The sequence below is a fragment of the Harpegnathos saltator genome, unplaced genomic scaffold (genome assembly GCF_003227715.2).
Source record: "Harpegnathos saltator strain DR-91 unplaced genomic scaffold, Hsal_v8.6 scaffold45, whole genome shotgun sequence".
NCBI lineage: Eukaryota > Metazoa > Arthropoda > Insecta > Hymenoptera > Formicidae > Harpegnathos > Harpegnathos saltator.
Window position 1 is genome coordinate 885480 of NW_020230261.1, and position 127016 is coordinate 1012495.

Below are 127016 nucleotides of genomic sequence, written 5' to 3' on the forward strand. Positions count from 1 at the left end.
TTTGAGCCGAGCATTGCACGAAAAACGACGAGAATATGAAACGAAACAGCATAAAGTGATTTTGCTTCATGACAACGCTCGGCCATACGTCACAAAATTTGTCAAAAAAAACGTTAAAAGCACTTCGCTGAGAAGTGTTACATGGGGTAACCCATGCGGCTTATTGACCAGACTGTGCCCCTTCCGACTATCACTTATTTCGGTCGCTGGCACACGCACTTGCTGAAAAATGCTTCAATACTTATGGAAACGTCGAAAAATGGATCTCTGACTGGATAGCCTCCGAAGGATGGATCATTCTTTCGCCGCGGAATTCGCTGACCGAAAGATGGGAAAAAGTCATCGCTAACGATGGACAATACATTGATTGATGTACTTTTTCATTTTGTTTTTTAAATAAAGCCATACATTTTGCAAGATAACAGACGGAACTTTCCGATTGACCTAATACTAAAAATGGTGTCTAAATAATTACAAAATTAACAAAAATCAAAATCAATAAAATCATAAAATTAATGCGTGTGTGTATGTGTCTGATAAAATAATTTTTTCTAGAAATTCCAACTCATGTTCTGTATATTTTGAAATATTATTCTCCTAAAACAACCTAAATATAAAATGTAGAAAAAGTTCAATTATTTAAATTCAAAATATTTTCTACATACAGGATGTCCGGGATATTTTGGAAACGAAAGTTGTGAAGATTAATAAGATGAAACTGAGAAAAAAAGTCAAGTAGTAATTTACAAAAATTGCAATAGTTATTAAGTTATTAATAATTGAAAATGACCACATCTAGAGGCTCTTTTAATTTATAACTTGAAAATTTGCGTACTTATTTACAAAATAGTAATTGTTTTGTCTAAAATGGCCTAATCTACAATTATATGACAATTATTGTACGCAGCGACAGGAGGTCAAGGATCAGGGTTTAAAAATTCAATATACTTATTCAAAAATTCAATATATCTATCGCTAGATTCATATATATATATATATATATATATATATATATTTATATAAATGTATGTATGTACATATATATAAAAATGTATGTATATATGTATTGCATATACATACGTATATGTTTCAAATATAAATATATACTCGTATATACTTCAAATATAGACATACGTACCCCGTACATAGCTGACACGCATATGCTCGTGTTAATATTAATCTCAGCTGTAAAGCAAAAATTAACAGATGTACTAATGCAATTGCTAGATTTTTAAAATAGTTTCTTTATTTAAAATAAGACGAATTAAATTGTCATCGTGCTATCCTTAAGCAAATGCAAATTATGTAAAACACGAATACATTGTCCAAAAAATTGCAAATCAATAATTTATCAGGTTTGTCAAAATACCCGTTTAGTTTTATAAATTAACATTTACTGTGTTGAATCTAGTCATTTTAATGCTCTCTCTTTATTTAGTTACATGTTATAATTAAAAGCTTAATCTTGAAGCTCAGTGGCTAATGGGTCAGTTATATTAATTGTCACATTATATGTTATTATCTATCCATTCATATATTTTTCTATCGTAAAACGATAGAACCGATTACATAGAAAATTTTTCAAATCAAACAGAACGTTCTAACTGGTTCAGTGATACAAGTGCATTATAATATAATAAAAAAGTCGAATTTTCGAAAATCGTGATGAAAAAATCGAATATCTGGACACAATTTTGGTTATTCTAAAATAATTAAATTATGATATAAATTCATCATAAAGAGGTAATTTATTTTTCATAATATTAATTTCTTAATATGATTAATTTTAATACTCACGTGGCGACTTGCCCAGTTGCTTGTTGCACTTCAAAAAGTCTTCATGGAATTTTCGCGCCATGTTTGCGTCAAAACCGTAAGCCATCGCCTGATATACATAATGACGGTCAAGTATGTAGAAAACTATTTCGTATTGTTTTAACAATTGAATACCATCACGATATCGATCAACTTATAACTTGTCCTGATGTTTGCATTCACAAGAAGCAACACCATCGTCTTGTTCGATTTTATATTCATTATCATTTATTATTATTTATTTGAAATATTCCCTCATACTTACAATGATAGCCGCCAACACAACTACAGTAATCAGCAAAGTCTTCATTCTGAATTCCTCGAGTGTACACAAAATGGTACAAAAATCTGTGGTACGAGAGGCTTTTTATTGCGCACTGAGTGGCATCAAAGCTGTAGCTGCGTATTTATGAAGAATTTGATTAACACACCAAGATAACATGTTAGATAACATGTTATTTACTTGACCTAATTTATGTTACTAAAAAATAGCGTAGGCTTTGCGAAAACAATGGGATGGCAGAAAAAGATTAAACACGTGCTTTGCGTTTTGAAACAAATATTCTCTTGTCATAAATCCGCTCTTGATTTATTTTGGTTTAGTTTACATTTCATTGTTTATATCAGACTTGCTTGAATGATAATGAGATATTTATCCAGTTCACTATTCTATGGAATAGCGTCCGTGATTCTATTAGATTTCAACTTTGCAGGAATTTTGGAACTTTCAATATCCATCAAAAATAAAAGTCATTTTGTTGGAAACAAATAAATACAATGTTAAGTGTATCTTACGGAGCCATTTCTGTTAACAACGTCAAAAAATACAAGTATCGGACAACATCCGTCATCGAATGTAAGTTTGTTTCAATGTCAATGAAAAACAATTCAAACATTTAATTTAAAGAACAGGGATGCATTAACGTATTTAAAGATTTTGGGTAAAACCCCTGTTTAGGAGACCCACATCCGATGATCTTGTCTGTTATATATATTATCAAGGACACCCTCCTGAGTGACAATCAAAAGGTTTTAGCCGTCGATCATTGTTTATTAAAAATTAATTAACAGAAGAAATTTCATATATAGAATGTAATTTTCCGACAGTGTGTACATATTTAAGGAATGAGCACATGCTATACATGTTCTGTACATGAATATATTCATCGTATTATTGACCTGAAACTCCATCTGTTCCTTTTAGTCCCAAAAAATATTTTGGTAATTATGCAGAAATAGGGACCATCTCCCGATATCAATAATTTTCACATATCATCAAAGTTCTGTAATGTTGTTCTGTAATGAGTAATGTTCTGAAAGTTTTAACCCGCGCTCATTGTTTATATCAAAGTTAGGAATAAATGAAATTTCATAAATTTTTTCATACAGTTAATCCAAATACAGTGTATATATAGAAATGTAGGAAACAGTACATACAGGATGTACCAAAAGTATGGTAACGGTCGAATATTTCATAAACTATGCATTTTAAAAAGAAATGTTTCAGACAAAAATTATTTGGTTCGAGGGGGGATATAAGATGATGTCATTGGATTGACCTTGAGTGAACATTCCAAGGTTATACGGAGTTCAACTATGTTCTTTTTAATGGAACCCCCAATTTTTTATGGCATATTCTTGTAGCTCATCTTTTCTAACTATCTCGAGAGCTTTCCAAAATACTATACATAAGTTATGTTTTATTGAGTATTTTCCGAGTTATGGGGCTTGAAAGTTACAATACCAACGGCATTAGCCAAGGTATACCGTGTGGAGGTTGCACGATCGGATTTATACCTTTTGTGTCACAGCAGAGATAAGGACACCACAGTTCGTCACTCCCGTAGTATTTAATGACTCCAAACCCTCTCTGCTGTATGTGTGCGTATGTGTGTGCGTGCGTGTGTACATATGTGTGTGGTTTGGTTGAATAAGTGTCCAAATTGACTTCAATCTGCTGCTTGACAATCGCCTAGCTGTAGATAAAAATTATTTAAAACATTTCGTCCCATCCCTGCCAAGATAAGATCGATTTGGTGTATTATACGTTTCCCAAGGTCCGCAAGGTTGGCATGTTTTGTTTCTTATACATTGTTTTTAAGATATCCCCAAAGAAATAATCGACAGGAGGAAGATCTGGTGATCTAACAGGCCACTCTATTTGACCACGTCTTCCTATCCACCGATTTGAAAAAGTATTATCCAAAAATTAGCGTACTGCTACTTTATAGTGTGGGGTCTTAGCGTTATCTAGGGAGAGGAGAATGTCGTAAGCGTAGAGAGTCAAGTAGCTCGGTGGACTAGAGCAATCGCCCGACAAGCAAAAGGGCCGGGTTCGATTCCCCGGTCTTAGCGACTACCGCGCACCCGATATTTTTCACTCTTCGGAACGAAATAAGACGCAGGTCTAGGACGTGAACATCCCGCTGCCATCTGGGTACCATCGCGCCCTCCTTCTTTCATGGTCCTCCTGCACCATCTTGTTGGAACCAAATATTTTCTATGTTCCCATCAAACATATTTTCAAAAGCGGGTATGACTTTATTTTGCAATAGCTCCTGATAGATCGCCGCATTCAAATTCCCATTAATGGAGAATGGTCCAACAATACCACGTTCGCAAAAACCCGCCCAAACGTTAAGTTTTTGGGGATACTGTGTGCGGATATCATACATCCAGTGAGGATTTTCATCACCCCAATATAGGCAATTGTGCCGATTTATTGCTCCATTCAATTGAAAAGAAGCTTCGTCGAAAAAAATTATATGATCGGAAAAGTTATTATTATCATCGTATGGACACATCATTTCGTCGCAGAATTCATTTCTTCGATCAAAATCATCTTCCAATAGTTCCTGAGTGATGCTAATTTTCAAAGGATGCTATTTCTCTTTCACTAAAATACGATGAATGGACATTATACTAATCTCATGCGTCTGTGCTGCCTTCCTCAAACTAGAATGAGGACTTTCGACAAATGTTTGCATCACTTTGAAATTCTTATCCAAGTTTGTCGCTAATTTTGATCTGCCAGTGCGTTGTCGATCCTTGACGGATCTTGTTTCATCAAATCGTCTGGCCGTTTTCTGGACTGTAGACTTCGAAATCGGTGTATGATCTGGATAAGTATTGTTAAATAAAGCAGCTACTTGTTCATAGGATCTAACGCGGGTACCATATCCTCGCATCACCAGTAAAATAATTCTTTCTCTTTCAGATAATACCATTCTGAATGCCACTGAAATTTCACTCAGTTGCTTGATAGTGTGTCGTAATACGAAGAGCTGAACGTATCCAGGGTAGAAAAACGTTCGATTACAGGTCAAATCAGAACGATTAAAGTAGAAAGATATTCATTGGAAAAGAACTATGAAAAATATAATAACCTCGGTATTTGAATTTTCTCCTAGTCTACGGTGCACATTCGTTGAATCTTCTGTCGATCATTTTCAGAAAGAATTACTGCGAATGATGCGAGGATATGGTAACCACGTTAGATCTTTTGAATAAGTAGCTTCTTATCTCTGCTGTGACAAACATACACACACATACACACACATACAAAAGGTGTAAATCCGATTGTTCAACCTCCACGCGGTACACCTTGGCTAATATCGGCGATATTGTAATTTTCAAACCTCATAACTGGGAAAATACTCAATAAAACTTATGTATAGTGTTTCGGAAAGCTCTCGATATGGTTGGAAGAGATGAGCTACAAGAATATGACATGAAAAATAGGGGGTTCCATTGAAAAGAACAAAGTTGAACTCCGTATAACCTTGGAACGTTCACTCAAGGTCAATCCAATGACCCCATCTTATATCCCCCCTCGAACCAAATAATTTTTGTCTGAAACATTTCTTTCTAAAATGCATAGTTTATGAAATATTCGACCGTTTCTAGACTTTTGTTACACCCTGTATAAGCGAGAGACGGGCTTCGCCCCTTCCCTTTTACCCGCTCCCTGAATAAATCCTAACCTAACTTAATTTATTGTCCTTCCCTTATATGTCCCATCCTTATATGAAAAGATTTCCTTAAAACCAACAACGCCTAATTATATGCAGATATAATAAGTTAAATTGGGTTAGATGATAGGTCTTAAGAAAACTTGTCCAACAATGTTCAAAAATATATAAAGGTGCAATAAGTTAGGTTAGGTTAGGATTTGTTTGAGGGGGTGCGGGAGAAAGGTAAAGCCCTTCTCCCGTTTATATGTATTGTTTAACATTGTTTAATGTATATTGTGTCTAAAGAAAATGAGCACTATCTATAAAATTCCACATTGAAATCATGTGTTATATTTAGAAACTCATGTAAATGCATATTAACTGTATAAATGATTTCGTTTCTAAAGCAAAAGCGAGAACGATTTTACCACATAGCAGAGCTGTGTCATACTGACTAAAATTGTAATCAGCTTACGAAGTAAGAACACCTTACAAAGGAATATAAGAAATCAAAGCAGTACACTACGTATATAACACGTATGTATATATTACATGCTCCTTCAATGAATATCTGATGATGAAAAATTATCTCCTTCTTATTAAACTGTTTCGAAAAATTACATTACGTTCGTACAACTTTTTTTTTAATAACTCTTTAATAAACAATGAGCAACGGCTAAAACTTTTGATTGTGACTCAGAAGGGTCTCCTTGATAAAATATCCAACAGACAAGGTCATCAGAGGTGGGTGCCTTAAACACAAGATTTACCAAATTTTGTTTCTTCAACTTAGCTCGATTAATATTTGAAATAATAAAAAAGTTTTTCGAGAGAATGCTGTCTCTTTTGAAGGGATCTATCGAATGTGTGTTACTACATTCAATATAATTTCTGTTAAGTTAATATATCTGTTAGTATATCTGTTACTATATTTGTTAAGAATTTTAAAGTTGCTACGATTTCAAGCATTTGCTTTTCTTAGGAAGGACATCTAACGTTCAGGATATCGCGGGTCCGTCGCGAGAGAGAACGCATCTCGGTCGATCGCGAGAATTCAAGGATTAAAAATCGAATCGGAAGAACGAAAAAGGTATTATGAGACTCCGTTTTTGTCTATTTTGACTTCGTTTATTTCGACAATTTTTCCCTTCCCACCAATTAGCTGTTGTTCATTTACAATGCATCATTGAAGTAACTAGAGATGATTCTGTGAATCAACAGAATTTTATACGGTCAACTTGAAAAAGGATCCGGTTTACGCTTTATTCCACTTCGGTTTATTCGACTTCGTCAAAGAGATATATAATTGGAAAAGCGCAACTGGTAATTTTCTGTCCGTGTTCGTGACCAGTGGCTCCACTTTTGGTTACTGCAATTGAAAGAACATTGAGCAATTATGACAATTATATTTCTGAGGGTATTAATAAAATATAAATTACCGTCATCATAACACTTGAGATAGATTATTTTCGCCAATTTTCTTGTGTCGGCGTCTGATATTAAGTCCACAAATGATTGGAAAGCTGCCTCCTTTATGCTCTCGCCTTTCTCGTTAAGCAGCTGAAATAGATGATTTAATAATACGTTACGTCAAATGTTATAATTACTAAAAATGGTGTCTAAATAATTACAAAATTAACAAGAATCAAAATTGATAAAATCATAAAATTAATGCGTGTGTGTGTCTGATAAAATAACTTTCCTTAGAAATTCCTACTTATGTTCTGTGTATTTTGAGATATTATTCTCCTAAAATAAGCCAGATATAAAATGTAGAGATAGTTCAATTATTTAAATTCAGAATATTTTCTATCTATATACGGGATGTCCGGGATCTTTTGGAAATGGAAAATTGTGAAGATTAATGAGATAAACCTGAGAAGAAAAGTCAAGTATTACTTTACAAAAATTGCAATAGTTACTAAGTTATTAATGATTGATGAATGATGAAAATGATCACATCTAGAAGATCTCTTAATTGATAACTTGAAAATTTGCGTACTTATTCGCAAAATAGTAATGTTTTGTCCAAAATGACCTAATCTACAATTATATGATGACTATTGTGCCCAGCGAAAGGTTCAAGGATCAGGGTTCAAAGTTCAATATACTCAGGTCTATCGCCAGATTCATATATATATATGTATGTATGTATGTATGTTTATATATAAATGTATGTAAGTATGTATTGCATATACGTATGAATTTCAAACATAAGTATACGTACCCCATACATATCTACCGCGCACAAGGCCGTGTCGAGATTAACCTCAGCTGCAAAGCAAAAATTAACAGATGTACTAATACAATTGGTAAATTTTTAGAACCATTTCTTTATTAAAAATAGGACGAATTAAATTGTTATCGTGCTATCCTTAAGACTAATGCAAATTATGTAAAACATGATTACAGTGTCCAAAAGAAATGCAAATCAATAATTTATCAGGTTTGTCAAAATACCCGTTTAGTTTTATAAATTTACATTTACTGTGTTGAATCTAGTCATTTTAATTCTCTCTCCTTATTTAGTTACATGTTATAATTAAAAGCTTAATGTTGAAGCTCAGTGGCTAATGGGTCAGTTATATTAATTGTCACATTATATGTTATTATCTATCCATTCATATATTTTTCTATCGTAAAACGATAGAACCGATTACATAGAAAATTTTTCAAATCAAACAGAACGTTCTAACTGGTTCAGTGATACAAGTGCATTATAATATAATAAAAAAGTCGAATTTTCGAAAATCGTGATGAAAAAATCGAATATCTGGATACAATTCTGGTTATTCTAAAATAATTAAATTATGATATAAATTCATCATAAAGAGGTAATTTATTTTTCATAATATTAATTTCTTAATATGATTAATTTTAATACTTACGTGGCGACTTGCCCAGTTGCTTGTTGCACTTCGAAAGGTCTTCATGGAATTTTCGCGCCATGTTTGCGTCAAAACCGTAAGCCATCGCCTGATATACATAATGACGGCCACATATGTAGAAAACTATTACGTATTGTTTTAACAATTGAATGCCATCACGATATCGATCAACTTATAACTTGTCCCGATGTTTGCATTCACAAGAAGCAACATCATCGTCTTGTTCGATTTTATATTTATTATCATTTATTATTTTTATTTGAAATATTCCCTCATACTTACAATGATAGCCAACACACCCACAGTAATCAGCAAAGTCTTCATTCTGAATTCCTCGAGTATACACAAAATGGTACAAAAATCTGTGGCACGAGGGCTTTTTATAGCGCACTGAATAACACCAAAGCAGTAGCTGCGTATTTATAAAGAATTTGATAACGCACACCCAGATATGTTGTTAGATAACAAGAATACATGTTATTTACCTTGCCTAATTCATGATACTAAAAAATAGCGTCGGCTTTACGAAAACAACATTATGGCAAAAAAGAATTATACATGTGCCTTGCGTTTTGAAACATAAATACTCTCTTATCATAAATCCGCTCTTGATTTATTTTGGTTTAGTTTACTTTTCATTATTTATATGAGACTTGCTTGAATGATAACGAGATATTATCCAGGTCACTAAATTCTGCCATAGAATACTGCAGGAATTTTAGAACTTTCAATATCCCATCAAAAATAAAAATCATTTTGTTGGAAACAAATAAATACAATGTTAAGTGCATCTTACGGAGCCATTTTTGTTAATATCTCAAAAAATACAAGTACGGACAACATCCGTCATCGAATCTAAGTTTGTTTCAATGTCAATGGAAAACAATTCAAAAGGAGCATTAACGTATTTAAAAATTTTGGGTAAAACCCCTGTTTAGGAGACCCACATCCGATGACCTTGCTGTTATATATATTATCAAGGACACCCTCCTGAGTGACAATCAAAAGGTTTTAGCCGTCGATCATTGTTTATTAAAATTAATTAACAGAAGAAATTTCATAATAGAATGTAATTTTCGGACACTGTGTACATATTTAAGGAATGAGCACATGCTATACATGATTCTTTCTGCCTGTACATGAATATATTCATCGATTACTGACCTGTAACTTCATCTGTTCTTTTAGTCCAAAAAATTTTTTTGGTAATTATGCAGAAATAGGGACCATCTCCCGATGTCAATAATTTTCACATATTATCAAAGTTCTGTAATGTTGTTCTGTAATGGTAATGTTCTGAAAGTTTTAACCCGGCTCATTGTTTATATCAAAGTTAGGAACAAATGAAATTCCATAAATTTTTTCATACAGATAATCCAAATACAGTGTATATGTACAAATGTAGGAAACAGTACATACAGGGTGTACCAAAAGTATGGGAACGGTCGAATATTCATAAACTATGCATTTTAGAAAGAAATGTTTCAGACAAAAATTATTTGTTCGAGCGGGGATATAAGATGGTGTCATTGGATTCACCTTGAGTGAACGTCCCAAAGTTTAAACGGAGTTCAACTTTGTTCTTTTTAATGGAACCCCCTATTTTTTATGGCATATTCTGTAGCTCATCTCTTCTAACTATCTCGAGAGCTTTCCAAAACACTATACATATGTTATGTTTTATTGAGTATTTTCCCAGTTATGGGGCTTGAAAGTTACAATACCGCCGGCATTAGCCAAGGTGTACTGGTGAAGGTTGCACGATCGGATTTACACTTTTTGTGCCTGTGTGTCACAGCAGAGATAAGGACACCACAGTTCGTCACTCCCGTAGTATTTTATTACTCCAAATCCTCTATGCTGTATGTGTGTGCGTGCATGTGTCTATATGTGTGTGGTTTAGGTTGAATAAGTGTTCCAAATTGGCCTCCGTCTGCGGCGTGACAATCGCCTAGCTGTAGATAAAAATTATTTAAAACATTTCGTCTCATCCCTGCCAAGATAAGGTCGATTTGGTGTATTATACGTTTCCTAAGGTCCGCAAGGTTGGCAGGTTTTGTTTCGTATACAATGTTTTTAAGATATCCCCAAAGAAATAATCGACAGGAGGAAGATCTGGTGATCTAGCAGGCCACTCTATTTGACCACGTCTTCCTATCCATCGATTTGAAAAAGTATTATTCAAAAATTAACGTACTGCTACTTTATAGTGGGCTCTTAGCGTTATCTGGGGAGAGGAAAATGTCGTAAGCATAGACTGTCAGGTAGCTCGTTGGACCAGAGCAGTCGCCCGACAAGCAAAAGGGCCGGGTTCGATTCCCCGGTCTTAGCGACTACCGCGCACCCGATATTTTTCTCTCTTCGGAACGAAATAAGACGCAGGTCCAGGACGGGAACGTCCCGCTGCCATCTGGGTACCATCGCGCCCTCCTTCTTTCATGGTCCTCCTGCACCATCTTGTTGGGACCAAATATTTTCTATGTTCCCATCAAACATATTTTCAAAAGCGGGTATGACTTTATTTTGCAATAGTTCATGATACATCGCCGCGTTCAAATTCCCATTAATGGAGAATGGTCCGACAATACCACGTTCGCAAAAACCCGCCCAAACGTTAAGTTTTTGGGGATACTGCGTGCGGATATCATACATCCAGTGAGGATTTTCATCACCCCAATATAGGCAATTATGCCGATTTATCGCTCCATTCAATTGAAAAGAAGCTTCGTCGAAAAAAATGATGTGATCGGAAAAGTTATTATTATCATCGTATCGACACATCATTTCGTCGCAGAATTCATTTCTTCGATCATAATCATCTTCCTATAGTTCCTGAGTGATGCTAATTTTCAAAGGATGCTATTTCTCTTTCACTAAAATACGATGAATGGACATTGTATTAATCTCATGCGTCTGTGCTGCCTTCCTCAAACTAGAATGAGGACTTTCGACAAATGTTTGCATCACTTTGAAACTCTTATCCAAGTTTGTCGCTAATTTTGGTCTGCCAGTGCGTTGTCGATCCTTGACAGATGTTGTTTCATCAAATCGGCTGGCCGTTATCTGGACTGTAGACTTCGAAATCGGTGTACGATCTGGATAAGTGTTGTTAAATAAAGCAGCTACTTGTTCATAGGATCTAACGCGGTTACCATGTGCTCGCATCATCAGTAAAGTAATTCTTTCTCTTTCAGATAATACCATTCTGGATGCCACTGAAATTTCAGTCAGTTACTTGATAGTGTGTCGTAATACGAAGTGCTGAATGTATCCAGGCTAAGAAAACGTTCAACTACAGGTCAAATCAGAACGATTAATGTAGCAAGATATTTATTGGAGAAGAACTATGAAAAGTATAATAACCTCGGTATTTGAATCTTCTCCTAGTCTACGGTCCACATTCGTTGAATCTTCTGTCGATTATTTTCAGAAAGAATTACTGCGAATGATGCGAGGATATGGTAACCACGTTAGATCTTTTGAATAAGTAGCTGCTTATCTCTGCTGTGACACACATACACACACACACATACACACACACACACGCATACAAAAGGTGTACATCGGATTGTTCAATCTCTACGCAGTACACCTTGGCTAATACCGGCGATATTGTAATTTTCAAACCTCATAACTGGGAAAATACTCAATAAAACGTAACTTATGTATAGTGTTTTGGAAAGCTCTCGATATGGTTTGAAGAGATGAGCTACAAGAATATGCTATGAAAAATAGGGGGTTCCATTGAAAAGGACAAAGTTGAACTCCGTATAATCTTGGAACGTTCACTCAAGGTCAATCCAATGACCCCATCTTATATCCCCCCTCGAACCAAATAATTTTTGTCTGAAACATTTCTTTCTAAAATGCATAGTTTATGAAATATTCGACCGCTTCTAGACTTTTGTTACACCCTGTATAAGCGAGAGACGGGCTTCGCCCCTCCCTTTTACCCGCTCCCCGAATAAATCCTAACCTAACTTAACTTATTACATCCTTATATGAAAAGATTTCCTTAAAACCCACAACGCCTAATTATATGCAGATATAATAAGTTAAATTGGGTTAGATGATAGGTCTTAAGAAAACTTGTTCAACAATGTCCAAAAATATATAAAGGTGCAATAAGTTAGGTTAGGTTAGGATTTGTTTGAAGGGGAGCGGGAGAAAGGCAAAGCCCTTCTCCCGTTTATATGTACTGTTTAACATTGTTTAATGTATATTGTGTCTAAAGAAAATGAGCACTATCTATAAAATTCTACATTGAAATCATGTGTTACATTTAGAAACTCATGTAAATGCATATTAACTGTATAAATGATTTCGTTTCTAAAGCAAAACCGAGAACGATTTTACCACATAGCAGAGCTGTGTCATACTGACTAAAATTGTAATCAGCTTACGAAGTAAGAATACCTTACAAAGGAATATAAGAAATCAAAGCAATACACTACGTATATAACACGTATGTATATATTACATGCACCTTCAATGAATATCTGATGATGAAAAATTATCTCCTTCTTATTAAACTGTTTCGAAAAATTACATTACGTTCGTACAACTTTTTTTTTAATAACTCTTTAATAAACAATGAGCAACGGCTAAAACTTTTGATTGTGACTCAGAAGGGTCTCCTTGATAAAATATCCAACAGACAAGGTCATCAGATGTGGGTGCCTTAAACACAAGATTTACCAAATTTCGTTTCTTCAACTTAGCTCGATTAATATTTGAAATAATAAAAAAATTTTTCGAGAGAATGCTGTCTTTTTTGAAGGGATCTATCGAATGTGTGTTACTACATTCAATATAATATCTGTTAAGTTAATATATCTGTTAGTATATCTGTTAATATATCTGTTAAGAATTTTAAAGTTGCTACGATTTCAAGCACTTGCTTTTCTTAGGAAGGACATCTAACGCTCAGGATATCGCGGGTCCTTCGCGAGAGAGAACGCATCTCGGTCGATCGCGAGAATTCAAGGATTAAAAATCGAATCGGAAGAACGAAAAAGGTATTATGAGACTCCGTTTTTGTCTATTTTGACTTCATTTATTTCGACAATTTTTCCCTTCCCACCAATTAGCTGTTGTTTATTTACAATGCATCATTGAAGTAATTAGAGATGATTCTATGAATCAACAGAATTTTATACGGTCAACTTGAAAAAGGGTCCGGTTTACGCTTTATTCCACTTCGGTTTATTCGACTTCGTCAAGGAGATACATAGTTGGAATACAGCAATTGGTAATTTTCCGTCCTTGTTCGTCACCAGTGGCGCCACTTTTAGTTACTGCAATTGAAAGAACATTGAGCAATTATGACAATTATATTTCCGAGGGTATTAATAAAATATAAATTACCGTAATCATAACACTTGTGACAGATTATTTTCGCCAATTTTCTTTTGTCGTCGTCTGAAATTAAGTCCACATATGCTTGTAAAACTGCCTCCTTTCTGAACTCGCCTTTCTCGTTACGCAACTGAAATCGATGATTTAATAAAACGTTACGTTAAATGTTATAATTACTAAAAATGGTGTCTAAATAATTACAAAATTAACAAGAATCAAAATTGATAAAATCATAAAATTAATGCGTTTGGGTATCTGAGAAAATAACTTTTTTTAGAAATTCCAACTTATGTTTTGTATATTTTGAAATATTATTCTCCTAAAACAAGCCAGATATAAACTGTAGAGATAGTTCAATTATTTAAATTCAGAATATTTTCTATATATATACGGGATGTCCGGAATCTTTTGGAAATGAAAAATTGTAAAGATTAATGAGATAAACCTAAGAAGTATAGTCAAGTATTACTTTACAAAAATTGTAATAGTTATAAAGTTATTAATGATTGATGAATGATGAAAATGATCACATCTAAAGGCTCTTTTAGTTGATAACTTGAAAATTTGCGTACTTATTCGCAAAATAGTAATTATTTTGTCCAAAATGACCTAATCTACAATTATGTGACGACTACTGTGCTCAGCGAAAGGTTCAAGGATTAGGGTTCAAAGTTCAATATACTCATGTCTATCGCTAGATTCATATATATATATATATATATATATATATACATATATATATATGTATATATATATATATATATATGTATGTATATATGTATATTTATATATAAATGTATGTAAGTATGTATTGCATATACATATGTATTTCAAATATAAGTATACGTACCCCATACATATCTACCGCGCACAAGACCGTGTCGACATTAGCCTCAGCTGTAAAGCAAAAATTAACAGATGTACTAATACAATTGGTAGATTTTTAGAACCATTTCTTTATTAAAAATAGGACGAATTAAATTGTCATCGTGCTATCCTTAAGACTAATGCAAATTATGTAAAACACGAATACAGTGTCCAAAGAATTGCAAATCAATAATTTATCAGGTTTGTCAAAATACCCGTTTAGTTTTATAAATTAACATTTACTGTGTTGAATCTAGTCATTTTAATGCTCTCTCTTTATTTAGTTACATGTTATAATAAAAACTTAATCTTGAAGCTCAGTGGCTAATGGGTCAGTTATGTTAATTGTCACATTATATGTTATTATCTATCCATTCATATATTTTTCTATCGTAAAACGATAGAACCGATTACATAGAAAATTTTTCAAATCAAACAGAACGTTCTAACTGGTTCAGTGATACAAGTGTATTATAATATAATAAAAAAGTCGAATTTTCGAAAATCTTGATGAAAAAATCGAATATCTGGACACAATTCTGGTTATTCTAAAATAATTAAATTATGATATAAATTCATCATAAAGAGGTAATTTATTTTTCATAATATTAATTTCTTAATATGATTAATTTTAATACTCACGTGGCGACTTGCCCAGTTGCTTGTTGCACTTCAAAAAGTCTTCATGGAATTTTCGCGCCATGTTTGCGTCAAAACCGTAAGACATCGCCTGATATACATAATGATGTCCAAATATATAGAAAACTGTTTCGTATTGTTTTAACAATTGAATGCCATCACGATATCGATCAACTTATAACTTGTCCCGAAGTTTGCATTCACAAGAAGCAACATCATCGTCTTGTTCGATTTTATATTCGTCATTTATTATTATTTATTTGAGATATTCCTTCATACTTACTATGATAGCCGCCAACACACCTACAATAATCAGCAAAGTCTTCATTCTGAATTCCTCGAGTATACATAAAATGGTACAAAAATCTGTGGCACGAGAGGCTTTTTATAGCGCACTGAATAGCACCAAAGCAGTAGCTGCGTATTTATAAAGAATTTGATAACGCACACCCAGATATGTTGTTAGATAACAAGAATACATGTTATTTACCTTGCCTAATTCATGATACTAAAAAATAGCGTCGGCTTTACGAAAACAACGTTATGGCAAAAAAGAATTATACATGTGCCTTGCGTTTTGAAACATAAATACTCTCTTATCATAAATCCGCTCTTGATTTATTTTGGTTTAGTTTACTTTTCATTATTTATATCAGACTTGCTTGAATGATAATGAGATATTATCCAGGTCACTACATTTTGCCATAGAATAGCGTCCGTGATTCTTTAAGATTTCATTTCTGCAGAAATTTTAGAACTTTCAATACCCATCAAAAATAAAAATCATTTTGTTGGAAACAAATAAATACAATGTTAAGTGCATCTTACGGAGGCATTTTTGTTAATATCGTCAAAAAATACAAGTATCGGACAACATCCGTCATCGAATCTAAGCTTGTTTCAATGTCAATGGAAAACAATTCAAAAGGATGCATTAACGTATTTAAAAATTTTGGGTAAAACCCCTGTTTAGGAGACCCACATCCGATGACCTTGTCTGTTATATATATTATCAAGGACACCCTCCTGAGTGATCCAAATAATTTTTGTCTGAAACATTTCTTCCTAAAATGCATAGTTTATGAAATATTCGACCGTTTCTAGACTTTTGTTACATCCTGTATAAGCGAGAGACGGGCTTCGCCCCTCCCTTTTACCCGCTCCCCGAATAAATCCTAACCTAACTTAACTTATTGCATCCTTATATGAAAAGATTTCCTTAAAACCCACAACGCCTAATTATATGCAGATATAATAAGTTAAATTGGGTTAGATGATAGATCTTAAGAAAACTTGTTCAACAATGTTCAAAATATATGAAGGTGTAATAAGTTAGGTTAGGTTAGGATTTGTTTGAGGGGTGCGGGAGAGAGGCAAAGCCCTTCTCCGGTTTATATGTATTGTTTAACATTGTTTAATGTATATTGTGTCTAAAGAAAATGGGCTCTATCTATAAAATTCCACATTGAAATCATGTGTTACATTTAGAAACTCATGTAAATGTATTTAACTGTATAAAGTATTTCATTTCTAAAGCAAAAGCGAGAACGACTTTACCACATAGCAGAGCTATGACATACTTACTAAAATTGTAATGAGCTTACGAAGTAAGAGTGCCTTACAAAGGAATATAAGAAATCAAAACATTACACTACATATATAACACGTATGTATATATTACATGCTCCTTCAATGAATATCTGATGATGAAAAATTATCTCCTTCTTATTAAACTGTTTCGAAAAATTACACTACATTCGTCAACTTTTTTTTTAATAACTCTTTAATAAACAATGAGCAACGGCTAAAACGTATCGATTGTGACTCAGGAGGGTCTCCTTGATAAAATATCTAACAGACAAGGTCATCGGAGCTAGGTCCCCTGAACAGAAGATTTACCAAATTTTGTTTCTTCAACTTCGCTCGATTAATATTTGAAATAATAAAAAAATTTTTCGAGAGAATGCTGTCTTTTTTTAAGGGATCTATCGAATGTGTGTTACTACATTCAATTTAATATGTTCCTATTAAGAATTTTAAAGTTGCTACGATTTCAAGCATTTGCACTTCTTAGGAAGGACATCTTACGCTCAGGATATCGCGGGTCCGTCGCGAGAGAGAACGCATCTCGGTCGATCATGAGAATTCAAGGATTAAAAATCGAATCGGAAGAACGAAAAAGGTATTATGAGACTCCGTTTTTGTCTATTTTGACTTCATTTATTTCGACAATTTTTCCCTTCCCACCAATTAGCTGTTGTTCATTTACAATGCATCATTGAAGTAATTAGAGATGATTCTATGAATCAACAGAATTTTATACGGTCAACTTGAAAAAGGGTCCGGTTTACGCTTTATTCCACTTCGGTTTATTCGACTTCGTCAAGGAGATACATAATTGGAAACAGCAACTGACAATTTTCCGAGCGTGTTCGTTACCAGTGGCTCCACTTTTAGTTACTGCAATTGAAAGAACATTGGAGCAATTATGACAATTATATTTCCGAGGGTATTAATAAAATATAAATTACCGTCATCATAACACTTGAGATAGATTATTTTCGCCAATTTTCTTTTGTCGTCGTCTGAAATTAAGTCCACAAGTGCTTGTAAAACTGCCTCCTTTCTACTCTCGCCTTTCTCGTTATGGAGCTGAAAGAGATGATTTAATAATACGTTACATCAAATGTTATAATTATTAGGTTAATCGGAAAGTTCCGTCCGTTTAACGACAAGTAGCTATAGCTAGAACTTTTGTCAACCTGTAATGTCTAAACGAAGCTTAATAGTTTGTTTTGACATCTGTCAATAACATTCAGTACATAAAAGTATACGTTTTCATCAATAACATTATTCTTCACTGCATCGAAAATATTGAAATTTGAGCCAAATAAGCGTCATTTGCGCAAAGTGTTAATATTTTGCTTCATTTGGAGGAAAAACTGCAGTTGAAGCTCATCGAATGCTTGTAGAAGTTTATAGTGATAAAACATGCAGAGAATGGTTTCGATGCTTTAAAATTGGTGATATTGATGTAACGGACAAAATGCGTTCTAGACAGCCAAGAGTATTCGAAGACGAAGAATTGCAAACATTGGTGGACGAAGACCCATGTCAAACGCAAAAGCGACTTACAGAAACATTAAATTGTGCTCAATCTGTCATTTCCGATCGTTGGAGAGTCTTAGGAAAGGTTTACAAGGAAGGAAAATTAGTCCCATATGAACTGAAGCCAAGAGACATTGAAAGGCGAAAAAACACCTGCGAAATTCTGCTCGCTAGGCAACAAAGAAAGGGGTTTTCACATCGTATCATCACTGGGCATGAAAAATGAATTTATTTTGACAATCCCAAACATCGAAAAACTATTTGCGATTCCGGCCAACCCTCAACATCGACGCCAAAGCGGAATATCCACGGAAAGAAGGCAATGCTCTGTATTTGGTAAGATCAGAAGAGTGTGCTGTACCATGAGCTGTTGAAAAGCAGTCAAACAGTCACAGGGGATCTCTGCAGAGGACAAATGATTCGTTTGAGCCGAGCATTGCACGAAAAACCAACGAGAATACCAACGAGACAGCATAAAGTGATTTTGCTTTATGACAACGCTCGGCCATACGTCACAAAATTTGTCAAAAAAAAAACGTTAAAAGCACTTCGCTGAGAAGTGTTACAGGGGTAACCCATGCGGCTTATTGACCAGACTGTGCCCCTTCCGACTATCACTTGTTTCGGTCGCTGGCACACGCACTTGCTAAAAAACGCTTCAATACTTATGAAAATGTCGAAAAATGGGTCTCTGACTGGATAGCCTCCGAAGGATGGATCATTCTTTCGCCGCGGAATTCGCTGACCGAAAGATGGGAAAAAGTCATCGCTAACGATGGACAATACTTTGATTGATGTACTTTCTCATTTTGTTTTTTAAATAAAGCCATACATTTTGCAAGAAAACAGACGGAACTTTCCGATTGACCTAATACTAAAAATGGTGTCTAAATAATTACAAAATTAACAAAAATCAAAATCAATAAAATCATAAAATTAATGCGTGTGTGTGTGTGTCTGATAAAATAATTTTTTCTAGAAATTCCAACTCATGTTCTGTATATTTTGAAATATTATTCTCCTAAAACAACCTAAATATAAAATGTAGAAAAAGTCCAATTATTTAAATTCAAAATATTTTCTATATATATACAGGATGTACGGGATGTTTTGTAAACGAGAAATTGTGAAGGTTAATGAGATGAAACTAAGAAGAAAAGTCAAGTAGTAATTTACAAAAATTGCAATAGTTATTAATGCAATAGCAATTAAGTTATTAATGATTGAAAATGACCACATCTAGAGGCTCTTTTAATTAATAACTTGAAAATTTGCGGTTTTTATTTACAAAATAATAATTGTTTTGTCCAAAATGGCCTAATCTACAATTGTATGACAACTATTGTGCCCAGCGACAGGTTCAAGGAACAGGGTTCAAAAATGCAATATACTCATATCTACCGCTAGATTCATATATATATATTTATATAAATGTATGTATGTATATATATATATATATATATATAATGTATGTATGTATGTATTGCATATACGTATATGTTTCAAATATAAATATATACTCGTATATACTTCAAATATGAATATACGTACCCGGACATATCTGACACGCACAAGGTCGTGTTGACATTAATCTCAGCTGTAAAGCAAAAATTAACAGATGTTCTAGATCTGCAATTGCTAGAATTTTACAATAATTTCTTTATTAAAAATAGGACGAATTAAATTGTCATTGTGCTATCATTAAGACAAAAATGCAAATTATGTAAAGTACGAATGCAGTGTCCAAAAAATAGCAACAATCAATAATTTATCAGATTTGCCAAAATATCCATTTCGTTTCATGAATTTACATTTACTGTGTTGAATCTAGTCATTTTAATGCTTTCTCTTTATTTAGTTAAATGTTATAATTAAAAGCTTAATGTTGAAGCTCAGTGGCTAATGAGTCAATTATATTAATTGTCACATTATATGTTATTTCTATCCATTCATATATTTTTCTATCGTAAAACGATAGAACCGATTACATAGAAAATTTTTCAAATCAAACAGAACGTTCTAACTGGCCCAGTGATACAAGTGCATTATAATATAATAAAAAAGTCGAATGATCGAAAATCATGATGAAAAAATCGAATATCTAGACACAATTCTGGTTATTGTAAAATAATTAAATTATGATATAAATTCATCATAAAGATGTAATTTATTTTTTATAATATGTACTTCTTAATATGATTAATTTTAATACTCACGTGGCGACTTGCCCAGTTGCTTGTTGCACTTCAGAAAGTCTTCATGGAATTTTCGCGCTATGTTTGCGTCAAAACCGTAAGCCATCGCCTGATATACATAATGACGGTCAAATATGTAGAAAACTATTTCGTATTGTTTTAACAATTGAATACCATCACGATATCGATCAACTTATAACTTGTCCCGATGTTTGCATTCACAAGAAGCAACATCATCGTCTTGTTCGATTTATATTTATTATCATTTATTATTTTTATTTGAAATATTCCCTCATACTTACAATGATAGCCGCCAACACACCCACAGTAATCAGCAAAGTCTTCATTCTGAATTCCTCGAGTAACACAAAATGGTACAAAATCTGTGGTACGATTTTATTGCGCACTGAGTGACAAAGCTGTAGCTGCGTATTTATAANTCGTTGGACCAGAGCAGTCGCCCGACAAGCAAAAGGGCCGGGTTCGATTCCCCGGTCTTAGCGACTACCGCGCACCCGATATTTTTCTCTCTTCGGAACGAAATAAGACGCAGGTCCAGGACGTGAACGTCCCGCTGCCATCTGGGTACCATCGCGCCCTCCTTCTTTCATGGTCCTCCTGCACCATCTTGTTGGAACCAAATATTTTCTATGTTCCCATCAAACATATTTTCAAAAGCGGGTATGACTTTATTTTGCAATAGCTCATGATAGATCGCCGCGTTCAAATTCCCATTAATGGAGAATGGTCCGACAATACCACGTTCGCAAAAACCCGCCCAAACGTTAAGTTTTTGGGGATACTGCGTGCGGATATCATACATCCAGTGAGGATTTTCATCACCCCAATATAGGCAATTATGCCGATTTATCGCTCCATTCAATTGAAAAGAAGCTTCGTCGAAAAAAATGATGTGATCGGAAAAGTTATTATTATCATCGTATCGACACATCATTTCGTCGCAGAATTCATTTCTTCGATCAAATCATCTTCCTATAGTTCCTGAGTGATGCTAATTTTCAAAGGATGCTATTTCTCTTTCACTAAAATACGATGAATGGACATTGTATTAATCTCATGCGTCTGTGCTGCCTTCCTCAAACTAGAATGAGGACTTTCGACAAATGTTTGCATCACTTTGAAACTCTTATCCAAGTTTGTCGCTAATTTTGGTCTGCCAGTGCGTTGTCGATCCTTGACAGATGTTGTTTCATCAAATCGGCTGGCCGTTATCTGGACTGTAGACTTCGAAATCGGTGTACGATCTGGATAAGTGTTGTTAAATAAAGCAGCTACTTGTTCATAGGATCTAACGCGGTTACCATGTGCTCGCATCATCAGTAAAGTAATTCTTCCTCTTTCAGATAATACCATTCTGGATGCCACTGAAATTTCAGTCAGTTACTTGATAGTGTGTCGTAATACGAAGTGCTGAATGTATCCAGGCTAAGAAAACGTTCAACTACAGGTCAAATCAGAACGATTAATGTAGCAAGATATTTATTGGAGAAGAACTATGAAAAGTATAATAACCTCGGTATTTGAATCTTCTCCTAGTCTACGGTCCACATTCGTTGAATCTTCTGTCGATTATTTTCAGAAAGAATTACTGCGAATGATGCGAGGATATGGTAACACGTTAGATCTTTTGAATAAGTAGCTGCTTATCTCTGCTGTGACACACATACACACACACACATACACACACACACACGCATACAAAAGGTGTACATCGGATTGTTCAATCTCTACGCAGTACACCTTGGCTAATACCGGCGATATTGTAATTTTCAAACCTCATAACTGGGAAAATACTCAATAAAACGTAACTTATGTATAGTGTTTTGGAAAGCTCTCGATATGGTTTGAAGAGATGAGCTACAAGAATATGCTATGAAAAATAGGGGGTTCCATTGAAAAGGACAAAGTTGAACTCCGTATAATCTTGGAACGTTCACTCAAGGTCAATCCAATGACCCCATCTTATATCCCCCCTCGAACCAAATAATTTTTGTCTGAAACATTTCTTTCTAAAATGCATAGTTTATGAAATATTCGACCGCTTCTAGACTTTTGTTACACCCTGTATAAGCGAGAGACGGGCTTCGCCCCTCCCTTTTACCCGCTCCCCGAATAAATCCTAACCTAACTTAACTTATTACATCCTTATATGAAAAGATTTCCTTAAAACCCACAACGCCTAATTATATGCAGATATAATAAGTTAAATTGGGTTAGATGATAGGTCTTAAGAAAACTTGTTCAACAATGTCCAAAAATATATAAAGGTGCAATAAGTTAGGTTAGGTTAGGATTTGTTTGAAGGGGAGCGGGAGAAAGGCAAAGCCCTTCTCCCGTTTATATGTACTGTTTAACATTGTTTAATGTATATTGTGTCTAAAGAAAATGAGCACTATCTATAAAATTCTACATTGAAATCATGTGTTACATTTAGAAAACTCATGTAAATGCATATTAACTGTATAAATGATTTCGTTTCTAAAGCAAACCGAGAACGATTTTACCACATAGCAGAGCTGTGTCATACTGACTAAAATTGTAATCAGCTTACGAAGTAAGAATACCTTACAAAGGAATATAAGAAATCAAAGCAATACACTACGTATATAACACGTATGTATATATTACATGCACCTTCAATGAATATCTGATGATGAAAAATTATCTCCTTCTTATTAAACTGTTTCGAAAAATTACATTACGTTCGTACAACTTTTTTTTTAATAACTCTTTAATAAACAATGAGCAACGGCTAAAACTTTTGATTGTGACTCAGAAGGGTCTCCTTGATAAAATATCCAACAGACAAGGTCATCAGATGTGGGTGCCTTAAACACAAGATTTACCAAATTTCGTTTCTTCAACTTAGCTCGATTAATATTTGAAATAATAAAAAAATTTTTCGAGAGAATGCTGTCTTTTTTGAAGGGATCTATCGAATGTGTGTTACTACATTCAATATAATATCTGTTAAGTTAATATATCTGTTAGTATATCTGTTAATATATCTGTTAAGAATTTTAAAGTTGCTACGATTTCAAGCACTTGCTTTTCTTAGGAAGGACATCTAACGCTCAGGATATCGCGGGTCCTTCGCGAGAGAGAACGCATCTCGGTCGATCGCGAGAATTCAAGGATTAAAAATCGAATCGGAAGAACGAAAAAGGTATTATGAGACTCCGTTTTTGTCTATTTTGACTTCATTTATTTCGACAATTTTTCCCTTCCCACCAATTAGCTGTTGTTTATTTACAATGCATCATTGAAGTAATTAGAGATGATTCTATGAATCAACAGAATTTTATACGGTCAACTTGAAAAAGGGTCCGGTTTACGCTTTATTCCACTTCGGTTTATTCGACTTCGTCAAGGAGATACATAGTTGGAATACAGCAATTGGTAATTTTCCGTCCTTGTTCGTCACCAGTGGCGCCACTTTTAGTTACTGCAATTGAAAGAACATTGAGCAATTATGACAATTATATTTCCGAGGGTATTAATAAAATATAAATTACCGTAATCATAACACTTGTGACAGATTATTTTCGCCAATTTTCTTTTGTCGTCGTCTGAAATTAAGTCCACATATGCTTGTAAAACTGCCTCCTTTCTGAACTCGCCTTTCTCGTTACGCAACTGAAATCGATGATTTAATAAAACGTTACGTTAAATGTTATAATTACTAAAAATGGTGTCTAAATAATTACAAAATTAACAAGAATCAAAATTGATAAAATCATAAAATTAATGCGTTTGGGTATCTGAGAAAATAACTTTTTTTAGAAATTCCAACTTATGTTTTGTATATTTTGAAATATTATTCTCCTAAAACAAGCCAGATATAAACTGTAGAGATAGTTCAATTATTTAAATTCAGAATATTTTCTATATATATACGGGATGTCCGGAATCTTTTGGAAATGAAAAATTGTAAAGATTAATGAGATAAACCTAAGAAGTATAGTCAAGTATTACTTTACAAAAATTGTAATAGTTATAAAGTTATTAATGATTGATGAATGATGAAAATGATCACATCTAAAGGCTCTTTTAGTTGATAACTTGAAAATTTGCGTACTTATTCGCAAAATAGTAATTATTTTGTCCAAAATGACCTAATCTACAATTATGTGACGACTACTGTGCTCAGCGAAAGGTTCAAGGATTAGGGTTCAAAGTTCAATATACTCATGTCTATCGCTAGATTCATATATATATATATATATATATATATATACATATATATATATGTATATATATATATATATATATATGTATGTATATATGTATATTTATATATAAATGTATGTAAGTATGTATTGCATATACATATGTATTTCAAATATAAGTATACGTACCCCATACATATCTACCGCGCACAAGACCGTGTCGACATTAGCCTCAGCTGTAAAGCAAAAATTAACAGATGTACTAATACAATTGGTAGATTTTTAGAACCATTTCTTTATTAAAAATAGGACGAATTAAATTGTCATCGTGCTATCCTTAAGACTAATGCAAATTATGTAAAACACGAATACAGTGTCCAAAGAATTGCAAATCAATAATTTATCAGGTTTGTCAAAATACCCGTTTAGTTTTATAAATTAACATTTACTGTGTTGAATCTAGTCATTTTAATGCTCTCTCTTTATTTAGTTACATGTTATAATAAAAACTTAATCTTGAAGCTCAGTGGCTAATGGGTCAGTTATGTTAATTGTCACATTATATGTTATTATCTATCCATTCATATATTTTTCTATCGTAAAACGATAGAACCGATTACATAGAAAATTTTTCAAATCAAACAGAACGTTCTAACTGGTTCAGTGATACAAGTGTATTATAATATAATAAAAAAGTCGAATTTTCGAAAATCTTGATGAAAAAATCGAATATCTGGACACAATTCTGGTTATTCTAAAATAATTAAATTATGATATAAATTCATCATAAAGAGGTAATTTATTTTTCATAATATTAATTTCTTAATATGATTAATTTTAATACTCACGTGGCGACTTGCCCAGTTGCTTGTTGCACTTCAAAAAGTCTTCATGGAATTTTCGCGCCATGTTTGCGTCAAAACCGTAAGACATCGCCTGATATACATAATGATGTCCAAATATATAGAAAACTGTTTCGTATTGTTTTAACAATTGAATGCCATCACGATATCGATCAACTTATAACTTGTCCCGAAGTTTGCATTCACAAGAAGCAACATCATCGTCTTGTTCGATTTTATATTCGTCATTTATTATTATTTATTTGAGATATTCCTTCATACTTACTATGATAGCCGCCAACACACCTACAATAATCAGCAAAGTCTTCATTCTGAATTCCTCGAGTATACATAAAATGGTACAAAAATCTGTGGCACGAGAGGCTTTTTATAGCGCACTGAATAGCACCAAAGCAGTAGCTGCGTATTTATAAAGAATTTGATAACGCACACCCAGATATGTTGTTAGATAACAAGAATACATGTTATTTACCTTGCCTAATTCATGATACTAAAAAATAGCGTCGGCTTTACGAAAACAACGTTATGGCAAAAAAGAATTATACATGTGCCTTGCGTTTTGAAACATAAATACTCTCTTATCATAAATCCGCTCTTGATTTATTTTGGTTTAGTTTACTTTTCATTATTTATATCAGACTTGCTTGAATGATAATGAGATATTATCCAGGTCACTACATTTTGCCATAGAATAGCGTCCGTGATTCTTTAAGATTTCATTTCTGCAGAAATTTTAGAACTTTCAATACCCATCAAAAATAAAAATCATTTTGTTGGAAACAAATAAATACAATGTTAAGTGCATCTTACGGAGGCATTTTTGTTAATATCGTCAAAAAATACAAGTATCGGACAACATCCGTCATCGAATCTAAGCTTGTTTCAATGTCAATGGAAAACAATTCAAAAGGATGCATTAACGTATTTAAAAATTTTGGGTAAAACCCCTGTTTAGGAGACCCACATCCGATGACCTTGTCTGTTATATATATTATCAAGGACACCCTCCTGAGTGATCCAAATAATTTTTGTCTGAAACATTTCTTCCTAAAATGCATAGTTTATGAAATATTCGACCGTTTCTAGACTTTTGTTACATCCTGTATAAGCGAGAGACGGGCTTCGCCCCTCCCTTTTACCCGCTCCCCGAATAAATCCTAACCTAACTTAACTTATTGCATCCTTATATGAAAAGATTTCCTTAAAACCCACAACGCCTAATTATATGCAGATATAATAAGTTAAATTGGGTTAGATGATAGATCTTAAGAAAACTTGTTCAACAATGTTCAAAAATATATGAAGGTGTAATAAGTTAGGTTAGGTTAGGATTTGTTTGAGGGGTGCGGGAGAGAGGCAAAGCCCTTCTCCGGTTTATATGTATTGTTTAACATTGTTTAATGTATATTGTGTCTAAAGAAAATGGGCTCTATCTATAAAATTCCACATTGAAATCATGTGTTACATTTAGAAACTCATGTAAATGTATTTAACTGTATAAAGTATTTCATTTCTAAAGCAAAAGCGAGAACGACTTTACCACATAGCAGAGCTATGACATACTTACTAAAATTGTAATGAGCTTACGAAGTAAGAGTGCCTTACAAAGGAATATAAGAAATCAAAACATTACACTACATATATAACACGTATGTATATATTACATGCTCCTTCAATGAATATCTGATGATGAAAAATTATCTCCTTCTTATTAAACTGTTTCGAAAAATTACACTACATTCGTCCAACTTTTTTTTTAATAACTCTTTAATAAACAATGAGCAACGGCTAAAACGTATCGATTGTGACTCAGGAGGGTCTCCTTGATAAAATATCTAACAGACAAGGTCATCGGAGCTAGGTCCCCTGAACAGAAGATTTACCAAATTTTGTTTCTTCAACTTCGCTCGATTAATATTTGAAATAATAAAAAAATTTTTCGAGAGAATGCTGTCTTTTTTTAAGGGATCTATCGAATGTGTGTTACTACATTCAATTTAATATGTTCCTATTAAGAATTTTAAAGTTGCTACGATTTCAAGCATTTGCACTTCTTAGGAAGGACATCTTACGCTCAGGATATCGCGGGTCCGTCGCGAGAGAGAACGCATCTCGGTCGATCATGAGAATTCAAGGATTAAAAATCGAATCGGAAGAACGAAAAAGGTATTATGAGACTCCGTTTTTGTCTATTTTGACTTCATTTATTTCGACAATTTTTCCCTTCCCACCAATTAGCTGTTGTTCATTTACAATGCATCATTGAAGTAATTAGAGATGATTCTATGAATCAACAGAATTTTATACGGTCAACTTGAAAAAGGGTCCGGTTTACGCTTTATTCCACTTCGGTTTATTCGACTTCGTCAAGGAGATACATAATTGGAAAACAGCAACTGACAATTTTCCGAGCGTGTTCGTTACCAGTGGCTCCACTTTTAGTTACTGCAATTGAAAGAACATTGAGCAATTATGACAATTATATTTCCGAGGGTATTAATAAAATATAAATTACCGTCATCATAACACTTGAGATAGATTATTTTCGCCAATTTTCTTTTGTCGTCGTCTGAAATTAAGTCCACAAGTGCTTGTAAAACTGCCTCCTTTCTACTCTCGCCTTTCTCGTTATGGAGCTGAAAGAGATGATTTAATAATACGTTACATCAAATGTTATAATTATTAGGTTAATCGGAAAGTTCCGTCCGTTTAACGACAAGTAGCTATAGCTAGAACTTTTGTCAACCTGTAATGTCTAAACGAAGCTTAATAGTTTGTTTTGACATCTGTCAATAACATTCAGTACATAAAAGTATACGTTTTCATCAATAACATTATTCTTCACTGCATCGAAAATATTGAAATTTGAGCCAAATAAGCGTCATTTGCGCAAAGTGTTAATATTTTGCTTCATTTGGAGGAAAACTGCAGTTGAAGCTCATCGAATGCTTGTAGAAGTTTATAGTGATAAAACATGCAGAGAATGGTTTCGATGCTTTAAAATTGGTGATATTGATGTAACGGACAAAATGCGTTCTAGACAGCCAAGAGTATTCGAAGACGAAGAATTGCAAACATTGGTGGACGAAGACCCATGTCAAACGCAAAAGCGACTTACAGAAACATTAAATTGTGCTCAATCTGTCATTTCCGATCGTTGGAGAGTCTTAGGAAAGGTTTACAAGGAAGGAAAATTAGTCCCATATGAACTGAAGCCAAGAGACATTGAAAGGCGAAAAAACACCTGCGAAATTCTGCTCGCTAGGCAACAAAGAAAGGGGTTTTCACATCGTATCATCACTGGGCATGAAAAATGAATTTATTTTGACAATCCCAAACATCGAAAAACTATTTGCGATTCCGGCCAACCCTCAACATCGACGCCAAAGCGGAATATCCACGGAAAGAAGGCAATGCTCTGTATTTGGTAAGATCAGAAGAGTGTGCTGTACCATGAGCTGTTGAAAAGCAGTCAAACAGTCACAGGGGATCTCTGCAGAGGACAAATGATTCGTTTGAGCCGAGCATTGCACGAAAAACCAACGAGAATACCAACGAGACAGCATAAAGTGATTTTGCTTTATGACAACGCTCGGCCATACGTCACAAAATTTGTCAAAAAAAAAACGTTAAAAGCACTTCGCTGAGAAGTGTTACAGGGGTAACCCATGCGGCTTATTGACCAGACTGTGCCCCTTCCGACTATCACTTGTTTCGGTCGCTGGCACACGCACTTGCTAAAAAACGCTTCAATACTTATGAAAATGTCGAAAAATGGGTCTCTGACTGGATAGCCTCCGAAGGATGGATCATTCTTTCGCCGCGGAATTCGCTGACCGAAAGATGGGAAAAAGTCATCGCTAACGATGGACAATACTTTGATTGATGTACTTTCTCATTTTGTTTTTTAAATAAAGCCATACATTTTGCAAGAAAACAGACGGAACTTTCCGATTGACCTAATACTAAAAATGGTGTCTAAATAATTACAAAATTAACAAAAATCAAAATCAATAAAATCATAAAATTAATGCGTGTGTGTGTGTGTCTGATAAAATAATTTTTTCTAGAAATTCCAACTCATGTTCTGTATATTTTGAAATATTATTCTCCTAAAACAACCTAAATATAAAATGTAGAAAAAGTCCAATTATTTAAATTCAAAATATTTTCTATATATATACAGGATGTACGGGATGTTTTGTAAACGAGAAATTGTGAAGGTTAATGAGATGAAACTAAGAAGAAAAGTCAAGTAGTAATTTACAAAAATTGCAATAGTTATTAATGCAATAGCAATTAAGTTATTAATGATTGAAAATGACCACATCTAGAGGCTCTTTTAATTAATAACTTGAAAATTTGCGGTTTTTATTTACAAAATAATAATTGTTTTGTCCAAAATGGCCTAATCTACAATTGTATGACAACTATTGTGCCCAGCGACAGGTTCAAGGAACAGGGTTCAAAAATGCAATATACTCATATCTACCGCTAGATTCATATATATATATTTATATAAATGTATGTATGTATATATATATATATATATATATAAATGTATGTATGTATGTATTGCATATACGTATATGTTTCAAATATAAATATATACTCGTATATACTTCAAATATGAATATACGTACCCCGGACATATCTGACACGCACAAGGTCGTGTTGACATTAATCTCAGCTGTAAAGCAAAAATTAACAGATGTTCTAGATCTGCAATTGCTAGAATTTTACAATAATTTCTTTATTAAAAATAGGACGAATTAAATTGTCATTGTGCTATCATTAAGACAAAAATGCAAATTATGTAAAGTACGAATGCAGTGTCCAAAAAATAGCAACAATCAATAATTTATCAGATTTGCCAAAATATCCATTTCGTTTCATGAATTTACATTTACTGTGTTGAATCTAGTCATTTTAATGCTTTCTCTTTATTTAGTTAAATGTTATAATTAAAAGCTTAATGTTGAAGCTCAGTGGCTAATGAGTCAATTATATTAATTGTCACATTATATGTTATTTTCTATCCATTCATATATTTTTCTATCGTAAAACGATAGAACCGATTACATAGAAAATTTTTCAAATCAAACAGAACGTTCTAACTGGCCCAGTGATACAAGTGCATTATAATATAATAAAAAAGTCGAATGATCGAAAATCATGATGAAAAAATCGAATATCTAGACACAATTCTGGTTATTGTAAAATAATTAAATTATGATATAAATTCATCATAAAGATGTAATTTATTTTTTATAATATGTACTTCTTAATATGATTAATTTTAATACTCACGTGGCGACTTGCCCAGTTGCTTGTTGCACTTCAGAAAGTCTTCATGGAATTTTCGCGCTATGTTTGCGTCAAAACCGTAAGCCATCGCCTGATATACATAATGACGGTCAAATATGTAGAAAACTATTTCGTATTGTTTTAACAATTGAATACCATCACGATATCGATCAACTTATAACTTGTCCTGATGTTTGCATTCACAAGAAGCAACATCATCGTCTTGTTCGATTTTATATTTATTATCATTTATTATTTTTATTTGAAATATTCCCTCATACTTACAATGATAGCCGCCAACACACCCACAGTAATCAGCAAAGTCTTCATTCTGAATTCCTCGAGTATACACAAAATGGTACAAAAATCTGTGGTACGATTTTTATTGCGCACTGAGTGACAAAGCTGTAGCTGCGTATTTATAAAGAATTTGATTACGCACACCAAGGTAACATGTTAGATAACATGTTATTTACCTTACCTAATTTATGTTACTAAAAAATAGGTAGGCTTTGCGAAAACAATGGGATGGCAGAAAAGGATTAAACACGTGCCTTGCGTTTTGAAACATAAATACTCTCTTATCATAAATCCGCTCTTGATTTATTTTGGTTTAGTTTACTTTTCATTGTTTATATCAGACTTGCTTGAATGATAATGAGATATTATCCAGTTCACTAAATTTTGCCATAGAATAGCGTCCGTGATTCTTTAAGATTCCATTTTTGCAGGAATTTTGGAACTTTCAATATCCATCAGAAATAAAAATCATTTTGTTTAAAACAATATAGAATGTTAAATCTTATGGAACCATTTTTGTTAATAACATCCAAAGATACTCTAAGTATCAGACAACATCCGTCATCGAATGTAAGCTTGTTTCAATGTCAATGGAAAGCAATTCGTACATTTAGTTTAAAAAACAAGGATGCGTCAACGTATTTAAAAATTTTGTTTCCTCAACTTTGCTCGGTTAATATTTGAAATAATAAAAACAATTTTCGAGAGAATATTGTGTCTTCTTAAGGGACTTATCGAATGTGTTACTATATTCAATGTATGTTGCTATTAAAAATTTCAAAGTTGTGTTCGATTTCGAGCACTTGCAATTTTCTTAGGAAGGACATGTAATGTCTAATTGTGCTGTAAGTCGTATCCTGCTGAGAACAGATATGAATTTTCGCGGAGGGTTTATCCGGGCATGTATCATTCGACGACACGTCACTGATAAATTGCGTCAATCCGGGGTTTCTCACGGGCACGGTATCGCTTGTGCATGACCGGAAAAGCCTGTTTTTCGACACGCTCGAGCGCTAATCCACGAGCGCGAGCGGATCCGGCATGATGTATATCAAACGGTATCGTTCTCGCGGGCTCGCGCAACATCGGCTGCTTGATCTGGACGAACGTTCGAACCTGATGACACACCTCCGAGCGCATTTCCGGTTGCTCGCGGGCGGCTTGTTCTCTGTCGCGCGCGCACGCACGCAATTACGTAAAGGGCAACGCCTAGGACAACATTTTGGCGCGGTCGCCGTCGCCGTCGGAAGAATAAATAAGTTATTCTTATAACGCACGCAGGAGAGTGGAAAATCAGCGATTACATCAAAAACGGACTCGACGATTCGCCAAAATCTCTCTCTCTCTCTCTCTCTCTCTCTCTCTCTCTCTCTCTCTCTCTCTCTCTCTCTAAATTTCTTCAAGTGAAATTTTATTCAAACAATAACAGAGAAATTTAGAGAATGCTCTCGAAATGTTATGAGGTATTTTCTCTATTAATCGATTTCGCGATTAATTTTCTAATAAGTTATATTTTATTAATTTTATAAACATTATAAATTTTATGAGCTCTTCAAATTAAATATAATATTCCGTATGAGAACAGGCACTCGCCGATTCAACGTGAAGAATTCACTCGATGTAAACGAAGAGCCACCACATTAAATGACTCGACTGAGACGTGAGTTTTCAGGCGGAAAATTTCCCTCCGAGAAACAGACCGAGAAAAATTATTTTCCTTGCCGATACGATCGGAACGACGATATAATTGTTTCGTAGCGGGTTAGATTTATACTGGCTCGATAATAACAACAACACCTCTCGCGATAATATCCGCGTACTCAGCGCCCAGTTATTATTTTGTCAACTACGACGACGCGTGATTTATCATCCGATTCGACGTAACGCGCATAGATTTATTCGCGCTACGAAGGGAGCGCGTAAATTATTGCGCTGCTCTGGGCGTGTGGATGTATGATAAAGATTGTAAAGAGTCGCGTGCGTGGCTAATACGGCTTGCGAAAGGATCGTCCGTATCAGCGGAGTCCTTGAGGCTCCGTCAACTGTCGGCGATGCCGTGTGTATGCGAGACACAATTTTTACTCCCCCCTCCCCCCCTGCAAGACGCGCTTTTCATTTGCTCCTTGGCGAAAGAGATCGCGCAGCCGTTGCCGATCGCCGCTGTCGTCATCGTCAGGATCGTTTCCTCACGCGCACTCACTTATCGGCGAGTTACGCGAAGAACGCAAGAACGTAACAACGATAGGCAATATGTTAATACAGTCAGCAGTTACGACGACGGTTTATCGCGCCGTTTATACCGTCGATATATCACACACATTCGCGCACACGTCACGACGGGATCGCAACAAAGTGGCGGTCGGCGAGTAACAGTGAAAGAGGTGAGATTTATCAGCAAAATCGTTATGCTGTAGTCGCTGCCGCAATTTCGGCATACCGTACGCGATACTAAATTATCAATCCAGCCCGCGCCGCGAATTGAGCGATACCGCAATACTCGTTCGAAGTCGCGACCCCCATCGTGCATTTGCAAGCCTCCTCCGTCCGGTATTTCATAAGTACGGAAAATCCGACCTATCGAGAGAGGCTCGACGCGCTGAACGCCTCTTGAGTCGTTTTAATCGATCGGCAGGGTAGGGCATTAATTGAACGCTTGAACGATTACAGTTGACTGGAATAATCGAAATTGACATCGGGCAAATCGCGATTATTCTCAGTGATTGTTTCAGTCAAGCGTTTGTATCTGATTCATTATACGTTGATTAATAATTATATTTCGTCATCAATTTCATCAGTTGATTTCATCAATGATATCCTTGAAAAGAGATATCCTTAAATTCTTCTCCCTTAATTTCACGACGATGAGTTTCTCTAAAATTTATGATGACTACACTTTAAGACTGTTAACAAGAAAACATTGAACAGAGTATTGCGAGAGAGAAGAAAGTCAAGAAAACACATTTTTGTCGATGATAACTGCAACTTAAAAGAAGAGAGGTAAACTGAATGGTTTCTGAATCAAATCGAGTAATCATTTCCCATGGTAACAGAATGATGATATTTTTCTCTGTGTACGACGACGCGATTGATGAAATTCGATGATTAAGTTGCCGATTATTTTGCTCAATTGGAATTTCCATCGACTAATTAAGGCCCGACGCTGCTTCGCGGACTCGGATTGCGTTCGACGCCGACTCGCGATGCAATCATCGAGGAGACAGCGCGTCGTACTGCGAAAGACAATTCAGTTAATTGCGATAACTGTTAATTACTGCCTGCGGCGCGCGGGGTGTAAGCGCCGGAAAATGCGACTGATCAATTCCCCGATCTAACGTTCAGAATCAGAAGGAGAATGAGCGAGAAACGAGCCGAGATCAAACGTGCACGCATGAGGCAGACGAAGAGAGAGAAAGAGAGCGAGGCAGAGACAGATAAGCGAGTGACTGTGCGCACGACGCGCATTCCGTTACAAATTGCGCTCATTCAGAGCATGCGCTAAGTAATCACCGTAAGTCCTGCGAGCCTTTCGTGAACCGTGTCGCTCTATCATTGCCGCCGTGTTGTCGCCGCGAGACCTTGCCTCACCTTGCTAGATCTAATTATTTCGTCAACCAGGAGACGCGCACTCGCACGTGTGTTTTCTCTTTGCGATTCATATTCGATTGTGCAACAGTTCCGAGGCACAATCCGCACTAACTCGCAAAACGAAGTTAATTACAGCCAACGCAAGACCTAATTTGCGCGCGAAACCCGCTCGATCCTTGAAAGAGATGAAACATTGTTCTTGGTCGGAATGATAGCGCTTATTAATTCATTTCTTTTACTTTGTGATTGAAGGAAAAATTTCATTGCAATAATCGGGTTGATTAAATTTCATCATTTGAATATAATTCGATTTAAAGGCTGAATACAAAATACCAAGGCTTTCCGATGGACGATCAGCAAGCAATGACAAAAAAAAAAAGGAACCATAAAAAGATTTTTCACTTCGACGACTGAGTGAATTTCGCAAAGTCTTAAGTCGGCTGTTTCTCGTTTCTCTCAGGCGCGATAAATTAAACGAAACCAACAACGATAAAATGAGATCATTTCTTTTCAACAAGAAGATGACATCTTTTCCCTCAGCCGGAAAAGACGAATGACTGGAATGTGTGACTATATATCTGTCTAATAATTCTATTTAGGTATATCTTCCTGTGCCATTATTTTTCTCTTATCAAAATCGCGTCGGTCAACCCGCGCCAAACGGACCACCGATAACGAGAAGAAAAAGAACATCCCGTCGAATTAACGCGAGATTGAGCAATGAGCTTGAATCATGTGCATTAGCAGTGACTTCTTGCGAGCGCGTACACGCGGCGAGACAAATGGACATTAAACCAGGAAACCGCTCGTTTGAGCGTAGAGAACCGGTAAGGCGCCTGTTTCGCGTGCCAACGTGACGGACGCTGATCGCTTTGTGACAACGTCGTAACGCTATCCCCGACTCGTTATTTATCCCACTGACAACTTAAATCTCAAACGATTCGCCGCTATCTTTCTCTCCTTCTCTTTCGAATAACTCAGAATAACTTCTTCCTCGCGCCTTCCTGCAGCAGAAACGCGCGTTTCGCGAAGAAACCAGTCTCCATTTCGAAAGATAAAACATTTCCCGGAGGAGCGTCAAAGTCACATCTTAACGCAGTATTTAACTGTTCGCAATTTTTACAGGAGAAACTATTTTCTTTGTCAGCCGCGAAGAAGAAACAACGATAAAGACCGTCGCGGTCGCCAAAGGGCCCACATCAGTCCCCGGCGTCGAGGGCGACATCACTCCTCCGATGACTTCGTTGGACTTCCATCGAGGACTGCGCCGATCGGAATTTACGCGGCGCACGAGAGAATAATTACTTCTTCGGTGCTCACGGGGAGGCCGGAAAGGATTGCCGTAAATCAGTCGGCCGGCCGGGCGGTTCGCGCCGATGAAGGTGACTTTAGGAACGGGCTTAAACCAACATATCAGTCACGCTCGCAGATGACGATAATAACAACGCCGCCGTGAGATTGTTACCTTACGAGCGGCAACCTGTACCTCGGGGTGACGTAATGACAGCGCACATGCCGCAGTAGAAGACACTCTTGCGTTCCTCGCGCGCATGATTTATATTAGCCAAGCCGCTGATACGCGCTTTAGCCCGTTGTATGTAGCGTTGAGCAATCTTGTGCAAGTCGGCTTCTCTCGCGCCGGACATTGAGGATAAATTCGCCCCGTTGCAATTATTACGCCGCGTGCGTGTACGCGACTTGTTGCGCTAATTAGGAAAAAATTGTCTTACAGCCGTGCGCCCTATTTTTGTCGTCGTCGATGCCGGAGAGCAGATTCGACGGGGCGGATTGCTCGACGCGGTAAAATATCGCTCCTTGCCGTAAGATGATTTGATGCAATAATTATCGCCGCTTAATTATCGACGATATGGCGACGACAACGCGCAACGGCGGGCGCGAGAAACGATGGATCGGGGGGGGGGGGAGAGCGACTGTGATAAATTTTCATTCCATCTGCGCTTAAATGATCGTCGGTCTTGTGTTATTACACGAAAAACTTTACATGTAAAACAAGGGAAATCTCAGAACCGAATGAACGCACAATTAATGGTGAGCTCTCTCTCTCTCTGTTCTGCTCACGTTAAATTCTCAAACTTGCCAAAATTCTTACACCTAGCATCGACTATTAAAGACCAATGCAGCTCGTTCAATTCTCGGACACTTATCGTTAATTGCTTGTTTGTTCGTCAACTCACGCTTAAAAGAGTCACAGTTAAAAAGTTCTTAGCAGCTTTTTCGTTTTGCATTTTGATTGTACTCGTACACCATTGATAACTTTAATCTTATGCTTTCGATTAACGAAAAATAAATGGAGGATGATTTGTGGCGGGCGATTTCTTATATTTATAAATGTAGTAGAGCGAGCACATGTTGACGCTAAAATTACAAAAGCGCTCGAAGGTGAGCAGTTTATAATCTTTATAATCTTTCTGCGAAAGTTTACAGAAATTCATATCGACGCATTTTGCATATTTTCAATTGTTACGTTGATTTAACGCTGAGTGAAACTAAGAAAAATAAATAATTATCATTTCCTCCGCATCATTTATGTTCTCTCTCTCATCAATCCTTGCTTGACGAAAATCTCGCGATTTGGAGATATTTTCAACTTCTCGCTGGAGGACGTCATAGATTTACTTATTTAATTGTCTGCTCATTGATTAATTTGTTTCTTCGTTTCTTTTTATTCATCCGCTAATTAATTAATTAGTTTTCTACTTGATTCTCAAGGACCTATCGTTTTGGCACCAGCAACGACAGAAACAGCTCGTTATTCATCAGTAACTACAGCGTTGAGCGAAAGAAAGCCGATATCTATCTCCGGCCAAGAAGATTCGACTTGGCAGGAGACAAACGTGACGGCTCACCTAGAACGCTAAAACCGCGACTCGCCGCGCCGCGCGTGGTAGGTCTCACGAGGCGGGTGGAAAAATCACGACGTCGTGGTCGTCGTCTCGTTAAGGCTCTGCGTCTCGTATCGGGCCGTTGCATCAAAATGCACTCGCGTATGCAAATGTCCGCATAAAGTAGTCGCGCGCTCCATTTACTAACGTTCGCGTCTCGCGCACGTTTGGCGTGTTATACAACCTCCTCCTCCTCTTTCGTTGCGCATTATGTGTTTTAATATATATATATGTGTGTGTGTGTGTGTGCGTCGGTGTGCATGTCGCGACGCCGTATGCGAGTGTGGTGTATCGTGGGTAAATAGTGCACGAGTCTAGGTAGGTGTGGCGATAGCACGCCGGCCGGCCGTTGGCTTCTCATTGGCGGGGTGCAGGCGCGAAATGAAAGTCAATTCCCTATATAAAGGGTTGCTTTTCCAGCCCGTAGACAGAAACCGATCTATTTTACTACGCGACTCACTCTCACGCCAAAGTAACGTTCGACATGAGGGCCCTGGTACGTTCCTCCGCGAGCGCGACCCGCGATTGAACGTCGCGCGATCGGCGGAGCTCTTCCCGCGACGCGACGCGAAAAGGAGAGGACGCGGCTCTCCCGCGCAGAGTTCGATCCGGGATCGACGCTCCCGCGCTGCGACCCGAGAAGAGATCGCGTCCGAATCTCGCGATCGTCGCGAATGTCCCATCGATCGGAGAAATCCGGAGTATTCCCGCGCGACGAAAATCTCGCCATCTCCGGATGCGTTCGAGTCTCCGTCGTAGACGTTCCATTTGTTCGCTCACTTGCCTGCTTGTTAACTTATTCGTTTCCTGATTCTCATATTTATTCGTCGACTGGCGTCGTGTCAATTAACGGTTCCTTATCTGTTTGTCTGTTTGTTGATTCTTGCTTATTGAAATCTTCGTCAGATCGATTCAGAAATCTACTCTCGTCCAATTCACGTCTGTATTTCTACTTGACAAACTTTTGTTTTCACGTTAACTCCTCCTGTTCGAGGTTTATTGATAGATAGAAACTTCTGAGTCTCCTAACATTTCTTTACATTTATTTTTTTACACTCTCTATTGTACGCATATAATTGACATCGTGTTGTACACTTTTGCTCGATCCTATTTGTTTCTTTTGTATTATTTTCTTATTTGTTCGGGCCAATCCGCTCGCTATTTTCAACCAATCAACCGCGCTCATATCATAGACGAGCATATTTTTTATTATTTCCCCTTTCCGCCTTGCAGATTTGCCTGGTGCTGATCTCCGCGGCGTTCGCCACTGAGGAGAAGGCCGTGAAGAAGCGCGGCGTAATCGGTTTGGGTGATTACGGCGGTTATGGTGGCTACGGTGGCGGATACGGCGGCGGATATGGCGGCGGATACGGCGGTGGATACGGCGGTGGATACGGCGGCGGATACGGCGGTGGACACAGCGTCGCCGTCGCCATCGCGGAGAAGCCCGTCGCCGTCCCAGTCGCGGTCCCGCACCCGGTCCCCGTCGACCGCCCCGTGCCTGTCAAGGTATAGTACTCAAGAAATAATAATGACATTAACAGTGCTTCGGGACGACCGAAGCGGTCAGTGGAGAACATGCGGTCGAATCTGAGTCATTGGCGTCGTCTTCAGGTTCCAGTCGCCGTGCCGCACGCGGTCCCAGTAGCCGTCCCGGTACCGCAGCCGTACCCTGTGGTCCATACCAGGACGGTCACGGTTCCCGTAGAGAAGCCTTACCCAGTCACGGTCCCGGTTAAGGTGCCAGTGCCAGTGCCCGCCCCTTACCCCTTGCCCGTCACGGTGAGTCATCGACAAACCTCACGCGAATAACGTCGTTGCTTGAGAGAGCGTTGATCGGGCTCTCTCTCGCGATTCGCTCAAGTCGCACATTGTTGGCCGGTTCACGCACGAGTCAGCTCGTGCTTCGACAGTGCTCCGCGAGCGGCAACAATGTGTCGACGGACACGTGGCTGTCGCCTTGTGGTTCCCGTCAGTCGACGCTCAGAAGCTTCCCGCAATTTTCTGACTTCTGACGTCGCTTATCCTTGCAAGCCGCGGATCGTAACTTTTTGCAAGCTTCACCTACGGTCAGCCGAAGAATATAATTAATTGGTACATAAATTAATCGACTTGTCAAAAATATGGTGAATACTCGGTGCGAGACTCGAGAGATGTTTTTTTTTTACTTTGTTTCCTTGTCCGTCACCCTTTCTCTCTCTTTCTCTTTTTCTCTCTATTGATCAGCTGACTTCTCGGGCGCAATTAAACATGTAACGCGATGTTGTACTTTGTACGTTACCTGGCACGCGATATGAACCGCGATAGTATCACTGGTGAACGCGGTGTTAGCAACCATGTGGCATAACGTTGATTGTCGCGTTGATATCCGTCGGTCGTACGAAAGCTCAGCTTACGACGACTGCGTTACCGAGAGGGTGCGGTAAGTAATTAAGTTAGACAGGCCGATATGTCTGGTATTCGATTTCACCGGTAGGACCAATTTTCCAGATATAATTAATCACACCTCGCGCATAACTCAATGAGACGTGGAGATATCATAATGCCACTCTTGGCGATCGACGTGTTACGATATCGCTGTGGTTTTTGAGTTCCGGCGAGAACCACGATCGCGCGCGGATTTCGGCAACGATACAACGCTATTTTTATCCAATTTCGTCGATTTCTCCGCGCGAAGGTCGCAACGATCATCATTAGTCGGCTACCCGTTCATAATAACGCGCATCTCATTACCCTCGACTTTCAAGAACGGCATCGGGACACGGCCGTATTGTTTGCTAGCGACGCGCGTAACGAAAGAACGCCCCACCGCGGCTATTAATTTAGCTAATTAACCGTCGCTGTTAATTAGTGAATTAATTAACAAGCGTCCAAGCTTATTGCGCTGCAACAAGGACCGCGATTTCTAATTCACGCGGACGTTACGCGACATTAGGCGGAGTAGATAAACGCACTCGTGAGAGAGAGAGAGAGAGAGGGGGGGAGAAAGGGGAGGGGGGAGAAATGTAATCGGTTGCGGATCGAAGAGAATTTTACAGTCACCGTGCAGGGAGTTACGTACAGCGAAAATTACTCGTCGACCGCCGCTATCAAATCGTAATTAACGGAAAGCAAATTCATGATTGCGAACATATCGAGACGGAATAATTATTCCGTCATTATGTAACAATTGCCGTAACTAATTGTCCGATCTTGATTTCTTTTTTTCTCTGAGTCGCATGAAAATCGAGTACAAGCGTAATAAATATATTAATAATGTAATAATAATACTTTCAATTTATTTGTTTGTGTATTTTTCATTTTCCGATTACGATGAAATCGTTGTTAAATTAGAATTGAAATTAAAATTGATCAATCTTCTCCCAAATTTTACAAACATTACACAGTTAATATAAGGCCTAAATAAATATTTTATCAACAACAAACTGCGCCAAAAATCAACTGAAAATTATATCTACTCGACTTTCCTAGAAGATTAGTTCACAAAAAGCTGTCCCTCCTTCGGTTATAATTCAACAATTAATTGCTTCGATATTTTCGTTGAGGAAACTTCGACTCCAAATCGGCCAAAGAATTTCTCCTGAAGAACTAACGCGGTAAACACATTCCGCGTAATACGTATAATTGACAACATAAAAGATTATTATGAAATACAAGGGCCGGGGCGAATGTAACTCCAAATTGAGAGTAAAGGCAGTAAAGAGAAACCTCGCCTCTTTCTTCGCTTCGAAGTACAAAATTGCGAAACAACGGTTGAAGGTTACCCTTCTCTCGTCTTTCTCTTTTTTTCTTCATTGTTACCATCGTCATTAATATCGATTTTGATGTTTCTCGTTTTTCAGGTATCCCACCCAGTTCCAGTTGCGGTCCCTCACCCCGTACCAGTCGCTGTCCCGCATCCGGTCGTCGTCAAGGAGACGGTCCCCGTCTTCGTTAAGAGCCACGGCTACGGCCACTATTAGATGAATTTCCTCCCCGAGAGTCATGCGCGCATATCCCACCCTGCCTTACCTACCTACCTACCCCATCCGCTCCCCAGCATCGCAAAATCCATCGTGACGGGCGGCCGAACCCGAAGACGCTTGTTCCTGCCGTCGCAGCACTTTGGACTCACGAAATAAATCAATTTTGTAAATGTTTTCGTAAAGAAAGAAATACCGAGTCGATTTTTTTCTACCCCTCGAAACTCTCCCACCATCGCAAGCGCAAAAATCCTGCGGTACGTCAATTGCGAGAGATTCTGCGCAGTAACGCGATGATACGATTGCATTCTCGAATCCTACGGAATCCTGCGGAATTAACGCAGATAATTTCTACAATGATGATTTAACGTCATCGTTATTTAACGTTAATATTAATTAATAATACGAGAAATCTCAGTCGTTTTGACATAATTACGGTGATTCGCTGCAGAATTACCTTCACTCGGACGGTTTCAAGATTTGCTTGTGTTTTATCGAAAGTTTATACAGAAATTTTCAGAAATAGTTCAACTATGAGATACAAGACTTACGGATACAAGACAAATCTTACAACTCTATCACATACACAAATACGATAGTTATAATTTTACAGCGCAATTTTATATACATTAGCGTCAGATCAAAATTGAATTTTCCGAAATTATCGAGACTATTCTTGAAAACACGAAATGGAAATTATTTGTATAGCATATCTATGAATTTTCTGCTACAATGTGAATTGAGATTAATTGAAAATTAAGCAAATTGATATTAGAAGATAGGGAACCCGTGGATACCTTTACGGCCAATAAAAAGTCGCAGATCTCAGGATATATTTTACGAATATTACAGGTATTACGAACGAACTGTGATGTCACAGCGCAACCTCACGCACAATTTCACACGCGCCAACTCCGAAGTCGCGGAGTCGCGTTTGGTCGTAACTGGGTCTACTAGAACTTTCGAACTGGACTATTTTCAGGACGCGCTTCGCAATCGCCGGCGCCGAAGAACCACAGAGTCAAGGTGAACCTGGAGCCGTGCGAGTCGCGTCGCGGGGTGCGCAATTTCGGCGGCGATTTCAGCAGCCTGCCCGTCCGTTCGCGTTTCAAACGCGATATAGTCGTAATCGCGCACAATGCGAGATCGAATCGCGGCACGCGGAGCCTCTCGCTCCGCGCGGCCTCTTAGGAAATGTCGAAACGATACAAAACACTCGCGCGCGGAGGAGATCGACGCCTCGCGCGCGCTCTTTCGTAATGAAGATTTAAGTGGCCGCGTTCGCCCCGCCGCTCATCACCGCTCGCTTCTGTTGCTCGTCACCCGCCACTCGGAACGCCGGCACTTCGTGGTCGAGTTTTACACCTCGCGCCCCAGGTGCGCCCACCTTTCACGATGGAGACCGTAAATTTTCGCCCGGTAGCTAACTGGGCCCTTCCCATCCCGCCGTCGGAGATGAGCCTGCGAGTATCTCGCGTCTATAGTCGGCGAGGGTTTTCGTAAAGCCGATCGATCGACCGTCATAAATCTCCGGTGTCTCGTGTTTATCGCGAGAAACTCGCGTGGCTGCTGATTAATGGCAGCGACGTCTCGAATAGAGGATACATTGTGCGAGATAAATATACAGGGTGTTTCACAAAGGATGGCTTGGCTGTATGTTATATTCTCCTCACCGAGACAAGCCAAAGAGTTCCCGCAAACATAATACGCCTAAAACGTTTGATTTGAAACTTCATGTTGGATCGAGATTGAAAGAAGATTAATTTCGCATTTTATGTAAATGGCGGATAACTCTGTACACACAAAGTGACATTATACACGTAATATTGTATAGAAATTGAGGAGAAATGAATTTTGAAATTTGAGCTAGTCGAAATTATAAAATCATATTAAGATGCTCGTCGATATCATCCTGGTGATGTTAGCTAGTAGAAAAATCTCAGGTTTCAGTTTTGCCATAATTAAAGTACTAAATGTAATAACGTGAATGTCATCCGTGTAATACCGATTATATCACCTCTGACAAGATGAGTCCAGATGACGAGAAATTATACAGAGATTAGAACTCCTAAGAACAAGCCAAAGTGGAAGCTAGTTAAAGACCGCATGAAGAGTCGGCGCGAGTGTAACGATATGGCGTTGGCCAATGGACTAACCCTAACTGCCCATGTCGGCTCGTTAGACGCATGGCTCAACGCATGGTTCACGTTCCGTTAAACGCTAAAGTCGCTCGGTCGTGTTGTCGTTACCCCGCAACCGACATAATGGCGCAACACGAACGTAGCGCGAAGAAAGACGTGGGAAAGAAATAACGTTGCGTCCTCAGGAGCGGCGGCAGAGGATATGAGGGGACTTCGAATCCTGAGATATCGCGCAAGATATTTTCGCGGTGAAGTGAACACGCGCGCGGAAGCGTGTCTCTCTCATTTCTTGCGACACGTTGCGTGAAATTTTGGCGACGCTCGTCTGCCGTTTCGAACCCGGCGTGCAAGAGCGGTCAAACGGCAGCGAAAATTGGTCAACGGTCGCGAGAGTCCTGTCCGAGGCTGATTATGCCACTTCAATAAAAGTCACACGTTTGAAATGCTGTAGAAAGAAACAAATGTTGCAACCCGAAATCTCCTCTCCAAAGATGTGCGGTCAGGTTTCCAAAAAGTCCAGTCTGCGCTGTGGATTATTATTTATCCGTTTCAATATTTTCACTCGCTCAGAGAGAAAGAGAGAGCGCTGGCTTAGTTTCAGTTTACATAACTGAAATTAATATTATTTATTTCACCTCACCCGGCTCGTCCGCAACAACAACTTTTTATGATTGATTTAAGATGGCATTTATTACATCGATGAAATATTTTTAGATTAACGTCGTTACTCGTGAATTTTTATATCCTCCACGAGCAACTAGCGAATATTTCTGTGAATTTCTAAGAAGTAAAGAAAGAGAGAGAGAGAGAGATAATATCATTTCTCCGAAATTCGAGTATCGTAAACGAAAAATTCGTATATCATCGATACTATTTTAGAGAGGTTCTGTCAGAATACCTCTTCATCACCGTGAGTTTCTCGTTAAAAAGGTCCTGTCAGAATTTCTCTTTATCACCATGAGTTTCTCATTAAGTAAAAAAGAAAAAAAATAGAGAAAGAGGTAAGGAAGAAAAATTTATTCGAAATTCTTGCAGAATATAGAAGTGCGAGGTGGAGAAGGATTGAGCAAGAGCGTGTAATATGCTGCATCGACGTAAATACGTTCGGCACTCGTCATCCGTCACCGTTCTATCTTTATGAAATCAATTCTCGGCACGAGAAATGCGATTAAGCAAACGGCTCGTTTCGATTAAAATGCCCAATTCTGCGCGCGTCTCGTTCGTCGATTTTGCAATAACGCTGTAATCGTATAATACGTAGATAACACCGTAACGAGAAACCTTGCCAAAAATTTCCGAACGCAGCAATCGGATGCCGTTCGTTTCCACAAGACATGCGCCAAGTTCTTTAAATATATTTTTTTATCCACGAAAGTTCATTTCGCTGATATACTGGATGATCCGAAATTCCCGCATTCGGAGTACAGGACATGATACTTTATGCTAAAACAAACAACTTTTCCCTTTAGCAAAATTGCGTCCGACAAGTGGTTTTTGCAGGAGAGCGTGTTAAATTTAACGAATAAGCGCTCTTGTCTATGTAGCGCTCAGGGCCGGCGCGTGCGCCTCACTCGCGTGTACCTAGTCCGTGATTAATAGTCATAAGTAGTGTCTTTTAAGACACTCATACGGTTCTGTTGTGAATACAACATTTTAAGACTGTGCTTAAGACAATTTCAAATAATAAGAATCAATTATGAACAATACCGGGATTTGACCCGCTTTCGTATTTGTATTGCTTAAATAATGAAAAGTTAATAAAATAAGTACTGCCTTTATTTCTTACGTAATAAATGAATAAAATATTCTGTCTGGTTGCACAATATTATCTGAAAATAAAGACAAATGTAAATAGTAATATGTTTTGCGAGCTGTGAGCGTTCTATTATTTCAAATATTGTATAATTACGTGATAATTAAGTAGTATCATTAAACTCAAAGATTAATTTACTGATCAAGCGTATACATAGGAGTATACATATTTGTAACAGTGATTAAAAGTAAAATATTTGAATTAACGTCTTTTAAGAGCTCTCTTTTTATTTTTTTATAATAGAAAATACAAAGAACTTATTTAAAATTCAAATTGTGTGATATACTCCTGCAAAAATTACTTGTCGGACGGAATTTTGCTAAAGAAAAAAGTTGTTTGTTTTAGCAAAAAGTATCATGTCCTGTACTCCGAATGCGGGAATTTCGGATCACCCTGTATATTCGCGTTCCATGAAACGCGAGAATTTTGATCACTTCTTCACTTCGATGTTCGGACTCGGTGATATCGACAATCAGTTCTTTTCCTCCAATATATTTTAAGAAATATTATTTCTGCGATATTATTATTTGTGCAAATCGCTTCCCTATTAATAGATTAATAGATATTATTTTTTAATTTCATTAATTATTTATTCACGTCAATTATTAATCTTGCGGTCTATCCTACTTTATTTCTTCTTGTTATCCAATTACAGGGGATTCCATTAATACATATTGTTGCTATCATTATTATTGTTATTATTATTGTTATTACATGTAATTTCGGTTGTTCCAATGTCTATTATGTTCCAATGTTTTTTATGTTGATAGAATTTGAGAGACTGATTGAGTATCCGAAAATTTTTATCGTTACTTCAGCTTTTGATAATTGTTAATAACATTTATTATAAGCAAGATGTTTTGATGCGCAATTAGCCCCGTCTCAACTTTCCCAAGGCCCGTTTTTTTCTCTCTCCGACTCCGAGTCATCGAAATTTCCCCGTTCCTTTCGAGATCTTTGGAAAGAGTTGAGATGCAAGAATGCAGATACGCGACGCGATAACGATGCAAATGGCGGAATGTGAACGACCAACTTGCGTAAAATACTCGGGGTTGCGCGGAGATAAACGGAATGCATATAAACTTTTATAAACTCGGGTGTGTGATCGACTGCCTCTTACATAAGATTTGCATAGATTTCCGAGGCGGCCCGCGGAATGCAAGCGAGACCGGGCACAAGATTGTTCGCGTTCCAAACGCGTCTCCGTACGTTTCCTGCGTTCCCTTCGACCACCACCTCCGAGTAAACTTCGACGGCTACCATCCAATCCTTTTGCAACAAATCGAGGCACGAGTCGCGATTACGCAAGATCGCGACACGTCCACACGTGCACACGCGTGCAGCGTGACACGGTGGTCACTTTAATCGAACGCAATTGATATGGGTGACTCAAAGAAGATAGGAACAAAGCCAGGCGACAAGCTTCCTCGTAACGTGGATATGTAATTTCGAGGACGCACGCGGTCGACTTTCTTTCTTTACGCGCGGAACGTGCCGCGTACATAATAACGGCTCGTCGATCACGCTGATTTGCATGACAATAACGAAACGCCCGTTCGATGTGCCGCGTTTAGCAATTAACAGCCACCGCAGTTTTGCTCCTCGAGGATATCGGCTCTTGCTACATATCATATATCGTGATCCTGCCGATACATCCTTTCGCCGGTCAACTTCTTCTGTTGATGTCGAATTTGAGGGTTTGACTGGTGAGTACACTCAAAAGATACCCTCGTCATTTCAATTTTTTATTAAGATTGTAATAATTAAGAATAATTATTACAATCAGATATATCTCACTTTGTCGCAAAATATTTCGCTACTGCGGACTATATTGATATTTTTGTTGAATGCACTATAATTTTAACAAAATTAATTTTATTTGACACCGTTAATATTCATAATTATATATGTATAATTATTATAATTCTTTCTTCTTTCTTCCCAAATTTATCATTTATAGTTTATAATTTCTTAGAAACTTTACATTTACATATTTTGCGTGCTAATAAGTGTCTCTGTATAAATCAAGAACTAAATAACTGATTATATTCCTGATTTATATCAAACTGTATGCATTAATTATCTTACTTATAAATTTACTCTCTCGTCCTTTGCCTTTCCTTCTCTCCTTATTTCTCTGACACTCGGCATATTATTTCAGACACTAACTTAAACATTATATTATCCTCAGCTTGTTGATCCAGCAACTCTCATACGTCGTGTCGTGAGATTTACGACGGTTATTAATAAGTAGCTGCAGCGGCGGCAACAGTAGCGGCGCTCACGACGAAGAACGTGGAAACGACGTTCCGATTTCGGTCGGGCGTTGCAACCTCACGGACCTTCAGGAACGCGAAAGCGAATGCAGGTCGTGTGCGATGCAGAACGCATCGGTGCGCGCGTTGTACATATCGAGGTGATGCGGCGCGACGCGACGCGACGCGACGCGACGCGGAGCGGAGCGGAGCAGAGCGAGGCGAACGTGCGTGTAATAACCGGTGCGATACGCACGCGAAACGTGGAATTTTCGGCGATTTCGCCGGGGCCGGCCGGTTAGGCCGGCGTTCACGATTATGTAATCACTACGAGCGAGTACGCACGCACGCACGCACGCACACATGCGCGTATACGCATCTCGCGCTTACGCGCTTACCGACAAACGGGTCCTGAGGAATACACGGCGGACCGCAGTTTCCGGTGGCGTAATCGGACCGATTTATGCAACACCTCGCTCCCTGCAAGCCCGGAAACTCGCGGGAACTCGATGGACCCACTGTTGGTCGAACCGCGATCGCTTCGCGTAGTGCGTAACGATATCCTTTAATTCTTGGGTCGCTTGCTTCAACCTTTCCGGCCTCACTCTCTTTCTCAGAAATTTCATACACGTGTATATTGCAAAAATAAGGGGAAAAAGAATTTAGAAAAGTTATTGGAAAAGTGAGTCAAGCAATGCACTGAAAAATGAGATTATAAATAATGATGCAAAATAGATTTCTCAAGTTTCTCACGATTTTCTAGTGTTTTTATAGCTAATTCATGACCGGTACATGATCGGTCTTTTAAAACAGAAATATTGTATAATTAGTATTTTACATATAATTCGCTCTAGGGAACGAAACTGCAATAGTTTATGGCCAAAGTACGTAGTATTTTGTATTTCATTCGCTTCAGGACGTATAGCAACACAAAGCTATCACAGATTGCCGATTAGCCACGTCGTCCTCGCTTCTTAGAATAACCAATAAATAATGACTCAACGTTGCACGCACAGCAAGAAGATCCCAATAACCTATTTGCATCGCGCGCTAAAGCTGCCGATTAGCGTGTACGTCGAAATTGAGATTAAATAAACATGATTAATCCGCGAGGAATGCGCAGCGCTACCCTCGCGATGTTAATCACAGTTGGAGATCGGAGAGGGAAAGTGTGCCGCCTTGTACGCCTCGGTTAGATGCGATTATCCTTTACATATGATACCAAAGTGCATCTGGATCGGTGCGTCTTGATTCAGCCACATGCAATCAGGCCACTCAGTGTCGGGCAAATTCCGCGCGCGTGACCTATTTCATTATCTCGTCACGATCGTGCGCTCTCGATAAGCACGCACGCAGGTGTCGTCCATCAATCTGCAGCGCGCCCTCTGCTGCGCGTCCTCCGAGAAATTCCAACACGAAGCGGGTAACTTGTTCGCGACTGTCTCCGCTTTGAAGTTCAGGAATATTAATTGATGAAAAATACGAAAGAAAGTGAAGCCCGTATCGAGACCGACGTCGACGAGCGAGCGTTCGACGATTCGCCCCGAGCGATCGCAGATCTCTCAAAACATTCCAACACGAGGCGGACGATTTTCCCGGAAAGATATGCCTGCTTTGAATTTTATCCAAGGACGGTTAATTAATAAAACATATAATAATAAATAGCAATTACACCATATCAGAATTTGCATTCGCCGGTAGCGTGTTTTCGCCAGTCGTTCGTCAATTTGCATCGAGCGATCACGGATCTTTCGGGAAGTTCTAGCCCGAATCAAATGATGTTTCTGAGAAGATGTGCTTACCTTGAATTTAATTCACCAATCTTGATTGACAGAAGATGTGAAAATAAATAAAAATGGGATTACATTTAAATTTCTTGAATCGCCAAAAAACAGGACGTTTCCGTTCGTTGGACCGTTGTCGCGCTTTTACGAGAGATTTTCCTCGAAAATTTCTGATACGAAACGATAATTTTCCTGAGAATTTAATTCAGAACCGCCAGCCAGGATGTTCGCGCGGTTCCTCTGCGATATCCTTCCTGCGTGCAGCGTCGCGGGATTCACGACGCCGTCGGCTACTAACTACTGTAAAACTTCGAGACCTCGCGGCGAAATTTATACCGATCGAAAATCCCGATCGTATTTTTTTCTCTCTCCCTTTTCTCATCGAGTCCGCCTATTCTATTTACGCAGACGTTACCCGTCGGCGCCAGGTAAATGTCACATGCAAATTCGGAATCGGTATCATGAGGATTGGCGGACTCTCCTCTCAAGGCGTTCGAGACGAGGATCCGCGTCCGGGACGCGTCTCTTGATCATTTAATCGCCTATTTGTATCTTTCTTCGCCGGCCGAATATCGTAGCCGCCTGCTCGCCATCGAAAAAAAAAGAGGAGCATCCGGGATCAAATGTGGAAACTATGTTTGAACTACGTAAACTATTCGACAGATTTCCGGATGTGTCTACTCGAAGAAAGAGAGAAAGAGAGAGCGAGAGAGTCGACAAGGTCGTCGGTGGTCCGGTCGTAAAATACAGCACTCGTCGTCGGATTCCGCGACGATCGTAGAACCGAACTAACGCGATCTTCATATTAATGATGCGAACGGCCCCCGAAGACTTTTGACCGAGACCGTAATATCAAGGAGGAATTTTTCATCGTTCAGCGGACAAAAAATTCGCACGACCCCTCCCTCCCCCCACACCCCGCCGCGCCGTCGCGCTCCGCCGAGTCAGGTCGCGCTGTGGTCGCACCAGGTCGAGCCGGATCGAATGAAGTCGCGATAAAAATGCCGACGACAGCTGAGCTATGTGTGTATGCGTGTGTATACGTGCGTATATGACGCAAACTATTTATTTATTTATGTGTACTACACGAGCAGATAGAGAAGACAGAGAGGCGTCCTGAGTTACGAGCGACCGAGCATCCTTCAGGGAATTTCACGACCGGAGGAAAATAACTCTCCGGAGAGCAAAGAAATAGCGAAATCTCTCACATTCCGCATTTAATTGCTCTTACGTGGGCGCGACGGTGAGACGGTCAGAATCTCGAAGATCCGAAGGCTGACCGCTTCCAGTAGAGAAATAAATAAATGTTTAGGTGAATCGACGCGCTGAGGAGGAGCCGCGAACGCGAGGATTAGCGGCGCGCAGGCGGAAGGCTTTGGAGCCTCCCGCCGGTTGTGAATATAATAAGTTGAGGAAACGGAAGAGAATATATACGAGCGAAGGAAGACCGATTAGATAAATATATTAGCGAGTCTCTTCACCTCTCCCTCCGCCCTCCCTCTTCATCTCTCTCTCTCTCTCTCTCTCTGTCTCGCTCGCAGTCGCTAATTAGCGGCCGCCTCCCGTCGGAAGCAATGCGACTCGCGACGTATCGTTTGCGGAATCAACCGCGGGCATTCCTCCATAATTTCCGTCGCGATGTTTAATTTATCGAGTCAACAGATCTCTAGCCGAGCAGATCTTTCGGTCGTCCGTCAGAGGGCCGGCGCGTGCCTCGCCAGCGTGAATCACCATACGAGACCCGTTCGCGATAGACGCGCGTCTGGACTCCTTCAAAATAGGCCCAATTAATGACTCCATTGCTCGTAATCGGGCGCGCGCCCGCACGCCCGATTTCGCAAACAAACTCCGTAAGTTATGCGGCCCGCGGTATCGAGATTGGCTACCGTGCCCGCTCGTCCGCGTTTCATCCGGACGTTTTTATGTAACGAGATCGCGGCCGACATTCGTTTATTTTCTCTCCGCCCCGTCTCCCCCCTCTCTCTCTCTCTCTCTCTCTCTCTCTCTCTCTCTCTCTCATTGCTTTTCGAATGCACGGCGAAAAAAGCGTCCCTTTTAAACGTTCCTTCCATGGATTCGTTAGAACCGACGGTCACATGAAATTTTAACTATTCGAGATCGACATCTTGTCCTTTCTCCCATAATTCAAGAACGAAAGTGATTTTGCGTGAAAATGGCGACGATAAAGCCGGCCGTTTTGCTGTGGATTATGTCACCGGGTAAATGCCGAATTTTTGGAATAGTTATGTGTGTGTATGTGTGTGTGTGTAGGGAGGTATCATCTTGCGAGACTCAGCTCTTCCAGTCCTCGTTACGACGCTCGACGTCGTAACGATGACAAGCGAGTCGTTGCCGTAATATTTAATTTTCGACAACGAGCCGACGGAGACAGCTGCGACCGCTCGTCTATGAGAGTGTCAAGAAAAATATGCATTAACGACGCCGCGTCACGCTCGCCATTTTCTAGAACCGGACAGGTGGGCCAATTAACTGGCGAAATTGCGCGAAGCTGCCCAAAACACGAACCACTTTCGGTAATAGCTCGTTCTGCCGTGGAAAGAGGAATACCGGTCGCGGCCCCACCGCGGTCGCCTTCTCCTTCTCTTTCTCTCTTCCTCTTTCCCTCCTGCGTACTCCGCCCTGTTGAGCATCTCGCGGAAAGCACGGAATAAAGAAAAATACGCGGCCGAGGGAGTCGTCGGGCGCTTCATCGCGTACAACGTTGGCGGATCTTAAGAGAGAATTTCTCGCGCGAGCGCGGGCCGCGAGTCGCGAAGCCGCTGCTTCACGTGGCCTTGACATCGATTATATTAAAAATAAATAATGTGACGAAAGTGCAAATAAATTTGAATATATAAAATTAAGGAGGCAGAAAGAAAAAGGCGACAGAAATAAATATAATATATTAAAAATACTTTCTATATCGCGAAATCGTCGACGACGATTATTATATTATTATATTAGTGACGGCAATAATAATAATCGGAAATTAACAAATATCAACGCGTTTCATTTGATTCGACCACAGAGATCTTTGTGGGAGCTCTTAACACCAAAACTATCAGGCGGTCGAAAGCGGCCGGTTTGTATAATCTCGCAGAAACTTTTCAAATTTATATAACAATGCATTTTACGATCACAACGCGCAAGCTGAGTGGAACTAAAAGAAATAAGAACACACTTCTGCCCTTGCATTACGTGTTTCCCTGAAAAACCTGTCGCGTCTGGTTAATCGGCGTCGGAGGATCCTTCATACTTTTCGTTCGATCGAATATCGACAGAGGCAAATCATTCACCGATGACGATTTTCCACGCTCACAGGGAGGAAATTGAAGAAGGGTTACGTAGTCGAGTGCCTGGCATGCCGTCGAGATTTGAAAGTAAAGCAATTACACGAGATCAATTGCGAGCAGGATTCTCCAGGACTCTCATTGGCTCTCATCGTTCACCCTTTAGAAATCGAACGAACCGCCGGAGATCGCGAAGCCAAGCGCGCGCTCGCCGGCCGTGCATGGTCCCTCTTCCGATGTGAGATCGCCCCCTCCCCCCGCTTCGTCCCAAGATTTTTCTCCAGGATTTATGACACCCGATCGAGCCGGGGCGGCCATGTCTCACGCCTGCCGGCCCTTCTTCGCCGGCTCGAAGAAGAAAATAAGACTCGGTCTCGTTACGTGATAATAAACGACGCGATGATTTACGAGCGAGAGGTGGCCCGGTGTGTGCACGATGCGCGTAATGTTGTTGTGTCATATCTGTCAAGTAATTAAGTAATTCACACCGGGAGTCCATCTCTGAATGGCGGTCTCCCCTTCGGATTGCCGGGACGAGCGTAGACGCTTGATTGAGCACCGGATCAACCGTTGTCGCCTTTTAATTAACATTGTCGGTACCGTTGTGGGTTTTTCGTCGGCGAGGCAGAAGAGACTCCTTTTCTCTTCTCCCTTCTCGGTCTCTACCCCGCTCCTCCTCGCACGTAACAAAAGCGTCGAGCCGCGCGACTCAACTTACGATACGTAATTTCACTCGCGGACGTTTATTGCCGGCGCGACGCTCGCGCGGTCGAGAGCTAAACTCCATTTATTCCTCGACTCGATTGCGGATTTTCAATTACAAGATCGATGGGGGAGCGCGCGCGATTGCGCAATCGGACGATGGAGGGCATGGTCGCGCGATCCTGCGATCGCGAAACAAAGATCCGGCGATTGAATCGGTACGAGACTCAATTAGCGACGCCACGTGTAAAGGCCGTTCCGCGAGACAAAATCAGCTCCGGAGAAATGTTTTTCGACGAGAAGTATGATTATCATAATTGCATATTTGATCGCATATTCATGATTATGTGTACAACGTATATGGGTAAATAAATAAACAGCTGGATGGTAAAATACGTAGATGGACGGATAAGATGGCTAAATAATAGATAGAAAGCTACGTATAGATGTGTAAATAGATAAGCATACGAATAACTATGTAGATAGACCAATAGGCGGATTAATAGATACGCATAGATAAATTAAATAAATAATAGATATAGATAGCTCGATAGTAGCGTACAAATAGGCGAATGAATAAACTAAGAAATATGAAAATATACAGACAGACAAACTGACAGACATATAAATTTTGGACAGGGTAAATAAATTGATAAATGCATCGTTAAATGATACATTTCTCATAATGTATTGAAATAATATATTAAAAAAATAAATAATAAAAACAGATAGATATATAAATGAACAAATATATATATGATATATATAGATAGACTAGACACTTTCTCGCTTAAATTTCTCGCAACATCTTAAAATAATGTGTCACAAAGATAAATAATAAAAACAAACAAATAAACTAATAAACGTGTAAACAGAAAAATAAACGGCTAAATATAGGTAGGCACTCCCTCGCTCAACTCACTCAATCGCCGCGTGCGTGAAATTGAACGCCCCCTGAGAACGCAAGTGTTCGAGCAAACGCCGTCGCGCGAATTTCTGCACGCGATTGTCTGCCGAGCGTGAAATCGCTCGGAGCGTTGGCAAATGTACATCTGCGAATTGAACGGGCCTTTGTCCGCGGTTACCCGTGATCTCGAGCACGGAGGCGCTCCAGCTCGTGGATCCTTCGGCTTCGGAGTATCGCAAGGCGGCAGCGGCGGCGGATTTGCGCAAGACCCGCGCGCGCGCGATTCTCTCGCCGCGGCGAGAAGAGTGGTCCGCGAGTTTTTCGGCGGGCCCCTACTCGTTTTGCGCGCGGGGCCCGGTTTCTTTTCACCTAACCGTGTTTCGGCGGGCCCGCGCCGCACCGCGTCGCGCCGTTCCGCTCCGCACCGCGCCGCTCCTTCGCCGTACCGCCGCTGTCGTTGTCGTCGTCGCGCCCACCACCTCGCTCTCCTTGCCGGTCTCTCCTTGAGGGTTTTCGACTCGGGCGAGTCCCACCGAGTATAAAAGCCGGGGGATCTTCATCGTACTCATCAGTCGCGAATACGACGAACACGACGAGTCCGACAAACTCGCGCAGCATCATGAACACGAAGGTATTCACCGATTTCCTTCTCGCGCTGGATCGGTATCGCAAAGAACGAGGAGGAGTATCCTTACGAGGCATCTTGAAGTAACGATCTCCGGAAGGGAAGAGACCGATCGATCGCGCTCGCTCGATCGCGTTCTTGCGAGGGTGAAGCCCAGGGAGGCCGCGGAGAGTAGCACCGCGATGTTGCTCGAGTTCGAGTCGCGACAGTAATCAGCTCGCTCTTCTCGCCCACTTCGTGTAACGTAGAAGGGTCTGATTAACGTCGGATTAATTGACGTTGTCCGTTATCTATTCTGTCTCTCCGAAGAACCCGCGACTCGTCGTCGTGATAAAGCAAGTGCTCGCGCGACAACGACGTCCTTGTTGCACTCGTTCGATTTCTTTCTCGGATTATCGATTCATCTGCTGACACATTTCTATCTTCTATCTGCTGATTTATCTGTCTACATGTCCACACTTGACTCGCTTCATCTCCTCTTGTCTGTTCACTCACTCTTGCCTCTTTATCTATCTTTATTTGTACGCTTATATATATTTAATTTATTTTTCTAGATGCCAATCTACTTGTTTGTACGTTTATATATCCATCTACCTGTATATTTGCCTCTTTATTTATCTATTTATACTCTCACATTGGCCTCTCGTGTCTCTCTTTAGTCCCCGATCTATCTTGTTTGCACGTCCGCATATCTATATCCTTTTATTTTCCTATCTACCTATTGATCTACCTGCGCGTTTACCTCTCTGTTTATCTTACACGCTCACACATTGTTTCGTTTCTCTCTTCATTAATCTACTTAGCCATCCGTCTGCCAATTTACTCACCTGTTCGTCCGTCTCTTCACGTGCTAATTGATCCACCAGGTAGCTCTACCTACCTGGCCGTCTTCTTCGGCTACTTATCTGTTTGTTTACACCCGCTTGCAGCTGGTCCTTCTGCTCGGCCTGGTGGCGCTCGCCTTCGCGGAGGATGCGAAGCAGAGCGACGCGAAGGCAGACGCGAAGAAGGAGAAGCGGGGCCTCTACGGCGCCCTGGGCTACGGCGGCTACGGCGGCTACAGCGGCTACAGCGGCTACAGCGGCTATGGTCTCGGCAGCGGATTGGGCCTCAGCACCTACTCGTCGCTTCCGCTCGACATCAGCCACGGCGTCTCCACCGTCCTGACGAAGGAAGTGGCCGTGCCCGTGCCGCAACCGGTCGCCGTGCCCGTCGAGAAACACGTCCCGGTGCCCGTTAAGGTATACTGTGCAACGCCACGGTATTTTACACGCCGATCTTCTACACGTGTTTAACGCGCCGCGAGCATCGTTGAAGCGGGCGCGTTTCTCATTTTCTCGCTTCTCGGCCGAAGAGAGACGGAGAAAGGGAGATCAGCAAGGGGGGAAGAAAGAAGGGAGGGCAGGGGGGGAAAAACGGGGAGGAAAATCGAGAGTCGACTTACTGGAAGCGGCGATTGCGAAGAAAGCGTGTCAATTAGCAAATTACGACTCGACGGGAAAATAATAGCTTCATGCGACGCGCGCCGTCGGTTTTCCCCGAGCGACGAGATCGACTGATCGGCCGGTCGAGGGTCGTCCGTTTGTCTGGCTGCCGGCGCCTCCGGCTGGAAAACACTCTCTCTCTCTCTCTCTCTCTCTCTCTCTCTCTCTCTCTCTCTCTCTCTCTCTCTCTCTCTCTCTCTCTCTCTCTCTCTCTGTTTCTCGCCGTCGCGTCGCGATCGCTTCTGCGATTAGCGGACGACGTTATGAGTTTTCTCACGATGCGCGCGCGAGCGAGTCGCTACCTTGTTACGAGCGATATCTGAATCGAGGCGACCGATTCGCAGAAGCGGCCGCGATGTATCGGGGACCTCGCGCTCTTAATCACGCATCGCTGAGTCCAAAGGTCGCGACTGCTCCGACTCGCCTCGGGAGAGAGGCCCCACGCTTCTTTCCTCTCTCGTTCTCTCTGCATCCAATCCATCTCGAGTTACTCCATCTCGAGAGATCGAAAGTGGCCTCGATGTTGATCGACGCGTTCCCGACGCGGTATTCGGTACCCTTCAGCTTCGACAGCTCTCGGCATCTCTTGTCTTCTCAGCAGCGTCGATTCTGCTACTTGCGCCAGCTAGTTTCAGCAATCTTGTAAAAGCGTTTCGTTCAATTCCGAAGGAAAGCTCCGTAAAATAATCGTTGACAAATTGCTCGTAGCTCACGAAAGAGTCAATCGCGATTAAGACGCTCAACAAGTTCGTAGGTATTTTCGCGAAGAGCTCCAAGCTGATACTTTCACAGCTGAGCATCACATTGTTTCCAATAATGTGTCGAACCATTTTCTTCGACGACAAGTCATCGAAGAAAAAGGATAAAATTACGCTTGGATGTGGGGATAGTGGAGTGGCGTTTTTCGTCAAGATCCGAAGGGGAACTTATCGAACTACCCAATATATATATATATATATATATAAAAGTCTTCCTTTCATCAAATTTGCAAACGTCCCATAATAACGGCGGCTCCTCCCAGGAGCCTCCTCTGCTGGACGACGACTAACGTCCCTGAAATATTTCCCTCAACCATATTTCTCTCAACCAGGTGCCGTACGCCGTGCCGGTCGACCGTCCCTACCCAGTGCAGGTGCCGAAGCCGTACCCGGTCGAGGTGACGAAACACGTCGCCGTGCCGGTGGACCGGCCAGTGCCAGTGCCATACAGCGTCCCGGTGAAGGTGCCCGTCCCGGCGCCGTACGCCGTCAAAGTGCCGCAGCCGTACGCCGTGCCCGTCGTCAAGCACGTCCCGGTGCCGGTCGCGCAGCCGGTCGTCGTTGAGAAAGTGCACTCCGGCCTCGGCTACAACGGCCTCTACGGCGGCTACAGCGGCTACAGCGGCTACGGCGGCTACAGCGGCTACAACGGCTACGGCGGCTACGGATACTCCGGCTGGTAAATGGAGGGCCAACGCGAAATGCGGATCCTGAGCGACGCTCCCCTGACACGACGGCACCGTCGCCGCGAGACGCCAGCAGCTGATGCAGTGGCCGCGTTCCTCCTCGGGGGAAGGGCTGCTCCTCGCGAGAGCACGGCGGCCGGAGGGTGGTGGCTCGGAGGACGGATCGACGACGACGAGCGCCGGTGCCGTGTGTTCTCGCGAAAATTCACGGACGATCTCCCGCGGCTCTCGATCATCTCTTCTGGTCCCCCACTTGTCTTCTTCTTCTTCTTCTTCTTCCTCCTCTTCCTCTTCCTGTTCGTATCCTTCTTCTTCGTGCGCTTCCTCCTGTCATCCTGCTCCCGTCGCCCGTCGCCCGTCGGTTCTTCGTCTCGCGACCGGTCAAGTGTCCCAGCAGGAGGCGAGCGTCCTCCGGCTTCCGCGCCAAAAGACGTTACCGCGAGTACCGCAACGCGCGATCGAGTGCTTCCCCCCCGATCGTCACTGTGACTACCTTTAGCCCTGTGCGTATGATGTTTCTACCTGTAATCTCACTGTACCGATTGTTCATCATCGAAATAAAGGTTTTCGTACGGAACACGCGAGCGTGCATCCTTCTGTCGCTTCCCGATCGCCCGGCGCCCGTTTTAACCACACAGCGCTGTTCCTTCCCAAAAGTCTGCTCGAAAAGCCTCGAATTGTTTTCTACTGCTTCGCTCATATCAGTGATATCGTTAATTAAGATTTCTTTAAAAAAGCGGATGTGAGCTTTTTCCAGTTGAATTGCAATTACAAATAAAATATACGATGTATCGTATATTATTAACCGAGAAGCTCGCCGATCCAGCTCCAAAGTGAAATCGGAGTATCTCCCGTGAGACGAGATTCAAGCAATGACTATTAAAATGAGTTTTAATGAAATAGTCATTGTTACATATAATCCAGCCAATCAGAATTGTCCTTCGTACGAACACACGTGCGTGCAACGTGCGTACACCATCAGGCTTGTCTTTTATATACAAAAACGACGTTGAGATTAGTCACTGTACTTTACTCTACGTTTTAATTAGTAACCGCAATTTTTATTCTGTAATTTCATTTTACGAGGTAAAAACTTTACTTAACAATTAAAGTTTTTATTTGAGTAATAACAATTTTCCTAATCGTCGTAGGAAAAAATGAGGTTCAAGGCCTCTCAATTTGATATTTAAGAGAGAAAGAGAGAGAGAGAGAGAGAGAGAGAGAGAGAGAGAGAGAGTAACGCTGTTATTAATTAAAACACTAATTAAAAAATACTTGGTGCTTCTGCAGAAATACGGACTGATCGGGTGTATTCGATGAATGAATTGCGAGCGACCATCGAGCGTTGCACAATCGGCGGACAGTTGACGATCAGACGAAATACAGTCGTTCCTGGAGCGGGCAGATAATTTCGGGGCGGGCATTCGCGATCAGAATCGCGCGCTTAATTCGCGAGCGCAAAAGCGAAATTTAAGGTCGCGTTATAAGAGAGGCGGTTACATGAACGCGGTGAAACGTTCATTAAACGGAGAACGGGGGCACCGCGCGATTAATGGGATTTGCATGCGGCGCGGCGCGCATACTGCCCGAGAAGTACGCCGAGTGAACGCGATACGCCAGCGCTTCCCGTCGGGCAAGAAACGAGAAGCGCAGCTGCCCTGTGACAAGGTGTCGCAATCGCCATGCGCTCGCGAATACACGGAGTGTATTCTATAGGCTTCACAGGTTCAGGTGTGCAAGAACGTGTCTTCTCAGGAGGGTTTTCTTCGAACTGACTTGAAATTCGACTTCGTATCAATTTTTCGGAAAATCGACTTTCTCTCAGCAAAAATCGACTGTTATCAATTCCGATTTTTACGTAAATCGATTCTTTCAACAGGAGATTTATTTTCGATCCGTCGTATGTAAAAGCTGTACGACCGGTATTCATAAGCTGCGATGAAGAAAATATTTATATATATGTTAGAAAATATCTAATATATATTTCGTAAGTTTTATTTTTATCTCGGTCAATTATTGTGTATTTTGTACTAGTGACATTTTTTACGCTTCTTATTTATATAAGTCTAACATAAGTTAACAGCCAAGCACCATATACATTGCTGGACATAATCAGAAGTCAGTGATTAAAATTGATTTTTGTAAAAAAAGGTGCCCAAAATTTATTTTTATAGAAAAAGCAATAAGCTTTACTACCTTGCGGCATATTAAAAACTTTATCAGAAAGCGAAAACAGTTCTGTCAGGCACATTTCGGGACGCAACCATAGATAAATGTCTCTGGATTTGGAGAGATGTATGAAACAATCTCTTCTGCACCGATTTTCACAGAATCGATCTTTTCAGTTTAATATTTTCAGTGAATCAATCTTGGTTGTTCCGACACAAAATCGATTCAAGAATCGATTTTCATAGTGGCGATCCCAGCATCTTTACTCGAAATTGGTGAAAGCGAGCAATACCTAACTTCTCTCCGCACAAATGGAGTTCAAAAGTATATTTTCCAGCTTTTTAAAGATTTCTCGGGAGTCTTCCCGTAAGTCATAAAAGGTTCAACGCCCCACACTTCAAAATTTCAAAAAATGTCAAAGGACTTCAAAAGTAACGGTCTTATTCTTTCATCTCTTCTTTTCGAATATGAAATCGCAACACTCTTACCAAAAATCGATTTCGATGAAAAAACATGCACTTCCGAAATCCTTCCAAGGGGAGGTTCAGAAATATCTCTTAACTTCGGAAGATCAAATTAAGGATGTATCATTTCTTTTTACCAACTTTAATTCGGAAAAAATCTCTTTAAGAAAGTGATCCTGAAATGCTACGAGACGTACGAGGGTAGTCCCAGAAGTACCTAACCTGACGTACAGATGGCGGTTGTTGTTTGAAAAGAATGGCTATGGTAGAAAGTACCAATCTTATAAAGTTTAAGTTTGAAGTTTGACGACGCTACGTTGTTTAGTATTTGTTTGGCAGCCATCAATAGTGAACGCTCTCAGTAAATTTGTAAACATGGAAAAAATTGGTCATCGTTATGTGATACAATACTTTCATTTTAAAGGCCTCAGTTCAACCAATATCAAAGCGGAGATAGATTCTACTCTGGGAGAGTCTGCTTCTTCGTTTACAACAGTAAAATATTGGGTGGCAGAGTTTAAACGAGACCGTACGAGCTGCCAAGACGAACATCGCAGTGGTCGACCAAATGAGGTGACCACGCCAGAAATGGTGAAGAAAATCCACAAAATGATATTGGATGACCGTCGACTGAAAGTGCGCGAGTTAGCAGACATGGTAGGCATTTCAAAAAGCGCTGTACATCGTATATTGACTGAAAATTTGGACATGAGAAAGCTGTGCGCAAGATGGGTGCCGCGATTACTCACAATGGAACAAAAACAGCGTTGTGAGATGTTTCAATCGAGTGTTTGGCGAAGTTTCACAGCAATAAAGCCGAGTTTTTGCGTCGATTCATAACCATGAATGAAACATGAGTCCATCACTTCACACCTGAGACGAAGGAACAGTCAAAACAATGGACTGAAAGGGGAGAATCGGCTCCAAAAAAGGCGAAGACAGTTCCATCTGCAAGCAAAGTCATGGCGTCAGTTTTTTGGAATGCACGTGGGATAATTTTCATTGATTATCTTCAGAAAGGAAAAACAATCAATGGCGAGTATTATGCAAACTTATTGCAACGTCTGAGTGATGAAATAAAAAAGAACGGCCGCATTTGGCGAAAAAAAAAGTTTCGTTTCATCAAGACAACGTACCAGTTCACACATCCGTTATCTCGATGGCCAAAATTAATGAGTTAAAGTTCAAATTGCTTCCTCACGCACCCTATTCGCCAGATTTAACCCCCTCGGATTATTTTCTGTTTTCAAACTTGAAAAAATGGCTCGGTGGTAAAAGATTTGCCAACAATGAAGCGGTGGAGTCTGCGGTAGATTTGAGGAGCTCAATGATTCCCACTATAAACAGGGTATCGAAGCTATTGAACATCGCTGGGAAAAGTATATTGAGCTAAAAGGGGACTATGTAGAGAAATAAAGATATTTTTTCCCAAATTTTTTGTGTTTTCTTTGTTAGGTCAGGTACTTCTGGGACTACCCTCGTAGAAAGGGATTGAAGAGACAAGATGTGGAGAACAGGTACATTATTCTTCCATTGTTTACAGACATGCCTTTGACTAATTTTCTCCAATAAGAGTCAAGCTAAACAAAGATTGACGGTCTGCGGCACAATTCATCATTTACCATGGTATACGAGAGTAGTCCCAGAAGTACCTGACTTAACAAAGAAAACACAAAAAATTTGGGAAAAAATATCTGTATTTCTCTACATAGTTTCCTTTTAGCTCAATACACTACTCCCAGCGATGTTCAATAGCTTCGATACCCTGTTTACCAGTATAGTGGGAATCGTCGAGCTCCTCAAAATAGCCATCAAGCCACTTTGGTCCATTGTTTTGACTGTTCCTTCGTCTCAGATGTGAAGTGATAGACCCATGTTTCATCCATGGTTATGAATCGATGCAAAAACTCGGCTTTATTGCTGCGAAACTTCGCCAAACACTCGATTGAAATATCCTCACGATGCTGTTTTTGTTCCAATCGCAGCACCCATCTTGCGCACAGCTTTCTCATGTCCAAATTTTCAGTCAATATACGATGTACAGCACTTTTTGAAATGCCTACCATGTCTGCTAACTCGCGCACTTTCAGTCGACGGTCATCCAATATCATTTTGTGGATTTTCTTCACCATTTCTGGCGTGGTCACCTCATTTGGTCGACCACTGCGATGTTCGTCTTGGCAGCTCGTACGGTCTCGTTTAAACTCTGCCACCCAATATTTTACTGTTGTAAACGAAGAAGCAGACTCTCCCAGTAGAATCTATCTCCGCTTTGATATTGGTTGAACTGAGGTCTTTCAAATGAAAGTATTGTATCACATAAAGATGACAAATTTTTTCCATGTTTACAAATTCACTGAGAGCGTTCATTATTGATGGCTACCAAACAAATACTAAACAACGTAGCGTCGTCAAACTTCAAACTTAAACTTTATAAGATTGGTACTTTCTACCATGGCCATTCTTTTCAAACAACAACCGCTATCTATACGTCAGGTCAGGTACTTCTGGGACTACCCTCGTAGATGCAGCCTTCGCAACCTCTTGCTCAACGATCAGTCCATATGGGTGTCTGTGGAGTATTTCAGGAGAATAATGAAACGATTATCTCCAGGAAAAGCGAGTAAACACATAAAGGCAGGAAAACACGAGATTGCGGCGTGTGAAAACGTTTTTATTAGAAAACAATGCAACGTCAACAGTCTATCATCGCAAAGCGCAAACAAAAACTCAACATTTCTCTCGGAGAAAACTTGTTGATCTATATACATAAAAATACATGTACGTGCGCACATGTGTCGCAGATGCAAAAGCAACTCTTGCTACTCGGTTTTCGGGTTGCGTTTACAAGAATAAAAAAAACAATGTCTCGAAGAAACGAATTACCGTCTTCGTCACGATCTTCTCGTGATCTTCAGAAATTTTCCTGAAATTTTCGGATGAAAAGTTTCACTTGCGTCTTCGGAGAAATCGCAGAGCGTCAAAAAATCCTTCGCTACACACTCTTGCGACTCTAACGAGATTTAACCCATCTTCTTTAATTTAATCTTAATTTAATCTTGTAACTTCCAAAGTTGTGAAATTCTCGCGCATTTTGATCGGCATTATCCACGATTATCCGCCATCTCCGTTATCCTCTATCCCGCAGTCGCACGTTAGATTGACCCTTTATCGAATTCCCCCCACACCTCCTCTACTCCTCTCTACCTTGCTCTTCATCGGAACGTCGGCAAGGTCAGCGTTAGCCGGCCTAGCCGATACAACTCCGAAGGACAACGTTACTTGGCGAGCGATCGATCATGAAAGCGGCGCGAGTCAAGTTTCCAAGACAAGCGGTCGCTCTCGCACTTGACTCGCGTTTTGACGTTTGGCTCGAACCGCTTTCGAGGCGATCAGCTCGCCGTGCATCCTCGCCGATGATTGACCGCTTCTTTCGGACCCGCCGCGTCCTCGCCGCCATCCGATCATCGCCGATACCCGCCGACCCGTCCGTCACATCTCGAAAGTTAATGATCCGAGTAGTCGGGCTGGGAGGGTTGAAAGTGTCCCTGATCGCCGCCCCCCTGATCGTACGACGCCTCGTGACTCTGGACGTTCACGCTGTAAGCGCCGTAGTTGGTCTCATGGCTGACGTGATCGTCCTCCCCTCCGGTTCTCCCGACGCTGTGGACCGATTGGGGAATCGGGATCGCCTTCGGCACCGGGATGAAGATCGGCTTGGTGAGAGTAACCGGATGCGGCACCGGCACCGGATGCGGTATCGGCACCGGCTTCGACACTACCAGCGGTATCTGCTGGTGCAGCTCCACCGGCACCGGCTTCTCCACCGGTATCGGCACGTGCTGAGGCACTTTCACTATCTGTGGCACCGGAACTGCCACGGGATGTTTCACCGGCACCGGAAATGGAATATGCTGCGGCACCTGAGTGAAAAGAGAAACGCGCCGCCGATCAGTCACGGTTAGATAGGGAAAATTATTATGTCCGCGCGGTTTTTACGAAGGTACTCTCGAAAGTATCACGCTTGATCGGTATGAATCGAGTGGTTTCTAAATACTACTGACTCGGTTACTACTCGAGTGTTCAAATATGCGGGTGTCTCGGACATCTGACATAGAAAATCGCAAATATTGTCCAGGGATAATATTATGCTGAAAGGAAAAGTATTTAAATATGAAAAATGTCCATCTTGATGAGGCCTGATAAAACATACTTACTTATATTAACATTTTTGCATCAAGAAAAATTATTTTCAGTTGAAGAAATGCAGACCCGCTAAAAATCGTTGCTATTAAAAAAAACAACAGTTTGTTCTACTTAAATAAATTAAATAATGTTGATTTAAGTAAATTGATATTAATATAATATTATTGTTTTTTGACATTTCTTTCCTGAAAGTACCTGAGGCATAAAAAATCGTACGTAATATTTATATGCCATCTGTTATTAATTTTCTCAGAAGTTACTTTTGCATCAACTAATTATGTTTTTTATTTTTCTGAAATAATATAAATATTTTTCACGATGTTCATGTGCTAATAATTTTTTTCAGCTAATAGCACTCAGAAAATACTCGAAAAATTTGAGTATGCAATATTAGAGTACCCGATAAGTAAAAATTACAGATAATGCCCATCTCTCACTTATTATTTGATTTTGCAGCAATTAGCTTCGCAATAGGCTTTTACGTCTCTAAATACTAACCACAGATATTCGGCTAGCTTCCACAACAAACAAGAAAGTATTCAAGAAATATCCACGTATCCAAGTAGTCGACATTGATGGCATGATATTAAATTTCGAAACATAAATAAACTGAACGTTGACGACAATCAGATTCGACAAGATATAAATATCGCGGGTATCATATCTCTTCCTGTTGAAATATCACTCTTGCGTCTCGGGACAATGGCAATTGTTTAAGAGATCCAACAGTTCTTTCAACATTTCTTCCCGCGAGCTTCAAGTTTCACTCCTCGCGGAAATTTCGATCCGCGCGAAAGAATCGCAAAAAGTCTAGGTCCTTCCTTTTTCACACGTCATTCGCTTTCACGCCTCCACGCACGAATGATATTCTTTATTATCCTCTTCTTTTCCAGACGGTTCGATTAAGCGTAGATAAAGACGCGCAAAGTCGACCGATACTTTCGATCGCTAATTGACGAGCTTTCGTTTTCCACCAAGTCGCCCTAACAGCTGCTCACCTTAACGGGATACGGCACGGGGACCTTGATGGCTACCGTTTTGGTGACCTTGATGATCTTGGTCGGCACCTCGTGCAGATGCACCGACTGCGAGATGAGCTTCGGCTCATCCGACAGACCATGGCCTTCGAACGAGGGCCTCGCCGTGGCCGCCGCCACCAGCGTGAATAAAAACTGCAAAGGTGTAATCGTTGATGAGAGCGTAACGAACCCGTCGCCCGACGCACGTCTGACAGATGACGAGCGACCGTCTGCGGGACCGCGGCTGCTATGGCGAAAAAAGAGCAAATTGCCGGCGGGGCATTCTTAAGCTTTAAATTAGACTCTGTCTTTACGAGCGGAGGAGGATCATATTAAGAAATAAATCGTCGTCCGGCAATTCATCATCCGAATTTAACTCTTTACTCTCTAATTTAATTCTTTGCTCTTTAATTTGCTCTAATCGTTTGGATTATTAGCATGAAATTATAAGAAAAATATGCTGGAAGAAAGAGAGAGAGAGAGAGAGAGAGAGAGAGAGAGAGAGAGAGAGAGAGAAAACGATTACTATGCTCGATTTTCAATGCTAAATATTTCAAATATTTGAGATTCTATCTGACAGATTCTGAAATCTGACAGAGATGATAAATTCTAAAAAACATACAAAATAAATACTAAAAAATAATAATCAATTATAAAATTTAATAAGTATATTATTGAATATGTATTCTTAAATCAGACTATGATCGAAATTACGGGCGGGAGAAAACAATACATTTATCGCCGTTCTGTAAATTGTCATTTGAATTTTACTTTTTACTTTTTAGTTTACTTTAATTGTTTCAATTTTTAACATGAAGCCACAAAAAATTTATATCGCAGGAAGAGAGAAATATACCCATCTAACGCTAAATATTTTAAATATTTGAAATTGTGATCTCTAACAGATTAAAGCAAAGATAGATAAATCCTAAAAATGGCAAAAATTAAGTTCGAAAACATAACAAATTCTGAAGGCTACCAGATATGCTGTCTAAATATAAATATAGTTCCGATTCTCCAATTATACTCTCCAAAATTATATTCTCCAAAAATACAAATATAATCCTAATAAATGTCTCAATCGCAAATAAAAATGTTAACACCCGAGCGATGTTAATGTTCGACGGAAAGTTCACCAAGCCGTCGTGCGAGCGAGCAAAAGTTCCTGAGCGCCCGAAAATTTCGATCACAGTTCACATACTGACGGTCGGCCGCTTTCCCAGATTTCGGCACAGCCGGCAGTAGATCTGGGCGTTCGCGACCGAACCGGAGCGAAAAATCTCGATCGTCCCTGCGCGCTCGCGACCTCGATGCGTCGAGATATATCACTTGGCCGCGGGATTCGTCACAGAAGCGCGTTAATCGGACGCGCTCGAGGTGGAGCCCGGCGAGCTAACTTTCTTCTCGACGACGCCGAAATTTCCGAAACTCATCGAGCGGATCGATTTCGAAGCGCTGCACGGCTGTTGCGGCGGTGACTTACAACTCGTAATGCGAGCATCTCGCGCTGCGGTGTGTGTACGTCGGGCACCGATGGTGTTTCCAATGGGACGAGCCGCACTGACTATTGTAGAAGCGTCTACGATGGCTTATATACGAGGACCTTCACCGTGGATCGGTGTGCACTCGAAGAAAGCACTCGCTCGTTCGCTCTCTTTCCGACTGGCTTCACGTTCGCCCGATCTCGTCTCCATCTTCTGCGGGGTCTCCTTTTTTGCTTTGGTCGTTCCTTTTTGCGATTAGCGCTCCTCTCTCGCGCTCCACGGGTTCGACGAACCGCGGTGGGCACGACGGGGAGAGGATCGCCGGTAAAAGGTCTCGGCCTGCGAGACCGAGACCGACCGTTCGCGGTCACGAGAGGAGGCACACCCTCGCCGAACGTGCGATTGACGATCTCTCGAGGCGCGTCTCGCGAGAGTTTGCGTGAATCATGCGAGTAATCGCATGATCATTCGACCATAACGGAGTGAATTTTGATTTGGGAAAGAAGAGCAGAATGTGGTGTGGAAAATAGAATAGTGTTCTATCATGCTGTAGGATAACATCTTTTCATTATCAGAATGACGCAAGAATATAAAAAATACAATCGTCGCGTAAAAGAGAAAGTACGACACGAAAGAAGAAACAGTAATATATAATAATAAAAAGTAGTAATAAAATCAAAGTATAACACACAGGTGAAGAATATTGGGAAAATAAACATTGATGTTAAAAAAAAAAGATAAAAAGAGAGAGAGAGAGAGAGAGAGAGAGAGGGAATACACAGAGAGAAGAAGCAAAATTAAATACTCGCAGGTATAAATAAGGATAAATAAATAATCGCAGGTATACAAGATAAGATTAAACTGGGAAAGTAAATATGGATGCAAATGACAGATAAGATAAGAGGAAAGGCACTAAGAGAATGAGTCGATAAGGCGATAAAAAAGTTGAGAGTTTTGCTTTTATTAATATACAGGGTGTCTGGGATCTTTTGAAAACAGAAAATTGTGAAAATTAATGAGATTGAACTGAGGAAAAGAGTCAAGTACCATTTTGCAATAGTTATTAAGTTACTAATAATTGAAAATGACGATATCTAGGAACTTTTTTAATTAATTACATTAGTTTAGTAGATTAAATCATTCTGAACAAAAAGGTCCTTCATCATTTTGCAAATAAGTACGCGAATTTCCAAATTATCAATTAAAAAGCTTCTAGATGTGGTCACTTTCAATCATTAATAACTTAATGACTATCGTAATTTTTGCAAAATAATTTTTAATTTTCTGCAAAACTTTTCTTCTCAGTTTAATCTGTTTAATCTTCATGATTTTTCTTTTCCAAAAGATCCCGACCCCCTATACAATATCAGAATATCGCAGATTTAAATAACAAAACATTTTTGTACTTCGAAGGGGCGATGAGATAATACTAGACATTAAGATACACTTAGAAACATTTATGTAGCAGCATTAATAATTTATAAAGACAGAGAATTACTTCTCATTTATCATAATTCTACGTATCTACGTGTGACTTATCATAACACGATCCATTATTTATCACTTCTTATATTTGCTTGTTACTATTAGTTCTTGCTTATCGTAATTGTTTGCTGCTTATCGTAATAATAAATTCAATATGAATGTGCTTACATATGTATATGTGTTAAAAAAACTGCCGATTTTTTGCGCACGTGAAAAATTTGATTTCTCTATAAATTAACCTATATTTTCTCTGCTTAATAAAATTCGACTCGAATTCCGTAAATGCCAAAATAGAAGAATTCGAACGCGGATTTTCCACTTTCTTCGCGAAAATCGCGTTTACATGGTGATCGTTCCTCATTAGATAATCCGCACAGGTGACAGCTCACGAATAGGAAGTAATAATTTCGACACACGGCGCCGCATAATTTCCGCATGAAGTAGACACTTGTCGTAGCGAAAAACACCGCGATCGAGTTGTGCTTCTCTCAAAAGCACACGCGTACGGGTGTGACGCGGATTTGCGAGCGCGGACGAGAGTGAAAGGACTATCGCCGAAGAAAGGCGACGGAAACTCACAAAGTAACAGGACCGATCTGCGATTCAACGGATCGTTTCCACCGGCGCGGCGCCTTCACCGCGCGAAGGCAGAATTCGCGATCGGTGGTAAGTTTGCTTCGCGCTAATTCATTGTCAATCGACAACGTGCGGTGGCTTCTAAAATTATCTATAAAAATCATCATAATTACTTGTAAAAATATGAGGCCTGCAAAACTTGTAAAAATTATTCGATAGATTTACCAGAGCTCTGAGTTGGTGCGTTTCGTTATAAAAATTATAAAACCTCTTTATAAATATTACCAAAATTACTTGTGAAATTTATCAAGGTTATTTACAGACATTATTTTTTTTATTTTTGAAAATTAACCGTCTTAATTATTTATGAAACTTAACTGTCTCGCGTCTGTCGAGCTTAGCTTACTGTATCTTTATTTACGTCTATTAGCGGGACGAAAATGTAAACAAATTTATATCCGTTTCAGCATTAGATTAAGTCATTTTGCGCTTTGCTCTGCCTTACTTATTTCGCGAAAATAAATTTTTTAGTAATACTCAAAGAGTGAGCTCAACTCGCGCTTTCTCCCGCAAGGATTCTCGGCAACCGACCGAACCGCACGTGTACTTATTTATATCGCGCTACGGCGATGTATTATCGGCGGCCGATTAAGATCGCGAAGACGAAGGAAGAAACGAGAGCCAGAGCAGCAAGGAAATCCAAACCGCTGTAACCGCGAGCAAAATCAGAACGCGATCGGCTAACGAGACGACTTCAATTAAATTAATTAATACTTTCGGCCAGCGGCGTATCGAACAACTGGATTGCAATTTCTGTGATGCAATGTTGCAGCGATTACTCTACTCTTTTGTTAATTGCTTACCATAAATTCATGCGCTCGTTATCGCGACTCGCACTTGTCCAAATTTGTCAATATTTATCACATCATCGATTGAGTATCTGATTTAAAAGTTTATCTGTTCTACAAATTGAAATGTAATCCAACTTCATTCAAACCCACTTATTATGCGTTTGCAACTATTTAATCGTTCGTTTTTCTGCGTAAATCGACGTTTAACGCAGAGTCAATGGTAGGACCATTGGGGGAAAATTTACTCTTTGAGTATTACTAAAAAATTTATTTTCTATTAAATATAGATGCGCTGAGAATATAGATACTTATTATACATACAATATATATAATTAAAAATGTCGCCACCGGCTGTATATATTCTATTATATATAATAATATATAATTTCAATTTTGCTGCAGAAGATTCTTCCTTTGGCGCTCGCGAGAATAATAGAGAATGATAACGGAAGGTAATTTGTTCGCTCTAGCTTTTTCCTTCACTGTCGTCGTTCACCACTTACCAGCCGCATTAAAAATCGAAAATTGTTTTCTTGCATTCGCATTGGATACCGATCTGAAACGGCAGAACTGAGCTTTCGTGCGGTAATTATGTGCACGGTTCATATCCGTTCATCCGAACGTTCATATCCACCTGCGCCTATCGCTTTCTCCTGTGATTCCGAATCAATTAACATTAATCTCGTTGGCGAATTACGCAGCACGCCATTCGAGCGTGAATCTCGAACGTCTGTATTACGTGCGTGTACACTGCAAACCCGAGTGTGTTATTTTGACGCATATAAGCTGAAGCTTCCTTTAGCCCTGGTCTACAATAGGTGATTTAAGCTTTAAGCTGTAAGAAATTAACCAATGGCAGTCGATTATTTTCCTCACATTCAACTGCAATTGGTTAATTTCTTATAGCTTAAAGCTTAAATCACCTATTGTAGACCAGGACTTAGGCCGGGTTTACAATAGGTGTAGTAAGCTTTAAGCCTTAAGAAATTGGCTAACCTTATTCGATTATTCTTGTAAAAATCGACTAGGATTGGTTAATTTCCTAAGGCTTGAAGCTTACTACACCTATTGTAGACCCGACCTTACGAGTATCTTGTCGTCTTAAATCACGTCGTTTAACGCGTTTAAACGCGTTAAGTGATATCGAAATCAGCATCAAATGACGTGATTTCAGACGACAAGAAACGCGTGAAGAAAGCTTCAACTTATACGTATCAAAATAACACATTCGGGTTTGCAGTGTACGCGCACGCACGCACGCGCGCACGCGACCCATACGTTGACCCGAACGCAACGTCTTCGAGTAAGTACACGCGCGACCATTAAAAACACGTTAATTTTCGATTCATCCGTAGCACGAGGCATTATTGTCCGCCAGCGGGACGCGAATATGCTGACTTTCGTTGAAAGTGAGAGGAGAAAGAAAGGATCGCGCAGAAATAATTTTACTTTTGCCTTTGTGCGCTGAACCGGTTTTTGTCCTCGTTACCCGGGGCTCCGCGCGATCGCCTCCTCTCGATCCTGCGGGAGCTTCGATAAAATCGCGACGAGAGAGATCCCGCAACGCGAAATCACCGATAATTGATCCTTTGTTCGCCGCACCGGGCGAATCGCGACTAACGATCTGAGATTCGTGAGCGGGGCACTTCGTGGACGGAATACGATTTTCGATTAGAAAAATCGAGAGTATCAGGTGCGAGAGATTCGTTATTTCTTTATTAAACTCTTGTAGGAAATTTCGGTGTTAAGGAAAAATAGGAAGGGTGCAAAGAGGAAATAAGAAAACTGTTCATTAAATTCTTGAAAAACCGCCGATTCAATGTTAGTCGTTTTACATGTGGAAATTAATAATCCTTCGAAACTGATTTCATTTTCTGTTTTATTTGACAAGTACAGCGATCCGTTTCGATCAACCTAACACAGTGAGTGAATAATTACATTCGAAGAGGCAAAGCACACAAAACATAAAAAAAAAATAAAATAGAAATCTTCTCTTCTTTTTTAATCAGCGAAATGACCCGAATAATACATTTCTAAGAGAACTATGAAGTACATTGACAAATCTATTTTATCCGTATAACATCCTTAATAATAACGCATGAATGCTGTGAAAACACGTCATATTTAACGAAATATCAGATCGGTGAAAACATTTGATTCGATTCTCAACAAACTCAAACTTTCTGTACAGATTTTCATACGTGCAATACAGGCGATAATGCTGAAAGTATAATCGATCCATAATTTCAGCAAACGTTATCCACTAATCGTCTGACTATCACTCAATGACGGTTCGAAGACAAATAGCTCGAGAAACTAGTCAGAATTCAGTTTTCGATAACATCTCGGTTTAACCTCGCGGCGTCGCCGTTTCCCGGCGTGGCGGATGCGGAAGTGAACGTAGAAAAAGGTGCTTCCACTTCCGCGGTACCTTCACCTGCCCGTTAATCCGAACATGTGGTCGAACACAAATAGCCAATAACAGAGAAGCACATTTTTGCACGAGGCACTTTTCAGCGAAGTCGGAGAAAGGAGCAGAGAGGTGCAAAACGTACAAATCGAGGGGAGAACTGGAGAAGCAAGAACTCTAGGATATAATTATCCGCTGATGAATCCTGATGAATATGTAAATTATATTATTCCAATAATTATATGCATATCAGAACTTTTGCAATCAAAGGACTGTTTTGTTTTCCGGAAAATGTTTTTACATGAACACGTTGTATTTAACGAAATATTAAATCGATCGGAAAGATCGGTTCGATTTTCAATAAATAGTATAACATAACGCCGTTAACGTTTCGCTGCCGAAATATTAGCGGAGAATCGTTAATAACGATGGCGATTACACGGAGGAAATGTTGTAATTAAAATTGCAACAAAATTTTTTGCAATATATATATATATAAATATATTTGTTTTTTTAATGTTACAGACATTTGGTTTTTTAAACACAATATTATGATTAGTTTGTTATTTCTTGATCTTTTTAGTTGTTTACTATTTCTATAATATTTTATACTGTTATATCGGTATAGAATCTAGTATAAAAAAAGTCTGTAAAAGAAAATATAATTTTAACGCTTTCAGTTCTTACTACAAAACATTTTCCATGTACAATTTGTTTCCATCAAATGCGATGAGATTAAATTTGGTTCCTGAAGCTGGGTCGAATTTATTTACTAATTACTATACGGGATAATAATTGTGCCACATGCAGTTCAATGTATGTTCAGTCGTGCGAATCGTCATAATGGAAGTAGCGGACGTGAACTTTCACGTTCGCTATTTCCGTCAATGTCAATTGGACAACGTCAATGGGAATTTTTCGGCAGTGCGTAGAAATTTAGCAAAAGCTGCGTTCCATGAATATCTCGTAAAAGTAATCTGGCATTTTTCGCAAGACGAAATTGACTTCAATGTAACGCGCGATAATGTAAGCAGAGGGCACTCGAACTCGTGGACTTCCCGATATAGCGCTTGCCGTAATTCACAATTGCAATTTTAACGAAACATCTCGCCTGTCAATTTGTCGTTTCTCAATGCTGAGACATTCAATTCGTAAATCGTCCTCCCTCCTTTTCTCCGTCGATCGCTCGTAATTCGGAATTCTTGGCGAGGAAAAATTGGTCTCAAACTCATCATTGTGAAGAATTCACGATCCGCTAAAATTAAAGTCGTAAAGTCGTCCTGTATACCTGTATACGTGTGCGCTCAGTTCTAAGTGGATCGCTCGATTGGTCGGCGCTCTTACCGCGAAACCGCAAATTCCAGTTTTGCTTTCATATATCGACAATTGCATATTATTAGTAATTAATAGCGTCCGGCTTGATTTATCGATGTGTCTTCTTATTTGCTTATCATCGTAAATTATGAGTGCAGTACACATCTGCATACAAGTATGGTACAAACTGCAATCATGAACGCAATTAAATATATTTAGCGGCCAATTATCAAATCGCTTCTCAATCGATGTGGAAAAGTGAAATCAGAATTAATGGGAAAAAAACATCTAGCTTTTTTCCATTGAGTTAATTAATCCTGCATCAAATTTAATGATATGATTTACTCTAAAATCCTTAAAATATAATAAAGCGGGAATTTTAATTGCGAAATTAAATTGCCAAACGATTCCTTCGCGTTTTTATTTTTTATTCTACTGTTTTGGTATATATTTGGTATATAAAATTGTTTAATATATGATTATTTTGATACATGTATCATGGTTTAACAAAAAATGCAGAATAGAGAGACGAATTTTGTGAATTATAGAGCGGGAGAAATTCTGCCATTCGGATAAAATTTAAGAAAGCGGATATTGTTTCCTCGTTTGTTATTTTGCTATAATTTTTCTCCGCTTTAGTTTGATTCCCCTGACAACGCGCAATATCGGTTCACCGGTGTATCATAAGAAACGCTCAAACAGGCGAAGAATTGAACGTTTACGATGTTATCTGTATAGATGGCACCAGAATCCTCGTAAGGATCTATAAAAAATATAAATATTCTTAGCATTTTTTTTCAATCAAATGGTGATTTAATTAATTGTGATATAACATGTGAAAGCCGAGAGAGACTCAATTGTATGCAAGTAAGTTGTTGATTTACAATAAATTATTTGACTAAGTTATTTATGTGTAAAATAAATAACAATATTCAATATAACAATATATAAAAAATATTAATATCTCGCAATTTTCTTTTTATATTTCTATAAATATCGGAAAGTAAATAAATATTACTATTATCTTTCTTAGTTTAACAAAAAATGTCTCTTTTTACTTAAAATTAATGTAAAATTAATCTTACAATACCGATACAAATTATATAGGAGAATGAACAAAAACAAAACAACAAAGAATATAATAATAAAAAAACAAAAACAACAGAATAGATCATTTACAACAAACATATTAAAATAAATTTGATTGTGTTTAAATAAAAAAAATTTACACATACGGAATACTCATTGTTTAAAACACAAAGTCTATTAATATATTTGAATTTTTCATAATATGTTTATGATGCACCATATAAAAGCTAAAATATTGTCACAATAATCTATTGAAAAACGTTTAATTTTAAGCGCTCTAAAATGTTGATGCGAACAACAAAATTATTACAAAATTTGGATAGAAATAAAAAAGACCATACAAAATTCTTTTGATCTTCAAAGTCAATAAAAATATCTCACATATTACAGGTAATAAATAATGAATTTTTCGATAAAAGAAACGATAAAAGAAACTAATTTAGATTCAAAGATGTTGCGCGCAAAGCATGCATCATAAGTGAAAAAGAAACATTCAACTTCAACTTCATAAAATTTTGCCCGATTTATCTCAAAAACAATCAACAATCTCATCTATATCATCGCGCATTGCGCTCAATTGTCAATCATCGAAATGATTGATTAGAAAAATGCATTCAACAAATCTGCGCATTCTACGTGACACTTTCACATCTCGATCTTATCGGGTACGATTGATCGAGATGCCAAACGGAAGAGCGTGAATTCGCGATTTCGCCAGACGCGTCGTCAACGCTATTATATTCCCCGCGATGCGTCCTGCGAGGCGTCTCCGCTGCCGCGTGCATAAACAAAAGCTCCGAAAAACCTCAATAAAGTGAAAGTGCGCGCCATGGATCTCCCGGCGAACAAAGCCGGACAGGACAATTTCTTCGCGGCGGCGATTAATCGCACTCTCGCCGAGCGCGATCAATCCCGTTGCGTCGTGCTAAAGTGATCGAGCACGAGCCTTACACAATCCAGTTTTGAATTTTTCTTCCTTTCTGTAACCCGCCTCATTATGCGCTCGAGATCCGACGGGGAGGAGCAGCAACAGCAGCGGCAGGAGAGAGAGAGAGAGAGAGAGAGAGAGAGAGAGAGAAATGAGAGGGGAAGTCTGTGATTGCGATTTCTCGATGATTTACATACGCGCTCAGAGATGTCCCTCTTAACACTTTCACAGATGCAGGCGTTCGCGCACGCGAATTCCCGTGTCGTGAATTGTCCGCAGCGCGAGACATTGCGCAACACCAAACGAACACGAACGTAGGTCGCAGAGAGATGTGACTCTGAACGACGGACATATGAATATTGATATACCGAATATCAAATGCTCGAAGAGTCGATCAAAATCCCCCTTTCAACGCGGAATATTTCCGGAGGTCTAAGGATCGAGTTTAACTTCCCGCAAGTATCGGGCGAATGGAAAAGTTTCGGTAAATCTTCCCGATGGAAGAAGAATGGACCGAGTAATTTTGTTAAAGACCATTTATTCATTCATTATCAAACAATAGCTATTATAAAGTCTAGTAGTTAATTCTTTCCGATTTTTGACAATTCTCGATCTTTATTTAAAAATCAATTGAACAGGATTAATATAAATATGAATGAAATGTTCTATGTTGTGTTATTGATGATCTTACGTCATTTATTGGGCAGTTGCCAAATCCCATCAGAATAGAAACTTGCTGGCTTTGGGGCTATAAAGTCATCCATGAGATTTCGTACGTCGTCAACTGTCGAAAAATAAATATTAGACAATGCGTGTTGCATTGACCGAAACAAGCGAATCTGATGCGCATCTGGTGGAGCCAGTCTGGAGAATACGAGATGCGCATGTGGGAAAACTTTCCAGCCTAAATGTGAGATGGTTTTCTTTGTAGCTTCTGTTATATGCGATTTATTCTCGTGCAAGAGGATGACTTTACGGCTGCCTTGTCCAGTAAATGGTCCTTTTTCTCGCTCAATCGCATCGCTCAAATGTATCAGTTGCTATTGGTGAATCTCTGCTTTAATGGTTTTATCTAGTTCCAAGAGTTCATAGTATATCTTTCTAACCCCACCATATATAGAGAAGAACTTTTTTCCGGAACGTTTGGATTTTGCTGTCGACGTTGTCAGCTGACTAGGATTTATCCACGACTTTTTGTGTTTAGGATTTTCATACATAATCCATTTCTCGTCACCAGATGCGATTTTATGCAAAATATCTTTCTTTTTTTATTGTCTAGCGAGCAAGGTAATGCATGTGGTCAATCAGCTATTTTTATTGTCAATGGTTAGCTCGTGTAAAACTCACTTCCCTCCTTTCTGTATTTTTGCCGTACAATGTAAACGATCGCAAATAGCTATCTAGTTTATCCCCATCTTTCTGCAAGATCTTGTTGTGTTTTTACTGTACTTTATTCAGTAAATTTCGCAACTCCTCATCTTCAAATTCTTTTGGCTGACCGAGACGTGGTTGGTCGTGAAGATCAAAATCATCACTTCGAAAACGTTCAAACCAGTTTCGGCACGTGCGATCGCTCACAACATTTTCATCATAAGCAGCGCAAATCATTTTGGCTGCCTCAGAAGCATTTTTGTTTAAATAAACTGCGAAATGCATCGCGAATCTACTCTCTCTTGATAGCTATCGTGAATAGCACTGATTATTTGGGGTCTGATTATTTGATTTGAGGTCATGCGACAAAAACGTCAAACGTCAAACCATATCACATTCGAAAAGTTAAACGTCAACATTTTAAAATCACAAAAGAATAGGAGAATATTTCAATTTCAAATTTTGCTTTAAACGATGTAAATTTTATTAGAAAGAATTAACTACTAGACTTAATATCTTCTATTATCCTCAGTGTATTTTATTAGGTAAATCGGAAAGTTCCGTCCGTTTAGCGACAAGTAGCTATAGCTAGAACTGTCGTTAACCTATAATGTCTAAACGAAGCTTAATAGTTTGTTTTGACATCTGTCAATAACATTCAGTATACATAAAAGTATACGTTCGCATCAATAACATTGTTTTTCACTGCATCGAAAATGTCGAAATTTGAGCCAAATAAGCGTCATTTGCGCCAAGTGTTAATCTTTTGCTTCAATTGGAAGAAAACTGCAGCTGGAGCCCATCGAATGCTTGTAGAAGTTTATGGTGATAATGCTCCTTCCGATAAAACATGCAGAGAATGGTTTTGACACTTTAAAATTGGTGATTTTGATGTAAAGGACAAAGAGCGTTCTGGACGGCCAAGAGTATTCGAAGACGAAGAATTGCAGGCATTGGTGGACGAAGACCCATGTCAAACGCAAACGCAACTTGCAGAAACATTAAATTGTGCTCAATCTGTCATTTCCAATCATTTGAGAGCCTTAGGAAGGGTTTGCAAGGAAGGAAAATGGGTCGTCCCATATGAACTGAAGCCAAGAGACATTGAAAGGCGAAAAAACACCTGCGAAATTCTGCTCGCTAGGCTACAAAGAAAGGGGTTTTCACATCGTATCATCACTGGGGATGAAAAATGGATTTATTTTGACAATCCCAAAAACGATCGAAAAATCGAAAAACGATTTGAGATCTCGGCCAACCCTCAACATTGACGCCAAAGCGGAATATCCACGGAAAGAAAGCAATGCTCTGTATTTGGTGGGATCAGAAGGGTGTGCTGTACCATGAGCTGTTGAAAAGTGGTCAAACAGTCACAGGGGATCTCTACAGAGAACAAATGATCCGTTTGAGCCGAGCATTGCACGAAAAACGACGAGAATATGAAACGAGACAGCATAAAGTGATTTTGCTTCATGACAACGCTCGGCCTCACGTCACAAAATCTGTCAAGGAAACGTTAGAAGCACTTCGCTGGGAAGTGTTACCCCATGCGGCTTATTCACCAGACTGTGCCCTTTCCTACTACCACTTATTTCGGTCGATGGCACACGCACTTGCTGAGGAATGCTTCAATCTTCTTATGAAAACGTCGAAAAATGTGTCTCTGACTGGATAGCCTCCAAAGATGAGTCATTCTTTCGCCGCGGAATTCGCTTGCTGACCGAAAGATGGGAAAAAGTCATCGCTAACGATGGACAATACTTTGATTGATGTACTTAATCATTTTGTTTCTTAAATAAAGCCATACGTTTTGCAAGAAAACGGACGGAACTTTCCGATTGACCTAATACATCCACATATGTGTAAGTGCTGTCATAAAGTCGAATTAGTCATTCATCAAGACTTTTGCGCTTACCCAGTATTATAAATTCTGGTTAACAGATTTGTGAAGTTTTATATCTGAGCTGTAATATTCCAAAGACCAAATTCCAAATGGTAAACTCAAAAAGAATCCGTTTGATTTTCTTCACATTTTTCAAAAGATATTTTCCGACTTCCAAATTTATCTTGTAAACTTCACAGCGAGAAAATATATGCGTTATATTGCATTGTAACTTGGAGTGCTTGAACTGAGAAAAAAATTCGTCTCATCTGTATTATATTAATAAGAACAATTTAGAGCCATTACTGTTTAATATTTAAAAATAATTATATGCTATCATATGACTCTGTATAATAAGTTAATTCTATTTAAATTTATATTTTTCATGGCTTCCAATCAATATATTTTTGTTAATAATCTTATTCAATTCGTAAAGAAATAAAATTAAAGAATATTATGACCAAATTATGTAACTTTCATTTTGTATTTTATCGAATTTAATAATAATTAATTGATATAAAAATAAAGTTTTCTATTCGATTCCATAAGTGTATTGCTTATTGTATATTTTGTCTAATTTTACTTTTAATTTTCTCATTTAATTTTTAAATTTAATTATTCTGATAAGGGAAAATCCATGCTGTACTCAGGACAATCTTAATAAAAAATTTTCGCAAAGATTATTGCTCGTAATACTTCATGTCTTTCCCTTTCCATTGTTCACTTTCCCCGTCTATTTTCATAACGAAATGCATTACTATATAAGAATTGAACGTGACATTTAAAAATCGAAAATTATTTTTCGAAAAATGTTGACGGAAGCAATTGGGTTGTGTCTGGGTTACCCGTTTAAAATTGCGTCTTTATAATATTACAATATTAATAGACTCCCAAAAGATTTCCTAAACAGATTCCATAATTCGTTTGGAATGTTGAACCGGATCGCAATCAGAGAAACCAGGAGAAGAAACCATTTAAGTCGTCGATGCAGAGGCGAGTCGCGCAAGAATGAAAGACTTCTGCCGGCTCGTCGTCGAGATTTCGGCTGGCGAACGTACCGAACGAATTGTGCAACTCGCGCGAGAGCGACGCCCCGATGACGCGATGTATCTTCGCGGAGCGGTCAAACCGTAGCCGGGAATAAATCGAGAAGATACCGTAATCTTTTTCTCTCTCTCTCTCTCTCTCTCTCGCTCTCTGTCTTTGTCTCTCTTTTCGGTTTCTTTTCGGTTTCAACGAACGAGTCTGACCGGATACGACTGAAAATATCACGGAGTTTCGGCTGCGAGACGCCTAGTCGCCAAGGTTGCGCGATTAGCCTCGCCCGGTCCAGGCAGTCGCATCGCAGAGGAGCGTCTTAAGAGATGAGACGGTCCGACCAAGTAGCGCTATCCCCGCTATCAGGATCACGTGTCCTCGGGTGTGTGCGAGCGCGAAGGAACGAGCCGCGAGAAATTAATTTACATGCTCGTGTGTTGTGCAAGTCGCGCGTGGAGCGAAGCCCGACCGACCTCTAATTCGTCTTGAGGCGCTCGATTTTCCTCGCGTTGTGTGAAAGAGCCAGACGAGCGTCGATTACAAATGGGGATCTCATGGAGTTATATGTCAACAAGCTTCTTCGCAGATAAGAGAAGCAAAGTGGAAGAAGTTGTCGTCGCCGTAAAAACCCTGTCACGATTCTACTTCGGGAGATAATGTATTGCAAAAGAGAAGCGCGACTCTCCTGCGTCTGATGTTTCCTTCTGCAGAATCCTTCGCGCCACCGTGAGTCCCGCTTCTCTTTTCCTTCAAATATCACGAAGAGACATATTGTATCAAACCTTTGATTTTTATTAATTTCTGCCTTTCATAGAGTTGTATTCCACAAATTTGTATTCTACAGACTTTGCGCTTCCGAGATTTGTATTTCTCAAACTCGTGCCTCTAAGATTTGCGTTTCTCAGGCTTTTGTTCCTCGGATTTGTGCTGTCCTGAGATCGGTATTCCCAAACTAGTGTCTCTCAGCCTTGTGTTTCTCATATTTGCAACATCAAAAAGAGAATAATATAAGTTGCAGGACGAAGGCGATCGACTCGCAACCGGCAAGCTTGATGGATTGAGCAACTCGATGTATTGATTTACGTCGATGCCGTCCTCAGCGCGGCAAAATAATAAATACAGAAATATGCCGAGACCTCGGATTAAATCGGTTTGCGAGCTCACACGCCCCAAGCTCACACCCTTCCTCTCGAATTCGGTGATGATCAATTAGCGGCTGCGTGTCGAATCTTTCGCCCTGCGGTTGCAACGATATCCCTGAGAAACGCCGTTATTTTTCCGCATTTTGATCAAACCCGTTCCGCCCGACATGTATAATTCACGATGGGATCTGAAACGGTTCATGCAGTGGGTCAGTCACTTAAGCGGATAACGTCATGCGGAGATGCAATACAAACTAGACAATGCTAATAATTTCAATGTAATTATATCAGCATATATTTTAATGTAACGATAATTACTTGGTTGATTTATGGTTGATGGTTGGATTTCTGAGCTCAACAGAGTCGAGATTTAACTTCAAACTCGAATCGAACTTTTGATCGACTGTATATAGCGTTTGATACAGAGCAAAAATAGCGGAAGCATCTTTTAATAATTATTTATAATAATTTATAATTTTTGATTAGTTTTAAATGTATTGATTAGTCTCACATTTATTTATAATAATTTACAAAATTTGATTAGTTTTACTTCACAATTAGTATAATTGTAATTATATTATAATTATAAAAAAGTTCAGACATAATTATCATGATAGAAGCAAGAGCGGTTTTTAAAGTGTGTGTATGTGTGTGTGTGTGTGTATTGGGTCGCGGAAACAAAAAGAAATCGAAAACCACGGCAAGGAAGACTCACTGGATTACCTTGCTCGATAACGATAGCATCCTCAACTAATGTAGAATAATTATATTCATGGTCCTCGATGCGTGAAACGACGAGATAAAAGTTCCATGTCGGATTCCACGACGAATTATAGATCTGTGAGTCACTGAATCTTTTGTGGAACGGGAGGAAGGTAGGAAAGCTGGAGGAGATGCGCAACATTTCAAATTTAAATAAACTCCCATTAATAATTAATTTCTTTTAATGAAAGAAGTATTGCTTTAACAAACCTGATCGGGATGACCGTTTGAACGTCGAAGAAACGTTTTTTACACGTCGTACACTTTCGTACGCTCGAGGATCCAAGGGCGTCACGGCGATTAGCGCGCGCCGCGATCTCGGCTCGTCATCTCGTTTTCACTCGCCGTCCGAGAAAACAGACCACCCCGAGAGCGCACGGCTGCACTGCTTTCGGGTGGATTTATGCAAATGCATCCAGAGGCGGAACACGCGTTTAACGTCGAGCGACCGAGATCGATGCGTTCCGCGACGATGCGAAACTTTCGTTCGCGATCCGACATATCCTTCGATCGCGTTGTACGCGTCGTTGTTCTGACAACTAAATCCTCTTACTTGTCAAGACGGACTTGTCGAGATGGGGATGAGGTCGCCAAGGAAGAGAGAGAAAGACAGAGAGAATGCGAGAAAATTCAGAATAATTATATAAGCGAAGGCGAGAAAAAAGAATTAAAGATGTGAGATTTCCAACTGAAAGTTAAACATTTTTTTAGATCATGTTAGTCATCTCCGATTCATCAATTTACCTATTAATTAGTTATCTATTTATTAATTTGTAATTAAACTATTTATTACAAGTTTCCTCATAATATTTTTTTTCATGGCATTCCGCTTAAGTTGATTAAAAGTTTGCCTAACTTAGTTTAGTCGTATTGGTTACTTATTACTTTCAAATTCAGTTAATTATTAAGTTATAAATAAATAGATATTAATATACATTAAAGAGAGTTATATGTACGAAAAGAGACGAGCCGTCAAGCTCAGCACACGATTTGAGGGCATAGCTCGACACGAGCACGTTACACAAGAAAAGTCACCGGCGCGTTTTAATGACGCGATTTGATACAATCGATGACCTCGCCGGACGACATTTTGACAAATCTGCGTTTTGACTGCCATTCAGACGTAGATCGCTGTGTGAAACGAGGTCTCACGGAGAAAATTCAACCCGTTTCGCCCATTTTTCCGGCGGATCCTCTCCTCGCCCTCACCCTCGCCGACAAGAACCTTCCTCCCATCGCCGTTCAATCGCGGAAATCGCGATGTACAGATCAACGATTAACTTCAATCGGTCCCATGCGCGAGTCTCGAACGACCCTGAGAAGAGAAAAATGAGAAGAAGATGTGCGCATACGAGACACATGTTTGACTTCCATTCATTCATTTCTCTCGAGGGTCTCTCTTTCTCTCGGCGCTACGCAAAGGTTTATTTCTGTGCTCTTGCGCGAGAGCTGAGCCGGTTGTTCGGCAGGTCGTTAATCATATCAATTCGTCAATGTTCCTCGCGAACAGCGGGCTAATCACGCAATCGTGCTTGTGAGATGCCCGAAAATACCGGCGATCGGCCTCGGAGAGCGCGACGGACCAATTAAGACGCCGTTAAAGAGCGTCGCGCGGACGTGTTGCACACGCGGACGTGGGAGCCAACAAGGGAAACGCATCAGCGAAGCGCTTTCACGAAGGGATAACCGCAGAAATCGGTCTTGCGATCGAATTGCGCGAGTGCGTCGATCGGGCCGATCGTGAAGAGCCATTAAAACGTTGCTCGCGAGAGAGCAGAATCCGCCGTGCTTTATCGCTGATCCGTTAAAAGCCTCCCACGCGCACTCTGGGCGGTAATGCGCGAGGATCCATCGAAGGATGAGGAAGCAAAGCGGAGGATTTTCAAAACCGGTATCGATCGCCGTTTAACCGATTCCCGGCGATCCTCTCGCCGTGTCCGAAAATGCAGACGGGTTGAATCGGGAAAAGATCAAAGAGCGTAAACGAAAGGAAAAGGATCTGTTTGACAATATCAATGGGAGATGACGGAAGCGCAGGAAAAGAGCGGAAGAAATGCGGGAGAGGCCGCGAGGATTCGCGGAAACTCCTCGTTGCGATTAGATAAAAGTTTGCAGAGGCTTGCAAAAATTTATAGGATCTTTAGCGGTGTGTTTATTACTTATTCTTTTTATTATTTATTCTTTATCCTTATTGCTCATTCATTGTTATTTATTCTTGCTGTTGATGCTTCTGATATCGTTATCTATTATTTTCCGCCACCTCTCAAGTAATTGTCTACTTCCGCGTCGACAAAATGGCCTCATCTTTCATGAAAATCAGGGATGAAATTTTCTCTGATGGAATCCTCAACGAAATCTCCTTCCATCCGATTAAATTTTGCCAAAATGACAAATTTTTATCTTGTCTCCGCTCTTAATTCTCGTTCAAAGAGGAGAAGGGGAGGGGGGAGGAAATGGTCCTAAACATAAATCTGACAATAACGCTATATTATAATTATTTATTTATTGAATTGTTACTCCCTTTCTATACACCACCTTCCGCGTAATTGATTTCACATCTATAAAACGGCTTCTTGGAGCCAATAACATTTATTGCGATCCAATTAACTGTTAACCTAAATTTTAATCTCGACTGCACTGCTAATCCATTTCCGTCCAGTTTCCTAAAAATAAAACCGGCAACTATTCATTTCATCTATATATTGAAATGTTATCCACGCTCTACCACCTTTCAAATAATTGACCCCACGTCTGGGGTAAGAGGACCTTGAGCCAATTTGGGTTCCAATGATAAATTTGAATCTCGACCGTCTCTGCTGTTAATTGCACATTTCCGTTCGGTATCCTAAAAATGAAATCCTCAGTAACCCTCGTTTTATCCATTAAATCTTTAAGCACTTTTCGCCACCCTTAAAACAATTGATTCCGCGTCCATCGAAGAACCAATCATCGTTGAACCGATAAAATCGCGACGAACTTTCGCAAGCCTCCGCTGATAAATTATAATTTAATTGACTGCATGTCCTGATTGTTAATAATAACAATCAGAAACCGCCGAATTTCGAGATTTCTCTTTCAGCGGCGCGTCGTGGGTCATGACCCGCGCTTGGAACAAGTCGGCGGAGAGAGAGAGAGAGAGAGAGCGGCTGGAGGAAGCAAGGGACGTAGAAAAATCCTCGAAATTACTGTCTGATCTCGACGCGCATAAATTACCGTCACACACGTCGTCATTTCCGCGGATCACACGTCGAAAGTGAAATGCTCGTCGAGGAAGCGACGACGGTGCTTGCGTTCGCCGGACAGAGAGCAACCGGGCGACCGCGTCGAGGACAATAGGCGACGGCGACGATTCATGAGCGGACTATTCTCTATTCAGAAATTTCGGCGAGCGTCTCCTCCCCCTCCTGCCGCTGCCGCTCCTCCGCCACCCTTGCGCAGCGTCTCACCTGCGCTTCGTCTTCTTTTTCTTCTTTCACCTCCTCCTCCTCCTCCTCCTCCTTCTCCTCCAGCAGCATCGCCACCTCCATCACCTTCCCCGTCGCCGCTTCCTGTGCTCCGCGGCCGAAGACGCTGGACTCAACACGGTGGAGTCAATTAAAAAATCTAGTTCTGCCAATGCCACCGGATTGCGACACGCGCGCTCCGGCGGGGAGGATTCGGCTCCGCGGTATAAAAGGTCGAAATGTCTTCGGGCAGATGCTCAACTCATCGTCCATACGCCATACGGTCAACATGAAGCTCCTCCTGCTCGCGTCCGTGGTAAGAGAGACCCTCGCTTCCGGCTGCCCTCGACCCGCCGAGGAGTCTCGTTTCACGAAGCGACTTCGCCCGCGCGTGTGTCACATCGTCGTCGTCGGCCGCATTCGCGTCTCTCCTCGGGCTGTTTTGAGATTTCTCAACGTTCTTCTTTCTTCTCCCTTTTTATTCTCGGCTTTCGTTTTTCCTTGCATCCGCGAGCCAATCAGGGCATTGTGAAAGCGAGGTGCGCGCGACAGCGGTAGAAAAACTGCGAGGTCGCTTCGTGAAAGTCGACGGTCGAGCGGGCGGTAATTAATTGTTAACTATAAGAACAGATGTTATACATTATTTATGCGTGTATTGTGAAATTTTGAAGAAGAAAGCTGGGCTGTCGCGATCGCTCGATTAGATTGCGCCGAAGAGGAGGATTTTTCGAGTGTGTTGGTTTCGATGGAATAATCGATGAATCGGTTGAATCGTGGAACTCGACAAACTTTCTGTTTCGTCATACAGGTCCATATTAATTAAGTAATTAATTAGTCTGTGATTTGATTGGACTCGTTTCGCGTCTGAGATACGCTCAGATTTGAGCTTAGAGTTTGGCAGACCTCTTGCTGTGAATCTGTGCAGACCTGTGCGTGAATCTTTCCCTCCGGTGCGCTCATGAAAAGTGAATATTTCCAACAGCTTTCGAATTGGAAAATTTGCACTTTCCACGAGTTTTCACTTTGAGCGAAAAAGAATTCTGAGTTTCACGCTCGAATTTTAAATTCAAACGCTTGAAATTCAAATCTCACATAAGAGACAAGTTTCAAGTGATTTCAAGTGATCAAAAACTTCGAAGTAACGATCGTTAATACGAACGAACCATAGTTGTTTCATAAAAAAGAAATCATCATTTTGTTTTATTTTTGCAGTATTATTTATCATTGAGTATCTTTTTAAGATTAATTGATACTAATATTGAGCAAAATGCTCGATAAATCGAGGTGAAAGAATCGAATTGACACCCTGGGAACAGCTGCGTTTAAATTCCGAGAAAGCCTTCGGAGAATATCATTTACGCATGAAACGCTATTATCCCTATGCGAATTTAATTATCGCGTTTGAAATCTAATGACAACTTTTCATTAGATATACGGAAGAGCCTTAGTATATTGTTTTATTCTCTGGGAAACGGATAGAAATTTATTGAAAGTATAAACTAAAAAAGAGACAGGGTTAAGATCAAAACTTATTAATTGTAATAAACATGTCAGTTCTCTCCGACTAAAATTTCTTCCGCGAAGTGCCATTTACCGACATCGCTTCTGCGCTTTGTAACTTTAGTATATAAAATATATAAAACATAACTATCGACACAAAAATCGGCAAAAATCAAAATACTACCTAATGACGCGTAGGAGTCGTTCTACGAAACTTTGCATTTAATTGTCCATTAAAATGCAAATGGCCCCGAACCGATTCCGTAACGACTCGTCCGACGATTCGAAATCGCGTCAGGATGATAAATAAAGATGACCCACGTGTTTGTCAACAAGAAAGCGAATCGATGTAGTAATTACAGCGAAACTTGATGACATATCGAAGTTAGCAAAACAAAACGTGCCAAAACTTGTTCGAAAAATTGAGAAACTTTAATTACTTGTCAGTTTTATTACACACAGTGTAGCTAAGCAAGTTGCGATGATTTCGCTTTCACAGTTCCGAATTCGTCGGCCAAGAATATCGCACCGTCGTCTTTTCACAATTTATGCCACGTTGACGCGCCTCGCGTTGCGTTTGAATTGAATTCGCCACGCTGACCACCTCCTTCATTCATTCTTGCAGATTTGCTTCGCGGCTGTTCTGGCAGCACCGGCTGACAAGGAGAAGAGAGAAATCCTGCCGGGCGATCCACGTTATGGAACCGATCATCAGCACCACCATCATCACCATCATGAGAACGAGGTACAAATCTCGAAATCCATCGGCGGCTATGTAGGTTCTTTTTCGGTACCAGACACAGAGGTCCAGAAGGACTCGTTCCAGGTACCCAAGCCGACCTATGGACCGCCCGACCACAAGCCCGGTAGCCTTATCAACGGCGACTATTCGGCGTCTGACAACAAGGACTCCATCCAGGTGCCGTCCACCTCGTACGGAATACCTGACAACACTCAGGTAGAACCCTAAAGTTCAGTAAAGTCCTGAAGATTCAAGTTCCTGGAAGTTAAAGCAGTCATTCTTGCTACGTTTGGTGGTTGAAATCAAGAACATTGAAATATTTAAAATCTTCTTCATGATTGAAAAGTGTAATTTTTATTTTAGTAATCGGCACTTGATAACTCAGTAATTAATGAAAATATCATTAGTTGTAAATATTGTGGAGTCTTCACAATGTTCTCTATTATTTGATCTTAATTTCTAACTTTGTAATTGATAATTGACACTTCAATAATTTATAATTGATTACTCGATTTTCAAGAAGTCAAATAATATTTTATAAATTTCTTCAATTCAAGTCAATTCGATTCTTAATATAGCAGTTGAAATCCACAACAATCAGAAAAATCAAAATTGTTACAAACTCTCTACTTATTTGTTGCGATAATTACATTGATAATAAACGATAAATAATTTGATAGCCGATAATTGATAATTTAACTTTTAAGAAGTCAAATATATTCGACAGTTGAAAGATCATCAACAATCGTGGAAATTAATATCATCATACACTCCTTGATTATTTAATTACAGTGTCTATTTTGAACAGCTGATATTATTTAACTTTAGTTTCCAATTTCGTCATTGATGACTGATAATTCAGTAATTAACAATTAATAATTTAATTTTCAAGAATTCAATTTTAATAATTTCACTTATAATTTACACATATGTGTTTGTGTGAATTATATTATTGTATAATCAACGCAAATTATTCGCTTCGTTTTAATTACTCTACTAGTATTATTACATTTATATACTTACTACATTATTACATTATTATTGTTACCATTAACTTTTAATTTTAACATTTAACTTTATTTATCCTTTCCCGTTGCAGCTCAACAACTATCTTGCTCCCATTGTCGACGACAAGAAGACAACGCTCCTTAAAGTGACAATTCCTAAGGTATGTCAATCGTATGATCTCTCCGCGATCAACTTTCTACTATCTATTAATCAAATCTATCGAATCTTACTTCGCGATCAAAATGCATTTCGATATGCATTCGATACATCTTGATGATTCATCCTTTTTCTCATCGGAATTGCCATGAGGGATTTAAAAACATTCCGAAGAATATTTGGAAATTGATCATGATAGGATGACAAACGGACAATCGTTAAATTTGCATCCAGCAATAATTTCTCAGCGAGGACGTTTTCGAGTGACTCGCGCGATTTATCAAAAGTTCAGAATATTATTTTCTAGGATCGCTGATTTAATCCGTCAAAACTTCAAGTATAATCATCAGCTTCTTATTCAGAGTTAAACCCTTTAATAATTATTGTCTATAATTATTAATTCGTGTCTACTAGATTGCAATTTACTTTTAAAAATCAAATCCCAAAGCCGCAAACTTTTCCCACTATATTTAAAAGAGTAGTAAACTTCTTAATATCAGTTAATATCAATATCAATCAGTTAATATTAATATTAATATTATTTGTTCTTCCCACAAAACGCACCTTTTTGCAATCGACAGAACGGTCTTGCTCCAGATAACGTTACTCCATCTTTTCCGACTCACCAGTCAGTAATAATTAGTGTTTAATAATAAATTTAATAATGAAATATTTAATAATAAATGTTATGCATTTTTTTCCATCGACACAATCCTTGCTGAAAACTATCTTATCGCATATTAATTAAAGACCGACGTGCGCTTTAACTCCGACCTGAACATCGATTACCAGGCACCGTCCGCCGAAGCGCCCGTCACCTCTTACGGCGTCCCCGACATCAAGGTAAGCACTTCGTCAACGTTGATTGAGTGTGAATCGAAAGCTGCGAGTATCGCTGATAGCAGATAATCACACATGCAAATAATCACACGAATTCATGTGCCACGTGTCACGCTACGTTTTCGCGCTTACGGAGTAAGGAATAAATTTAAATTTCTCAAATCTCATACGGAATTTCCCGTGGAAAAGAAAGACATGTGATTTGTTATCAGTCAAAATTGTTATTCGCATATAAAAAATTCTCGCAGCGTATATACAAGATATTAATATTTAATTTTTTATATCTTTCCTCATCCGGGGTTTTGCACAATCGACTCAGGATCAACTTCTCTCTCGGTGGAATAGAATTTATTTGCATATTTTACGACGTATAAATTTGAAAATTTCTACAACGCTCGGGTGAAAATAGAGTTACGCGAGAGTGTCTTTTTCTAGAGCGTCTAAATACTTTTTCTTAATATCTTTAACAGCTTATTATTTAACAGGGAGTTTTTCGCTTTGTTTCGTGTAATTAATAATTCGAAGAAAGGTCGAAAAAGGTTTTTGTAATTTTTTTCTTTTTGTTACTACACTGTTTTCATTATTAAATTTTTACATTTTTTATTTAATTTTATTTAATTGTAAATTTGCTTGATTAATTTATCCGATATTTTCTCTTAATTCATCTACTAAATGGTTTCGTTCTCTCGGTAGAAACGTCCACCTGTCGCGTCGACGACCCCGGAAAGCAACTGGTCTGAAATACGTATCGAATCTCTTCTTTTCCAGACGATCCACGAGCAGCCGAAATATGAGACCACGCACGTGCACAAGAGCGACATCGGAGTGCCGCTGGTGAAGGTGACGGCGAAGATACCCGAGACCCAAGGTAAGCGCGGACCTATCGAAGGAGAAAGACAGACGATTTATGACGACGATTCGTAGAGAAAAAACACGCGTGAATATATCAAGCTCACGCCGCGAGTTGCGTCAGGATTTCGGAAGTTTCCGTCGTGAATTCCGCCGGATGGCTTCTCCAAGAAAGAAAGAGAGAGAGAGAGAGAGAGAGAGAGAGAGAGAGAGAGAGAGAGAGAGAGAGAAAGAGAGAGAGACATGAATATTGAATTATTCTAACACGCTCGACTAATATGAAATAGCAGAGGCTAGCCGCCCCGAAGATTCGATCGCCTTTCATCGCGGCCACGAGACGAGCGAACGTACATGTGTTACAAGTTCGACGTGAATATTAATTATAGCGCGCGCGACCGAAGGAACACGGTTTCCGCAACTTCGTGATATTATATTCGAGTAGAGGAGGGAGAAAGACAGAGGTGCTTCTGCTCCTTTGCATTTTCAATATTCAGCAAGAGGTCGAACTCGTTCACCTGGCTTGTTGACATTTCACTCTGCAACCAGCTTGTATCCCATTCGTTACCAAATCGCGCGATACCGCATCATAATTCGATTCATCCCGGGTCCTCTCGTTTTCTCCGCGCGTGATCCTCCGAGACTTCGATCTTTTAGACGACTTTTGAAAACGAGAGCCTCCGGCTGTATCGAATACCGTATATAATTCTCAGTCTATTTGTCTTTTTAACTTCGCACGTAATATGGAGAATAATAAATTATACTAATATTGATTTTTTTGCGTTTGAAAGGATCTACCTCAGAGTGCAGAGTAAATTATGCTTCTATCCATTAAAAGCTGTAAAGTGTAAAAGTCACAATTCACATTTCACATTTTTAATGTAAAAATATTTGCAATACTTTTAATTGTTTTAATACTTCTGGCTTTTTATAATTTAATTATTTTATTGTTTAATAATTTGAATATTTTTAATTAAGAGATCAATTTATTTTCTATTTAGAACTCTGGGATTTGCATTAGAATTATTTTGATCGGAGTTGCAGATATAAATGAGAATGTCTGCTGCTGAAAACACTAACATAATAATATTGTACTTAAAATTATTATATTAATGAAATTTATTTATTTCACAAAGATCTTAAGTTACGGTAATGAGATTGTTTTTATAAGAGGCATAAACGGAGAAAATCAAATAATAAAAAAGATGAAATTATACATTAATTAAGTAATTTGTAGAACATTGGAATCTTCATGATTACCTGTACTATTCATCTTTAGTTTTCTCTAATTCCATTATCGGTAATCGACAATCCGACAATTGTTAAGAATGTCAACATTAGATTCTTTGCAATCTCCCCATCATTCAACTTTAGACTTTCTGAATGTCTCACACTGATTCATATCTTTATTAACATTATTTTATTCAACAAAAGAAACATCGAATTAAACTAAATGAGCTAATAATAACAAATAAACATAGAGACACATTCCGACGTCTGATGCACTGCTGTCGCTCACTCGTTCGCGTGTTCCCAGGATTCGCCCATCAGACCATCAGCACGGGTAGTCTGCCCAGCTTCACCTCCTTCAACACCGGTAGCCTGTTGCCTTCCGTGCACTCGAGCTACCCAACGAGCTACACCGCTAACTACCACCAGTCGCTCAGCTCCATTCCCGTCAAGACCGTCGACCACCACGTGCAAGTGCAGGTGCCGCAGCCGTATCCGGTCCCGGTAACCAAACACGTGTCCTACCCCGTGCCGTTCCCGCACGCCGTCGAGGTCCCAAAAGCGTACCACGTGCGCGTGCCGTACCCGGTCCAGGTGACGGTGGACCAACCGTACCCCGTGGAGGTCCCTCGCCCTGTACCCTACCCGGTGCCGCAGTACATCCGCACGAGCCTGCCGCAGCCGCAGCTGCGTCTGCAGCAACAGCACCACGTGGTCGACACAGTGAAGGCCAACCCGATCCAGAGCTTCTTCGAGAACACCGCCTCCACGTTCCAAGACACCATCGGCAACCTGCCGAGCTTCACGAATCCGTTCCAGAACTTCCCGAACCCACTGGAGAACTTCTCGAGCCTCTTCGAGAACTTCCAGATACCATCCATACCGTCCCTGCCGTCCCTGCCGTCCTTCACGCCCTCCCAGTCGACCCAGGCGCCCTCAGCGCCCGTGGCTCCCGTGGTTCCCGTGGCTCCCGCGGCGCCCACTGCCTCCGGCTCCGAATCGAACGGCGCCAGCTTGTCCTTGCCGACCGCCAATGACGCTGTCACCATCGAGAACCCGATCAAGGAATCCATCAGAAAGCCCATCATCACGCCCATCCAGCCGTACAGCGCAAAGTCGACGCAGAAGGAGTACGTGCAGCCGATCGACGACAACGGCGGCTACGTCTATTAGGGGAGACTTAGCACACCACGACCTGCGCGCCATTGAACAACTCGTCTAGCGAAGAAACAAAGAAAGATACGTTCGCCGAGATCGGGGATCGCCGCTCGCGCTTGCCTTGCCGCGTCGCCTTGACGCGATCGTTTGTTCTTCGAGTATCAGCTACCGATCGAGGAGCTCTTTCGTCCTCGTTTGGGGTCCTTTAGGGCCCTCAGCTGCGCCCGAGATTCGTAGATTTCGCACAGTTGGGCCCGGCATATATCAAGCACTTTCTTCAAGTTAGACCTTGTAGGGGGAGAAAGGAAAGAAGAAACATGAAATAACGGACTCTTTGATTCTTACCACATGAAATGATGAAATGAAATAACGGAGGACGTAAGAAGAAGAGGAAAACCAGACGGGTTGTCTCAAAGCGAGTCTCAAAACAAGTCGAGTCTGTACGTGTTTATAATTCAGCTGCATGATCTAATTAGTCTACGTTTAACGCCCTTCTGGAAATTTGTCTTTCACTCTAAGCAGCAATGTTCCTCTCAACAAAAGTCCGCATTTAGGCGCCGCAACTTGGCGCTTGATCTTCACTCGACCGGGTTTTCCCGAATAGATCCACCTCGATCTCGAGAATAAACGAGAAAAGAACGGATGACCTCCGACCGACCTCGCGCTCCGACCTCAGCACGCCGCGCTAGTCTCATGCAATTTCGCCGGATCTCTAGATTCGTCAAGGATTTGACAATCGCTCGTGTACCAACGAGTACACGCGAATTTTCCCGAGATTCACGAGGCAGCGAGCGGCCGAGATGTGAACGAGAATCGCGAGGCGAGACGGATGGAGCTGATTGTCGAAGCGACAGCTTAGAGCGTTAGAGAGCGACCTCGGATCTCACGCGGCTCGAACGGCGATGGGGACGTCTAGAAGGAACGTTAGGGAGGACTTTAATGATAGGAGAGTTAGAGAATATTTTTTGTACGTAAATAAAGTTCTTTTATTACAAACATCATCGGAACCGCTCTTGGGTTTCTCTTGGACGGGGTGCGCCATCTCATCTCTCGATGCACTGCAAGTCCAAGTGTGTTGCTTTCGCACGCGTGAGCGTGTGATTTGGCTGGAGGTTCTCTCGTGGAGATTACAATTTAACACAATTTAATGTAATAAACGGTAGCTTTTAATAGTAGTAATAGTATGTGTAGTAAACTTAATTTAACCTCGCAAGAGATCGTTTTCGAAGCAATCGGTGGGGAACGTGAAAAGAGAGCTCCAGCCAAAATAACACGCACTTGGATTTAGAGCGTGTGTGTCGGTGCGGAAAATATTATTCAATATCCAGTTCCGTCGATCGCGCGGCGATCGCTCGATAACAATAATGTCAGCTGTCGCGCAGCTTGTGCGCGAAGGTCCTTTAACACGTTCATTGTCAGACTGAAAATTTGAATTTCGTGTGGCGGCCAAAGTTATTTTTTCTTTTATTTATTTTTAGTCGTTTTTTTGCACGATTGAACTGGCATTGAACTGAGTCTTTTCGAGGGTCCTGGTTTGTCACTCATAATAAAAAATAATCGCATAAACGGCCGTTTGGTGAGAGGCCGCCACGCGCGATATCGCGTGACCGACAATGAACGTGTTAAAAGTTCGTTTGCCATTCGAGCGTTCCTCTCCCTCATTCTCTCTAAATTTCTTCGAGTGAAATTCTGCTCGGAAAATAAAGTGACAGCCAAATCACTTGAATTCGAGTTAATTTTTACACGTGCAGAGTGAATTTCCTCCGCTCGAAGTTTTTATTTGAGTGAATGTTTCCACTCAAATGTTTTCATTCATCTTGGAATTATCTACTTGTCTATTCAAGTTGAAGAGTGAGCTTCTGTCTTTCTCTTCCTCTCCGACTCCGAGAATCCACTCTAAATTAAAGTTAAACATTCATTCTTGCGACTCCGAGCGGTAATATTCGTACTATCGCATAAATTTCATCCTGAGAAATTTAAGAAATTCCCCGATTGGGAGATCTCTTCGAGGTCTCCGCGTGTCTCGTCGAATTTCAAGGTGAGTCGAGTCAATCGACTTAACATTTTTAATTGAAGCTAATCACAGACATACAAATTTGACTAGAGAAATTTGGTTCCTAAGGTCAGTCTCACGCGCGAACATCCATATTTCCCGCGAATATTCGGATTTTACGCGTAAAACTTTCGTTGGCTAAAGTCGACTGAAAATTCTGCTTGACTACCGAAATGAAATAAAGAAAATTAACATCGAGTAAATCGTGCATTACACGTGACGATTGCTTCAATCGTTACTTCGATTTGATTGATTTGCTTGCGCACCGATTAATAATTAATTTAATCGATCGACCGAAGCACTCATAATTGCATGTATCATGACTGGTTAATTTCGACTCGCCGATTGTTTCAACCAAGATTTTCTCGTCGATTAACACCCAACGTCGTCGTGAGTTTCCAGCGACGAGCGAGCAACAGCGACGTAGCTTCGTTGTGCCGAAACGTCGAACTGTCTCTCCTCGATCGAAGCAGCCGTCTACCATATGTGACATTTCTTCTGCGGGTTCATGTTCGACCCCACCGGGCACTTCCACGCGTCGCTGAACTCTTTAGAGTTCCTTAGCACCGCTTGAAGTCTCACGTGGCCAGGACAATGCGAGTCCTCCAGCATCCATTTGAGCGAAGTGGCCGTGTAAGACTCGCACCACAACTGAAATCACAAGCGGCCACGCACGTTCACTCCTATTCTCCTTCTTACGAAAGAATCTATTTTCAATTGTATTTGCTCGACTTCGAAATTTCTTCGGCTCAATCCGATGTCGAATGCGAGATGTAAACATCTGAGCGAACGAGATGTTTCAAGGTCGCAACAGGCGGATGCGAGGCATTCCGAGCACAAACGAGATAGGATACAAATCGTATTTTTCCTCCGTCAATCCTGCCGTCCTTAAGAGCCTTAATTTATTGCAACTTACGGCTGGGATTAGTGGCGATATGGAATAAACAAGAGTCATCCTTCTCGGAACGAAGGTCGACCACTATGCAACGAATTTCCAACCGATTCTTAAATATGACTGCGACGCACGGGAGGATACGAATCGGTATGAATCCTGGAAAGTCCGACGCTCACCGAATTGCCGAGGAATCGCGATTTAAGAATACTCTCGACGGTTATTAGAGAAAAAAAAGAAAGAAAACTGGATAAAAATCCGACGCACGAACGGTGCCGTTCGTCTCAAAAGCTTCAAACCCGACAGTCGACTGACAGCCGGTCAAATTATCCTAAATAGAGCGGGTCGCATGAGAGCACCTCTTCAAGGCTGTCGGCGATTGGAAATGCTAAAGATAGCCGAAGAGTGGAGCCGAGGCCGAAATTCAACGACCGACCGACCGACCGACCGACTGATATGTAATTTAAACGACATCGTCACGCCGCGGCGAGATGAATATGCCGTTACATCATAATTGGAGAACGGAGCCGTTGCCTTACGTGCGCGTAGCCGAGGAAGAACAGCTGCTCGTGCGTGAGCTCTGTGAAACCCGGAAGAAGGGGCTCCCGACCGTGTCTGGCCTTCCATCTCTTGTAAGCGATGACGGCCTCGCGGAGGCCGCCATTATCGGCGATGTTCTCGTCCAAGGTCAGCTTGCCGTCGATGTAATCGTCAACCTGTCGATCGGATGACGTATTATTAGCTCAAGAGCTCTGGGCTCTCTCGGTTCGTTCAACTCTCGCTAAAGGGGACGATCCTCGCGTAATCCTCGCTCTCTTTGATGAGGTAATCGCGACGGATTAACTTATTAATAATACATAAATCGTTCGAGAAGACGCAAGTCTCCGCGAACTTCGAAAGCTTTGACGTAACATCTCGGATAGAAAGAAATGTAAATGAAGGCTCGGTAAAATGAAAGGATACACTGACTTTAATAAAGTGAAATGAAATGAAAGTAAAACGACGTTTGAAAAAGTGTGGGGAAAAAGATTTTAGAAGAAGTATGTGGAAAAGATTTTCACTGTCGAGGGAATGGAATTATTCATGAAATTTTGTTCACAAATCCATCAAAGCAAAATATGTTTAAAATAAAAATGGAAGCAACAAAAAATGAAAGTAAAAGTTACAAATAAGACAGTAAAATTTCTATAAAATGATGCAAAATCGGAGTATTAAAAAGATTTAATTTGAATTGCCGAGGACATATCTAGCAGGATATCGCGCTGCTCCTTCTTGGACCTTTACTTGTAAATCTAATAAAATAAAAAAAAAGAAGCGAATGCGAGAGAGTAACAAAATAAAAGTAACCAGATGATATAACATTAAAACGGAGCAATAATAGAAAGATTTAAGAATAAGATAGAATAAAATAAAATTTTCGAGAAGAAATATATATGTTTAGCGAGAGAGATGGTGTTTTCTTAAGATTTATTAGATATTTTATATTACATCGAAAAAATCTGCGTTTTCTCATGTAATGCTAAAATATCAAGTTGTATAATTTTTCTGATTTCTCCCAAAACTGCAGTTTTGCGAAAACACATTTGCTCGGTTTAATTAAATCGCTCGATGCGCTCACCTCATCCTCATAATACGTGTTGTAATGATCTATGAAGCATCGCGTCCGCTCGGTATACTCCGTGATGGTCTCGTTGCTCCACCACTGCCGCACGTTCCCGTCGCTGTCATAGTGTCGGCCACTGTTGTCGAATCCATGGGTCAACTCGTGGCCGAGGATGGAGCCAATGGCGCCATAATTCAGCGCCCTGCAATCGAGATCGTTTCGGTGAGCGCGAATCAGCAAGAAGGAGCACCGACTACAATTATTCGAAAAACTGCTCTTTCTTTGTTTTTATCTCTGAGCATGCTGCCTACTTCTGGAGATAATCGCGAAATAATTATTCCTATTTTCTTACTCGAGACCCAATTCATAGAACGGGAATTGCAGGATTCCGGCAGGCACGGCTGCGTGTGAATAACGGAAGAAAAGAGAATATATTAATACAGGATAAGAAAATGGGGCACAACTGAGAATTTACCAAATAAACGGAATATCAGCAACGTGCTACATTTGCATCGATCTTGAATTAATCCTTCGTACACTATCAGGCTTCACCGGTTGTAATTTTTCTCTTGAGCACTTTCAACCGCTATTGATATTTTATGATTTTTATTTTTCTTATTAATCCTATTCAGAACGCAGAAAAAATTTAATTACTTTTTTCTTTTTGAATAAAATAAATAATTCTCCTTGATTATTTTATATCACAATGGATACTAAGGATTAATTTCATCTCGATTTTTGGTAGCGGGATAAGCAGAAGTAAAGAATAAATAACGTTAGACTCGGCGAAGTATCAAAACGAAAAATATAGCGTGAACGGAAATTACGAGTTCATCGTGTTACCAATGCTGTTAAATTCGTGCACACACACACACACACATGCACAAACAGACGCGCATGCACGACTCCATCTACGACGAGGTTAATTCGATACATACTGATTTGATTGTCTTGAAAAGCATGGTAGGCATTAACGCTGGTAGGATAAATCACCCAGCTAATTATCCATAACGAGGCGCAACGTGAGGAAAGACAAGACTTTAGCGCGATAAGACTTCGCCAGCGATTTGCGATTTGCGAAAATTTTATACTTACAACGTTTCGTTGCCCAAATTAACCTCGTGCAGCGACGATAACGTATTGTTCCACGCCAGTTCCACGATCTGCACCATATTCTCCAGGTACCTTGTCTCCGAAAAGTCTATCTGAACGTCAATAAATCGATATGTCACTCTCTTCGTCATCTCACAAGAGGGTTAACAATAATAATAGCGACTTTAACTTCAAGTGACTTTAATTGACTTCAATTTTAACCAAGCTGCAAAGTGAGCCAAGCTGACCTTAATTGAAATGTTAACTTGAACAAATGAAGAAAGTAACCGTAATTGAAACTTAAATTCGAACTTTAACTAGTTGGAAGACTAAACCACAATTGAAACCTTAACTTGAAATTTAGCTAATTATAAGCAAACTTTAATTGAAAATTGAGCTTCAACTTGAATTAATCGGGGGGCTAACTTTAATTGAAACATTAATTTTAATTGATTATAAAATTCACTTTGATTAACTTCTCAACTTTCATCGATGAAAACCGACGAGAGGAAAAAGACCAAATTTAATTATGCGAGACTCACGCCCTTGTAGTACTCATTGAGCTTCTTCTCGTCGAAAAGCCACTCAGGAAATCCGATTTCGGACGTCATCTTCCTGCTCTTCTCGAGCGTCACGGTTTTCGTCTGCGTGTCCATCCAGTCCGTCCCGCTGACCAACGAGACGAACGCCTCTCGTATATCCTCCAACATCTCGAATACTTTGCGAGCCTTATTATTGTGAAATGTCGGATCTATGAACAGCCGAGACACCGCTATTCCTGGAAACCGACGAAGGACAACACCCTTCATTCCAAGCGAAACCCGTGCGCCTCTCGAGATATTGAGAGGGAATTTTACTGCTATACCCTTCTCTCGATACAATGCAAAAAAATTTGAGCTTAATTTCGATGTATAATATAACAATCACTTGTTATCGCGTGAAGTGGAATAAATTGATTAACCAGATAGATAATGGATTAATTAAATATAGATAACGCAATAATAAGAAGCATGAAAGAATTAAATGGAGGATAAATCAGCTAACAATTGAAAATTAACAATAACTGCAAGTGAGATTAAAAGTCGAGAAGAAATTTACGTTGAGAGAGATAATTAACTCGCTCGCGAGGAAAATCTTAGACCTCAAATATAACTGATTAAAGATTCGGCAATTGATTCGGCTTCGATTCGATAACAATTGATTGGCTCACATACATGTGATAAGAATTAGTCTTGGAAATGACACTTTAACTTTTGACAGCCCAGAGAAAATAAAGACGAAACATTCGTCATTTAAGATCGACCTGATTAACTTGGTCCAAGTCAATTTGGAAATTGAATCAAGGACAAACGTAGCGAGACGTGCATACCCATGAGTTGATTCACATCCGATGCGCAGCACAGAGATTTGGACTCGGCCACTTCTATATCCGTCACCTTGTGAACATACGTCATCCAGACGTTCCTCAGCTTTTCAGAACAATGGGGCACCACCATGTCCACGACTACCCACCAGATGCAAGTTTCTATACGAACAGGTATTCGCGTTAGGCGACCGATCAAACAAAATGTGCCGTAAAAAATCAAGTATAAAATTAACTGATCTTACGTGACTACCTTAAATAAAGGAATTAACTGTAAAAAATGAAAGAATGAATTATTCGATAAAGTAATTAACTAAATAGATAATAAATTGATTAGATAGATAACTTAATAAACAATAAGAAAAACAAGACGGATCTACCAATAGTAAGAAATTATTATTATTGCAGGAAACAGTAATAATGTGAGATCAGATATCTTAGAAAGGTTGAGACAGCGGCCGAGATGAGATCAGAAATTAAAGATAAGGAATTAACGTATCGGTGATTAATAGGCAAGAAACATTTGTACCGAGTTCTCGCTCTTCGCCAGCGGCGAATATCAACGCAGCGTCCTTCAAGAATTCCAGATTGCCGACAAGAACTCTGTCCTTCTTGTCGAGATCCAGCGAAGTTATTCCCTTGAAAACAGACTCGATGAAGGGTCGCCAGATTGGTTTGGGTGTCAGACTCAAGTTAACGCTCATCACATACTCGTCCGTCAAACGTTGCAGATCGTCCACCAGCATATAATCCTCGTCGCTCAGGTTATCCTCGGAAATGCTGTAATTCTGATTAATGCTAACCATCTGCGAGAAGAGCAAATTTTATTTTCTTTCATTCGATCGTCGTTTTATGAAGATTTTGATAAGCCTTTCCAAAGTTACTATTTTAAAATAGCAATTCCAAAAATATCAAATTGAAAATAGAAATAGAAGAAAATAAAAAGATAAAAATAAATATTTTTCACATATGAGTTTTACAGTTGAACGTCATCAAACTTTAAATATTTGCTTTTACATGTTCTTAGATAATTTTTTTATTTTGTTATAATCTTTCGTTCTTCTCTTATTTTGTCTTTTTTTATTCTATCTTGTTGTCTGCACTGATATTGCAAAGTCAACTTAATAACTAAAAAGATAATAATAATAATATCAAATTAAATTAGCTCCGATTTATTTTATAATGTAATGTAAAGAAATATTGAATGTAGTTTCCGGGTTGGAGAGGGGAAACTTCATTTTTTTTTCTTCTAGATTTGTTTCTCCAACGTTTCGTAAATATTTGTTTACTTTATTCGGGGAAAAAAACCTGATATTTATTTGTTTTTAATTTTGTTGTAATCAAAAAAGACGATTTCTCACGTAATATATCGTGCTACTAATTTCGTAGAGATCCTCGATAAGGACGTCGAGCTCCTTCGAGAACATGGTAGTGTTATCCTCCGCGATGCAAGCGTCCATGGTGTCGTTGCTGATGACTAGCTTGATAACTTCTCTTATGTAGGCTAATTCGGCCTCCTCGTCCTCGGTGAACGTCGATTCATCGTCCATGTCTTCCAGTTTTCTCAATCGCAATTTGACGGTCTGCAGCCGTTTCTCGAGTTCTTTATTGCTATCGTCAGAGGAATTGTTATCAATTGCATGTTTAAAACAGATGGAGTCGAGTGAAATGATCGAGAAACGAATGACCGAGAACGTACGAGATTTCTCTAGATAACAATTTCACTTCGCACACGCCCGAGTGAGCTCACGTATAAAAGTTAATTATATATTACGAAACAATCGTGTGAACTCGTAACGAATGATAATTCGAGGCTAGCAATTTACTATTTGGTATAAGCAAAGTAGAAAAGCAAAAGAACTCTGATTAGATGTTTTATCTACGCTCTGAAATTTCTCGCAGAAGATTGCAGAAATAATATTCAATTCTTCATTTAGAGCATCGTAAAACGCACTGAGGAAATTTTTAAATTATATTATTCTAATTTAATTATATTAAAGTACTCTTCGTATCTGAACAATGAATATTTTCCTCATGCAAACTTTCTTAATAAAACGTCATCGAACTACAAATATTTCTTTTTTTTGCACTTGTTCTTAAATGTTTTTTTTTCATCACTTTCTTCCTTCTCTGATTCTCCTTCTTTATTTTACTCTGTGATTTGCGTGAATAATGTGACATCAATCTCAAAAGCATTAATTAATTTCGTAATTTTCAATTTATTAATTAATTAATTTTGTGTAATTTTGCTCTCGAAAAACTGATTTCCTGTTAAAACAAACTCCTGTTAAACTGTTAAACTGATTTCCTGTTAAAACTCGAAAAATTGCTTTCCTCTTAAAACAAAAGTATTAACAACAATCACAATGACGATAATAACAATAATAATTTCAGAGACTCGATATAGAAATTCGTACGTCGGGAAGGGGCTGGTCGTGTCTGGAGTGTCGAGGAAGATCACGTTTCTGCTCTTATTCCTGGGATCGGGCATGACCTCGAGACCGAAGAAAATGTCGCGGCCCAGAATTCTCTTCAGGTTGGCCATTTGCTCGACGTAGTCGCCCGTCTTATTGCTGAGCATCGCCGGTATCAGTGGTATATCCAGCAACGTCAGCAGGTCGAACAGTGGCGACAAGCCCAGCTCGTCCATCGCCTCTGAAATTGCGTATTCTCGCTTACTACGAGACACTCCCGCGACCAGAACATCCGCAAGTCGCAGTTGCGAGCTTTCGTTTGAGGTCTAAGGTCTTGAATCTCGGAGCCAAGTCCCGCAATTCCGACCGGCCGAAAATCGCAGGAAAGCGAGGAAAAGAGCAGAAAGAAACGGCAACGTACGCACGTCCATGCAGCTGGTGAACAGCGTCTTCGCCTGCCACACCGCCCACGGGTACTCGCTGGCGGACACGTTCATCTGCAGCAATTCCCGGATCTTCCTGGACACGCGATCGGCGCGTTCGTGGAACCACGTGTTCGTCATACTGGAGTCCGGAATGGGATGCTCCTCCGGCCACCTGCCGCACGCGTAACTGGAAGAGATTCCGCGATGAATACGACGGCGACGAAGAACAAGTAGATTCGGGAATCAATCGGTGCGACTCGCTCGATCAGTCACGTGCGCGACAGCACAAAAATTTACACTGAGAAAATATATCCTTAAGAAGATACGTAAAAACGTACTGACACGTAAAAACAGTGGTAACACTTTCTTGAAGGATCCCACAATTTGTTTCAAGTCACACACGCAATCGCGGTCGAAGATAAAATAACTTTTTCATTTTATTCACATCGTAAGTGCACAAATTTAGTTTTAATAGATAGTTGTAATAGATAGAATTATTATAAGCAAATAATTTCAGTATATATAAGCGTACTATATTTATTAATACAAATGAATAAACCTAGACGTAATTGCACATTATAAATATACACTGAGAAAAAATTGTATTAAAATTAAACAAATATTTGTTCGAACACGACTGTGAATACATTTATTTAAATTAAGCAATTATTTTCTAAAATTCAAGAAAAAAGTTTACATTCAGAGAACCTCTGTTCATTTCATTTTAGAAATTAGTCGCTTAATTTGAGTAAATGTATTCACAGTCATATTCGAACAAATATTTGTTTAATTTTAACGCAATTTTTCTCAGTGTACAAATAGAAATATTGTATATAGGTAAAGAATAATAAACACGCGAAAGCAAATTATTTTTATAAACGAAAAGTACATATGACACGTATAAACACAAATGTATATATAAAACAAATACGTGTGTGTGTATGTGTGTGTGTGTGTGTGTGCGTTTAATGTAAGAATGAAGAGAAATACGATATAAGTCGAACGTAACACAATACGTCGCTCGCTCCACTCTACGGACGGAGTGCAAGTTCCGATTTCGCTCGCGCCTCACATTACCTCGCGGAAACGAAACGAATTTTCCCGCGGTGTTCCGTCGCAAAGTTGGGCCTACTGGAGCAGTGAAATCGCATCAATTTGCAGAACGGTGTTTTTGCACAAGCGAAGTGAAAGTCAGACGCGGGTGCGATATTTGCGTAAAGCTAAGCGATATCCGCAGCGTGCGTGGAATTTCACGTGCATCCGGTGCATCACGGCCGGTCTACTCACTGATAAAAATCGTCGCAAGGATCTACAGAGGTGTCCATAGACTCCTTCAAACTAGCCGCTGAACAAGTGAACAAAGAGATCGTGTGTGAAAAGTCATTCTCGACGCCAAAACGACGATTACTATGTATTTTTCTCTACGCTATTCCGTCTCTCTTTTTTCCTCCTAGCGCGGGACGTTAATTCGAGCACAACAAGCGGTTCATCGTCGCACTCACCTACTCGCACGCAATCCTCGTTGTCGCATATCCTCATCCTGCCGGCGAACGCATCTGCAAGAACGCGCGATCAATTCGATTATCTTCGATGTATATCGCGATTTGCATATCTTACAACTTGCATATTCCAAAGGCGCTCGTCGGAAAAGCCGGAAAATTTTCATTTCCGATTCGTGTATACCTTCCGCAAAATCGCTCTTCACTCACGTGAAAAAAAAAGAAGTGACCGAAAAGAAATTCCGATGGGAATTCCGCAGGAGAGTTCAAGTTCGTCTGTTTATCAGAAAGATACACGAAATGCAGAATGCCGGAAACTTCCGACGGTTAATCGCGCGCGAGCTGAAGGTGACGGTTAGGGTGGGATTACGATGAACTTTATGTAACAGGACGCGACAGGAGGTGAAGTGACGTGACGTGAATTTGACATTTGAGGTTATGTTAGTGTGAGAGATATTTTTCGAAGAAGAATTCAGTTTGGCGACGGGCATAACCTGGTGGAAGAATTCCGTTTTTGAAAGTGTCACATGAACAGTCCGACTTGACGGAACATGACATCTAAACTTGACATTGGCAAGCTTCATGTCGCGTTAAGTTCTGATATTTTACATCACGTTTACGTAAAGTCGATCGTAATTAGCCGCATATACTAGGTGCGTAACTAAGTTTCCGGGCTTCACACATGGATGACGCTAACGACAAATGTAGTCGACATACATGTCTGAAGTTGTGTTTTTTTATAGCTGGACATCTGTTAACAATAACCAGTCGTAATACCAACGCATATCGCAACGCAAAAATATTTTTTCTAACAACGAAGATGTCGAGTTTTATGGCAAATAAACAGCATTTGCGGGGGAAGCTTTGCTTTTCTGATTTAACTTGAAAGAAAGCGCAGCTGAAGCACGTCGTTCGCTTGAGGAGGCCTACGGCGAACATGCACCATCGAAAACTACCTGTGAAGATTGGTTTAAACGCTTCAGAAGTGGCGATTTCGACACTGAGGACAAGGAGCGCTCCGGAAGACCAAAAACAAGCCGGAGGACGCCGATCTGCAAGCGTTATTGGATGAAGATGATACGCAAACACAAGATCTTGCGGAGCGGCATTAAACATGACTCGCCAAGGTATTTCCAAACGTTTACATGCCATGGGAAAAATGCCATGGGAAAAATGCCATGGGAAAAAAGGAAGGAAAATGGGTGCCGCATGAGTTGACTGAGAGACAGATGAAAAATCGAAGAGCCACTTCCGAAATTTTGCTTTTGCGGCATGAAAGAAAGAGTTTCCTGCATCGAATTGTTACTGACGATGAGAAGTGGATACATTTCGAGAATCCTAAACGCAAAAAATCGTGGCTTTCACCTGGCGAAGCATCAACATCGACGACACGGCCAAATAGCTTCGGAAAGAAGACAATGCTCTGCGTTTGGTGGGACCAGAAAGGAATCGTGTACTATGAGCTGCTGAAAAGAGGCCGGGCGAAACTGTCAATGGGCATCGCTACCGACAACAACTGATCAATTTGAACCATACATTGCTCGAAAAATGGCTAGAATGGGACACGAGACACGAACGAGTGATATTGCAGCACGATAACGCTCCGTGCCATCGCACTTCCATCGTCCAGGACACCATCAAAACGCTGAAATGAGATCTGCTACCACACCCGCCGTATTCGCCAGACCTGGCCCCTTCCGATTATCTTGTTCCGGTCGATGGCCAAGCCATGGCTTGGCTGGGCAACACTTGGCCAATTTCGAAGAAGTGCAAAATTGGTTGGATGAATGGTTTCGGTCCAAAGACGCGTCGTTTTATCGTCGCGGTATTCATGTATTGCCAGAGTGATGGCAAAAATGTGTAGCTAGCGAGGGACGATACTTTGAATAAAGCATCTTTTGTATTTCTCTTGAAATTTTCCATTTTTCATTGATCAAAAAAACCCGGAGACTTAGTTGCGCACCTAGTAAAACAATGTGTTTTAGGTTTTGTGTCACTTCACGTCCCGTCGCGTCCAACGCTAAGTTCATCGTAATCCCGCCCTGAAGCTGTTTGGCGGCGAGGCCAAATTGGAAGCTGCGGACGCGGAGAACATGGAACACGATGGGCTCGCGAATTAATTTCATCGGCGGTCAAGCCTGGGGACAGTCTGTGGACGTAACGTAACAACGAAAAGCATGCCTCGCGAGCGCACCGTCGTGCGAACCCTAGCATGCCTGAAATATTTACACGTAAATCCCCGCAATGTCAATGCCGCGATCGAACACGCTAAATGGTCTTCCAATAATTTTCCAAGGATGCGCACATAACATAATCGCCCCCGACTAACTGATAAAGGAGACGTATCGCTGTATCGCGGGAATGAAGTTGAGTCATCGCCGTCTACGCAGCCGTTTCCGGCTATCGTAGCTGTTATCAAGTTATACGCTCGATGCAATACTAATGAAGTTCGCTCCAAGTTGAAGGATTCGCGGACAACTCTGTTCAACTCTGCGGACGCTTTTGCCTCGTGTTGTCGTGAACTCCCTGATATGGAGGTATTCAGGGGGTAGAAAGTTGGAAGGAGGCAGAGAAGCAACCCTTAAGAAATATCGGTTGAGAAGAACCAAGTCTTTTTAGAGTAGCGCGAATGTTGGCGCACGTTTATTTACAGCGTAAAATTTACATCAAATTGATTAATCGAGCAAATAAAGTGATCGAGTTAAATTTAAGGAAATCTACAGAGCCTAAATTGTATTCTCGTGGACTCGCAAATTGACGAGAATGAGAATTCGGAATGAGAAATTTGCTCGATAAGAAAAGCAACTGAAGAAACTGTAAGACTGTAGAAAAAAATATAGTTTAAAAAGACTGAAGCGTGTATGATATAAATGTCTTCTCGATCAACAAAGAGTTGATCTAACCGCACAATGCGATTTTATCTCTACATTTGGAATTTGGTGAATCAAACGCGGCCAATGGTGTGTTGAGTAAGCTTTACGATTGCGGGATCGAGCAAATTTTGGGCTGTTTTGCGCGAACGAGAGATTAAAGGAACAACAAAACTGAAAACGGCCCTGACATTGAATTTGTTCAGCTTAATTCGAGTTGCTTCGACTGATTCTTCTGTCGTTTTATAAATCTCCTTTATCAATTAGCCGAATTTTCGTGGTTCGACGATGATCGACCTTGAGTGTGCGAAAGGACTTACAGAGCACCGCGAGCACCACGACGGTGATCAGCAAGGAGACCACCAGGAAAAGTAGAATTATCACCGTCAAGTTGGAGATCTGAATCTGCTTCTTGAAGCTGCAAACACGACGGAATCGAATAATCGCCAGGCCTGAATCTAGTATTAACAGTTTCGCGGCGTGCTAATGAGAACGCCGATTGGATTCAATTTCAAGCAACGTCTCGGTGTCGGAGAGAAGTGAACTTTCGCGCGAGCGCGCACGTGCGTCTACTTACTAGCTTTGTCGGGACCTTATTGGCACCAGATTCTTGTGGCTTCCGACCGAATAAATGGAACCATCCTCCTCTGAGAGAAACCAAAATGCAAAAATTGTGCATGAAATTCACAAGCCATCGTCGAAAAAGCATCGCGACGTCGCGACGTAAAATGTCTTGGAAAAGACGGCATTCAATTGCATGAGTCGTGTTATTATTTAATTATATTATTGACAATATTATTAATTATATTGTAATTGTGTCACTCAAGTTAAATCGTATTTCTCTGGTAAAATATAATATCTCGAGAAAAATCGACGCGCGTATATTCTCCAATTATACACCCAGCATTAATTCGTTACCCAATTATATTAATTAATTCATACTGGTAGTAGAATGTAAAATCTAATAATAAATATTAATAAAATTAACATGCGCGTTCTAATGCTAATGTTGCAAGGGAACGTTAAACGCGATTATTTGAAACGGAACGGCGAAATTATCCACAATGTCGCTTGTCATCCTTGGAATTAGAAAACAAAATGATGGAAAAGATCGCTGCGGTGGAAATCAAACATTATGATCAGTATTCTTTGCTCTTTTCGAAACTGCGACATTTTCCGTATGAAATTACCGAGCGTCCTACATTCATTAACGCAGTCTTCTATTTTATTCGCACAGACTGATTTCGTGATCGCGCCGTCAAAATAAGATCACCTGCACGTCCGACGGACTATCGAAGGCGGAAGCGCCATTAACACGCTAGAAACTCGCGGAAACTTCCCGGCGCTTTTGTCGACTTTGCAACTTCGATATCGCGAGAAATATCACGGGAGAACCGGTTACGTGGTGTACGCTGCGTAGCGAACCGCAAAAACTAGAGAGAGAAGGAGGGAGAGAGAGAGAGAGAGAGAGAGAGAGAGAGAGAGAGCAAAGGAGGGTGGCGTAAAAATACACTCACTGCGCTCGTTGTTCATGCTGAATGGCCCACTGACCGGATCGAACTGACGACACTGAACACACCGTCGTCGCCGGACAACCGGGTGTCCACGTTCACATTTTCCTGGCCAGTGGTTCTCGTGCGTCGAACCGGCCGAACGTCAATTTTCCCATCCGCGCGAGAACGCCCACGCCCACAACGGAGCGACCGCACTGGCCACTCGGTATCTTCCACCATCGGCGGAACTTCAACCCTCTCGGTGTCATCGGGACACGTACGCACGCCGAGAAATATTCAAAGGACTCTAGCTGGTGTGAACGAACGGTGTGAGAAACGCCAACCGAGAGTGACTTCCGTGGGCGAAACGTGGGAACCTGCGGGTCCCAGTTTCAGATGTGGACATATTGGTCGCCGCAATCGATCTCAGGAGAAGGAAATCGAGCGGAAGTTACGAAGAACATTCCGCGATGTGAAAGAGTAAAAAGTGGAGAGAGAACTCCGGGAATTACGTAATTAGAAAATAATAAGTAGGATAAGTAATAATAAGTAAGAAGAAACGAGTAAAATAAGCATAACAATAAGTCAAAAGTAATAAGTAATTAATTGGGAAGAGTAAAAAATTCTAAACAATAGGAAGGTTAAAATTGTGCGATGATAATTCCGTAATGTCTAAATACGCGAGCAAAACGAAAGAAAACTCCAGGAAATTATACAATTAGAAAATAAGTATACAATTAATAAGGACGAAATAATCAGTAGGATAAAAATAACAATTGAAAGATAAATATAAAGTAAGATAAATATAATAACAAGTTAGAAGTAATAATTAAACAAAAAAAGAAATTCCAAGAAAGAAAATTGTGAAGAATGAAGAGATTGAAACTTTTGTCGAAAGAAATTGAAGTGAAGAGTTTTAATCACGCAGTCGGGACCTTTCGAGAAGTCAACTTTTAACGAGTCAACTTTTATTATTTTTAATTTATTGTAAGTATCGCAAGAGTCCAGCGAACTCTCTCCAAAAAGTTTTCCTCAAATGATTTCGCAGTTCTTATGGTTTATTAGAAAATACGGGAGCGTTCCTACAATAATACCTACGTTCTTGAAACGATAATGATTTTCCAGAACACATTATTGCTATTATATTCGCATAGACAGTCTTCCTCAAACACGTGGGAGGCCTCCTTGAAGCGTACGGTCGATATCATCGTCTTCTTTCGAATACCGCTCGAAGTTCAACCGGCGTTGATCGCTGATTAATCGCGCATCGAGAAACGCTGTTTGCTCTCTCATTTATACCCGCCGTGACTGCGCGGATCAGATTAGAAGCCACTATGCCCGACTTCTCCCGCTTATGGCATTCGTCCATGTACGATTTAACGTCGCGAATACGGGGTGATCTGGAAAAGCCGCCGTGGAACTCGCGATATGCGAAGCGCAGTGACTAGACTCGAAGCGAAATTGTATCGTAATTTTGCAAAAAGACGAAAAATTTATCGTATATAATAATATAATAATATTATTAATTTAACAAGCACACACACACACACACACACACACAAATATTTTCGCAACTGATAGTTAAATAATATAATTAAATGAAAAATAATATCATAAAGAAAGAAATTTTTTTATTATAAATTATTTCACAAAAAGACGAGAAATTTATTGTATGTAATAATATAAAAATATTATTGATTTAACAAGCATACACACGTATATAAATATTTTCGCAACTGATAGTTAAATAATATAATTAAATGAAAAATAATATCATAAAGGAAGGAACTTTTTTATTATAAATTATTTCGCAAAAGGACGAGAAACTTATTGTATGTAATAATATAAATATATTATTGATTTAACAAGCATACACACGTACATAAACATTTTCGCAATTGATAATTGATAAATAATATAATTAAATGAAAGATAGTATTATAAGGGAAGAAACTTTTTTATCATATTTCATCAAATTATATAATAATGTTATCATTTAAATTATCGAAATTTTGAAATTTTTTATTTTTATATTCGACGGTACTATTCATTAGGTTTGTTCAAAATGACGGTTCATTGCACGGTTTTGTGCGTCACAAATTTGCTTGTATCACATTCAATGGAGGACGGACATTCATCAATCAAACGCGCGATCGCTATACCTGTCTCTCGTTAAGCTCTGATCTACAATAGGTGATTTAAGCTTTAAACTATAAGAAATTAACCAATTACAGTTGAATGTGAGGAAAATAATCGACTGCTATTGGTTAATGTTTTATAGCTTAAAGCTTAAATCACCTATTGTGGACCAGGGCTAATAGTTTTCTCGTTAATGGCTTAGTTGATTTAATGACGAGCGATTTAATGAACGTAATGACTCCCCGCTCCCCCCCCCTAAATCGAGCCAAACTTACTTTTTACGTTTCAATTTCTTTTTATTCCTTAGAATTCTCGCTTTCTTAGAATGTTCTCTCTTTCCCCAATTATTTATTTACTATTATATTTATCTTACTTATTATTTTCAGTCTGACCAAATGTCTCCGACTTTCGCGAGTCTTTGCTTCAAATCACCCGCTATGTTCGCCGATACACGAGCGGCCGATTTTCGCGGCGAATTTCCCAGGACGAAAACGAATTCTCGATTTCACAAAGCTAGTCCTCCGCCGCGTGTACTTCGCGAAGTATACCGCGAAGTGGAATCCGCCTTTCGCATCCGATCGATCGTATCGCGATTGGATTTTACGAATGAAACGATTATTACGACGTATAGAGAGCACGATCGAGCCGTGTCGGAAAGCTCACCGCTCACCGCGGCGGTCAGCAACGAAGCTATTTGAGGCCTCATTTGCGTAGAAAAAAAAAATATTTCCTCCCCACGTAGTCACGAGCTACGTAACGTGAACTCAGCGCGACGCTTGCGTAATCCTGCGTTTCCGCTTCCACGCTGCGGCTACGACACGCGTCTCAATAACAAAAGATATCTCCTAGTTTCCCTCTCCCTCTCGCACACGCGATAAGAAGAGCGAACAATTAGCCAAATGAATGGAATTAGCGACGAGCATGAGCCAACAAAACGGCGTCCGTTGATTCAAAGCGACGTCGAGAGAGAGAGAGAGAGAGAGAGAGAGAGAGAGAGACGGCTTAAAAGAGAAGAATCGCACGCGATTAATCACGTTAACACGGAAAAATTACGGAGTAAAGCTTGCGTAACGATAGAATTAAGCGGAGCAGCGATTATGACGTTAATGCGTAATCGGGCTTATCAGACCGACGTAATCGTCCCGTTCGCATAATAATTAATTAAGAGTCGCGAGTCTCATCAGGGCAATGACGATCGCGCAGACGGTCGCGTGGGAGGCGAATGGAACACCGAGTCGAGGAACGTCGAACATCCCGCCATGTACGCGGCCGAGGAAACGCTGTGTATTGCAGAAAAATGTTTATTACACAGGGAGAGAAAGTGCGCGCCGGGACTACGTAAGGCGCTCAGTGCGCCGCGCATTCATTATTCATGCAACCGAGGCGAGCAGATAGCGAACGGAATCATCGTACGCGGCCGTTTCGCGCTCGTTAAGGGGACTGGAGAGTCGGATTGCTGAAAAATCGTGCTTGTTTTTGATAATATTTTGTGACGAACTGAATAAATGTGCAAGAATGAAAATTTTAGGTATATTACATATTTATATTTATATTTATATTATATTTAGGTATATACAACATATGAAGAGTAGAAAAATTTTGTTTATTAACAAATACTCATATAAATATACTCTCCTTTTTTTTCAAGTTGTCGTTTTTGCGGTAATATCTCGGCTCTCGATGAAGAACCAGAACGAATTTTGGCTAGAAATCTTGAGGAGACTTATTATTATCCGGTAAACCACTACAAAAAGAATCGAACAAAATTAACAAAATGGCAGTTATTATTAGGAAAAGATCCAAATTTTTCAGTTTTTTTACAATAAAAAAATTAATATCTCGAAATGAAATATTTCGACGTAACTGTCCATGGTTCATCTGAGAGCCAGATGAACAAATGTTATTGCTTTAAAATTTCAAATCTATACGTAGCTCAGTTTCGGAGAAATCACTGCAAAAAGTTGAATAATAAAATTTCGAGAAAAACGCATTTAAAATTTAAGTGGACGTATATTTATATGAGTGTTTGTTAATAAACAAAATTTTTCTACTCCTCATATGTTATATAAATATATCTAAAATTTTCATTTTGCACATTTATTCAGTTCGTCACAAAATATTATCAAAAGCGAGCACGATTTTGCAGTAATCTGACCCTCCAGTCCCCTTAAATGTCGCGGGGGAAACGCTGCCAGGCCGTTTTCCGCGGCGCGGTCCTGACGGTTACTCGCGCCGAATACGGGAATGCCTGTTCACCGGCTGTTTGCCGTTTGCCAAGCACACGGTAGCGTTGTTATGATTACGCTCCGGTGACGACGATGGACACGAGACATGGATATGACATCGTAATCGATAACCGGCCGGCTGGAAGCGAGGTCGATTAGGGAAAGCAGCCGCATCGGGGACGTCTGTGCGAGCCCTTGGATCGAGAAAGAGATTAGGGAAGCTTGATGGCCGAGATATAAATAAATAATTTAATTACATAATGTCAAGGTAGCGTGTGAGGATGGAAATAAGTATGAGAAACAACAGAGAGTTGTATGGAAGCGAAAATGTGGGGGAATGAATGAATAAATAGGCAGACGAAGGAATGAAAAATTGTAAAATAAATAAATTGGAAGATGAACGAATAAAATGTAAATAAATACATATGTGTGCGAATGTGGTTTTCTCGTATTTTCAGATTGCAGATTTTCAGATTCAGAGAAAGCGGGAGGAAGAATATATACATAGTTCGTTAGAAAGTTAGGATAATTGCTGTATTAATTGCGCTATAATTATACGTCGGCGTTAATGTTAACACGATCTTTATGTGTCTGATGTATGTGGGGCGTTCTTTCTGAGTGGGCCCGCTATTCGTCACAAGTGCTACCGATATGTACGTTTCATATCTGTGTCATTCTTGTGTAATCTTCGGCGGAGAATTTTGCCGGAGAACAAAATTCGCTTATCAAGATCTCCAACTCCAAATCTATGAGTCTCGTCGCTTTATCAGTTGCGCAAGTTTGGTGAATCTTTCGAGTTTGGCTTTCTCAACCAGCTGCCAACGGTAATGAATCATTCATCAACTGAATATTCACCCAGAAAATCGAACCGAATGTTTTTACCGATTCATTGTGTATTTATGTACGTATCTCCGTAGACTCTTGCTTCTTTCAAGCTTTAAACACTGATCTCTGTTTCATGAGAAACAGCAACCTTGCTCTTGCCGCACGGAACGCCTCATATCGTATTAATGTTGAACAAATATCGTCTCGACGAAACATTTCGGCGTTTCAGCAGACAAGTGTCGAGCATAAACACCCGGTGAGCGCAAAAGTCCTGGCAGAAAAATGGACCGAACTTAATTCCGTTGAAAACGATTAACTCATTCGACCGAGTAATTTGTCATCTTTCGGCGGAGAACAATGGCGATTACCTGGAATGAATTATAAGTATCAAGCAAATATCAGTGAGTTAAAGAACTCAGGCGTCTCAGCGTCTGAAGCTTTTTAATACTTCAGCGAACGCCAGTGTATCAAGTATCGAGAATAAGCACGTGCGCGTTGTACGAAGCGAATATCGTCCGGACGACGACATTTATTTTATGAGCGTGTAAACACACGTAGCTGCACGACCGCTCCCAGGACTAACGTATGAAACCAGAAGAGACATATGTAATTTATGAGACTGGCGCAATCTCAGAATTGGGTCTCGAGATCGGCGTATCACGCAGTGCGCGATATAATCGGGCCGGATAGCCGTCTGAAACAAAATACCAGCGCGAGTGTATACCCGTCGCCAATTGTCGGAAGATATATCATCATCGTCATCTAACGGCGACTGACACGCGAGCATTGATGGCTGCGCCCGATCGATCGGCGGGATAAAGCGACTGGAGATTTATCATCGCCGAGTGTACGCTACTGGTAACCTGGCGACTGGAGGCTCGATTGACCGGCTCGTGCATAAATTATATTATGTTATCGGTGCGTCACGCTTACTAACTGGCCGAACTTTACGCACCGCTGATCATCAGTGGGCTCGCCGCGCGCGCGCGCGCGCGCGGTCATTAAAAACAGACGCGATTGAAATTGACCGTATCGGCGGTGTTATTCGCCGACCGGTGTCTTACGTGTTAGACAGCGTTTTCGACAGCGACCGGTTGCCGCGCGATATCGCAGATAACACGCAGGTTGCTCGCGACCCGACTTGGCGCGCGCGCGCTCGCCCGCCGTATCTCGCGGTTTATCTCAGGATCTCGTCGGCGTTTCGCGCTTTATTTAACTTCATTTACTCGCCCATTTGTCGCGAGATCTCCCGGGGCGAAATTTTGCAGCGTCTCCGAGGAGAAAATATCGATTGGACCTCAAGAGGCTTTTATCAAGAGAGAAGGAACACGTCCGAGACTTTCGATGTTTATAAATTGAGCCACGGTGAAAAAATTTGGAAAGCTCGATTTATGAGTGAAATTTCACTTTATTGAGTTCGGTTTATACGATTTATAATGTCGATATGATTTGTAGCATTTTTTATTGCGTGCAATGAGAACGAATTAATCGTCGATCGTTGTGACAATATTTGCATGTATCCCCGCGCGAAGATGACCGGTCAAAAGAGCAGTGAAAATTAAGCCAAGCTTTTAACCGATAAAATATTTTATGGATTATCATTATCGTGTTTCATGAATCGATATTCACATTATCATCGTGCAATTAATTAATGGATATTAATGGGTTAATGGATACTGTCGGTGCTTTCCATTTAAAAAGTTAACGAGACGAGAAGGGAGAGAGTCAGAGAGATAGTCAGAGAGAGAGAGAGAGAGAGAGAGAGAGAGAGAGAGAGAGAGAGAGAGAGAGAGAGGATGAGGCAGTTTTAATAACAAAATATTGACATATATATAAGATGAAAATGAAAATGTGTCCGATTGAATATTCGCTCGAAATATCGATTATCGTTATCCGTTTCGCCAGTTGTGTGGCGAAATTCCCACTTTCAACAATCACCGCGATTAAATATCGCGCTTGACTATATCACTTTGACACGCTGAAAAATTCAAAGAAGAAAAAACCCGACAGACTAAAGCTCGCGTTGAGTAAGAAAGAACAACGTAAAGGAATAAATACATTCGATTGGTCACACGATAAATATCTCGTCAACCGCCGCTGCGGTATTCAATCGCGCGGTATCCCCACTTTCAATAATCGCGCGATAAATGATCGCTCAATTAACATCCGCTGAACGCGATCTAACTGCAAATTTATTGCAAGAACGAGTCGGCGATCGCCGACAGAATGGGACAGGTTAGACCGAAAATAACACCGGGTGTATAAGTATCGCAAGTCTCAGCGGCACCACGTGGTGCGCCGAGCGCGTTATGCAACTTACGGGGACTGCGGGGGCAGAGGGGGACGGAAGGAGGCGGCGGCTTCGATCGCGAAGTGCACTTCGCTCGCGCATTCGCTCGCGTTCGCTCGCATTTCGGGGCCGTGATAGAATAACGATTCTCTCTTTGCGCAGGCACCGTGACGTCGTGGGGAAACGTGGGCTCCGGCGGTACATACACGGAGAAAAAGCTCTCCCTCTCCTCCTCCCGCTCTGTCTCTCTCTCTCTCTCTCTCTCTCTCTCTCTCTCGCGCGCGCGGCGGTCGCGGTAATTGCAAACGGCGACGACGACGGCTGCGAGCGATCGTGTGTCGAGCCCGCGAGCGGCGTTCTATAAGGAAAACAGCTCATAACGCTTCCACCCTTTCTCTCCGGCTGCAACTGTTCCATATGGAATGGCACTCGGCATTCGCGTCGGGTCGAGCGCGAGTGGGGGGGGCCGCGGGGGAGAAAAAAAATGGAAAATCTCCGAACGATGTGCCGTAATTATGTGGGTGGGTGGGTGTGCGCGACACACGTCCATGTCGCGGCAGGGCCGCGATAAGACGTTCACTTCGATGCAAAGATCACGACTTTGAGAACGGCGTTGGGTCTGGCGAGCGATCGCATCGTGAGAGCAAGTGAATTTTCAGTGCCGACGGGGAGCGCCGCTATTGGAAATTGTTCGGGTCCGGCTGTGATCCTCTTTCTTTTTATTACCTTATTTCCACGTTCGCGAAGGAAAAAGATCTTTTCGAGTCTTTCCCGATGGATTTTCGGCTTGTCCTAACATCATCGGCTCTTCCTCTGCTTCCTTCGGGTTTTCTCTTCACTTAAAATTGCGCAACCATGAAAGTGGATCTTCAGCAAGAGGAGAGAGTTTGTCAGATTCGACCGCCGAGTAATTCCCATTCTGTTTTCGCTTTTTCCTACTTGCGTTTATTTCTGGATAATCGTTATGTCACTTGTTTTAATTTTTTCCAACTTTTCTTCCAATTTTGACTCTTGATCATCACCGTTAGATATTTTTATTATTCTCCTTTCCTTCATATTATTTCTTTTTAACTTGAAAATTACATTAGGAGATAAGTGAATTTTCAATGAAAAATGTGTTTATTAGAGATGTGCGAACTATTCGAATTCGAATCCCTATGATTCAAATCCGAATAATTCGAAAATTTCAAATCCCGAAGATTCGATTACGAATCAAATACATTAGCGTTTGCGCACATCAGCTACAAAATAGGCCATCTGGGCCTGTATGTTTGAACCCTTAACTTGTAATTAATTTAACTTATAATTAATAACTTAATCATAAATTACTTTAAATATTTAAATATATATTTTACTTTAAGATGATATTACAATATCAATATTCCCTTTCATATTAAAATCTTCCATCGTTATTTGCATGTTTAATAGTCATGTTCAATGTTTTAATGATTCGATTCGATTTCATTCGATTCGATTCGAATTCGAATGAAATTTCATAGATTCGATTCGATTCGAATTCGAATTTGAAAAATGAGATTCGATTCGATTCGATTCGATATAAAAATTCTTGATTCGCACATCTCTAGTGTTTATCTGATTCGCGATTGACAAGTATAATTCCTGCCTATCCCATTTTCCTTTTATCATCACGTCAATTTCCTAAGATTCGTTATACCGGTTTTCCTCCAATTTTTCCGACAGGGTACAATTCGTCATATCTTCGTCAGATATTTTTATATCAGTTCTGTCCTCCTGTTTTTCTTCTGCTTTCCTTCTGTTCTAATTGAAGATCAAAAGTTCGCGTTTCGAGCAGTTCTCCGCGTTTTCTCAGCGCGTCGGAACGGCTTTCCCCGGGAAACGAAGGCGCACTCGTGCGCGCGCGCAAAAACTCGGAACATAACGCATTACGAGCGCGATTACGAGCTGCGCAACAATTGCGCAATCGTGTCAGCGAACGCGACGGGATATAATATTGGTCGGCCGGAGCAAAACGTGAGCGACGAAACGCGCTCGTAATCGCTGCACAATCGGGAACATACTAGACGGTCGTGCGGAACCGGCCGCTCTGACTTTCCTCGTGTATGTATGTGTACGCGCAGTTCCTTCGCTTCCCGTTTGTTTCGCGGAACAATTCGCCGAGATGTGGAATAATTTTTGCTCTCTTCCTCTCTCTCTCTCTCTCTCTCTCTCTCTCTCTCTCATGCAATCACGGATCAAGACCTCTCGAAAGAGCGAGCCGTAATGTGACTAACGACCGTAAAGTCTCGCGCGACGTTCTGAAAAATTCCCGAAGAAATCATCAGGGGATGGGATTAGTAAATAAATTGATCGGTAGGAATAACCTCGTTTTTCTTCCCCTTTCCTTCTCGCTTCCTCCCAAGCTAAACTCGCGGAGCTCGCGTCTCGAAACGCGAGGATAAATCGAACGTCCGTGGGACATAAACTCGAACGGATGTTGCCTTTTCTTCTCCTTGGGCTTATCAATGCCACTTCTATTTCCGGGCACGAGCGGAAGGCGACGGCGTGCGTCGTATTATAAGCCAGCTGCTGCTCTAGGACGTCTAAAGATACGTCTAGAGAAAAGTTCTCGAGCGCGAACTTTGACGCGCTCCCTCGTCTCGCGCACACATACATATACGAGAAAGAGAGACAGACGAATAGGCAGACAAACAGACAGACAGACAGACAGACAGGCAGGCAGGCAGACGAAGAGAGACCAACTGACGTTGCACCACGTTGCAGGAACCTCCTCGAGAGCTATAGGAATACAAGGAACTCGGACCTCGACGCGCATCGCGAACGTCGCAGCGGCTCCTCCGGGTCTTCCATGAGAGGGTACGTCTCACTCTTTCTCTCTCCGGCCGGTGACTTCGGTCCCAGTGACTTCGCGACGCGTCCCGAATAGTGAACCGATCAATTATACGCGCAATTAATTGCCGCGAGAGAACGAGCACGTGGTCGGCGCGTTCGCATCGCGTCTGCAAACGTAGCCGTTCCTATCGCAGCAATAAAAACAACTACGACGGCTTTAGCTTCGGTCTGTTTGGCTGAACCGTTGCCCGGCGACAAGTTAGATTGATTCGCGAGGCCGAGGGGGCTTCTTCGCGCGTGATAACATCCGGATGCCTCTGAAACGAGACTAAGGGAAGGTCTCGAGCGGTCGTGAATAATACGAAGGATCGGGAAGAGAACGCGCTCTGCGCGTCCAAAAGTTTCTCCCCGTCGTCTTCGTGTGTCTCGATTGGAATGCTCAGATTTACCTCGAATCCGTTTTTCGCGCTGCCGTGACACTTGGAAACTTCGTTTTTTATGTCAAACGCGAGTCTAGAATTTACTTTTGTTTTCTCTTTTATAAAAGGAAAATATCGATATATTTTTATGGAACTAAGTAGCGAAAATTCTACTGCTAATTTGAATCCTTACATTTATTTTACATTTTTATATCTCATATTTCTATATTAACTGTTGAATTTGTGACTAAAAAATTAAAGTTATGTATCTCAAACGTAATATTATTTAATTGCTACGCGTAGATTAAATTAAAAAGTATTTCGTTTGATTGAAAATTATAAATAAATATGGATTTGTATAAAATTAATGTCAAATAAATTATTATATAGTGTTTAAATCGTAAGTTGTTTCGATTAATATGATAAAGATAAAAATATATTATTTCCAGCTTGGATTGTTCCAAGTTGAAACCTAACATATCATTTTATAAAATTCGTACGGAACAAAAACAAGTCGGAAACAGATTTGTTCGAGGAGATTTCTCTCCTCTTAGAATATATTTAAAAATATTTTTTTTTTTAATTTAATCAACGTGCACCGTTAAATAATACTACATTTAAAATATAATAACTTTAATTTTATGTTTTCCCGAATTCAACAGTTAATATAAAAATATGAGACATAAAACTGTGTAACTGTAAAAGATAAAAACACGATTATATTAGATTCCAGGAAATACATCGCGCGAAATTCGACCGCTTGGAAATCCGAAAGGCGACTGCAACGAGGCGAGCGCGCAGCATCGCGCTGAAAAATCGTTTTCCGAAACACATTCTCCGCTCGACCGATCTAGATCCCTATCAGCCATGAAAGCAAAGCATTTGTCGAAATACATACACGGTGACGTCAACGCAACGGCTTGCATTTAGTCACTTCTTAACGCGTTACGTAATCGTCTCGACGTGCGAGAACGTCCATGCGCGCCGCCGTCTATCCGCGGCCGGAACGCGATGATTTACGTAAAAACTTTCCCGAGCCAATTATTTCACTTTTCTCCGCTCCTAGATAATCTATAATTCCTCAGATACCGTTTCAGACGCACGTTTCCGCGGCTGGGTCGATTGCGACAGAGTCGCTCGCGCGGAAACGCCTCGAAAGGCGCGGGACGCGCCCGCCTGCGAAAGCCTCTCGCGCTATCAATTTCGCGTATCGAGTGGCGTGATATATCAATTTACGCGATCGCGCGTATTACGCGATCGCGAGGGCCGGGCCAAGTCGCGTGTAGCCTGAAGAAAGAGAGAGAGAGAGAGAGAGAGAGAGAGAGAGAGAGAGAAAGAGAGCCGACCGAGTTAGAACTCCGCCGCGGAACGAGGCCGAATTGTTTACTCGCTCATTACGGCGGCCTTGTTCGCGAGTACTTTCAACGAACCGCTCGCTCCGCCGGCCGCGGTTGTTTGCTTTTGCATAATTAATCGGATATACAAGCGTTGCGCCATTCGACCCCGCCGCGCGCGGTTTCACGTGCGTGCGTGCGTACGTGCGTTTCTAAACGCGTGTTGCGTACAGCCGTTCCCGTTGCCCTCGCCCTGATTAGGTAACTTCCCCGCTGTTGCGGAGAGAAAGAAATGGTCTCGGCTCGTGAGACTGTGAACGGAGACCAAAGCAGAAGGGGCCCGGGGCGACGGGGTTGATGATGTTCACTCTGATATTGCGAGCGAAGGAACGTCAACTGCGAGCACTCAGCTGTGCAAAACTCGGCTGAGACAACCGAAAACGAGCGGTTAACTAGAGAGACCCTCCTGCAGGAATCTTTCCGTCTCTACTAGCGAGTTTCCCGTTCGGTTCCCTGTTCTTCTCCTCCTTGCTTCTCTCCGGGCGATATTCGCGCGGGAGAGAAAATTTCTGTTCTCGTAACCGAACGAGGAGCGGGAAATTCGGCGACGGGGAACTAGTCGGAACTCGAGCTAGAAGACGTTCATCTGGACGTTCAACCGTATTCAGACTCGGTTGAACTTGGAACAACCGACTGGTCAAAAACCCTCCCTCGGGAATTGTTCGCCTTCTACCGAGCTTTCCGTTCGGCTCCCATTCTTTCCAAGTGGCGGGAGAGATTCGATTATACTGATGAAATTGCTTTACCCTCCTTGCATGCACAGATCTCGGTTCGCGTAATTGAACGAGGACCAGACGTAAAGTGATATCCTCGCGACCGAAGGAAAAAATTATCAGCTGCATTAGAACTCGAATGAAGTAACAGGAGACGATTGGCTGATTGGAAAATTCCTATAGGAATTTTTCTACTCCCACAACCGGACTTTCCATTTGATTTCCGTTGTCCTCCGGGCGACGGAAAATTCGATCACCGCATTACGAGAGCGCCCGTTCGCTTGCGGGCACTCGACGATCAGAAAATATCGTCGGGAGGGTAAATCGGGGGTAGAAACCAGGCGGGCATATTTTTTTATCACAAGACGTAAAAATCAACTTTTATTACAAAATAAATAAAAGTGTTGTTGCCGGGAGAGACGAATGGTGAAGGGGGGGGGGAAGAAAAGGCGTCCGCTCTGAGATGTCATAGTGTCTTCTTCGATGGCATGCCGCACGATTAATTTCGAGACGATGGGCGAATGGTTGTTGTCGGGGAAGGATTGTTGTTGTTGTTGTTGTTGTTGTTGGCAGATGGATGGCCTGGTGGATCTTGTCCTTGGTCTCCGCGCGTACTCAATGGGTAGGTGGTGGCTGGTGGTGATGTGTGATATATGCGTGTCATATGTAGCGTCAAGGTGGCGAAGAGAAGAGTCGAAAGAATAATCAGAACAATGGTTGAAGTAGAAGAAGAAGAGATTAAAAGGGGGCTTTGCTTGGAGTCTGGCTGCCTGGTCACTGCGGTCCTCGAGCGGCCCAAGACGTGCGGCTATCCTGAGGCAGTCGAATCCCACTGTTCGAGCATACACCGTCGAGGGCCAAGGTTCTCGTTCGTGGCCCAACGACGTGGTCCCCCGGCCGCCTGATTGGAATCATCGGTGGGCGGGGGTCGTGCTCGCTTGACGAAAAATCGACGGTTCGCCGCGCGACCGATCGGTCGCCGGTCCGTCTGTTTGTGATCTCGCGTCTGCGTGGTCTTGCTGTGTGTGAGAGTATGTTTAAACCTCGAGCTGCCTTCATATCAGCCTCAGGATGACGCGCTCGACATGGACCACCCCGGACCAGCGGGTCTGCTGGCTATCTGGGGACAGCTTCTTCTTAATGGCCGTATCCGTAGCCGTGTCCGTAGCCGTGTCCGTGAACAGCGACGTTCGTGACGCTGGGTTCATAATGCGGGGCCGCGTTGTAGTGCTCAACACCCACCAAGTGCGGATGCCCCACATGCGAGCCAGTGTAATGGATCCTGGTGGTGTGGTCATTGCCGTGGAGAGCCAACGGGTGGGCGTTCAGGCCGGGGATCGGAGCGTTGCCAGCAACGTGAACGTGCTGGGCTCCATGCTACGAGGGAAAATACCGTTGTTACAATTCGCTCTGGAGTAGTCGATCGCGGTCTGATGATGTAGTCGAGCATCGCACGAACGACCGTGATCGTTCCTCCGGCTTCGTCCGGGAACGGGCGCGGCTGCGGACGCACGAATTACTCCCGAGGGAAGGGCCGGTTCGATACGACCTTCATGATGATTCGCACGATAATTTTAAGATTCTAAGATTTGTTCCAAGTTGACGCAGAGATCGCGATCGTCTCATCGCCCGGAACTTCCCGTTAATCAAATAAATCTCAGGATGACAACATCCTGAGATGTATAAAGACTTTCAGACGGTTTTAGATGTAACATCTCGGAATTGTGCGAATTTGATATGCGATTAAATCGCATTGTACAGATGAATGTAATTTTGAAACTAGACCGTTTAAGCACCGGACGACACGCGATGCCCGCGCGTGTGACTCGCTCACGCTCACGGGGTTCGGGTCTTTATGCGGGTCGCAAAGATCGCAGATACATCAGTCGCTTCAACGAGCGTGATCGTCGGAGCTGAGTCGGAAAATTTGCGGAATGACAGACGTCTGAATAACTTACGCCGTATCCACCAGCGCTGACAGCCGCCACGATGGCGAAGAGGACAATCTGCAACGATACGACATGATTTAACGTAACACAGTTGACATCACAGCAAGTTGATACAACGACGGCGCAAGAGGAAAAATACTCCCAATAAATATTTCACAGACTCGCGGAACAATAGAGATCGACTGCGACCCGAAAAAATCTCTCTACTAACTCGAGAGAATCCGATTTGATAAATAAATACAAAAAAAAGTAATCTATATATCTAAATACACCGGAATGAGGCAAAGCGCGATCCGATAATTACTAAAAAGGCTAAGACAATGCTATAAAAGAAGAAAACAGACTGTACAGACAAAGCTACAAAGAAGAAAGCCAATCTATCAAGTAGATACAGAAAGAAGCGTATTCGTATCTTAAGTAGACACAACCAGAAACTCAATCCGGCGACAATACGGGACTCGGACGTCCGAAGCGAAGAGATCGTTCTAGAGAAGCCACAAGTGAGCCAAAGATAAAAGGAAACGAGGCGAGAGGCGAGATCGACGACTATGGGGGCGATTGATCTGGCGAGACGTACAACGCGCGCGCGACAAGTCCACAAGCTCGGAAACGAATGATCTAACCGCGGCGCGGCGACGGACAAAGAGATATGGCACGGTCGCTGGGAGGAACGCCGAGGAGTTCTCGCCTCGGCGAGAAAGGGCCCACAACTTACGAAGCACTTCATGGCGAGCGGTTTTTCTTGCGTGTTATGCAGGGAAACACTACGTGTTCGAGGGGCGCGCGGTATGCTTTTATAGCTGGGCCCAGCCCAAGTCCAGCCGCTCAGGATCACAGGCGGGGGTACGGCGTCCGCGTGGCACACGGACCCCTTTCACCGACACGTCGCCAGCGACCCTTGCGGACCCCTTATTGGGTGTCCGCCCAACTGCGACCGGCCAGTGACACTTCCGGTGCCACGACGGCGGCCACGACGAGACGACGACGGCGACGACGACGACGAGGATGATAGGAGCACGATGATAGGAGCACGTACCTCTGATCATCCTCGAGGACACGCGGAGCGTCGCAGGATCATGAGCCGGGGCTGGGGGGGGGGGCATGGTGCCAGCCACGGAGGCGGCGATGGCGGAGGCGGGGACTTGTCGATCGCGTCATTGATCCGGTTCGCGAAAAAAATCCTCTCTCGCCGTCTACGTACGCCGCTCGAATCGAGAATGTCGTGTTAAAACGTGATGCTAGATTACAGTGATTAACGCAGTCGGATGGTTGGATTTGCGAGATTGCAAGTTTACTCCATATTTTGCGGAGTTACGCGGAATTGCGCTGTGTTCCGCTAGATCGCCCCGGGAAAAAATGAGTCGGCGGGCGCGCGTGTGCGCGTGCGAGGGAGACCCGCTCGCCTCGTCTCTTTTTTTACTGTTTTGCGCGCTCTTTAGCGTGTTTCTCCAAGTCGCTTTTTCCAAGGGGTCTCAAAGATCGCGGGAGCTCGTTGCGCTGACCGCTCGCGGGATCATGTTATTCGATAAGGTCGCGTGCGCAGGAGGGGAACCCGCTACTGCATGACATGCGTCACGTATGTCTTCTCTTTTCATTGAATGTCGTAATACGCGTGTATTTTTCTTTGCTCTTGAATATCCTAATCATGTTGTTAATATTGCGTTAATTAAGGACCAGATCTACATTACATTATATTTTTGTGTATTCTTCTGTGTAACCAAATAATATGCTCTTTTCCTCGTTGATGGATATATTATTACATTATTGTATTATTACATCATATTATTTGAAACTGCTTTGTATCACTGGTCTATTATCATTATATTAATCTAATAAAAAAATCTAATAAAAAAATATTATATATTATAATAATATACAATATATATTAATACATTGATATATTCCTATATAAAACATGACCGTTGCTATCCAATTCAGCGCGGCGTGACCAGATTTCTCAGCTCCCCCCCTCCCCTTCCAGACTCGGGAAATGAATAAGTGGCGAATATTGTGGAGTGGAGTAAAAACCGACCATTACGTATAAAAGATGTTTTATTTATGAACATGTAAAAAATAATTCGGCAACAATAAAGGTCTGTTGTATGCTGGAAAAGTGGAAACCATCGCTAAGATAAAACTCATTTTCTTACTTTGAAATGATGTCAATATAAAAGAAAACTGAAGATTGACAGTTTAACTAGTCGATCTACGGAAAAATGTTCTTGCACGAAGGAAAATTATTTAATCCGGGATAAACTGGAGCAGCTCGACTGAATTCGGTGAACTAATCGGTGTCTCGAGTGGCCTTTGAAAAGATTTGCAACGAAGGGTGGAAATTCGAAGGAAACGGGACGTTTTTACATGAACGTTCTAACGCATTAACATGCTCGGGGATTTGATTGTTCTAGATAGCTGCAACTTTGCGAGTTTCGTAATTAGTCGATCTTACAGATTGTGAAAAAGCTGGTTTGAACGTAACTAGGCTCGTTCTTTATAATTTTCTGGTTATGCATTGCGATTTAATTTATTTTCCGATCCCAGGTTCAGGCGGACACACGTTGCTGTACGCGAGAGCTTATCTCGAATTATATAACAGTGGGAATTGCTCGGAATTCGAGGCTGAAATTAATTTTATCTGCCGTCGGTTGTGGGTTGAATCGATGAGATACAAAATCCACTCGTAAATCGGAGTTCTGCGAAGCGAAGAGTTCTAGAAAGTGGCATCGCGTCTCTCCAAAGGCAGAGTTCCACTACTGGCTGTTGTAAAAGTACTACAACATTTATAACATTATGTACTTTTTACATTGTATATATTATATTTTTGTATATTTCTTGTGTAACCAAATGGTGCCCTCCTTCTCGTTGATAAATATATCGTTACGTTATTATATTATTATATTATTATATCATATTATTTGAGATTGCGTTATTATATTATTATATTATTATATCATATTACTTGAGATTGCTTTATATTACTGTCTATTATTATTACGCGTCTAATCAAAAAATATTATATGTATAATGATACATAAATATATTAATACATTGATATA

At 40.6% G+C, this 127016-nt stretch overlaps 10 protein-coding genes and 2 long non-coding RNA genes across 23 annotated transcripts in view; 3 read left to right on the forward strand and 9 right to left on the reverse strand.

Moving 5' to 3' along the window:
- LOC105186877 (uncharacterized) overlaps nucleotides 1–2184 on the reverse strand; it is a 9351-nt gene extending 7167 nt beyond the window's left edge. For both annotated transcript variants that reach the window (XM_025301823.1, XM_025301822.1), the window contains exons 1-3: nucleotides 2081–2184; nucleotides 1798–1885; nucleotides 1139–1185 (exon numbers count right to left, since the gene is read on the reverse strand). In XM_025301823.1, the coding sequence (XP_025157608.1) occupies nucleotides 1139–1185; nucleotides 1798–1885; nucleotides 2081–2125 (180 nt within the window). In that variant the 5' untranslated portion in view covers nucleotides 2126–2184. The remainder of the gene's footprint in view (nucleotides 1–1138; nucleotides 1186–1797; nucleotides 1886–2080) is intronic.
- Nucleotides 2185–6873: 4689 nt separating this feature from the next.
- LOC112589266 (uncharacterized) lies at nucleotides 6874–9026 on the reverse strand. The gene is made up of 5 exons (XM_025301859.1): nucleotides 8939–9026; nucleotides 8657–8744; nucleotides 7996–8042; nucleotides 7208–7328; nucleotides 6874–7137 (listed from the first exon to the last, which is right to left on the reverse strand). The coding sequence occupies exons 1-5, from the start codon at nucleotides 8978–8980 to the stop codon at nucleotides 7046–7048; spliced, it is 390 nt and encodes a 129-aa protein (XP_025157644.1). The 5' UTR covers nucleotides 8981–9026; the 3' UTR covers nucleotides 6874–7045.
- Nucleotides 9027–13690: 4664 nt separating this feature from the next.
- On the reverse strand, nucleotides 13691–21174 carry LOC112589265 (uncharacterized). 2 transcript variants are annotated; one of them, XM_025301857.1, is made up of 5 exons: nucleotides 21126–21174; nucleotides 15524–15611; nucleotides 14865–14911; nucleotides 14024–14144; nucleotides 13691–13953 (listed from the first exon to the last, which is right to left on the reverse strand). In XM_025301857.1, the coding sequence occupies exons 1-5, from the start codon at nucleotides 21168–21170 to the stop codon at nucleotides 13862–13864; spliced, it is 393 nt and encodes a 130-aa protein (XP_025157642.1). In that variant the 5' UTR covers nucleotides 21171–21174; the 3' UTR covers nucleotides 13691–13861. The 2 variants fall into 2 exon arrangements, with proteins under 2 accessions (XP_025157642.1, XP_025157641.1); XM_025301856.1 differs by lacking the exon at nucleotides 21126–21174 and adding an exon at nucleotides 15804–15933.
- On the reverse strand, nucleotides 17719–18198 carry LOC112589267 (uncharacterized). Its single transcript, XR_003113410.1, has 2 exons — nucleotides 18052–18198; nucleotides 17719–17980 (listed from the first exon to the last, which is right to left on the reverse strand). It is a non-coding gene; the product is annotated as an uncharacterized LOC112589267 (long non-coding RNA).
- A 2852-nt stretch (nucleotides 21175–24026) lies between the features above and the next one.
- On the reverse strand, nucleotides 24027–31594 carry LOC112589260 (uncharacterized). 3 transcript variants are annotated; one of them, XM_025301825.1, is made up of 5 exons: nucleotides 31469–31582; nucleotides 25862–25949; nucleotides 25203–25249; nucleotides 24360–24480; nucleotides 24027–24289 (listed from the first exon to the last, which is right to left on the reverse strand). In XM_025301825.1, the coding sequence occupies exons 1-5, from the start codon at nucleotides 31511–31513 to the stop codon at nucleotides 24198–24200; spliced, it is 393 nt and encodes a 130-aa protein (XP_025157610.1). In that variant the 5' UTR covers nucleotides 31514–31582; the 3' UTR covers nucleotides 24027–24197. The 3 variants fall into 3 exon arrangements, with proteins under 3 accessions (XP_025157610.1, XP_025157609.1, XP_025157611.1); XM_025301824.1 differs by lacking the exon at nucleotides 31469–31582 and adding an exon at nucleotides 26142–26271; XM_025301826.1 differs by lacking the exons at nucleotides 24027–24289; nucleotides 24360–24480; nucleotides 25203–25249; nucleotides 25862–25949 and adding exons at nucleotides 28059–28321; nucleotides 28392–28512; nucleotides 30520–30566; nucleotides 31187–31274 and having other exon boundaries at nucleotides 31469–31594.
- Nucleotides 31595–38388: 6794 nt separating this feature from the next.
- Nucleotides 38389–42126, forward strand: LOC105189828 (cuticular protein). The gene is made up of 4 exons (XM_011152175.3): nucleotides 38389–38467; nucleotides 39205–39480; nucleotides 39586–39753; nucleotides 41814–42126. The coding sequence occupies exons 1-4, from the start codon at nucleotides 38456–38458 to the stop codon at nucleotides 41931–41933; spliced, it is 576 nt and encodes a 191-aa protein (XP_011150477.1). The 5' UTR covers nucleotides 38389–38455; the 3' UTR covers nucleotides 41934–42126.
- Nucleotides 42127–48114: 5988 nt separating this feature from the next.
- Nucleotides 48115–50214, reverse strand: LOC112589261 (uncharacterized). Its single transcript, XR_003113405.1, has 2 exons — nucleotides 49945–50214; nucleotides 48115–49589 (listed from the first exon to the last, which is right to left on the reverse strand). It is a non-coding gene; the product is annotated as an uncharacterized LOC112589261 (long non-coding RNA).
- Nucleotides 50215–55369: 5155 nt separating this feature from the next.
- LOC105189829 (cuticle protein 64) lies at nucleotides 55370–58656 on the forward strand. Its single transcript, XM_011152177.2, has 3 exons — nucleotides 55370–55456; nucleotides 56380–56691; nucleotides 58025–58656. The coding sequence occupies exons 1-3, from the start codon at nucleotides 55445–55447 to the stop codon at nucleotides 58373–58375; spliced, it is 675 nt and encodes a 224-aa protein (XP_011150479.2). The 5' UTR covers nucleotides 55370–55444; the 3' UTR covers nucleotides 58376–58656.
- Nucleotides 58657–63648: 4992 nt separating this feature from the next.
- On the reverse strand, nucleotides 63649–67907 carry LOC105189842 (zinc finger protein 512B). Its single transcript, XM_025301795.1, has 3 exons — nucleotides 67720–67907; nucleotides 66216–66389; nucleotides 63649–64934 (listed from the first exon to the last, which is right to left on the reverse strand). Exons 1-3 carry the CDS (start codon nucleotides 67735–67737, stop codon nucleotides 64518–64520), a joined length of 609 nt encoding a protein of 202 aa, XP_025157580.1. The 5' UTR covers nucleotides 67738–67907; the 3' UTR covers nucleotides 63649–64517.
- An 18351-nt stretch (nucleotides 67908–86258) lies between these two features.
- On the forward strand, nucleotides 86259–94492 carry LOC105189830 (uncharacterized). 3 transcript variants are annotated; one of them, XM_011152180.3, is made up of 7 exons: nucleotides 86259–86327; nucleotides 88137–88256; nucleotides 88338–88469; nucleotides 89353–89421; nucleotides 90168–90260; nucleotides 91026–91125; nucleotides 92641–94492. In XM_011152180.3, the coding sequence occupies exons 1-7, from the start codon at nucleotides 86265–86267 to the stop codon at nucleotides 93504–93506; spliced, it is 1443 nt and encodes a 480-aa protein (XP_011150482.1). In that variant the 5' UTR covers nucleotides 86259–86264; the 3' UTR covers nucleotides 93507–94492. The 3 variants fall into 3 exon arrangements, with proteins under 3 accessions (XP_011150482.1, XP_011150483.1, XP_011150480.1); XM_011152181.3 differs by having other exon boundaries at nucleotides 86260–86327; nucleotides 88323–88469; nucleotides 90210–90260; XM_011152178.3 differs by having other exon boundaries at nucleotides 86261–86327; nucleotides 88323–88469.
- Nep5 (M13 family metallopeptidase neprilysin 5) lies at nucleotides 94453–110651 on the reverse strand. Of its 6 annotated transcripts, XM_025301792.1 has the most exons (18): nucleotides 110294–110651; nucleotides 109220–109572; nucleotides 108280–108349; nucleotides 108023–108120; nucleotides 104836–104889; nucleotides 104621–104678; nucleotides 103330–103520; nucleotides 102912–103149; nucleotides 101856–102105; nucleotides 101024–101300; nucleotides 100501–100656; nucleotides 99674–99909; nucleotides 99135–99244; nucleotides 98978–99036; nucleotides 98392–98440; nucleotides 98055–98241; nucleotides 96976–97152; nucleotides 94453–96195 (listed from the first exon to the last, which is right to left on the reverse strand). In XM_025301792.1, the coding sequence occupies exons 2-18, from the start codon at nucleotides 109233–109235 to the stop codon at nucleotides 96022–96024; spliced, it is 2400 nt and encodes a 799-aa protein (XP_025157577.1). In that variant the 5' UTR covers nucleotides 109236–109572; nucleotides 110294–110651; the 3' UTR covers nucleotides 94453–96021. The 6 variants fall into 6 exon arrangements, with proteins under 6 accessions (XP_025157577.1, XP_011150484.1, XP_025157578.1 ...); XM_011152182.3 differs by lacking the exon at nucleotides 110294–110651 and having other exon boundaries at nucleotides 109220–109778; XM_025301793.1 differs by lacking the exons at nucleotides 98392–98440; nucleotides 98978–99036; nucleotides 110294–110651 and having other exon boundaries at nucleotides 109220–109778.
- An 11801-nt stretch (nucleotides 110652–122452) lies between these two features.
- Nucleotides 122453–124848, reverse strand: LOC105189843 (kininogen-1-like). Its single transcript, XM_025301799.1, has 3 exons — nucleotides 124676–124848; nucleotides 123970–124017; nucleotides 122453–123388 (listed from the first exon to the last, which is right to left on the reverse strand). Exons 1-3 carry the CDS (start codon nucleotides 124685–124687, stop codon nucleotides 123149–123151), a joined length of 300 nt encoding a protein of 99 aa, XP_025157584.1. The 5' UTR covers nucleotides 124688–124848; the 3' UTR covers nucleotides 122453–123148.
- Nucleotides 124849–127016: the final 2168 nt, after the last annotated feature.

Bases quoted from the DNA above. Each gene is read 5' to 3' on its own strand.
- LOC112589266 (XM_025301859.1), bottom strand. From the start codon at position 8,980: ATGAAGACTTTGCTGATTACTGTGGGTGTGTTGGCTATCATT. The intron at 7,329-7,995 runs GTACGTATACTT...CATCTATTTCAG, and splicing joins GCGCGGTAGATATGTATGGG to CTGCTTAACGAGAAAGGCGA. The intron at 7,138-7,207 runs GTAATTTATATT...TTTCAATTGCAG, and splicing joins TCTCAAGTGTTATGATGACG to TAACCAAAAGTGGAGCCACT.
- LOC112589265 (XM_025301857.1), bottom strand. From the start codon at position 21,170: ATGAAGACTTTGCTGATTACTGTGGGTGTGTTGGCGGCTATCATT. The intron at 14,145-14,864 runs GTACGTATACTT...CATCGATTTCAG, and splicing joins GCGCGGTAGATATGTATGGG to TTGCGTAACGAGAAAGGCGA. The intron at 13,954-14,023 runs GTAATTTATATT...TTTCAATTGCAG, and splicing joins TCACAAGTGTTATGATTACG to TAACTAAAAGTGGCGCCACT.
- LOC112589260 (XM_025301825.1), bottom strand. From the start codon at position 31,513: ATGAAGACTTTGCTGATTACTGTGGGTGTGTTGGCGGCTATCATT. The intron at 25,950-31,468 runs GTAAGTATGAGG...TATGTATATCAG, and splicing joins GTGTGTTGGCGGCTATCATT to GCGATGTCTTACGGTTTTGA. The intron at 25,250-25,861 runs GTGAGTATTAAA...TTTGCTTTACAG, and splicing joins GCAACTGGGCAAGTCGCCAC to CTGAGGCTAATGTCGACACG.
- LOC105189828 (XM_011152175.3), top strand. The intron at 39,481-39,585 runs GTATAGTACTCA...CGTCGTCTTCAG, and splicing joins ACCGCCCCGTGCCTGTCAAG to GTTCCAGTCGCCGTGCCGCA. The intron at 39,754-41,813 runs GTGAGTCATCGA...CTCGTTTTTCAG, and splicing joins CTTACCCCTTGCCCGTCACG to GTATCCCACCCAGTTCCAGT.
- LOC105189829 (XM_011152177.2), top strand. The intron at 56,692-58,024 runs GTATACTGTGCA...TCTCTCAACCAG, and splicing joins ACGTCCCGGTGCCCGTTAAG to GTGCCGTACGCCGTGCCGGT.
- LOC105189842 (XM_025301795.1), bottom strand. The intron at 64,935-66,215 runs GTGAGCAGCTGT...CTTTTCACTCAG, and splicing joins CCGTGCCGTATCCCGTTAAG to GTGCCGCAGCATATTCCATT.
- LOC105189830 (XM_011152178.3), top strand. From the start codon at position 86,265: ATGCTCAACTCATCGTCCATACGCCATACGGTCAACATGAAGCTCCTC. The intron at 89,422-90,167 runs GTATGTCAATCG...TATTAATTAAAG, and splicing joins TTAAAGTGACAATTCCTAAG to ACCGACGTGCGCTTTAACTC. The intron at 90,261-91,025 runs GTAAGCACTTCG...CTTCTTTTCCAG, and splicing joins ACGGCGTCCCCGACATCAAG to ACGATCCACGAGCAGCCGAA.
- Nep5 (XM_025301792.1), bottom strand. The intron at 104,890-108,022 runs GTAAGTCCTTTC...GCGTTCTTGCAG, and splicing joins CGTGGTGCTCGCGGTGCTCT to ATGCGTTCGCCGGCAGGATG. The intron at 97,153-98,054 runs GTGAGCGCATCG...TCCGATCGACAG, and splicing joins ACACGTATTATGAGGATGAG to GTTGACGATTACATCGACGG.
- LOC105189843 (XM_025301799.1), bottom strand. The intron at 123,389-123,969 runs GTAAGTTATTCA...TTTCCCTCGTAG, and splicing joins TCAGCGCTGGTGGATACGGC to CATGGAGCCCAGCACGTTCA.